Here is a 121,896-nt window from a genome sequence, read left to right on the forward strand (position 1 = left end):
ACTTGAATTGTAACTTTCTTCCACAAAATTCAAACTTTCACTTTTTGCAGAGATTTGTCGAGATGCATCGTCAAGTGGGCGTCTTCATTTTCGTTAGTTAGGTTCTGGATCGATAAAACCTTTTCTCAGTAATGCCAATAGTAGATTCGGCGAATGGTTTCACGAGGACAATCCTCGGTGGCTAAGGACTTGAGCTTATTATTACATCCTTTACTGATTCGATGATGACATGCTTCTTCGGAGCCATCTGAATTTGATTGTTGTTACTCGATGCTTGAGGAGAAGAAAATAGATGAAAGTTAATAGACTTTCACATTAGCATGCTAAAGATCTATAAAGACAAATAATGTGTAACAAAAACACATAATTATACTGTCACAAAATTATAGATTTGGAGTTTAAATGTAGATCTTGATATATAGGAATCCTTTGATTCTATGGAAAAACACAATTTAAGCATTTCAGTAGCTTATTTTGGATTGAAGACAGATAAATCTAAAGAGTAAGATTTTAGATGTTTGGTGGATTGAGATCTGGATTGAAGTCCGAGTTTAAACGAACATGTTCTTGAGCTTGAATTGAAGATATATAAGAGTAATGGGAGATGGGAAAGCAATGATCATATCAGTTGGTACAAAATTTTCTTATCTTGAGGAATATATAAACATAAATACAGTATAAACTTGAATTTAAACAATATTTTAACCACCATATATCAACTAATATCAATAAATACTAAATTATTTATAATTTAAATTTTAAGACACTGCAGCCAGCGAATATTACTATTTTCTGCTTGGATTACTTTACTGTTGAAGTTAAATCACCACTGCATGGCAACACAGCCATCGCTATTCATGATCCAGATAAGAATTTTTTCGCCTATAGATATACCGTGTCTGCTAGGGCAGACAATATAAGCTGTATTCCTAATGAGTTTAAAGTTCAGACTTTTGATACAAAATAATTTGAAGCTAAAAGCCGACCTTATAATTAATATTGACAGAAAGACAATGCAAGTGGATAGAGAAACCCAAAATCCATTTACTTACAATGCCTCCGAAGTTAACGTTTAAGTCGTAAAGTATTCATTTGTTTGTTAGTTCGTCTTTTTAGAACTTGGTTATTTAGGGTCCCATGAGAGATGTCACATTTTTAATTATCTAACGAACGATAGTTTATAATTTATTCCAAAAAGGCGAAATGTATTTTATTGGCGAAATTTTTCTCTTATCCATAAATGCTAACTATTGGTTCTAGAAACTTAAAAGTGAATAATCTCTTACCAGTAATTGTCAGATAATACTTAAAAATAAATAGCGAATCCTATCCAATAGGATCTCGAAAAATAGTTTCGCAATAAATATTGTAAAAATCGATAGGATTATATTATTTAATTTTTTTAAAGAGAAAAAATTTAGACACGAAAACCAATCTTTATCTTAGAAGAAAACCCAAAGAGTGTTGGTGTTGTCGTGTCTTAGAAGTTTCTATAAAAGAATGTTTGGATCCCGTTTGAGTCTAGTGGCTTGAGAGGTCCTTAGCTTTAATGGCTACATTCAACTCATCGGATTTAACATCCATAATTAGGATAACTTCAATATTTTGGGATATAGAGGGACGATCAATCTTAGGTCTTGTATAAAGATTAACAAAAGTAGTTATAGACAAAGTATTAAAATAAGTGGTGACGTACTCTTTTAGATTTGCTATTACCAAAGCATCCTTCGTTATTGTCCAGCTTTAACCTTAGGATGTATTTTTTGGACCTTTTCACCGTAGCCGCAAAATGGTAAAATTCAATGTTTTTGGTCCTCATCTTGAAGCCATTATACTCGGGCATTTATGAACCAATGGACTTTTTCTTAAATGAAGATTTTTTGATATTCTTACATTAAATTCTTAATACTTGTATTATATTGTGTACTATGTACAGATAGCGAGATGACATTAGGTATTACTTGGTATGATACTTGGCAGTCAGATAGCATATGGTGCTACCTATTATAGTACCTTATAGCCAGATGGCAATAGGTAATATCTACCACGGTGCCCAACAGACAACTAGAATTAGTTATTACCTGGTATGATTCTTGATAGACATTATTACCTAACGTGATGCTCGATAAATATTAGCTACTACGTAGTCAATAATTAAGTAATGTTAAGCACTCCTTACTCCGTAACCTTATAGTATTAAGTATCAACAACTACATGAGAATTTGAGTAACTTAATGTTATTTGTTATCTTAACAATATAATATCACAATATATTATTTGAGTGGAGAAATTATATGACTTCCCGATAAGAAACCTACTTAACCAAATGATTACGTAAGTAATCTAGACAACGAATTTAGTTACCTCATCTTTCTATGAAAACACAAAATGGAGGCTATAATTTGATTGAGTACAAAGACTAGGAGTCATAAAAGTAAATTCCATGAAAAAGGAAGTAAATAACATAATACAATAAAGATTGAGTAATTGAGTGCCTAGAGAAAGAAACCACCTTCTGTCTATGGGTGCTGAATAGTATTATGGGAGTCAACATGCAAAGTAAAAGACAAACCAAGACCCAATAATTTAAAAGGCAATATCTAGACACATACCGGCATATATGCATATATATGTAATATATATATATATATATATATATATATATATATATAAAGGAGTCCTTGGCATTGGCAAGCCTTAACCTTCTCTAATTGGCTTCTTCTTTCGTTGTTATAAATCTAGTTTTAAACCACTAAATGGCTGCAAATTACACTCTCCAAATAGCTATCCACCCAGTCATGAAACCCTTAACTCCATTTTCAGCTGTTGCACCCCCTCGATTTCTTGATGTATGGAAGCTTCATGTACATGTAATCACCAGCTTGGAGACAATATACGAAGATGAAACTGAAGAAGAATGCGAAGACACGACTGTATCCTCATCGCTACCATTTGTATCTTTCTGTTTTTCTCAACCTTTATCCATGTCGCGCAGTTACAGGTTCCAGTATGCTAGTGATTAGCAGGACCTATTTAGTACTGTTGCCATATATATATATATATATATATATATATAATTCATCTCCCATGAAATAATCTCATGATTATGCTGATTAACACGGTTTATGTTCAGTTGAATTTTTCTCATCATTATGTCTTGTAATTAATCAACTTTTTCTCTCCAACTAGTTGAAATATCATGCTTCTGTTGCAATATATATATATGTGTGTGTGTGTGTGTGTTATAATGAAATTTATTTCACTTAAAATAATATATAATGTGTAAATGTTCACTTTGGGAGCATACATGTGCTTACATTTTCCAATGCATCAAACCATTAAAAGAAAGAGAAAGAATATATATATGATTAGCTTAAATTATCATTATCATTTATTATATCTATATATATATATACTAAAATACATAAAAATTTATAGACATACCATATACATAAGAAAACCATCAGAAAATAAAGATGAAAAACTATTTACAAATATATACATACATGTGATGAAGGAGATAACTATTTTCGAAAAATGTACTTATATTGTTACACAAACTTTTATTTATTCCGTACTTATTTATTATACATTTCCTTACAAATAAAAGAAATGAAAAACTGTAGAGATGATTGAAAGATACAATATTGATAATATTTAAAGCAATAAATACGGACGTAAAATAATTTAATTAGTTGTTTATAGATTTTAACTTCTGTTGGTAAATTAATAATACTTTCGATTAACAGAATTTAACAGACAATTTTCTAAAATGAGTCGAGACTTTTTCAAAGATCTTATCACATTTAAGATGACTTCTCGTCTACCGCATATTCGACCATATAGCCAACCAAGTTCAAAGATTACTATTCCTTTTACCATCACCAATATTCCCCTATATAAGCAATATCATCTTTAACCAATTCAAAGCATATTCTTTAACAAGAAGTAAACAGAAAAAAATCAATTAGAATTTCTACCTTATAAACTTTTTACTCAGAGATCATCTTCTTTCTTGTGGAGGAAAATTGTAATGGTGAAGGAGGTGAGGTACATGAAAACTTTGTGCGAGGTTGCACCTGCCCTTTTGATATCTCACCAGAAATGTTCTTGCATTCCTAACTTGGAGACTATAGTTGAAGAAGGAAACAATAACCTTGAACTATTTGTTCCATCTAAAGGAGCTTTGATTCTTCTTCCAATAGTAGTTTCTCTTATATCATATGGATTATTTTCTCGTCGTACGTGAATGTATTTTTATTGTTTTAACATTATGATTCAAAGTGAATTCTTCTGTAAACGTACGTTATGTTTGATTTAGGATTTACAAGTTATACGTTTGGTACAATGATCAACATTTTAAAACACAACTCTGTCTCTTTTTCTCTCTCTCTATCTCTTTGTTCTCTCTCTATATTAGGAACATGTTACCTGGATTTTCATCTCTTGCGTGTTAACTCATATCTCTCTCTTATGGGCTAGTTATGCATCAATATAAAAATTAAAACTATTCATGCCTATTTATATCCTTCATTTGCTAACAATGTATGGAACTCCTTAAGTCAATATTCATAATAACCTTTATGTACCATGCATTCCCAAGCTAATTCAAAATTTAAAATTTAATTAATCTACCTTTATGCATCACCATTCCCAAGCTAATATTAAAATCAAAGATTAATTTCTAACACTTTTCTTAATTTGTATTGTATAGATATTTTCAGTACTCTCAAAAAAAAATTTCTTCTCTATGACTTTAAAACCTTGTAATTACTTTTTCTTGGTTAAGTGCTTTCTACCAAATGCACAAATTTCTTTTGTTGCCCAATCAAAATTTTGTTAAAATTTAGACCCTTCTTGGAGGCATTTTAGTCTTAAATAGAAATTTAAGATTAAGTAAACTTTGATTTTTTCGATTACAGTAAACCCTAAAAATATATTTTTTGTTCATTCATGAAAGTTTCCTCCTTATTATAAAAGAATACGAAAAGATATAATGTGAGAAAAAATTTAGAAAAGAATTCACGCGTCGTTTCGATTAATACTATTTTAATATCGAAATTCTTCTTTTAAATTAATTTAGTTAGTAATTAGTTTAGAATATTGACTATAGTATTTAATGTTTTTAAACTTTTTGGAGATTTTTTTTTTAAATTTTGTCATTTTTATACTTTATAAATCTATTATGTCAACTTTGAATTATATCGTATTTTAAGTGGTCATTTTATTAATTTTTTTTCTTAAAATTATTTGAAATTAATTTGACGTCAATTCTCTTAGATATAATAATATATTTGCAAAGGGTTTAAGTGTAACACCCTAATTTTTTTTATTATTATTAGTATTATTTTTTTTTAATTTTTTAATTTTTTTATATGAATATAATAATTTATTATGTAATAATATATGTTTATAAATTAGTTTAATTTAATTAAATAGAAATAAAAATAATAATAATAATAAAAAGGAATAAAATTATTTTTGAGATTTAATTGAAAATAATTTTGGAAAAAAGGGGTGAAAATTTGGGTTTTGAGAGTATTTTTGAAAAGAAAATTGAAAACCGGGGGTCAAAATGCAATTTAAAAAAATTACGCCACGTCAACAGTCCCGGCCAACTAGAACACGCCGCGTGGTAGAGACGCTGACGCGGGAGGCCACGCGGAAGGGACCCACGTGGGCGATCTGCGTGCGCGTGATCGAACGGCCGAGATCCGTTCCTTCGCGCACGGACGACCCAGATCGAAGGCGCGTGCGGACGGCCTAGATTGTCACGTACGAATAGTCCAGATTGAATCGCGCACGGATGGCTTAGATCGCATCGCGATGAACGGTCCAGATTCATTTCCTATTTAATCGCGATCGGACGACCTATATTAAATCGCGATGGACGGCTCAGATTAAAAGCGGAAGGTTATAAATAATCTCATCCACACCCAAACCCTAACCCTAGCCGCCAGAGCTCTCGCCGGAGAAGACAACCCAGTCACCGGGGAACCGATCGCCGCCACCCGCCGTCGCACCGGAGCACTTTCCAGCCGTCAAACGAGGTAAAAATTCTCCCCTTGGCTCGGATTTCGATTCTAAACCCACCTGTGGCCAAATTAGAGCCAAAACACCGGCCAATTGACCAAAAAATGCCGCTGAAGCCCAACGGCGCCGCCGCGAGTTTTCTCAATTTTTGTCTCTGATGAGACCCTTCCCGATTCCCGTTTAATGTAATTTTTACACCATTGTGACCACCGTTCCTTCCTCTACAGGTTGATCGGAGCAAAACACCAAATCGCGACTCGAGTCGGAGGAGCCGCCGCACCAGAGAGCCCCGCCGCCAGTAAGTTTCGGTTTTTGGTGTTTTTTTTGGCCCACCAAAGGTCCTAGGGGTGTTTTATCACAGGAACCAATGTAAGTTTTGCCGAATTCGGCCAAAAACGGCCAACTCGAGGCAAATCGTCATCGCTGGAGCACGGCGAAGCCGCCGTGCTGGAATTCCGAAATTGGTCGAGTAGGCCCTGGGTCTAATTTTGAGTTATTTGGGAACATGTGCAGGTACCGTAAGTGTGTTTCAGTTCCCGAAAAAAAAATTCAGGGAATCTAGGGACTGCCCGTAGGCGTAGTGAAAAACTGATTTTAGACTTCGAATCAAATAAGGATCCCTCACCCTATTTCCTATCGCGGAATTAAAGTTCAATTGAATGGAAATATCATATTTTTGCAATTAATAGATATGTATAATTAATTAAGGTTGCTAATGGAGCCCGAATATAATATATTTTTCGGTTAGTTCCTGTTTTATTTATTCTACAGTTTTAAATGCGTTACGGTATGTGACTTATTTATTCTATGGTTTCGGATGCATGAATCACTGTTTACTTCACTGCTGCTTGGTTTTATGGATTTAATGTATGCTTGCCTCGTTGAATGCACGTTACTTATTTAAGTGTTAATGTTTATGTGAGAAACAGAAAACTAAGAAAAGAATAGAAAATAGTATGTGAATTGATAAATGGATAAGTTGACAGCCTCATTAGATATTCTGGGAGATGGTGGACGGACTGGGTCCATAGGGAACCCTACCGGGAACGTTGTCTCATACCGGACGGGGTATAGAGACTTTAAATATTTTGACGCACATACCGAACGGGGTATGGGGACGACTCTAGAATTAAGTTGTTAAAGTGAATGGTTCACTTGTAGTGGGGACCCCTATGGATCCCCATGGATACTGATAGGTTGATAAAAGAGGAAAATTGTTGTTTGATGATTGAAATATAAAAGTATGACATGTGCTATGTTACAGAATGTGTATGATTACATGATATCTATGATCTTATTATTTTCTAAGGGTCGTTTTCATGAATATTATCGAGGTAAGTGGACAGTAAAAGATTTTATTATTGATAAATAAATTTGTTAAAAATTGTGCTCAATTGATTGTTTTTGTTTTCTATCAACCTTTACTTCTGTGACAGTGATATAGTGTGACGTTTTTACTGGGCTAGTGTAACTCATTCCTTACTTAACCATTTCAGATCAGGAGGACTTGGTTCCCGAGCTCATTCCGCAGGAAGACGGCAAGTAGATGCCTAAATATTTTATAGTTTTCCTTATAGTATTCATTTCTAATATTTCCTTTAGCTAACTTATTCTTTCATATGTTTAGTACGTTTTGGCTATTGTGTAAGAGATGTTAACCAAAATCTTTTATTTCGCTTCCGCACTTAGAATTTTTATATATATATTTATTTTTTAATTTCCAGGGTCGTTACATTAAGTATCAAATACAATTTGGAGAATTATTTATTGTATTATATGATCTTTTTTAATATAAGTATAGACTTGCTATATATAAATTCCAAAATACAATCTCGAAATATAAAAAACAAAATCCTCTTAGATATAGTAATATCTTTGTGAAGGATTTGAGTATCAAAGACAATTTGTATAATTATTTATTATATTATATGATTTTCTTAATATAACTATAGACTTGCTATATATAAATTTCGAAATACAATCTTCAAATATAAAAGACAAAATCGTCTTAGATATATATAATAATACTTTTATGAAGGTTTTGAATATCATATAGAGATACATTGCCAAACATTCCACTCCACCTTAGATTTATCAAAATAATCTTGTATCTATATATTCCTATTAAAGCTTGTTCATCTGCACCTATATCCACGCGAACACACACACACACACAGGGAGTAGCCATATGTTTATCAAGCATATCAATCCTTAATGTAACACTCAAATAAAAATAAAAATTTTATTTATTTATTTAATTTTTTATTTAATTTAATTTAATAAAAATAAAAATAATAATAATGATAAAATTGGGTAAAAATATTATTTGGATTTAATTGAAATTGATTTTGGGAAAAAGTGGTAGAAATTTGGATTCTGGGGTGTTTTTGAAAAGAAAATCGGAAACCGGGGATCAAAACGCAATTTAGAAAAGTTGTGCCACGTCAGCACCACGTCAGCAGCCCCGGCCAACCAGAACGCGCCGCGTGGTAAGACAACGCTGACCAGGGAACGGGCCACGTGGATGATCCGCGTGCGCGCAATCGGACGGCCCAGATCCGTTCCCGCGCACACAGACGGACCAGATTGCATCGCGACGAACGGATCAGATTTAATCCCAATTAAATCGCGATTGAACTGCCCATATTTAATCTTAATGGACGATTGAGATTAAAAGGCAAAGGGTATAAATAACCCCACCCACACCTGACCAAAGAAACCCTAGCCGCTAGTGCTCGCTGTCGCGCCCCTCCTCAGTTTTTGCCTCTGATGAGGCCCTTCTCGGCCTCCGTTTGATGCAAATTTTATACCACTGTGATCACCGTTCTTTTCTCTACAGGTTGATTGGAGCCAAACATTAAAACGCGACTCACGCCGGAGGAGCCGCCGCACCCGAGAGCACCGCCACCAGTAAGTTTTAGTTTTTCGTGATTTTTCGGCCCACCGAGGGTCCTAGGGTTGTTCTATCGCAGGGACCGATGCAAGCGTGGCCGAATTCGGCTGAAAACGGCCAACCCGAGGTGAATCACCGCCTCAAGCGGCGGCGCCGTCGCCGGAGCACGGCGGAGCCGCTGTGCCGGAATTGCGATATTGGCCGAAAGGGGGCCCTAGGTCTAATTTAGGATTTTTTGGGACACGTGCAGGTACCAGTAGTGCGTTTCAGTTTCCCGAAAAAAATTCAGAAAAAATTAGGGACAACCTGTAGGCGCACTGTAGAGCCATATTCAGACCCCGAAACAAGTAAGGACCCCTCACCCTATTTCCTATCACGGTATTAAAGCTAAATAAATAATTAAACTGTACTGTGTGACTCTATAGATGTATAATTGATTAAGGTTGCTAATGGAGCCCAAGTCTGATACTGGGTTTGTCTGTTATTGTTTGATTTAATTTCCAATATTAAACGTAGCATGATGTTTAATGTAATTATATTATGGTCCCGTATGCATGAATCATGGTTTCTTTATTATGGTCGGTATTATGCTTAACCCGATACTGTGTTGTCTTGTTTGGTGTCCATTACTGGTTTACATGTTGTGTGTGTTTGGATGATTGAAACCAAGAAAAAGGGCAAAAAGATTATGTGCATTGATAAGTGGATAATGTGGACAGCCTGACTAGATATCCTGGGAGATGATGGACGGACCGGGTCCGTAGAGAACCCTACCGGGAACGTGGTCTCTCATACCGGACGGGGTATGGAGACCTTATGTATTTTGGCGCCCATACCGGATGGGGTATGGGGATGGCCCGTTTCACCCTCATACCGGACGGGATATTGAAGTTTATGGTTTTGGCGCCCATATCGGATGGAGTATGGGGACGACCATGGAATCGGATTATAAATGTTAAGGGTTCACGGGTAGCGGGACCCCTATGAATCCCCATGGATACTAGTAGACTGGTAAATGAGGAAAATGTGTTGTTTAACGATTGAAATGTAAAGGCGTGGTAAGTATTATGTTATACAGTTCATATGATTTCATGATGATGATAATGTTATTGCTTTAATATGTTGTTTTAGGGATCTCACCGAGGTAAGTGGACAGTAAAAGATTTTATTATTGATAAAAGAATTTGTTATAAATTATGCTCCATTGGTATTTTTGTGTTTTCTACCCATCTTTACCTCCGTGGCGGTGAGATAGTGTGATGTCTTTACTAGGCTGGTGTAGCTCATTCTTTATTTAACAATTTTAGATCAGGAAGACATTGTTCTCGAGCCCGTTCCGCAGGAAGACGGCGAAGGGGACGCCTAAATACTCCGTAGTTACCTTTATAGTTCTTATTTTCGAGTATCTCTTTTAGTTAGTTAGTTTTTTTATATTTTGAGCACGTTTTTGGTTTTTGTGTAAGGGATGTTAATCAAAATTTTTATTACACTTCCACATTTGACATTTTTAATACACATATTTCATTCTAAATTTTCGGGGCCGTTACACTTAAAAACTAGCATTAACCAAGATCACCAAAGAACTATGGAGGGAGCTACTTTAGTAATCAAATATGTAAGTAGATGTTAAGACTATATGTTGTTGGATGGTGTGTATATATTTATATAAATATATATATATAACTAGTGTAATAACTTAAGTTATGTACTTTCTCATTATATAATATGTATCAAAGTAATTCATTGTGAAATTTTTAGGCATTTCAACACTCAGAGTAGAAAGAGGCAGTAGACCATGTAATTGTGAAGGTGGTAAACGTAACGGTCCCGGAAATTAAAAGGAAATATATATATTTATTCTAAATGCAGAAGCGAAATAAAATAGATTATGATTAACATCTCTTACACAATAACCAAAACGAATTAAAGTATTAAAGAATAAACTAACTTAAAGGAAATACTATGAATGAATGCTGTAAGGAAAACTAATAAATTCTTTGACTTCTACTCGTCGTCTTTCTGCAGAACGGGCTCGGGAACCAAGTCCTCCTGATCTGAAATGGTTAAGTAAGTAATGAGCTACACTAACCCAGTAAAGACATCACACTATCTCACTGTCACAAAAGTAAAGGTTGGTAGAAAACAAAAACGACCAATGAAGCATAATTTATAACAAACTCATTTATTAATAATAAAACTCTTTACTGTCTACCTACCTCGGTGAGATTCATGAAAATAATTATAAAAACAGTTACATCATAAATATTATAAGATCACGCACACTGTACAACATAACACATATTATACTTTTGTATCTCAATCATCAGGCAACAATTTTCCTCTTTATCAGCCTACTAGTATCGATGGAGATCCATAGGGGGTCCTCGCTACACGTGAACCATTCACATTAATAACTTAATTCTAGGGTCGTTCCCATACCCTGTCCGGTATGGGCGCCAAAACCATAAACCTCAATACCCCGTCCGGTATGAGGGTGAAACGAGCCGTCCCCATACCCCATCCGGTATGGGTGCCAAAACACATAAAGTCTTCATACCCCGTCCGATATGAAAGACCACGTTCCCAGTAGGGTTCTCTATGGACTCAGTCCGTCCACCATCTCCCAGGATATCTAGTCAGGCTGTCGACATTATCCATTATCAATTCACATACCTTTTTTTATTTTTGTTAATCTTAATTATCCAATCAAACACAAACACGTAAACCAGTAATGGATACCAAACAAGACAACACAACATCGGGTTCACAATAATTTAAAGCATAATAAATGAAACCGTGATTCATGCATACGAAACCATAGAATAAACACATCAGACACCATACTGCATTCAAAACTGTAAAATAAATCAAACAACACCTTACCGAAAATATATCAGATTCAGGTTCCATTAGCAACCTTAATCAATTATACATATCTATTAATTCATAAAATACCGTTTTATCATTTATTAAGCTTTAATACCGTGATAGGAAATAGGGTGATGGATCCTTACTTATTTCGGAGTCTGAAATCGGGTTCTCATTGCGCCTACGGACAGTCCCTAGATTCCCTGAATTTTTTTCCGAAAACTGAAACACACTTCCGGTACCTGTACATGTCCCCAAAAAATCTCAAATCAGAACCAGGGTCCTTTCGGCCAATTTCAGAATTTTGGCACGGCGGCTCCGTCGTGCTCCGGCGTCGGCGCCGCCGCCCGCGGCCGTGATCCGCTTCGGGTTGGCCATTTTTGGCCTTTTTCGACCGAATTCGGTCAAACTTGCATTGGTTCCTGTGATAAAACACCCCTAGGGCCCTCGGTGGGCCAAACAATTACAGAAAATCGAGGCTTACCGGCGGCGGAGCTCTCGGGTGCGACGGCTCCTCCAGCGCGAGTTGCAGTTTGGTGTTTGCTCCGGTCAACCTGTAGAGAAAAGGACGGTGGTCACGGTGGTATAAAAATTACATCGAACGAGAACCGGAAAGGGCCTCATCGGAGGTAAAAACTGAGAAAACCCGCAGCGGTGCCGTTGGGCTTCGGTGGTGTTTTTCGGCCAATTAGCCGGTGGTTTGGCTATGATTTGGCCACAAGGAGGTTCAGCATCGAAAAACGAGCCAAGGAGAGAAATTTTACCTCGTTTGGCGGCCGAAAAATCCTCCGGTGCGGCGGTGGCCGGTTCCTCTGGTGGCTGGGTCGTCTTCTCCGGCGAGGGTTCTGGCGGCTAGGGTTTGGGGTTGGGTGTGGATGCGATTATTTATAACTCTCCCCTTTTAATCTGAGCCGTCCATCATGATTTAATTTGGGTCGTCCGATCGCGATTAAATTAGAAATTAATCTGAGCCGTCCATCGCGATGCGATCTGAGCCGTCCGTGCGTGATCAAATCTGGACCGTTTGCACGCGTGAGATCTAGGCTGTCCGCGCGCGCCTTTGATCTGGGCCGTCCGTGCGCGCGGAAATAGATCTAGACCATCCGATCGCGCGCACACGGATCGCCCACGTGTCTCCGTCCCGAATGGCTTCCCGCGTCAGCGTCCCTGCCACGCGGCGTGTCCTGGTTGGCCGGGGCTGCTGACGTGACACTATTTTTCTAAATTACGTTTTGACCCCCGATTTTCGATTTTCTTTTCTAGAACACAATCAGAATCCAAATTTTCATCCATTTTTTCCAAAATCAATTTTAATTAAATCCCAAAAATAATTTTACCATATTTTATTATTATTATTATTTTTATTTCTATTAAATTAAAACCTTATAAATTAAATATTAAAATAGAATAAAATTAAACTAAATTTCAATAAAAATTAAAATAAAATAAAAATAAATATAAAATAAAATAAAATAAAATTTTGAGTGTCCCAATAAATGTTTATGTCCTCCGCCATCGTCGACTTTCCAGACTGATGGGTCTTGCAATGGAGATGATGACTGCAAGATCTAATTCTTGCAATTAGGGTATTATACTGATGTATATAAACTTATTTCAAAAGCCACACCAGATGAAACTATTGGACAAATTATACTTTTCTTTTTCTAACCACTATATATAAATATATCATATATATATATATATATATATATTTTTTATGTTTATTATGTATTCTGGTTTTATGTTATATTTATTCATATAGTTTTTTTACTACTGTAAAAGTGAAAGAATATTATATTACTTTATTATATAAACATGTTTTTTTTTTAAAATTACTTAAAATTTTAAAAGTAGAATAGCAAATACACATAAAATTTAAATATATATTTTACATATATTTGCTATATTTTTTAAAATATCGATGGCTCGAATTGTAAAAATATTCAATTAATAAACAAATTATGAACGGCTTATTAATACTTAAGTTAAAGGTAATTTAAGTAGGTCAAGTTAGTCGGTTTTGTTAATTAAATGGATATTCGAGTTTAAAGTTCGATAGTAGAAAGCGAAATCAAGAGAAAAAAGAGAGAAAATGATACAACGAGCTTGAATCAATATCTAAAAATCCTTGTACTTTGTGCTAGCAACCATTCATCCCTCAACATTTATAACCCTATGAAACCTATAGATTACAACCCGAAAATAATCGAGTTTTGTTTAGGGTATTTCGAAAGAATGTATATGTTATTTTGACTTTTATATTTATGTCTCGTAACATCAAAATGACACATATTTATACAAGAAGAAATACAAGACCATCGAGAGGAGCAAAGGAAGAAAAATGACCACCCTCTTGGGAGCAACCACGCGCATCAACTCTTCACATCCTTCCTCTCGAATTGGCTCAAGTTTTGGAAAATTCGAGGATGACTTTTGATGATGATGAGATATAAGAAGGGATGGTGCCACATCTCCCCAATTCCGAATGTATCTCACCTCCTTTACCATTTTCTCTCGTCCTTATTTAGTTTCAAACTTGTCTATGAAGGAAAAAGAAATGGATACGGGTATAAATTTTATGCTCGAGGGAGGAGAAATAAGCTTGTCTTTGATGAAAGGTTGCCAATGAAATACAAATGGATTTTAAGAGATTCCGATATGAAAATATACCTAATATATACGTCTTTAGTTTGCTATAAATGAATCAAATGCACAATTAGACGCGAGTCCTCACCAACCCATGTGCGAAATTAAAGCATACCGCGCCTTTTTTTAGTGTTTGGTTATGTACTAATGTTTCTAAAAAAATTATTCTTATTCTTTTTATATATTTATTTGAGAAAAACTAGAGATAGTTAAGATTAAATAAAACTATAAAATGCTAATTTTAGTTGTAAAAAAACAAAATAATACCATTTTGTATATTAATTGATGTTAATATTCTAAGTATAACTTTTAAAGATGATCATCAAATTACATAAAATATAACTTTATATATATATATGTACTTTCAACCGCTTATATCGCCCAATCATTAATATTTAATAGTTATTCGGTTGAACTTATTTTAAATTTTTTTTAATACGATGTTTTTTTAAGTTGCCTTAAGAACTCTTATAAAATTTTTAATCGATGATCTTAAACTCTAAAAGTAAAAAAAAAATATTTGATGCTCGAGTTATACAACTTTTACGCATCGTTAATTTTTATCACACAATATTATCACAAGTTTGAGGAAGAGATTTAAGGAGAGATTTAAATGTCCAAGAACAAGTTAGATTATCGAATTGTTAAACATGTATTTATAGGATATGATGTTATTAAACGATTAACTTCACCTCCTTCACTATTTTTCCGTTATTAATATTCAAAAAATTAATGTTATTTAAAATTTCCTAATTATATATATATATATATATACCTATAGTTTATAAATTTCAAATGGAATAAAATGAAAAGAAAGAGAGAGTCAACCTAAACAGCCTAACAGCCGGAAATGGAAGTTTCAATGCTTCCTAACACACATCCATAAACAGAGAGCTTCCTCAAATGCTCTGACCTGTAAATTTACAAGGGAGGAGATGTACATTGGATGAAGTTTCCGAGGTATTGTTCTTTGCTGTCCATAAATGGTGAAATCAAAGATATCTCAATCAAGAATCTTGGTAAAGAAATCGAGCATCGATCTGTCCTTCAATTTCGTACATACTTCGACTCATAGCAAACGAAGAGTACAACCATCGAAAATGAAGCAAAAAGGTAAAACGAAAAACGGCATTAACTTTATTAGGTTTTGTAGTAAATGTACAGTATAGACTATGATTTGAACACTATCAAGTACCAATGTAACACTTTCTTCTTCTCTTGTTTCACCTAAGAATTCACAGAAGATAATGCCTTCTTCTATCTCCTTTAATATCTCAAATCTCACAGCAATCTGAAAAGCGACATGACTACTTGATAGGGAAGAAGAAAAATAATAGTATAAATACAGTACGTGAGCGTCAAATCTTGGAGCTACTATGAACCTTTGAACAATTGACATCAACCCTTTTAACTAGAACCGCTTTTCTGAATCCAGCATGCATTCACGCCAGGGCTGCAAGCAGAAAGAATCGCAGAGTAGTAACCTTTGGGTTTCTAGAACTTGTTCACGAGAGTTGCATTCTAGTAATAGACCCAAAAAAAAAAATCGATGAATATATTTCCATGTTACTTGACAACTCAAGTCAATCATTGATGGCAAACATATGTAGTGCATATAAAAACATCTATCAAATAACTGGCAGAAAAACTCGGATAATGTTTAACATTTTCTTTTTACATTGGATTAAAATGTCTATGACAAGATCTTTATAAAACAAATTTGGATAAAAAATAAGCAAAAATACATTTCAATCATGTAAGATTTCATGATCTGTTGGAAAAGCCCAATGCATTTCCTTATGCATGATTTTGTATGCACAGAAGATGCCATGTAAATAGTGGGAGGAAGATCGCATTCGTTATAGTATGTGATTGATACAAGAATATCTGATTATGTGAGAAGAAAACCATTAAAGTCCATAAAGGAATCTTTCTTAAATTTAAATCATAATTAAACATGTATGTTCTCCTTTTTGCTGCCATCACTACCGGGAATTTGATGTTGGTTTTGGAGAAAGATATCTGGAGTGAATAAAAGAAAGTGACAATTTGACACGTGAAAAGTCAAAGACAAGATAACATGTCAAGTGATTTTTGAGGTTATGATTACAGAAAGGTTCCTGCTAGATAGAGCCACTGATATTCTAAATTATAGAACCGCACAGTTAATCAAGTTTGAGTCTCTGAACAGGAAAACAAATGTAAAGTCATGAAATGGATGCATTTTGGTCCAAACTTTGGATGCAAATGTTCCTAAATAATTACTGAGAATTCAAAGCAATCTAGGACTTTTACCTCGGATTTTTTATGTGAAGAAACGTGAAGACAATGGAGATGATTATAGAAGTAGAACCAACAAAGACATAAGCAAAACCAAGAAAGTCATTCTTTCCTCCCAACCAACTTGATGTTGAAAGAACAAGCTTTTTCTTCCCACCAAAACTGTATGTGTTGTAGTTGTTCATAATTTGGATCCTTAAAATGTCATCTTCATCCAAATCCTCTTCAATTCTTCCATACAACTTTCGGAAGCTCGGTAAAGCAGCAGTGCGCATCCACACAATCAAATCCTCTTGGTCACTTAACTAAGTGTATAGACGCAACCAACACCAGAAGAAAAAAGCAATAGCATGGTGAGAGACAAGTTTTAAAGAAGGACGAAACCTAAAAGGAAAATTACATCAGTTGTAGAGAAGATACTTTCTCTATCGGTAGAAAACAGCAGACGTCAAAAAACATTGGATATAATCACAACAACCTTTTAGAAGTTTTCTATGGTATTACAAACTTGTGTAGAATAATGATGGAAAAATTGTCACTGAAAAAACAGGCTTCTATTTTCTTTTTAATGATTAAAGAAGATCTGCATAGCTTTCAGTTCTTGGCTAGTAAGATTAAACATTATACATATAACAAATGATGTTATCTCAAAAAATTATATATAACAAACGAAGATAATGTGACATATACAAGTCAGGTTGTGTGAAAATAGCATCATAAAATATAAACCATATTCAAAATGAAAGAATGCAGAAGTGACTGAACTGAGAGAATACTCACAGGAATCCTTGGATCTAGCTTCCCACCACCAACAAAAGTTCCATTCTGGAAATTGAAAGGATATACATTCTTTCCAAATTTATAATCGCGATCACTCTTCCATGAAATGTTCTTCCGGCTGACCTTCAATTCTTTGCTTTCATGGATAAATGTAAAAGTATCATTAAACAAACTCCATGCTATCAATCCGCAGGGGACAATGGGCAGACCATTATTGAACTCTGCAGGTTGACAGGAACTTGTGGCAACATAATCAAGTCCCTTTAAGAGTTGTTGATCGCTTCTACTTTTAACATACCTGAAAATATTTGAAAATCAGAGATACAAAGTTAAGAGAATAATTATGGGATGGTAACCAAGGATAATTGACTTTTTGGGTCCCCATGAATACAAAATATAGAGTTTTTAGGAAGCGCATGTTCAAAGACGGTGAAAGATTATTATCAGTGAAATGAGACTAGTTTTGTTACTAATCAGAATCTTCAAACAAATTAGTGGGACCACCAGTCTCATTTAAGGTTGATAAGACAGAAAATAGCTATTTAACATATTGGACAAAGAAAGCTCCTTACCGCCGGTGGTTTTGATAGTAATTATCAAGATGATAGTAGACATAAATTGGAGCTTTCATATGCTTGTGCACCTATAAAGCAAGGTTGTATAGAAAAAGAACAATGTGAACAGAGAGAAACAATATAAAGACTTTTTTTTTTTGAGAAAAAGGAAAACACTTCAAAAAGCACCAATAGTGGATGCATATTTGGCACAAGATCAGTAATAACAATATCTATCAAGAGGAAGAGATGGCATTTAGTTTATAGAAGAACAAAGAGTGTCTGAGATTACAGAAGGAAATTGCTTAAAATGATGAGATGCCTTTAAGTTACTTAAAAGCAGGTTCTTTTTTTTATTTAAAAATTAAAAAATTATGAGTTTGGATAAAATGTTTGTTGCAAAAAATCAAGTGTTGTTTTAGTAAATTTATTACAACTATTTTATGATTTTATTTGTTATATATATTCTTAATTTTAAAAAGATAAAAAAAAAAAAGTAATCAAATAAATTAGTTAGATAAAAAGTAAAAACCTAAAAATTTGAGAATAGAATATTTAGAGGGTGTTTGGGATTCCTAAAAAATTTGATCTAAGGAGGTTACCCGCCTACTTTTTGCAAACGAAAATATACTATTTGTAAGCCTGAACGACACTTCTTACTATGTATTAGATATGTGTTCCTTTGTTTTCAAGTGTTTTCTAAATTCAAGATAAACATGAAAGTCAGAACTGTTTCGGACTAGAAAGATTCTGATAACTTGGCTAGAGCATTCTAGCGACGTAGAATGGTGATCTTCCTATGAAGTACTTGGGTCTAACCTTGCGTTTTGAATTCAACGACATTCCATTTAGGATCCCATTTGTCAATAGTTTGATGCCAAATTAGTGAGTCGTGTCAAAAGGGGAAGATTGACTCTTATCAAGAGTGCATTTGTCAACTTATCAATTTACTTTTTATTGATACTGACTATTCAAGTGAGTATGACAAAGAAGTGGGAAGCCATTCAATCTAGATTCTTATGGAGTGACTTAATTGAGAAGAGGAGTTTCTATCTATTCGCTTGGAAATCGGTCAAAGATTCATAATATATGGGAGGCCTTAGTATCAAATTAAATGATTGAGTTGACAAAGTCTTAGAAGGAAAGTGACTCTGGAAATTAATGAAAGAAAAAGATAACTTTTGATGGAGGGTTATCAAAGCTAGGTTTGACATTGACAGAATGGGGTGGTACCCCAAGAACTCAAGAAACCCATATGGTGTTGGCCTATGGAAGAAAATTGGTATAAGAAAATAGGAGTTTCAGGCAATTATAGCATGGAAGGTTGGATTTGATCGAAAAATGAGATTCTGGTCAAACGGATGGATGGAAGGTGGAAAACTTTGTTTCCCCTTCCTTGGCCGCAACAAGGAGGCAACAGTTGCATAATCCTTCTCAAATTCAGAGGGTAATGGAATTTGGGTAGTGAATTTGGTAAGGAATCTTAATTATTGGGAGGTGAAAGAATATGCAAACTTATTTCAGTGTTTGTCTCAATGGGAATGCCTTCAAACACCTTGGATGAACCAATTTTGTGACTTAGATAGAAATGGTTATTCTCTATAAAATCTTTTTTTATATAAGGAGTATCAAGATGAGAAAGATATAATTCCAAGTATGGAGAATAAGAGATGCCCCCAAAATGTTAGAAAAGAAAAGGAAAATAAAAGAATGAATAGAGCATGAAACCACACACAAATCAAGCACACATGCAAATACACTATTGTTCAAAACTTATAGCAGCCCGAGTTTTTCTTTAATACAGGGATTGCAAATTCATAAAAATGCCATGAGCCTTGACTCATAAGGACGCTCATATGCTTCCACATTCTATACTTAGTCCAAAATTTACTTTCAAAACTCTATGGTTTCTGTCTGGCCAAATTAACCACAATCCCCTGCAAATATAGCTCCTTGCTAAAGAGGTTGCACTATCTTCCTCACTCCAAACCACCGGATAGTATAACCCAGGAAGCATTCCACGAAAGGTAAAGTAACCCAAGTCAATCCAAATGTAACAAACAACCTTGTAGACAATCAGCACACCCATATTACACTGCTTTGGCACATAATACAAACACTGGGCCAAACAGCAAAATTTGGTGTCCGCATTTACAGGAAGCCATTAGTTTGATCCTGTTAAGAGACGCATCCAAATTTCAAATGGATGTGGCATATAGCGTATAGCCATAAGGTTAGAGAATGCATAACAAGGAGGATAAAACTGCGGTCTTCCTATCAGAAAGGCTTCTAAAAGTAAAAAGAAGTCCCATTTGGCCGTAAGTGGAGGACCGATGAAGATTTTCCATGAAAATTTATCTAAAGGGTCAATGCATCTCCTAAAATAGCTTTTTCTTCCTGGGAAGAGAGAAAGGGTGTATGCTTACCAAAAATAATCTGAGCAAGAAAGGGAAAGTCATTGTGAATGGATGTTATTTATACAAGTGGGCAGCAGAATTGTTAGCCATCTCCTCCTAAGATCTACTTTCTCTTATCGGTTTTTGTGTTTGGCTTATTAGTCTTATAGGGGTGAATTGCGAGGCAGGATCAATAAATGAGAAGATTTGGGCTTGGAAAAGCATCCAAGAGGATAAAAGCTATAACGAGAATCTAAATTTTATCCTCTTGGCTACTGTATCGGTTATACAGAAAGATGGAAATAGAAAAGCTTTTGAGTGCATAAAATGGTCTTTGATAGGATGAAAATGCTTGGTTTCAGATCCTTTTTTTTAATTGAAGGCCATCCTCTTTAAATTAGTCAAGATTTAGGGGAATCGATTAACGTGTTGATAGACTTGTAAAGTTATTGTATACAGGTTGCACTTCTTGATGGTTTTTCAATACTATATTTTTTGTTTCAAAAAAAAAAAAGAAGTGCCCCTTATATCTTTTTATTTCCCAAAACATCCAGTGTCATACATGTAGATTAAAAGCTTAAAACCAAATGGTACAAGAATTGAGTGACAGTCTTACAATGGAAGTCCGAACAAGGCATCATATTTAGGTTTACTTTTTATTAATGGTTAATTCTTATTTTCATTTGATAACCAATCGTGACACTTTTTTTCCTCTGAGTATGGCTGTTCATTGGATTAAAACAAAGGTTTTTCTTTTAGATAATTGATAATCAATTATTTCGTAAGGAAAGATCTCTAATTCTGTCACTACACTATTAAAGACGAAAAGAAAATAATTGGCTTTTGCAATGTCAGAAATGTTGAGTGTTTAACTAAGAAAAAGCATCAAATAAAAGAATAATCACCTTCAAGAATCGAGTACAGTTTTTTGGAATGGAGGAATCGCTGATATATGACACCTTATTGCCACTGAATTCATCAGGTACGCATTCAGCATCATATCGGTCCACAATTTCAATAACCTACCGATTAAGCATCAAAACAACATTATTCACAGACATTTCTAAATAGTCACCAGACTGCTAGATCGGTTAAATCGACTAAAAGGGGGATTTACATTATGAGATGCACGAAGACTGACTAGTCCAATGGGAATGAAAATCATACCCAGAAGTAGAAAGGAAGTGATTACCTGAGATGTAACAGTCATCATCAAAAATGTGAAAAATAGTTTAAGAAAAAAGGAATTTTCACAAATGATAAGAATGCTTTGTTCTCACCCATCTTGGTGTCAGGACAGGCTTACAAGCAGGTAGGTTCTGCTGTGTAAATTGATAGAAAGCTGCAAGAACCATGCCATATTGATGAGAGAAAGTTTTAAATATCAACATGGTGTCTATGAAGGATGCAAGAACATAAAATAAGTGATGCAGAACAAGACAGCAAACACAATCTCTTGCATGTCCCGATTCAGAATAATTATATAATTTTCATATATTTAGGCATTTTTAGTTTAGTAAATGTAGGAATCAAAATAGTTTTATTTAGGCTTGGAACTTTAGAATGCTTGTGTGCTATTTGTGTTTTTTGCTTGCTATACTTTTCTGCTTTCTCAGTGGTCCAATGATGACGTTTTTGATATGTTGCTATTGTTGGATAGCCATTTTGAACCAGCCAAATCTCTAAAGTTCCTTTTACAGTTACTCCCATATTCTCGTTCTCTACTTCCTCCTTTGTTTCTCTCTCTTCTCCCTTCTCCTCAGCTCAAGTCAATTCCCCTCCCTCCATGTAATCCTCTCTCTTAATCTACTTTCCTGGCCTGGTTGTGGAACAATCATATTATTTTCCAGTTGTGTGTTGGATTGTCTTCAACTCATATAAGGGGGAACAGCAGGGTAGTAAAAACATTACGTCAGAATGTCGAAAGAAGCAAAATATTCCTCCAGTACAAACTAACTCTTTGTCAAACCAACTACGTACTTCATATCATTTTTTCACATTCCTAATTTCAGTTGCTAACTTTATAGAAAACTTGTTGACTTTTTAAGCCTTTGAATTATTAAAGAGAGAGCCTGCTAAGAAATTTGCCATCAGATCGATCACATAGGTACATGAAGAAAATAGACATGTAACAATAGAATTGCAACAGGTTGGGTTCGAGGTTGGTTTTGGAAAACCTGAACCCAACCTGGACATATATTGTAGAAACCTGAACCTGCTTCGGATCCAGGATAGATTTGTAAAATTTGCATTTATTTGCAATACTGTAGGTTTTGGGTTAAACTCGCCCATTGTGCTCCAGAATGCTAGAAGAACTGCACCAATTTGTAATTTCTTTCCTCTCTTGAATTCAAGGCTACTCTCTCTCTCTCTCTCTCTCTCTCTCTCTCTCTCTTTCTCTCTCTCTCTCTCTCTCTCTCTCTTCCCCCCTCTCCCCTTCCTTTTCTTCTTTTTGTAATTTTCTATATCTCAAAATTGCCTTCCACAGTTCCACACCATGCATGCAACAACATAAAGAAAAGCAGAAGACAGAGGAGATAGACATGAATGGAAAAAGGAATAAAAGAAGAAAGAAAAGAACCTCTGTGAATAAGATGGGAACCTTGGATGATAACAGTGTGACTTAAAGAAGATGGGAGGATAATGGTGGAGAGGTGGCTTGAAGAAGAGGAAGCTTGTGGATCTGAGATGTAGTCAGTTAGGGTAGGGAATGGGTAGTGACTAAAGGGTTAGAAATTAGGGGATTTTAAGTATATATGTCCTTTGTTGTTAATTGAAAATTTAAAATATAGTACTTTATTTATATATACAGTACCGAATTGCTTTTTGAGTGAGTTCTTCATCACCAAAACCCAACATGAGCTTCCCTGTATAACATACAAAAAAGGAAAAGAACCGACCCGATCCCTTCCAATTCAGTTTCAGTAAAAACCAGAATGAGTTTGAATTGGTTAGTTCGAATTTAGAGAGTCATGGATTGTCATACCACCCCTGTACAATATCGCATAAGTTTATGCATCTACCCTTTCTTTTATGGAAGCAATTATGCATTTTTCTTATCTATCACATATCCTTTTCATAAGTTTTACAGGTTTCTAATCTCTGCAAATTCTAGGAAGACAATAATTTTGTTCTAGCTATATTGTTCCATATTCGTTGCATGAATGCTTATTCATAACACTCTTTCACTCATCCTAGAGGAATATGGAATGAGAATAGGGCCGTCCAACTCATGATAAAGTTGTTTACTGTTATGAAAACTTATATTCACTGTGTGTGCATATGGGTCCATGATCGTATGTGTAGATTCAACTTGAAAGTGGTCATTGAGCATCAACTTTCCTTCACAACTTTCTAAAGTGAATTTGTTTTACAAATATTAGAGTACCAAACTCCTGACTAGAAGCTGCAAAGACACCAAAATAGAAATCACCTTCTTCCCACCAAGAAGAATGCATGCGACCTGATTGACCTCTAGGTGCAATTGATGAGCTGTTCCCTCCATCAACGTCCATCACTCTCATATTCACAGTATGCCACCGATAAATTCTCCAATTCTCCAAAGAAATGGTAATAACATAACAATGTAAAACACTTATTTATACCACCTGCACTGGGAAAAGAAAATCTTCTGTTATATGTTCCACAGAAATGCTAAATTCAGACTGCACAGATTAAGATATGGTAAGTTTTCAACTATTGCATCCATATCTATATTTGTTAGAAGAAAAAGAATCCACAAAATTTCAAATTTCATACATAATCATATTTCAATTCTCAAACTAAAATAAACTAGAAAAATAAAAATCTAGCACATTTTCTTGCTAAAATCAGTTCAACTTTTTTTTTTTGAAATATAAGAAAAGTATTATTATGCACAAAAGTACCAAGGAGGTACCCCCCATATATAAAGTATAGTTACAAGTCAATCAAGTGGTTCATGACAATCCAAAATCATCCCAATCTTTGATGTCATAACCTAACAAAATATAAATAAAAGTGTGAATCTATCTATCTCTAATATTTATAAAATTAGTCTCAATACTCTAAAAAATTTTCGCATATCTTTCTTTCTACCCAAAAATAGTTAGTGGAATAAAGAACAAATGTCTTTTCTTTTTGCAAAAACCCGTCCACGCCCACAGCTCTCTACTTACTTTATCAACCATCACCCAATTTAACCCCAGCAAGCCCAAAACAGTAGTCCAGATGCTGTAAGTCGTCGGACACGTCAGAAGTAAGTGGTTGCACGTTTCCTCATCAGATTTGCAAAGGTAGCATCTGTTAGCATGGTGTTACCTCTCCTTTTTAAGCATATCGATTGCTAAATTCAGTTCAACATTTCTTTGGAATTGGATTTATTATGTAAACAACATATTATGTTCTCCTTTCCCCATCCTACCTTGATAGCGTCGAATGGTTCCAACAAAATTAGCATGGAAACAATCCTCAATACATCTTGATCGTGCATATTCTGTTAGGTTTTTAAAGAATAAACATATTAATTAGAGAATGGAAACATGTTACCTCTCCTTGGCCAAATATCTTTAGCTCTCTTAGATGAGATGTCATTTTATCAGTATAGAGAAGAGGGATAAAATTTTTTTTGCACTATGACAACTAGGTTTGAGCAAAACCGAAAAGGATCAAGCCCCATAAGCATAACTGTGATTGCTACATGAACAATTACCACAAATACAATGCATTCTGTGGACACTCGAGACAAGCCAAGCCACCAAAGTGATTACCAGACTACTGTAATATAAAAATGATAGGTATTTAATATAAAAATAAAATTAAGAGATCAGTCACTGCAATAAAATAACTTTGACAACCATTTTCCACTCCATCCATTCTTCTCCAAATTGGAGAAAGAATAAATTGAGAGGAAATACACCCTCAGTTCCGTTCCCTTTGCATTAAAAACGTGGAAATTTCACCCTCATTCCTCTCCCTTTGCATTAAGAACCTCTCTCCCAAACAGGATAAAAATTTTTAGTACACTAATTTTCCATCCCTTTCCATTCTCTCCTCGTCTCCCAAACATTCTTAGAATGTAAGTTCCATATCAGTGATAAGTTCTTGAAATCTAAGATTCAGTTACATGTTCTTCCCTTCCTAGCAGTTCTCATGAACCGAGTAGAGCACAAAATTTTGAGAATCTCACTCTAATAAACCTTATTGACCCATAAAGATATTCACCGGCGAGACATAACTACCAAATAATTAAATCATGAAAAAGAAAAGTGTACTAAAATGCAGAACCACTCAAAAAACTCATGGATTTTACGCGAGCGTTAGCGTTTTCTAAAGAATCAAACATATAGAGTAGATACATACATACCGAAGCAGCCAAGCTGAAAATATCTTTGATGATCCAACTAGCTTTCACCAGCTGCATCAATCAATCAAAGCCAAAATTTGAAGAATAAAGAAGATCGCAGCGTAGATAGCAAACAATTACAAGGAATGTAAACGATTAAATATAAGAATCTTCCTTGTGGATTGAAGAGAAAGTGAGAGATTGCTTCTGCTACGATAATTCGAATCTGTCTTATATATATATATATATATATATGAATTCTCTGCAACTTTAGGAAGAGAATTATCGCTCCCATAGAAGTTTATTTTTCACTTCCTTTTGCCCTTTTCTTTTTTAATTTATTTTAAAATTAAAATATGCTTATAAGTTTTTCTATTTTTTTTTATTTTTAAATATAATTATTATACTAGATTAATCCTCACTCTATCTTTAAATATTGGAATTAGTACATAGATTAATTATTTATTGTTGTAATCAATGTATTTCTAAAAAAAAAATGTATATTAGTTATTATAAATTAAATGTTAGAAATACCGAAGTTGGTGAATTTACTTCGTGATTGATTATGAGTCAAATACTTATATATTTTTAGTTGAATAAATTTTCGTGTCGATAACTAAAAAATATTTTAATTTATCTAATGCAGAAACAAAAATATCCTCAGCTTCTTTATTCCTGCAACTACAACCGTCGCCGTAGATCATCTATATCAACATGTTTACGGGGAAGGGAACTATTGCGGATTTCTTGGCCAATATTGCTTTCTCGGATCCTCCAAGTTTCTCCTTCTATCTTCAACCATTTGCGGACCTTATTATCCTCACGAGAGATGACCTTGTAAGAGTTTCTTGACCTAAAATGTGTAACATATAAGGCATTTAGGTATTATTTTCTCCTCTCGTATAAAAAAAAAAAAAAGGCAAACAACTATTGAAGATCGTCAAAATGGCAGCGTAGCCAATGTTGGAGACAAGGTGTAGGGATTTAATTCATTGAAGGTTGTTTTAAAGACTTTTCAACTAGTGGTGCCACAATATAAAGGTTAAAGAAGAAAGTTTTTTTGTGTTAAGAGATATTATAGATGATATTTTGCAATTAAACTCGTTTAATTTAACTCATTCGAACATGATATAGCTGTTTTTTTGTCTCAAAATGCGGGTCGAGCAAGATTTGAATTTCGTCTTCTAAAACCTGTCCAAACCTAACTCATCATATATATATATATATATTAAATTTTTTATTATGAATATTTTATTTTAATAAATATATTTATATTTATATTAGTAAACATAATATATTATATTAAGAAATATAGTTATATTTACATTGATAAATATAACTATTACATATTATTATATATTAATAATATTACAAATACAACTATGTTTGTATTAATATAATAAAATGATCTAATCTTATTTGAGTAAGATAACCCATAAACTATATGCGGTCTAAAAAATAAAATAATTTCATACATGCATTAAACCTATCATGTCTTCATCCCTAAGAGACACTCTGAAAGTATGACAACTTTTTCATTTTTTTCTTTTGAGTTGTAGTATGACAACTTTTTCATTTTCTTCTTTTGAGTTGTTTATCATTCACTTGGAAGATTCATCATTGTTTTGATTTTTTAGAATCAACCAAGTGTATCCATGGATAGAAACGCAGAGAGAGAAGATAAGCGAAATGATGGACTATCAAAAGCTAACCAGGATATTGTTGGAACTCTTTTAACAAGGGAGATGGTACCAAGAGATTTGAGGAGGTCATTATTAATGCAAACACAGATGGAGGAGGATGAGGTAGAAGCAAAAGATGAGGAAGGATCCCTCATGAGGTACAACCCGGACTCCTCTCATGTCTTAGCCCACGAGCCTCTTCCACTCCAGAAGGATCTATCATACGAGTAAGTGTCTGTCGTCATTGTGGATTGAAAGAACAGATTACTCCGCAACCGAAATTTTTTTTTGATAAAGGTCATACGACAGAACCACACACCTAGGGAGGCTACATGTGAGATAGACTCAGACTTTAGAACTTAATATCCCCAACTGTTCGATTGAGAGTAAGAGACAAATTTTAGGGACCAAATTTCTTTTAAGGGAGGAGAGTTGTAACACCCAACATTTATTCTTTATTTTTATTTTTTAAAAAAATATAATTATTGTTTATTTAATTTATTTTAATTTAATGAAAAAAATTAATAAAAGATTTAATTGAAAATAATTTTGGGAAAAAAGGGTTAAAATTTGGGTTCTGGAGTATTTTTGAAAGAAAAATTGAAAATCAGGGGTCAAAACATAATTTAAAAAAATTGCGCCGCATCAGATGCTCGATCAGCAGTCCCGAACAACTAGGACGCGCAAGGTGGCAAAGGCGCTGATGCGGGAGGCCACGCGGGGAGAGCTACGTGGGTGATCCGCATGCGCGCAATCGAACAACTAAGATTCGTTCTCGCGCGCGCGGACGGTCCAGATTTAAATCACGCACGGATGGTTCAAATTGAATCGTGCATGGACGGCTCAGATTGGATCGCGATGAACGACCCAGATTCATTCTATATTTAATCGCGATGAGAAGGTTCATATCAAAAGCGATGGACGGCCTAGATCAAAAGCGGATGGATATAAATAACCTCATCCACACCCAAACCCTAACCCTAGCCGCTAGAACCCCTCGCCGGAGAGCCAACCGCCACCACCCGCCGCCGCACTGGAGCAATTTTCGACTGCCAAATGAGGTAAAAATTTTACTCTTTGCTCATAATTTAATTTTAAACACATCCATGATGAAATCGGAGCAAAAGGACCTGCCACTTGGCCGAAAAATACTGGCAAAACCCGACGGCGCCGCCGCGGGATATTTCGAAAAACACCTCCGATGAGCCCCTTCTTGATTCCCATTTGATGTGATTTTTTCACTGTTGTGATCATCGTTTCCTTCTCTGCAGGTTGACCGGAGCAAAACACTCAACCGCAACGTGAGCCGAAGGAGCCGTCGCATTGGAGAGCCCCACCGCCGATGAATTTTGATTTTCTACATTTTTTCGGCCAACCGAGGCCCTAAGTGTGTTTTCTCACAAGAACTGATGCAAATTATGCTGAATTCGGCCGAAAATAGCCAACTCGAGGCAGATCGCTGTTGTCGTCGTCGGAGCACGGCGGAGCCACCCTGCTAGATTTTTGAAATTGGCCGAGTAGACTCTGGGACTAATTTTTGGATTTATTTGGGACATTTGTAGGTACCATAAGCGCGTTTCAGTTCCCGAAGAAAAATTCAAGGAACCTAGGGACCACCCGTAGGCGCAGTGAACCATTTAGCTTTTCGGCGTCAAATCAAGTAAAGACCCCTCACCCTATTTCCTATGGAATTGAAGTTTGAATAAATAATAATAACTATATTTTATACAAACTAAATATATGTGCATAATTAATTACGGATCGCTAATAGAGCTCGAACCAGATTTTATTCTTTGTTGATGTCTGTTGATTTATTTTATAGTCTAAAAATATGATGATATCTTATTTATCTATTTTAAGATTTGAATGTATGTATTACTATCTTACTTGACCACTGTTTAATTTTGAGATTTGAGACATGATTACATTACCTTATGCATGCTTATTTGTTTATGTGACTATATTTGATTTGGTAACGGAAACTAAGGAAAAACAGGAAATGGGTGTGATCAAATAAACAGATAAAACTACAGCCTCACTAGATATCCTAGGAGATGGTGGACGGACCAGATTCATAGGGAACCCTACCGTGAACGTTATCTCATACCGGACGGAGTATTGAAGTTTAATGTCTTGACACTCATATCGGACGAGTTATGGGGTTGGCTATGTAATTAAGATTGTTAAGGGAAATGGTTAATATGTAGCTGAGTTACCTCTATGGATCCCCATGGATACTAGTAGGCTGGTAAAACGAGAAACGGTTATAATTTAGTTTATTGTTAATAAATGTGAATTTGTGATATATTCTATATTGCTGATCGTGCGTGAAGTTATGATCTGTATGATATTACTGTTTCTATAATTTGTTTTTATAAATTCTCCAATTGTAAGTAAAAGGTAAATGGTTTTATTTTTAATAAATGTATTGGTTTAAATTTAGTGCTCCATTGATTTTTTTTTTATTTTTTACCAACTTTTACTTCTGTGCCAGTGATATAGTGTGATGTCCTTACTGGGCTAGTATAACTCACCCCTTATTTAACCATTTCAGATCAAGATGACCTAGTTCCCGATCCCAATTCGCAAGAAGATTGCGAATAGATGCTAGATACTTTATATTTTCCTATACTTTTCTTATTTCTCGTGTTTCTTTCAGATGATTCATTACGTGATGTTTGTTTAGTTACTTTTAATTTATTGTGTAAGAGATGTAAATCTTAATATTTTATTTCGCTTCTACACTTAATATTTCTTCTTGGATTTCCGGGGGGTGTTACAATGAGGTAGAAGCAAAGGATGAGGAAGGAGGTGCAATAGAGGGGAGAATCAAGTTGTAACACCAAAAATTTATATTTTTTATTATTTAATGTATTTTAATTTTTATTAAAAATTTTGTTTAATTTTATTCTATTTTAATATTTAATTTATAAAATTTTAATTTAACTTAATTTAATAGAAATAATAATAATAATAATAATAATAAAATAGGGTAAAATTATTTTTGGGATTTAATTGAAATTGATTTTGGAAAAAAATGGTGAAAATTTGGATTCTTGGAGTATTTTTGATAAGAAAATCGAAAACCGGGAGTCAAAACGCAATTTAAAAAGTTGTATCACGTCAGCAGCCCAGTCAGCAGCCCCGACCAACCAGAACACGCCGCGCGGCAAGGAAGCTGATGCGGGAGGCCACGCGGGATGGAGCCACGTGGGCGATCCGCGTGCATGCGATCGAACGGTCCAGATCTCATGCGTACGGACGGCCTAGATCTCATGCGCACGGATGGCCCAGATCTCACGCGTGCAGACAGGTCAGATTGAATCACGTACGGATGGCTCAAATCGCATCCTGATGGACGACCTAAATTTATTTCTATTTTAATCGTGAACGGACGACCCAGATTAAATCGTGATGGACGGCTGAGATTAAAAGGGGAATGTTATAAATAACCTCACCCACACCCAACCCCAAACCATAGCCACCAGTACCCTCGCCGGAGAAGAAAAACCAGTCACCAGAGGAGCCAGTTGCCGCCACCAGCCACCACCACCTGCCGCCACACCGGAGGATTTTTCGACAGCCAAACGAGGTAAATTTTCTCTCCTTGGCTCGTTTTTCGATGCTGAATACGCCTATGGCCAAATTGGAGCCAAACCATCGGCCAATCGGCCGAAAAACACCGTCAAAGTCCAGCGGTGTCGCTACGGCTTTCCTCAGTTTTTGCCTCCGATGAGGCCCTTCCCGGTTCCCATTCGATGCAATTTTTACACCACTGTGATCACCGTCCTTTTCTCTACAGGTTGACCGGAGCAAAACATCAAATTGCGACTCACACCGGAGAAGCCACCGCACCCGAGAGCTCTGCCGCCGGTAAGTCTCGATTTTTCATGATTTTTTGGCCCACCAAGGGCCCTAGGGTTGTTTTATCGCAGGAACCAATGCAAGTTTGGTCGAATTCGGCCGAAAACGACCAACCTGAGGTGGATCGCCGTCACGGGCGGCGGTGCCGTCGCTGGAGCACGGCGGAGCCGCCTTGCCGGAATTTCGATATTGGCCGAAAGGGCCCTGGGTCTGATTTGGGGTTTTTTGGGGACACGCACAGGTACCGGAAGCGTGTTTCAGTTCCCAAAAAAAAATTCAGGGAATCTAAGGACTGCCCATAGGTGTAGTATAGAGCCGATTTCAAACTCCGAAACAAGTAAGGATTTCTCACCCTATTTCCTATCACGGTATTAAAGCTTAATAAATAATAAAATGACATTTCATGAATTAATACATGTGTATAATTAATTAAGGTTACTAATGGAGTCCGAATCTAATGTATTTTTCGGTCTGTTGTTGTTTCATATATTTTACAGTTTTAAATGCAGTATGGTATTTGATGTGTTTATTTTATGGTTTCGTATACATGAATCACGGTTTCATTTATTATGCGTTGAATTATTGTGAACCCGATGTTGTGTTGTCTTACTTGGTGTCCATTACTGGTTTACGTGTTTGTATTTGATTGGATAATTGATATTAAGAAAAATGGTAAAAAAGTATGTGAATTAATAATGGATAAGGTCGACAACCTCACTAGATATCTTGAAAGATGGTGGACGGACCGGGTCCGTAGGGAACCCTACCAGAAACGTGGTCTCTCATACCGGACGGGGTATAGAGACTTTGTGATTTGGCGCCCATACTGGACGGGGTATGAGGACGACCCGTTTCACCCTCATACTGGATGGGATATTAAGGTTCATGGTTTTTAGGCACCCATACCGGACGGGGTATGGGGACGACCCTGAAATTAAGTTATTAATGTTAATGGTTCACGTGTAACGGGGACCCCTTATGGATCCCCATGGATACTAGTAGGCTGGTAAAAGAGGAAATTTGTTATCTGATTATTGAAGTATAAAAGTATAACATATGTTACGTTACAAAGTGTATATGATTTTATGATGGTTATAATGTTATTGTTTTCATATATTATTTTTACGAATCTCACCGAGGTAAGTGGACAATAAAAGTTTTTATTATTAATAAATGAGTTTGTTATAAATTATGCTCAATTGGTCGTTTTTGTTTTCTACCAACCTTTACTTCTGTAGCAGTGAAATAGTGTAATGTCTTTACTGAGCTAGTGTAGCTCATTCCTTACTTAACCATTTCAGATTAGGAAGACGGCGAGTTAGACGCCTAAAGATTTTATAGTTCTATTTATAGTTTTCATTTCGAGTATTTCCTTAAATTAGATTATTCTTTCATACGTTGAATACGTTTATGGTTATTGTGTAAGGGATGTAAATCAAAATTTTTATTTCACTTCCGCACACATTTTCCTTTAAAATTCTGGGGCCGTTGCACAAATAGAGGGCAATAGTGAGGGAGAGTCAAATAACTCAAGAGGTAGAATGGGCCTAGTAATAGAGGACCTAGTTTAAAGAAGTCGAGTGGGTTAAAGGAAAAAAGAGTTGAAACTGAATATTTAAAGTAAATAAAAAATGTCATTGGCCAAATTGTGATGAAAAATATTATGGACCAAATTATAACAAGTATCATACTTCAGAGACTAATTTGATAATTTATCAGCTAATTAACATGCAAAATCACGTATATAGATGGGTTAGTATGGCAAAAAAAATTTAACCTTTGATTCTGCTTCTAATAAGATCGATAGAGACTCTTGTTTTAAAATTTTTTATATGTAAAATTTTATCTTATATTACCGTTATAACAGTCAAATAATGAAAAACGTTACAATCTTAATTATTATTCAAATAAAGAAAAAAATCTCTAGTTATGATAAGATTTAATAATTTTCTTCTTATTAGTTTATATATGTCATATATAGTAATTATTTAATATATTACTCATTATATCGTAACGCACCTAAATAAAATTTCCTAAATCAAGAATTCTATATAGAACTCTTGAAAATTGTAAGTATAAATTAGCTTTGAATTCCAAAGAGCATCATCTCCTCTTTAAGCATACCAAGAAATTTTAAGAATCATGCCTCACCGAAATATTCCTACGAAAAAGATCAAGGATAATTCCTCGAGGCACGCTACATTCTCAAAGCACCGAATTGACCTTTTCAAGCAGGCAAAAGAGTTGGTTAGTTTATGTGCAGTGCAAATGGCCATCGTAATATATTCATCAACATGAATTTTTCATTCATATGGCAGTCCAAGTGTTGGTGAAGTTTCTCGACGATTTTTAGGCAAAAAAGAAAATAATATCGATGTCCATGTTGATTCCCAACATGCCGAAAAAATCAAAAACTTTAATCAACAGTTCAATTACTTACTAGATCAGATAGATCAAGAAAAGAAGCGAGGGTTAGTACTTCAACAACAACTTAATAACTTTCAAAAGCATTCTCGACCCATTAATGAGTTAAGTCCATGTGAGCTCTTAGAGATGTGTGCAGCATTAGAGGATATTCGTAATAAGGTTAAAGAGAAGATCAAGGAGAAGGAAGCCTCTCTTACAGCTCCTATCAACAATTAATGAAGTCAAAACTAAGAATAAATGAATAGTAAGAATAAATAAGCATTGTACTCAAACAACCTCATTAGAATGACCATTAATAAATGATAGTTCGAGGAAATAATTGATTATTGCTTTGAGTTAAGTTTTTTTTTTTTTTTTTTTTTTTACTTTCATTAATTTTTTCTCTTATATATTTAATTTTTTTTATATTTCTCTTAATTTTGTATAAAATGAATTCGCTAAGGCTTGTTTAGAAGATTTTAGATATTATATTTCTCAATAATAATGTGGATGAAATATGTTCGGTAATAAGTAAATAAAGGTATATCACTATTGGACCGAAAAAAAATGCCAATAATTTTTCTATTAATCATATGATTGGAAGAATTTATTCGAATTTAATTGAAAAATTATGTTTAGTTTAAGGATAAAAACATAAATTTTTTTAACTTCTTAATTTTGTCCGAGTTAATCTTTATTCATATTGTTGGTATTATTATTATTATTATTATTGTTATTCTCGTCTTCGTTGTCATCATTATCATTATGTAATTAATATTGCTACTTAGTTAATAAAAAAAATATAAAAATAAAAAATAAAGAAAAACACGAGATTAAAATAGAAAAAAAAACACAAAGATAAAAGTGAGAGAAGAGAAGACAAAGGAGAGAGAGAGAGAGAAAAAAAAAATAGAACTAGAATAAAAATTAAAAGATACAAAAATAGAAAAGGAAAAAGAAAAAGAAGAAAAAAAATAAAAAGATAAAGAAAAATGGAAAAGAAGGGAAAAACCCAATTTTAAACCAACCCACACAAACCCAAATACCATTCAAAGAAAACCAAAAATTCCAAGTCATTTCGAAACCAATTCAAAGTTAATATGGTAGTGAGTAGATAATGAAGGTTTGATGGACACTTTTCGAGAGCTTATACTGATAAATTCTAGTAGAGTATTGATAAACTCGATTTAATAGATTTACCTCTCATGTAAGTTAAATGAACTTTGTCTAACCAGAGACTTAACCCAATATGTTCACAAATTAATATGTCCTTAGTATTAATTTTTTGTCAATTACAAACAACGAGTATTTATAGAAGGTTCTATAACATATTATTATATGATAATTTTCCTATCTCTTTTAAGACTGATCGGATCAAGTGGGGACCCTATCCATTCATGTTGAAGGAAAAATAGTTGGAAGATAATGCTTTTTATGATAAGGTTGATGAATGGTGGAGCGGGTCAACAATGACTAGTAAAGCCAGATTTAAAATTTCTCAAAAGCTAAAGAAAACGAAAACTAAAATCAAATTGAGGTGCAAGGAGGATAAGAGGAGAATAGGTACTTATACTCAATATTTATTACAGAATATCAATATAATCGATAGACAATAACAAGTTTGACTTTTGTGGCTAACACGACAATCAAATTTTATTTTTTGAAAAACCAAAAAATAAACATGTTTAAAAATAGTTGATAAGTGATACTAGTACTTTTTTTTTCAATTTTAGAATCCTTAAAATTGACATTTAAAAAATTATAACTATAAAGAGTTTCTTTTTAAATACCAAAGCCCAAAGGATTGATTGTTTTTTTAACTACTTGAATATCCTTGAGCAGTATGTAAGTGTGACTCTTTAGGATCAGCGTGAAAGAAAGTACAAATACACACGTTAAAATGATGTGTGGTCTACTTGTCGTAAAATAGAGGAGAGATCCTATCATGCCTCTATAAAGTCTCTGATCAATTATCTTTCCATTTTCATTTGTATCAAGTTTTTTGGATTTGCTTACAGGAGTTGAACTTTGTTTAATATATTCAGTCGTACTTTTTCAAGAGGTCTTTGATATATTTTCTTTTATTTACGAAAATCTCTTCCTTTGATTTTTTTAATTTATAATCCTACAAAATAGTTGAGTCCTCTCATCATGCTCATTTCTTTACACATACATTTATTTGTTGCACAAAGATTATATAACCCACAAAAATTTAAACAACTACGAAGTTTTTTCCATTAATATTTGTGAATAGGGTATTGTTAATCTTTCCTCTTTCGAAAATTCTTTACTAAGACAAGTTATGAAAACCATGCCTTTAGCTCAAAAAATGATCTTAATTATTTTATTAAATTAATTAAAAAAATATACATTATTTTTTTATTGTGAATTTATTAATGTAATTTATTATCAAAGTAATTCTTTTTTAAAGCATCTAACCATAATCTAATAATTTTAAACTTTTTTTATTAAGAAATAAAGGAAGTTGAATCTTTAAAATAAATAAAAAATATTATAGACCAAATTATGAAAAATAATATTATGGACCAAATTATAACAAATGTCATACTTTAAAGACTAATTTGATAATTTCAACTAACTGTCATATAAAATCACAAGTGTATAAATTGGCTAGTGTAACAAAATTCTTTAATGTCTCATTCTGCTTTCAATAAGATTGATGGAGACTCTTGTTTTAAAATTTTTCTATATGCATAATTGTATCTTATATTACTATTACAACAGTCAAATAATGAAAGACGTTATAATATTAATTACTATTTAAATAAAGAAAAAAATCTTCGGTTATGGTAAGATTTAATATTTTTCTTTTTATTAATTTATAAATATCATATATAGTAATTATTTAATATATTCCTTATTATATCGTAACGCATTTAAATAAAATTTCCTAAATTAAGAATTTTAATTATGAAATTCTTGAAAATTGTAAGCATAAATTAGCTTTCAATTGCAGAAGAGCACCATCTCCTCTCTAAGCATACTAAGAAACTTTAAGAATCATGGCCCGCCGAAAGATTCCTATGAAAAAAATCAAGCATAATTCCTCTCGGCACGCTACATTCTCAAAGCGTCGAATTGATCTTTTCAAGAAAGCAAAAGAGTTGGTTAGCTTATGTGCAGTGCAAATGGTCATCGTAATATATTCACCAACAGGAGTTCTTCATTCATTTGGCAGTCCAGGTGCTACTGAAGTTTTTAAACGATTTTTAAGTAAAAAAGAGAGCAATACCAATGTCCATGTTGATCCCCAGCATGACAACAAAATCAAGAACCTTAATTGACAACTCGATTATTTACTAGACCAGTTAGATCAAGAAAAGAAGCGGGAGTTAGTACTTCAACAGCAACTCGATAACTTTGAAAAATATTTTCGACCCATTAATGAGTTAAGCCCAAGTGAGCTCTTAGAGAGGCATGCAGCATTGCAGGATCTTTATAATAAGGTGGAAGAACATATCAAGGAGAAGGAAGCCTCTCTTACAGCTCCTATCAACAATTAATGAAGTTAACGACAAGAATAGATGAATTGCCAAAAGAGTGAAAATAAATAAGCATTGTACTCTAACATTTTCATTATAAGGTCAATGAATAAATTATAGTTCAAAGAAATACTCATGCTTGCTTTCAGTTAAGTTTTTTTTTTTTTTACTTTCATTTATTTTTTCTCTTACGTATTTAATTCTTTTTATATTTATTTTAGTTTTGTATAAAATAGATTCGCTATGGTTTGATCAGAAATTTCTAGATGTTACATTTGTTAATAAGAAATGTGGATGAAAATATGCTCGGTAATAAGTAAATAAAAGTACTATCACTCTAGGAATGAAGAAAAAAATGTCAATACTTTTTCCATTAATCATATGATTGGAAAAATTTATTAGAATTTAATTGAAAAATTATGTTCACTTTTAAGGATGAAAACATATATCTTTGGAAAAGAAAGGAAAAAAGGCCCAAGTGTTAGAACCCAACCCTTGTTGTTTTTTATTTAAACCAACCCACTAAAGAATTTTCTTTTACCCTTTTGTTGATTGGAAAAACCCAAACTTTAAACCAACCAACCTAAATCCGAAACCCATTCAAAGAAAACGATAAATTCCAATCCATTTTTAAACTAGTAGTCCAAAGTTAAAAGCACGATTCCATTTAACCCAAAAGTGAAGCCTTTCTTTTCAAAAAACACCATTTGTGTTTTTGTCCCTAGGGTTTTCACCTGAAACGCAAAGGTTGGCTTTGTTTTGGTGACGATAGTTCGAAGAGAATAAACGAGAAATACGTTAGGGAGGACCGTGAAACTTATTGATCCTTAGAGTTCAATGGATATTTGTACACTAGAAAAATCTTTGATGTCCTAGAATTTAAAAAATTATGATCGCGTTACAAAAACCAGTACGGGAGAGCAAATCATAGATGAACAAATATACGTATGAGAACAAAATGATTGTATCATTAAAATAAAGGAATAAATAGAGTTATTTATGCATCTAAAAGTTAAATGAAAATGATTGGATGATAGATTTCATTAAGACTACTTCATAGCTAATTTTAGAGAAGCTTATTGCTCCTGCAGTCCAACAATCACCACTAACAACACCAATAACAATTTGTTTAGTCATTGAATATGCACAACAAACAAGGAACAAGGAGGCAAACAAGAGCAAAAATTTAATCCTCTCTATTTCATGATCTAAAAGTTTCTTGCCATTCAAAATTTTAAAAAGGTGGTTTTCCAAACCTTGGGATTTAGACTTGGTCATCTTGAAACCACTACCATGGTGGTAATAATATGTCAAGGCGTCTCCTTTTCAAATTCCCACACTTGCCCACTTCTCAAACAAGGCTTTTCACCACAGTCCCTTCCCTCTTAACTCTCTGCAAGAACCCCAAACATCTTCAACAAATCCATGCCAGGTTCATCCTCCATGGACTGCACCAAAATCAAACACTTTGCTCTGAACTCATCCAATCCTATACGAACTTGGGTCTCCTCCATCACTCACTTCTCGTCTTTAATTCTATCCCCATTGCAAATTCGATTCTTTACCACTCCCTACTACGAAGTTTGGAGAAGTTTGGTGAATACAAGATGACCCTTTTGGTGTACCAAGAAATGTTGCGTAAATTAATATACCCGGATGAAACTACTTACCCTTTTGTTTTCAGAGCATGTTCTTGCTTGTTGGATGTTCAAAATGGGAAAACCATTCATGCCCATGTTGTAAAACTTGGTCTTGATTCATTTTATTTTGTCAGTGTTGCTTTTCAGGAGATGTACAGAGGATGTGGTGGTCAAATGTGGAATGAACACGAGGTGATTGATAAAAGGTCTGTTAAGGATTTTAATTACTGGAATTCTTCAATTTCTGAGGCTTCTAATTATGAAAATGTTGAGGAAAGTTTTCGACTTTTTACGAAGATGAGAATGAAGAATTTTGAACTTGATTCCTGTACTGTTGTTCACTTGTTGAGGATGTTTGTTGATTTGAACTTGTTGAAGACAGGAAAAATCATTCATGGGTTGGTTGTTTTGAATAAATTAACAGAGGATATGTCTGTTAACACTGCATTGTTATCAATGTATTCCAAGTTGGGTAGTCTAGGAGATGCAAGATTATTGTTTGATAAGATGCCTGAAAAAGATGGCGTAGTGTGGAATGTGATGATTTCGGGATATTCACAACATGGGTACCCAGAGAAATCCATGGAGTTGATGAGTTTTATGGTGAAATCTGGAGTGGGGGCTGATTTATTTACTGCAATTCCTGCTGTTTCTTCAATCAAGCAGTTGAAATCCATTGAGTGGGGAAGACAAATGCACGCGTTTGTTCTGAGATGTTGTTTGGATTATCAAGTATCACTTCACAATGCATTGATTGACATGTATTGTGAATGCAATCATTTAAATTATGCAAGAAAAGTTTTTGACTTGGTAAAAAACAAGACTGTGGTTTCATGGAGCACAATGATAAAAGGATGTGTAAGCCACAATCAGTCTCTAGATGCTTTCTCTCTCTTCACCTATATGAAACTAGATGGAACTAAACCTGATTTTGTGACAGTCATCAATATATTGCCTGCCTGTGTAAATATAGGAGCTTTAAAGCAGGTAAAATACCTTCATGGGTACTCGTCGAAATCAGGTCTAACTTCATTTTCTTCTGTTAACACAGCAATTCTGATCAGCTATGCCAAATGTGGAGCTATAGAGATGGCAAGGAAACTTTTTGATGGAGAGAAAGTTGACAGTAAGGATATTATCACATGGAACTCTATGATCAGTGCATATTCCAAGCATGGAGATTGGTCTAAATGTTTTATGCTGTACAACCAAATGAAGCAATCAAACATGAAGCCGGATCAAGTAACCTTTCTTGGATTATTGACAGCTTGTGTTAATTCAGGCCTTGTTGAAGAGGGACGAGGATTATTTAATGCAATGGAGTCCTATGGTTTCCGACCTTGCCAGGAACACTATACTTGCATGGTGGACTTGCTGGGGCGTGCTGGTCATATTAATGAAGCCAGACAACTTATCAAAACCATGCCTATGAAACCTGATGCTCAGGTTTGGGCTGCCTTGTTGAGTGCCTGTAAATTACATTGTGAAACTGAAATTGCAGAGTTTGCTGCAAAGGAGCTTTTAGACATGGAACCAAAAAATGCTGGAAATTACATATTGCTCTCAAACATATATGCTGCAGCAGGGCAATGGGCTGGTGTAGCTAAGATGAGAAGTTTCCTTAGAGATACAGGATTGAAGAAAACACCTGGCTGTAGTTGGCTTGAGATACAGGGACATTTACATGAGTTTCGCGTTGCTGATCGATCTCATCCAAAATCGGGTGAAATATATGCTATATTACAGAACTTAGAGGTGGAAATTATGGAGATTAGAGATAAGGATTTAGGGATACGTGCTTAAATGTCAAGTTCTTTTATTCCTATATACTATGCATGCTTCATATGTTCACTTTTTATACAAGTTTTTCAACTTCTTTCTTGTTTACTCTTTAGATAAGCTTTTGAACTTCTTTTTTCTATTAGTTTTTTTATGTTTGTTTTTTATGAGAAGAATGAAAATTTTGTTTTATAATTAAAAGTTTAGATAGTTTAATAATTTAGTTCCACATGCACATTAATAAAAATATAATTAATAATACCAAAAATTTGTAGTGAGCATACACACAAGATGTAAAGACCCAAGATTTAAGGATATGGAAATATCGAATTATACTAACTATAAACGGAAGTAATTTAAAATTTAGGATTTATATTTTTTACATAATAAATCAAAATACCCAATAGAATTACGGGAATGTTCTTTTATAGAAGTTCAAAGTAATGAAATAAATAATTAAAATAAAACGAAATAAAGGTCTTCTAAGGTTAACTTCTGTTCGGTAACTCTGATGAGGTTCATGAGGTAACATTTATTCGCAACCTTCTTATTGTTCAGGATCTGAATTTTAATTTTTCTAATCTAAAATGGTTAAATAAGTGAATGAATTCAGTAAAAATATCACACTTAACACCAATACGGAAAACTAAAGGTTGATAAAAAATCATAAAACAACCAATGTAGCCATTTGTCTTTCTTAAATAAATTTATTTGATATAAAAATGTAGTTTCATACTTACCTTTAAGTTTCCAAAATCGACATACAAAAACAATAACCCGAATTGTATTTTGATTTCATTTTTAAATTAGTCATAATAATAAACTTACTTGTTTACTAGTGCCCCTTGGGGTCCATAGGGATATCTCCTTACACGTGAATTCAATTTCCAATTTATTAATCAACTGGTCGTCCCTATACCACGTCCGATAATAGACGTTAAATATGTCACCACTTCAATACCCCGTCTGGTATGTAAGTGAACTATACCTCCCAACTCATTTCAGTATGAGACTTCTCAGTCTCGTTCGACTGAGAAAATATCCACGGTAGGGTTTTCTCTATGTACTGGTTCGTCCACTCTTTCCTATGGTACCCAATACACTTTTCCTACATATGTTCACGTCATCAATCAATCACCAATCGCATACCAATATCTCGTTTCATATTTACATATCAATAAAACGACATTTGAGTAAACAATACAAATTTATACTTTAATAATTAAGAAACGAAATTAAAGCATTTATTTCAAATCAATCAATAGATAAAAATAACGGTTAGGTAATCAATAAACTAAAAATCAATTAAAATTAATAATTTAAAGCGCACGATGTAATAGTAAGTAATTTAGGCAACATAGAAAAATAAATAGGCAAGACGAATAAGTTAAGACAATTATACACTGATTAGTTCCACCTCCACTAGCGATCTGTAATTAATTTTAGATTTTTTTTTAATTTTTACAAAACACAATTTTATTGATTATTAATCTTTAATTTACCATAATAGAAAAAAATGTGAGAGATTCTTACTTCGGATCATTGTCTGAAAAACTGCATTTTTCACTATGCTTCCAGAGGTCCCCAGATTTTCTGAATTTTTTTTTTGCAAAAATTAAAAATACCCATAACATATCCAAAAATACCCTAAAGGACCAAAATATATATTTTTAAAATTTTTCGACCAATTTAAGGTTTCGGCACGGCGCCGCCACCATGCTCCGGTGTCGGCTTCGTCGCCCACGGTAGCTTTTCCTTTCGGCCTGGTCATTTTTGGCTAATTTAAGCCAATTTTGGCCGATTTTACATAGAAACCTGCGAAAAACCAAGTTAAGGGACCTCTGTTGGCCAGAAAAAACAAAATCGAAACCCTACTGGCAGAAGGGACTCATGGTGCAGCGACTCTGTTGTTCCTTCGTAGTAGTCAGGGTTTTCCTTCGACAAACCTGCACAGAGAAGGACGAGAAATAAAATAGCCAGAAAACTACGGGGAACGAAAAACAGGAAGGAAGTTATCAGAGGGGTTTCCAAGTTGCGGCCGTGGTGGCTAGGTCGAGCTCCACTCGTATTTTTCGGCTCATCCACTGCCATTTTCTCTCCGATATAGGTGTGGGGAGGCTCGAAATTCAATTCTGAGTGGAAGGAAATTTTTTTTATCTCTTTCGACACCGACAGTGGCTCTGATGCAACGACGACGGTGTCCCTCTGATAGCTAGTCTTTCCTCCAGCTGTTCTCCTTCTTCTTCTCCGATTGGGGTTGTCGGTTAGGGTTTTGGAGCCGACTGAAGAGAGGTTTAAATACCTCTCTTCCCTCAGATCCTGGTCGTTCATCCACATCGACGTAGAGCGAGGAGAGCCATTTGGTTATTGCCTATTTAGGCCGATCACATGTGCGAATTTGGGCCGTCCATCGTAATAAATCTCATACGTCCGATCGTATCTGAAGAAAAAATGAATATGGACCGTCTGTGTGCGCAGGATGCGATCTGGGTCGTCAAATCGCTCAAGCATGTAGATCGCTTGCGTGGCTCCCACGTGGAGCCAGAGTCAGCGTATCTGCCACGCGGCGCATTCTGACTCACCGTGCTACTGATGTGGTCGTCCCACGTGACCTTATTTCCCATTTTTTGCGATTTTACCCCATGTTTTAAGTTTCTCTTTCAAAAATATCTCCCCTTATTCACAGTTTCACCCATTTTCTCAAAATTATTTTTAATATCATTCCTAAATCTATTTTTTCTCAAAACATTTCATAAAAATAAAATAAAATAAAAATTAAATTATTTTAGTATATTATTTTATTAATGTAAAATTATCTCAAACCGAATTTTTAGGCTCGGGTGTTACAACTCTCCATCTCCTAAGAAGAAATTTTGTTCTTGAAATTTATCGCCCTCTCACTAGTCAAACTGTTGGGGGTACTAGGCTTTAAAGTCTGATTATAACTCTCATGTAGCCTCGCTCTCTGCGTGATTCTGCAATAAGACCTTGACGAAGGTATTTCTCTGTTGCGAATCACTCTACTCTTTTGGTCTAAAATACCTACTGGTACATTCTCATAGAATAGATCCTCCCGAAGTAAAAGTGGCTCGTGACACAGGATATGCGATGGATCTGGGTTGTACTTGTGCAGTATAGATATATAGAATACGTTATAAACTCTGGATAGCTCCGGGGGTAATGCTAGTCTGTAAGCGGACATACCAACCATGTCCAAGATCTCAAACACTTCAATGAACCAATGATTTAATTTTTTCTTTTTTTCAAACCTGCTGATACCCTTAAATGGAGTGATATTAAGAAACACTATATCATCTTTCTCAAATTCAAAATCTCTCATCTAGGTGTCCGCATAACTCTTCTACCTACTCTAAGTTGTCTAGATGTTCTTTATGATCTTAACTATCTTAGTCGTGGTCTCCTTTATAAGATCTGGACCAAACAATTTTTTATCACCCACCTTTTCCCAACAAATTGACGATCTACATGGTCAGTCATACAATGCCTCATATGGGGGGGTCATGTCGATACTTGTTTAGTAAATGTTATTGTAAGCAAACTCTATCAGAGACAAGTGATCATCCCAATGTCCTTTGAAAGCCCATAACACAAGCTCTGAGCATATCTTCTAGTGGATGAATTATTCATTCTGATTATCCATCTGTTTGAGGGTAGAATGTTGTGCTGAGGGACAGTCTCGTTCCAGCTACTTGCTGAAAACTAGACCAAAACTGAGAAGTGAATCAAGGGTCTCTGTCGGATACTACTATCACTGGAACTCAATGTAACATGATTATCTCTCGGATATAAATTCTTGCTACCTTGTTTAAGGGGTCGGCCATTTTGAGGACCAAGAAATGAGAGGACTTGGTGAGCCGGTCAATAATTACTCAAATGACATCATATCTCGAGCGTGCCTTAGATAACCATGTTACAAAATTCATGGGGATATGTTCTCATTTCCACTCCAGGATGGTAATGGCTGAAGTAGTCCACCTGGACGTTGATGTTCTGCTTTAACCCGTTGACATACAAGACAGTTCAAAACAAAATCAATAATTTCTTTTTTCATTCCACTCTACCAAAACCGAGGTCGCATACTTTGATATATCTTAATACTTTTGGGATGCATAGTGAACTTTAAGGTATGAGACTCTATCATAATATCACTTTTTAGTTCACTGTCATCTAGGACACATACCATATTCTAGAACCTAAGCAACCTATTGGCAGAGACTCGAAATTCTGAATTGACTCCATATTCTGTATCCTTCCTAAGAGCTATTAGGGAGAAATCAGTCAATTGAACTTTCTCTATCTTTAAATCAGTTCATATTGGACAGTTAGATGGGTCAGACATGTAAATCTCTTCAAATCCTGAAGTTGATCTGTTGCGCAACCCCTATTTTTCTATATTCAGAAACAATTAAGTAGACCAACATATCTGCATTTTTTCTGCTGAGTGCGTCCGCTACCACACTGCCCTTGCCCGAGTAATACAAAATCTTACAATCGTAGTCCTTGAGAAACTTTATCAAATACCTCTGATGCATGTTGAGATTCTTTTGGGTGAATGTATACTTCAAACTCTTATGATCTGTATAAATATCAAAAGTCTCTCGATAAAAATAGTGGCGCAAGGTCTTTAAGGTGTGGATAATGATGGAAAATTTTAAGTCGTTAGTAGGGTAATTCTTTTCATGACCTTTCAACTGTCGGGATCTATAGACTATGATATTTTCATCCTGCATAAGAACACAGTCCAACCTAGATAGGAAACATAATTGAACATTATGTATCTACCTGTTCCACTCAGCAGAGTCAAAATTGGTGCGGTAGTCAACCGCTTCATGATTTCTGTAAAGCTCTTTTCGCAGTTCTCATTCCACTCAAACTTGACATTCTTCTTTGTAAGTTGGGTCAAGGGAGCAGTTAGGATAGAAATTCCTTCCACAAACCTACAATAATAACCTGTCATTCCCAAAAATTTACGAATGTCCTTAACCGAAATCAAATTCTTTCAACTGAGTACTGCCTTAACCTTCTTAGAATTTACTGATACCCCATCCTTAGATTTTATGTGCCTTAAGAAGGTAGTTTGCTCGAGTTATAGCCCACACTTGTTCATATTTGCATATATTTTTTTTTCCTAAGAATATTTAAAACCTGAGTCAGGTACTGAGCATATTCCTTTTTGCCTTTCGAATATACCAGGATATCATCGATAAACACTATGACGAACTGATCCATGAACTGCCCGAAAACCCTATTCATCAAGTCCATAAAAATTATTGGCGCATTGGTTAGCTTAAATGGCATGACCAAGAACTCATAATGTCTATACCTGGTTCTGAAGGCTGTCTTAGAAATGTCCTCTACCCTAATCTTCACCTGATGGTAACCCGAACGCAAGTTTATCTTGGAAAAAATCTGAGCACCCTTTAACTGATCGAAAAGATCATCGATCATGGGGAGGGGATATTTGTTCTTGATTGTGACTATATTCAATTCCCTGTAGTTAATACACAACCTCAGGGACCGATTATCTTTCTTTATAAATGTGATTCCAGCACCCTAAGGAGATATATTGTGTTAGTGATCTCACTATGCTGTAATTCTCGCGTAATGTTAGACACTTTCACATATGCGGTAGGTATTGTTGAGGCGATAGCAGAGTCGATCCTAATGATACTTGCCACAGTCTCGACAAGCCCTGCCGCGTCTTGTTGCTGGAGCTTGAGTAGGAGCTCTAGTCACAGAGCTAGGTCTCTTGTTCTACTGAGTCGATGCAGTAGGTGCTGACCTGTGATGTGAAACCGGTGATATGAAATTTTTCACTATTAGAGAAAAAATGCAAAGGTTCATCTCTATTAGTTGTGCCTTGACCAAAACTGCTGAGTAGGTGTTGAGGTCGAATACATACAACTGTTGTCTGATCTCATGACGGAGGCCACACTCAAACTTCATTGCCTTTCTGCCTTCATCCATCATACTTTCAAGAGAATACCGGCCCAACTCTAAGAATTTCTAGGCATACTCAGACATTGTCATCTCACCCTGGACCAAGTGTGCAAACTCTATTTCCTTCAAATACCGAAGATGCTCTGGTAGATACTATGCATTGAAGGATATCAGAAACTATTTTCAGGTGACTGAAATGAGTAGGGTGGTCTATTTCAGGATCCACCAGTGATCTGCCTCACCCATGAATATGTAGGTGGTAAGTACAATCTTATGTTCGAGAATCACCCCAAGAGTTGCGAAGACCTTCTTTGTCTCGGCTAACTAATACTCAGCCTCTTCAAATGAGGATACCCTTGTAAAGATAGATGGGTTTAATCTCTTATACCTCTCAATGTAGCCTGCATCTACCATGGGTGGAACTAGATCTCCTTGAAGAGGTAGATTATACTAAGGAGGGTTTGGGTGGCCCTATGACGGCACCTGGTTATATAATGTGGGCACTAAATTGTATTGTAGTGGTGCTAGATGATATGGTGGAGGAGCAGGGCTGTATCGGGGTGGCACTAGATTTACTTGTTACAGGGGTGGCTCATAATGTGACAGTGGTGAAGGGTCAGATAGCTCCCTCATCTCTTCCCAGGCCTGCTGAGAGAAGATAAGTCTCTTCAGCATCTCAAAGAATCAATCGACATCCTCTCGAAGTGACCCATCCCGGGCTGCTCGATTTAGTGGGGGTCTTCCTCTCCTCATATTCTTGTACCTGCATTTCATAAGAAATGGTTGAGTGTCGAGTTATATTTAGTGATTTAAATTTTTGTGCAAGGAATGGATCTGAGGAACGCGACTCTGATACCAACTGTAAAGGCCCATGACATAAGGAAATGAAAATATCGAATTATACCAACTATAAACGGAAATAATTTAGAATTTATATTTTATATTTCTTACACAGTAAATTAGGATACCCAATAGGGGTACGGGAATGTCCCTTTATAGAAGTTTAAAGTAACGGAATAAATAATTAAAACAAAACGAAATAAAGTTCCTGTAGGATTAACCTCCCCTGGGCAACTCTGATGGGATTCAGGAGGTAATCTTTATTCGCAATCTTCCTGTTGTTCAAGATCTAAATTTTAGTCTTCCTGATCTCAAATGATTAAATAAGAGAATGAGCTACACTAATTCAGTAAGAATATCACATTAACACCGATATAGAAAACCAAAGGTTGGTAAAAAATCATAAAACAACAAATGGAACCATTTGTTTTTCTTAAATAAATTTGTTTAATATAAAAATGTTGTTCCATACTTGCATTTATGAGTTTTCAAAATCGACCTACGAAAGCAATAACCCGAATCGTATTTTGATTTCATTTTAAAATGAGTCATAATAATAAATTTACTTGTTTACCAGTGCCCCTGAGGGTCCATATGGATATCCCCTTACACGTGAACCTAATATCAAATTTATTTATTAATCAGTCATTCTCATACCCTGTCTGGTAATGGGCGTCAAATATGTCGCCACCTCAATACCCATCTGGTATGAGGATGAACTATATCTCTCAATCCCTTCCGGTATGGGACTTCTTAGTCCCGTTTGACTGAGGTAATATTTACGATAGGATTTTTCCTATGTATCAGGTCCGTTTACCTTTTCCTAGGGTACCCAGTAAGCCTTTCATACATAGATTCATGTTACAACCAATCACCAATCGCATACCAACATCTTCATATTTACAGATCAATAAAACGAAAGCAAATAATGCAAATTTATAGTTTAACAATTAAAAAATATGATTAGTGCATTTATTTCAAATCAGTCAATAGATAAAAATAACAGTTAGGTAATCAATAAATAAGAAAACAATTAAAATTAATAATTTAAAGTGCACGGTGTAATAATAAACAATTTAGGTAGTATAAGAAAATAAATAGGCAATACGAATAAGTTAAGGCAATTATACACTGAATAGTTTCGGCTTCATTGGTGACATGTAATTAGTTTTATTTTTTAATTTTCACAAAAGATAATTTTATTGATTATTAAGGTTCAATTTACCATAGAGGAGAAAATTGTGAGAGATTCTTACCTCATATCAGTGTCCGAAATACTGTACTATTTACTGCACCTCCTAGCGGTCCCAAAATTTTTATGTAGAAATTAAAAATACTCTTTATGTATCTAAAAATACTCTAAAAGGACAAAATAGGTATTTTTAAACTTTTTCGGCCAATTTAAGGTTCTGGCATGGCGGCGGTGCCGTGCTTTAGCACTAGCTCCGTCGCCCACAGGTGGTGGTTTCTCTTGGCATGGTCGTTTTTTGTCGGTTTTGGCCAATTTTGGCCAGTTTTGTATGAAAACTTGCCAAAACCCAAGTTAAGGGGTCTCTATTGGCTGAAAAAGGAAAAAATTGAAACCCTATCGGTAGAAGGGTCTCCAAGTGCGATGACTCTGCCGATCCTCCTTGCCGGTCCGGGTTTTTCTTCTGCTAACCTGCACAAAAAGGGAGGAGAAAAAAAATAATCAGAAAATTGTAGGGAACGGAAAACGGGAAGGGGGTTATCAGAGGGGTTTTCGGGTTGCAATCGCAGTGGCTTGACCTAGATTCGCTCGTATTTTTCAGCTCACTCACTACCTTTTTTGCTTTAATATGGGTGTGGGGAGGCTCAGAATTCAATTCTGAGTGGAAGGGAAATTTTTTTACCTTTTTCGGTGCCGGTGGTGGCGACAGTGTCCCTCTGGCCGCCCTCCTTCTTCTTCTCCAGTCGGGGTTGTTGGCTAGGGTTTTGGGGTCGACTAAAGAGAGGTTTAAATATCTCTCTTCCCTCTGATCCTGGTGGTTCGTCCGCATCGATGTGGAGCAAGGAGAGTCATCCAATCGTTGCCTGTTTAGGCTGATCATATGTGCGAATTTGGGTCGTCCATTGTGATCAATTCCATCCATTCGATCGCGTCTAGAGAGAATACGCATATGGGTTATCCATGTGCGCAAAATTCGATATGGACTGTTGGATCGCCCAGGCACGCTGATCGCCCGCGTGGCTCCCGCGTGGAGTCAGAGTCTATGTGTTCGCCACGCTACGCGTTCTGACTCACCATGCTGTTGATGTGGCCGTCTCATATGACCGTATTTTTTTTTTGTGATTTTACCCCCTGTTTTAATTTTTTCTTTCAAAAGCACTTTCTTTTATTCACAGTTTCACCCATTTTTTCAAAGTTATTTTTAATTTCATATCTAAATCTATTTTTTTCAAAAAAATTCATAAAAAATAAAATAAAATAAAATTTAAATTATTTTAATATATTATTTTATTAATGTAAAATTATCCCGGATCAAATTTATTGGGTTAAGTGTTACATAAGACATATAATCTGATTCGAAACTACATATTAATCGGCATGAATCAAAGTACCAATCATTCAATCAAAGGATAGTTGAGATAGTTGAAGGGTAGTTAATTAACTAGTGAACCAAATTCTTAAGCCTTTGATCCCATTTTCAATCTAAACGAAGTGATTCTTATTTTTAAATTTTTCTTCATATGGAGTTTTTGCCATGTGTTACTGTTGTAATTGTCATATAGTGGAATTGTCGTAAAAATATTAAGTGTTGTTCAAATAAAGAAAAAAAAATCTCTAATTTTAATAAGATTTTATATTTTTATTCTGATTAGTTTATATATGTTAAAAAATACTAATTATTTAATGTGTTATCTGCTATATTAGATACGTATCCAAACAAAATCTCTTTAGTTAAGAACTCAAATTATAATACTTATGTAATCACAAATTCATAAATATGAAATAATTAAATTAAAAGAGATGCTAATAGATGAAATCTTGAGAATTGTTATCGTTGAAATTTCAACTATATATTAGCTTTATATTCCAGAAGAGTACCATCTCCTATCCAAGCATACTAAAAGTTCTAGAAATCATGGGTCGCAAAAAAATTCCTATGAAACTAATTGAGAATAATTCCTCTAGGCGCATTACCTTCTCAAAACGTCGAGTTGGTCTTTTCAAGAAGGCAAGTGCGTTGGTTAGCTTATGTGCGGTGCAAATGGCCATCGCAATATATTCGCCGACAGGGACTCTATACTCATTCGGTAGTCCAAGTGTTGATCAAATTTTTCAACATTTCTCAAGTAAAAAAGAAAACAGTAATGGTGTCCCTATTGATGCCCAACATGCTACTAGGGTTCAAAATCTCAATCAACAACTCGATCATTTGCAGGACCAGTTAGAGAATCAAAGGAAGCGTAAGTTAGTACTTCGTCAACAAATCAAAAACTCAGAATTTGAGAAAAATATCCAACAAATTGATGAGTTAAGCCCAACTGAGGTCTCAGAGATGTATGCGTCATTGCAAGATATGTACAATAAGGTAAAAGAACAGATTAAGAAGAAAGAAACCTCTCCTGTACCTCCTATCAAATGATACATAAAAATGCTTAAAAAGTAGAAGTAAATGAGCATTGTAATGTAACAATCTCGTTATAAAGTTCGTGAATAAATTTTATTTTAACAAAATAATTTATTATTGCTTAAAGTTGAGTATTTTTTTTTTACTTTCACTAATTTTTTCTATTTTTTTAGTTTTATATATAATAAATTTACTATAACTTCATTCAGATTTCTACATATTGTATTTGGTCCATAAGAGTATGGATGGTATATGCTCGATAACAAACAAATAAAGGTATAACTACTGCAGATATAAAAAAAAAAAAATACCATTAACTTTTTTCACCGATCATAACTTTAAAAAAATTTACGAAATTTAATTGAATGTTTATGTTTAGTTCAAGAATAAAAAACATAAATGTCTTGTAATGTTTAATCTTATTCGAGTTAATTCTTATTTAAATTATTATTGTTACTATTATTATTATTATTATCATCATTATCTTCAGTACTATTTTTAATTTCATATATATAATCTCTAAGTATAAAAATAATTTTATGATATGTACAATATATATTTAATTTTTTAAATATAAAAATAGAATTTTAATTAATTATAATTTATAATTATAAAATTAATTTTTAAAATTATAAAAATCTAATAATATAATAATATAAAACAGCGGCAGCGCCTTTCTGTCACCTCTCTCAATTCAAACGGAAGCAACACCTTCAACACCGCCGCCACCTTCGGCCCGACCCGATCCTTAGCTCGAAATCGCCATAGCCACCTGCTCAGCTGCTCATGTGAAGGCTGAAACTCTACAGACTCAGCCGCAATTGCTTGCAAGTTGCAACTTCTAGTCTCCTACCGCTCTCCTTTTCATATAAAGTTTGAATTCTACTCATTTGATTTCTACTTCCCTTGCAATTTTGTGATCAGTTTATAGATTTTCAATATATGTCTATTCAATGATATTTGCAGGTGTAATCAGTCGCGACCGCCATATTTAGTTTCATTACTCATTTGCTTCCTTTCAGATTCTTACACCTCTCTCTCAGTTCATTGCGGAATTTCCTCCCCTCTCCCTTCCAGAACCGAATTTTGCTGTTTCATTTAGAGCTGTCTCCGTTTCACTGCTTGTTCTCTGTCATAGGCAGTTTCAGGAGCACTTAAATATTAAAGCTGGTATCAATTGATGGGTCTTATGCAAGAGGAAGTGTCTTCCAAACAAACTTCAACGTATGTTCTTGTCACTTATACGTTTTTTTTGGCATATATTTAAGTTTTGATTGTCTAAAATTTCGTTTATTGTTCCAAAAACCAGATAGGTTTTTCATTGGTTTTTTAATGGTGTGAAAATCAGGTTGGATGATAATGACCAATTTATTAACAAGCAAAAGCTTGCTGCTCCTGTCAAATCTGCTGTTGATAAGTTTCAACTCCTTCCCGAGTTTTTAAAGGTATGTATAAAAGAGCTTACCTGCTTGGCTTCTTTTTATGCAGATATCCACGGTTACATTGATGTGCTTTGTCTAATGTTAGAATGATATTATTTATGGTTTCAGTTAAGTGGTCTAGAGTGTTGTGGCTTCTGACCCATGGGAGCAATGGGTGGACTGGATGTTGGGGAACCATTTTTTACTTTAGTTGTAGAAGAAAAGAAGCAGGAGATTCTTGTTAGATGTAGAAAACTGCTCCGGGTTCTCATTTTCTAAAATTATTTATGTTTGATAGATAAAAATGTAACTGTTGAAAATAAAACATAAAGTTTGGTAAATGATAGTGAAAATGTTGACATGGTCTGAAACTAGTCATTTATTCTTTTCAAATTCATGGCGCATATTCATTGCTATCTTCGGAACTTTTCTTTTTAAAATAAATTTTCAACAGTTAAATATGTTGTATATAAGTATATGATTTTAGAAACTAAAAATCAAGATAGTTCTATCTGACTCATTGTTCATGATGCGGATCATTGTATTCACAGAATTAGGGATTTTTGGATCTAAAACTTTTGTTTTTTGTGCAAGGGTCATCCCTTGCGTAGCAGGGATTTTGACTCCCTTTACTTGTAAATTCTGCTTACATGGGGTGGCATGAAATACCAAAAAAAAAAAAAAAGAACAATGCTGTGGCGGTTAACATTTCTCTAAGCTTGGAGTATTTAAATTGTAAATCTATTGCAACAAAAAGTGTTAATATTGTGGTAATAATGATGTAATGCAGGTACGAGGGTTAGTAAAGCAACACTTGGATTCATTTAATTACTTTGTAAATACTGGCATAAAGAAAATTGTGCGCGCCAACAATCGCATAGTTTCCAGTGTTGATCCAAGTATTTATCTCAGGTAAATTTTTTTTTTGAAGGATAGAATTAATTGCTTTTGTGAATGTGGTTCTTAAACAAAATAATGGTACCGCATACATACCATGTTATCTCATGGGAGCAGAGGACATGTTGGTGTAGTTTTGACTGTTTTGGAACCGGGTTTATAAATTCACACTTGGTACAGGTTTAAGGATGTCAGAATTGGTGAGCCCTCTATGGCAGTTGATGGTGTTCAAGAACAAGTTACTCCTCACATGTGCCGATTATCAGACATGACGTATGCAAATTTTTTTTTATGTATATATATTTAAAAATTGATCATATTTTAATTCAGAAACTTCGATATTGAATTTATAGGCATGTTTTTTTGCAAGAAGCTTGGAAGAAAATTTATTTTATTTTTTTTGGGGAGAGGAGAATACACTAATCAACTACCTAGATTCCTAAAAAATACCATCCAGAATATACCAAGTACAAATTTCCACATAAGTATTGGACTACATCTGGAAGGTTTCTAAATAATCTCCATCCAAGAGGTGGTGACCTTTTACCAAATGGTACACATTTTGCAACTAGAGAATATATGGAATTCCAAGTACTAAGTTGATCCCTCTAGAGATGACAGTCCTGATTGATCCTTGCCAAAGATGGGAAGGTGTTTAGTGAAGTCCACATATAAATATCTTCATAGCCAAGAGAACAAAGTGGTATTCACATTTCCATGGCTGGTACTTGTTTCCAATGCCAAATGGCATTTCTGTTATTGGCCACTTATTTCTTAATGCCAAGTAAAATTTATATTCTTTTCATTTAGAGATGGAAATTTTTTTTTTCTTCATATTTTTTATCTCATTTGCATAGTGCATGCTTGGATCCCATCAGAAATTCATGCATAAAGCTGATGAAAATTTAAGTTTTGACTTTACTGCTCTTATCTTGTCTGACCTTCACTGTCAATTTAGATATGCTGCACCGATATATGTCAATGTGGAGTATGTTCAGGGAAGTCATGATCAGAAGACCATAGTGGAGAAGGTATTGAAAATTACTATGATACATTTTTGGTCTAAAGAATGGGTGACTGGATATTTTGTGTTTTGATGCAGAACGATGTTATTATTGGAAGAATGCCTATTATGTTACGAAGTTGCTGTTGTGTTCTACATGGGAAAGATGAATCTGAACTCGCAAGATATGGTTTGTGTGCATGACAATTATCTGCATTTTTTTGTTTGGTCCGCGGCGGGGGGGTGAAGGGGGGAGGGGAGTTTATTTCCTGTTTGTTCATTTTTATCCCTTTTTGGACAGAGTGCGTCTTTTATTTTTCAATTTTAGGTTTATTATTGTTTTCTTGTTGAATTTCAGGTGAGTGTCCTCTTGATCCGGGAGGATATTTTGTTATTAAAGGGACAGAGAAGGTGATTCTTTGACTTGTTCCATTCCTTATTAAAATGTTGCGCTTATATATGTAAAAGTTCATATATATATATTTGTCTATAATTTTTTTTTTAAATATTCATGCATGTTAAAAGTGCTTTCGATGGTATCACTAGTTCCTCTCTCTCTCTCTCTCTCTCTCACTTTCTCTCTTTTCTGGTTCTGCTGTGCTTTTCTTCAATCGTTGAAGGTTCCTTGGGTTGAGGCTTATAGTAAGTGAGATACTGATGCGTTAAAAGGTTCAAGAGGGGCCTAAGGTCCATGTTGTTTGTGTATCAGAGATAAATAACAATTGATATGGTTGTTTTGTCGATCAAGTGGTATTATATTCATTGTTTTGATATGTTCTAGGAGTATGGAAGTGTTCATGGGTTTAGAGCTACAAAGGTGTTGACATGGTTAGCGTGATTCTGATTTCCTTGTTAGTGAAGGTGATGAAGAAAGTAGCTTCATGTCTAGATTTTCTTCCTAGAGGAAATTGAGCCAGAGGATGGTGGTGTCTGTTGCTTCTAGTTGGTTAGACAGGTGGTTTTGATGTCCAAAAGAGTCATAAGGAGGTGTTTGTCATTCATGGTCTTTACTGAAACCTCCCTACATTGGAAGCACTATGTTTAGTCGCAACAAAGCATCACCTTTGGCCATGATCTTGAAGAAAGTCATTGCCCCTACTGTAGGGTGAAGCTTGTAATTTCTCATGTCATAGAGGTTGCTAGAGGCTAGGTTGTAGTTACATTTTTGGTGGACGGTTCAGGGAAATTTCCTTTTCTTTTTTTCTGGATAAGAAAAGTATTATTAATGACTAAAGAATGATGAGGTACAAAGTTGAGGGTAAGGCATCCTCTAAACAAGCTCCTTCAATATCAGAGGAGAGAAGGACAAGAAACACACATTACTAAATTTCCTCTCAATTCCTTTGCAATATAGGTAAAAGAATATCCCTAAAAATGCCACATGCCTTGACCCTAAAAGAGGCTAGAAGAAGTATTCTATCAAAAAAAGTTGAGGCACATAGCGATCTGAAAATTCTCATTGTGCGCCAACCATTTTTTTTAATTAAAAAAGTATTATTAAGATAAAAAGGAAAATGAATACTTTTTTTTTTTGAAATAAAGAGGAAAAGGAATACTTACACGGAATAAATCATCCCCCATAAAGAATTATGGACAAGAAGGCATCATTTACAGTAAAACATGAACCCAAAAACCATATAGGGAAGCAAAATATATCCTGCCTATTACGATGATGGTCAGTAATAGGTAGATCAGAAAAGTTCCCATGAGCTTCGGCCCATAAAGAGGCCAAGAATTCTAGCCTCTCCCACAATTCCAAAAGTAATGAGTTATGGTCCTCAAATATCCTTCTGTTCCTCTCTAGCCATATGCACAGTGAACTCGTGAACACGGCCTTTTTCCACAAGGGTCTCGCAATCTTCGTGATGTCTTTCCCAAGAATGCTTATAGTCATCAGACTCTCAACTGTTGGAGGAAGAACCCAGCACAGATAGAAAAGGTCAAGTATCTTGTTGTGTTTCACAATGAATAAATAAATAGACGTGTCTCCGCTCCTTTGTAACATGTTATACAGATATCTGGAAACACAGCTTGGCTAGGCCTTCATAATTTGTAATATCTCATTTGTATTAAGACTTTGATGAATGACCGTCCAAATCACCCCTATATTTGATGGAGCTGGAACTTCCGAAATTGGTTTGACACTATGGGAAGGTTAGTGGTTGCGTGTATGGGAACGTTAGCGGTTGTGTGTTTAGAAAGATGATCAAGGAAAGACTTATAAATGTCATTATGCTCCAACTATAACACCCATACTCTGGCAAAATGGCACCTCTCTAAAGAATCCTCGTTTCCTTGCTCAACCCATCTCATTCTAATGATGATCTCAAGACAATCATTTTTTTTTCTTTTGGGGTGGGGGGATACTCACATTAGGTAAAAACTACCAGAAAGCTTTGTTCATAGGTTTCAAGCCATTTTGGGTGAAGGAAGTGTCTGTGGATTCATTTGACTTAAAAACATCACATTGTTAGTAACAGCTGTCTAGACAAAAATCTTTACCTTAGAAGAGAATTTTCACCTCCCAAATGTGGAGCAAATGTGTTGTATTCAACTTGGTATATTTGCTTGGATATAGTATATTTTGGTTGACAAAATATTTAGAGATATAGAAATTAGAGGCATTCGTTGCTAACCATTTCTTTTTATTCTTGCAGTTATATTTGCATTTTTTTAATACTTCTATTCATGAGAATATATATTTTAATAAAAAATTATTGTCATGTTTCTTCTGTCAGAAAAAATTATGATACTGCAATCTCTTTCAGGTCATGCTCATCCAAGAACAACTTTCAAAGAATAGAATAATTATTGATACTGACAAGAAGGGGAAGTAAGTAACTCTTGCATTATTGTTTTTTTTTTAAATTCATGTACTATTGGATTGTCCTTTATCTTTCTCCTTTCCCTTAGGACCATTTGTCACCGTCTTTGTTTGGGATCCGATGATTTTTTAGCTTGTCTTTAGGTTAAGGCACACGGCCTCTATAAGAATATTTCTTTGTTTATTTGCAGGAAAATTGACCTGTTGTTTTTTATTGAGTTCATTTTTCTGCCTCAGTTTCTCTATTTTTCATTTTTGAAGTACAATTAGTCCTCTTTGTACTTTTTTAAGAAGTTTGCTCGTGGACCCTTTTGTATGATCTATTTTCTCAATGCTTGAAGTAACATCCTAAGATGTTCCTAGTCGTATGTTTGTAATGAAAGAATAGTATGCTTTAAAGCTACTGGAGCATTGGGGATGAGTAGAGTGTTGACTTGGTTAATTATAATTCTGCAAGGAACTTGGAAAGAACATTTAGTTTAAATGACATGATGCTCTTATTGGTGATTTGATTTTTAGTTCTATTCTCTATCCCATCTGAAAAAAAAGAACTTCAGAACTCTTTTGATCTTTTAGTGCATGCTAATTGTGGAGCTCCTCAGAAGAAAGAAGTAAAGCCCTCAAGAGAAAAGAGAGAACCATTTAAAGTACCCACTGTGCTTTAAATTACAAAATACCTATGCAGCTTATTTCCTTTTGTTTTTTTTGAAATATTATAGATCTTATTTCCTTATTTATGTTCTTGGCCACCTTATAGGTCAAAGCTCATAGGAAGTATTCCAGTTTACCGATCTCTAAGCTTCATTGGAATTGGAAAGCTGTTACTTTTTTACCATAGGCTGCTATAGCTGTTGTGTCCTATATACATTTGATGGTTCTATTTATATTTTTTGAAAGGATGTCTTATTCTCCCCATATTTACTTGTTTCTCTTGATTCTTAATAATATTCCTTTTTCTATAAAAAAAAACTTACTTTTTCTTATAATACAATTTCCCAATCTACTTTTAATAAAAAAATTTTTTAATAGAAAAGAAGTTACATGTTTGTTTGGATTGGATAATTAGTTTGGCTGTTTGCTTGAATTGGATCACAATGCTTTGAAAATGTGAAAAAACAAGTTATTTTGTGTCTGTTTAGGGTGAGTGAGTGGTCTCGTGGCTGTCTGTCTTTTGATGTCTGGTGGTTTTCAACTCCTGACTTTATTCTTTTGTTTTTTGTTTGAGCTTTTAGTTTTCTGTGGTCACTTGTAAATATGGTGCCTATATCTATGTAATGAGCTTTTCATGGCTATTCTAAGATGAGATCTAAAGGAATGGAAGTGTAGAAAGAACTTTAGTGATATTTAGAGGTTGTATAAGTTTATATACAAGTTGAGTTTATATACAAGTTGAAGAGTAACAAACCTTTAGTTATGGGTATTAGTGGTGGAAAGAAACATGTGGCTCTCATTCCCTCTTGATATTTTTTGGGTTGTGTAGAAAGAAAGAAACAAGAGATTTTTTGAGGGAATGGAGGAGGCTAAGACAGGATTAGAAACGTGTGTTTTCAGACCCTGGGTTTTTTAGTTATGGATTATCCTCTATATTCTTTAGAGAATTTCGGGGATCTCATTGACATTTTAATTGACATATAAATAATTTGATATGTGGGTTGACAACCTCTTGATGCTTGTATTTAGTGACACATACTTTTTTATTTGAAAAAAAAGAAGAGTAACAAACTTTTGGTAGTAGTGATCTGGTTAAAGGCTTTTGAGTCACTATCTAACTTGTACGTCTTGGCTTAAATGTGTTAGCTGCTAACCTGTCGATCCATTTTCACCTATAGCATTACACTTTCTGATGTCTTGATCTTTTTTCTGTCTGTTTGCTTGTTTTTAGTATAAATGCATCTGTTACAAGCAGCACGGAGGCAACAAAAAGCAAAACAGTTATTCAGATGGAGAAGGAGAAGCTGTATTTATCTCTCAATCAATTTGTGAAAAAGGTTTTTTGTTTTTTTGTTTTTTTGTCTTTTGGTTCGAATCCTCCTCTTCCCTTGCTAGGTTTGATCTTGTATCGTGGACTTCATTTTCCTCTATTTTTTGCTTGGCTATAGATTCCTATCATAGTGGTTATAAAAGCTATGGGAATGGAGAGTGATCAAGAGGTTGTGATGATGGTTGGTAGGGATCCTCGATTTAGTGCTTTACTTTTGCCTTCTATCGAGGTAATATATTTGATTGAATTCTACATATCTTGTTGCTCAAGCTTATTTTCTTTAGTGGTTTGTTTTTAGGTTGCTCAATTTCTTTGGGGATAAATGGTCTTTTTGGCCTCATTATGGTGCAAGGTGCATGGTGTTTGTAAAGGGTTTTTTTTTTTTTTTTGTCTCTCGTGATTGAGTTTGGTCAACTCTTTCATGTTGATATTTTTCTAGTTTCTTTGTTTCCTTATCATAAATATAGTTGTTAACAAAGATCCAAATCATGAATTGAAATCTGAATTTTTTGAAGCAAGAAATTTAGGATCAAAATATAGTTTTTAGCAAGTTAGACAGGACATATGTATGTTATAATTGGTTTAGGTATGAATAGGATAGAATGTACAAGTACTCCCTCTTTTGTCTAGCAAATCTTGAAACAAATTTGAGGTTTTTTTTCATCTCTAAGATAAACTGGCTTTGGAGTTATGTTCAGAACAGTGTATTTATTGGTTATATCATATATATCAAATCTAGAAGGCGAATGCTCCTTCAGGAGTTGCTTTATATGCTTGGGAGGTAGGGTGTGGATGTATTTTCACTATTGACAAGTTAATGAGAAGGAGAAAAATTATAGTGAACTACTGTTTTCTATGTAGGAGGGCGGATGAATGTTGTATTCGTATCTTGCTTTGGTGCCCACTTGCATACAAGTTATGAACCATGACATATGGGCTCTTGGGGACTAGTTGAGTAATGACCGGGACAGTAAGGGATGAGATTTGGGACTGGAAGGGTGTTAGCGGCAGGAAGAAACATGTGGGTCTCATTTCTCTCACTAACCTGGGTACTATTTGGGTAATGACAGGTGCAGTAAGAGATAAGATTTGAGTCTGGAAGGGTGTTAGTGACGGGAAGAAACATGTGGGTTTCATTCCCCTTGGTATATTTTGGGTGGTGTAGAAAGAAAAAAACAGGAGAGCTTTTGAGGGGGTGGAAGATTATTTTGATAGGGTTTAGAGATAGATGATTTCAAACATTGGATTTTTGGTTGTCATCCATTGTATTCTATGAGGGATTTTGGGAACCTTTATTTACGTCTATGTATATGAGTGTTTAAAATTAATACTTTTATATATGGGTGGCACCACCTTGGTGTTTAAAATTAATGATACATATCATACTTTTTATTTCAAACAAAAAAAGCATATCTATGTATTCTATATCATATATTGATATAACGAATATTTTGAATTTTATAGTTTGTTATTTTCCCTATTAAAGTATGTCTTCATATCTGCTCAAAACATTGTTGTGGTTGCAGGAATGTATGAGTAATAATATATATACAAGACAACAAGCCTTGGATTACCTGGAAACAAAGGTGCATTTGTTTATGTGCTATGATTTGAGATAATCATAACCAATGCTTTTATGTTTTTTGTTCTTGCATTTAATTGAGCCATGCAGCAAGCTGTACCTGTGCAAGAAGATATCTATATCCAATATGCCTAATGCATATTAAATAAAACATTTAATTATTATGATGATATTTCAAGGATATGGCATGAAATCTGAATGATTCGGTTAATTGATTGAATGTTGAAACCATACAGCAGATCGATTGATAATAAACAAGAAAAGAAATCAAAGGAGCTGTGGTTTTCTAACTAGCTTTGATTGATTGGTGTTGACTACTGAGATTGTTAACTGCCAAGTGGATCCTTATTATTTCATGAATATTTCCTATTCAATGTAAAGCCCTAAGTTCAATGATATTTATCAATGTTTCCTTTTAAGAAACAACTTAATCATGTTTAATTATGTGAAGGGGTAAAACAGTAATACACGCTGAAAAAATCATGTTCTTCTCTCTGATTTGTTTCTCAACCTCTTGGATTTTGTTAGGGTCCTTACATATGGATCTTGTTATGGGTCTATGGACATAGAAATCAGTAGGAGATGGATAATTTTTGTGAGGTTTCTTCCTTTGCCTATCTTGAATTTAGTTTAAGGGTTTGTTAGGAGAGAACTCTACAATCTCTTGAATAAGAAAGCGGTCAACACTTCTCATAAATTCCTTCGTAGATAATTTGTCAAAAGATACAGTCTATAATATCTAGATTGCTTATTTAAAAAACAAAAATATCTAGAGTCCCACAATTCCTAAACAGGTAATCTCAGATTGCCGACTCCCAAAAGTGAACTCAGATTGGTATGGATGCAATTTAAGAAATGAGGCCCATGTGACCAAACAAGGAGAAATACTGTGATAGATAAGATTTCCATGTAATTTGTCTCGATAATGCCTCAAACTTGCTGAAATTGATTGAAAAGGAAGAGCATATGATTTTCTTGCTTGTTTAAATGTAGAGTATGACACAATCCAAGTCCAGGTTCTTTTGTTAAAGACGATGAGAGTTATAGGAGTATAGTTGCCAGGACCACTCATCCTTTATTCCCTCTTCCCCCCCTCCCAAGCTGAACTTTATCCTAGTATTTTTGAAACTTGTTAATCAGAGTGGTTGAAACTTGTAAGGCCAACTAGACTATCTGGTGATGAAAGCTCTCTTATTCATTCAATTTTAGAATTCAAATGATATAACCAAATTATTATAGTGCAGTAGTTAATAAAGGTGACAAATCATTTATAACCAGACAATGACATGGTTTGAGTAGGTTCCCATACATCAGATAAAATAGTTATACAAGGAATAGACTTTATTATTCATCAAAGGAGAATAACAATAAGAATTAGGGGAAAAGAGATGATACAGGGGAGGGGTTTAGAAAATAGAAGAGAAGAGAATGAGAGGGAGTTGATGATAATTCTTGTTCAATACCCTGTAAGGTGTGCAGCCATTCACATATAAAGCTGATCCCTTTAGCAGGCTTCTCCTAAAGTCTATAACTGATATGGAGATAGTTATCATCCATATGCATTTGGCCTATCCTATTAATTGAAGGCAAAAAATTTTAATTACCATTATTCTTTTCTTCATTTCCTGCTAGTTATTGACATATATCTTTCCTGCCAGAATGAATCAGTGTTGACTCCAAGGTGACTAAGAGAGAAACCTACTAATCAACCTCCTAGTCATTCAAGGTTCGAGAATGAGAATAGACCACTAGGTTCCACCACCATACCCACAAAAAAGTCTTGAACTTTGGCTTCCTTAAACCCGATAGAGGAGCAAACAGAGAAAAAAAGGTGTAGACCCCAAAACCTATAACCAAATCTATTAACATGCCTTTGCCACTTCTGAAAATCAAAATTTCTACAAATAAACTATTTGGATCGGAACTGATATTTTTCTCAAATGTTAAGCCACTGTACCATGCATGCCAAGACTATCCTTATCCACCTTAGAGCATCAAGCATTTGGGCCCATATCAAATTTTGCTCTAATGAAATTCCACCATAACAAGCCCCTGCAAGTGAATAAGCTTGATTGGCACTGAGCCAATAAGGCTTTGTTGCAATAAATAGGGGACCTAATTCCTAACCATTCTAAATGGTTGTCCACCATTATTCCATGTGATAAATGAAATTTCCATTGACCATCACCCTACAGAGTCCAAAATTGGACTGTGGATAGAGTGTATCTATTTCAAATTTTATCAGTGAACTTCTTTTCGATGAAATTCATAAATAAAATTTGTAATATTAGAAGATAGAAGCTTGCTACTATTTGCTTATCAATATTTTGATATCAGAAACTTTTTCTATGAATTTCAGATATTACGATCTTGCATATTATGGATTCTACTTCATATGTTGTCTAGGGAGTGTAATTTATTTCACTACTTCATATGTTTTCTAGGTAGTGTAAATTTCATTTCCCAGCACTTATATGTTTCTTCTTGTGATAGGTGAAAAGGACTTCATATGGTACTCCCCCATCTGAAAAGGTTTTCCTCCCACCGAATATTTATTCTTTTTCACCTGTGACATGATAAATAGTTCCTTTTCTATTTCAACTCCCTTGAAAAAGAGGGGGTGACTGATGGCTTGTCTTGGTGACAATTAAGCTTATTCTTCTCATCCTCTTAGGAAGGGAGAGCTTTCGCTATTCTGCGAGATGTGTTTCTTGCTCATGTACCAGTAAGTTAATTTTCTCTTCATAAAAAGGTTCCACATCTTGTTAATTTTTTTATTTGTTTTTTCTTATAACATTACAAATCATGCAATTTTTGTTCTTCCCTTTTTATGTTTGAAACTCCTCTAGCTACAATTTTTGTCTTCTATTTTAGGTGCGTGGGAGTAATTTTCGCCAGAAATGTTTGTATGTTGGGGTAATGTTAAGACGAATGCTTGAAGCCATGTTGAATAAGGATGCAATGGATGACAAGGTAAGTGATGATTTCTGTCTATGGAGTATTTTTTTACTTTTTGATCATTGGTTGAGATGACCGATATTCAATCTGTATCTATTTATGGCAGTCACATATTTAAGAGAGTATTGAACTTGCAACTTTTGGTTGATATTTTAGTTGGTTACATAGCTCGGTTTGAGAAGGCCATGCTCAGATGTAACCTTGAGTGAGACTCTTTTACCCTTATGAGCCTTTAGAAGAAACTTCTAAAATATCATAGTACTCAATGAGTATTAGGAAATTAATAAATATACTCATTTAAAGTACTATTCACTTACTATAGAACAAGTCATATTTTAGAAGTATTTTTTTTAGTTTTTTTATTTTCATCTTTATTGAAGCCCAAAGTAGATTATACTAAGTTCTTTTTGTTTTCATTAAAAGCATTTGACTAGACATTGATTTATCATAGCAAAAATAGAAGCAAAGGCCTAATTAAACAGGCACCTGGAGACTTCAAAAATTTTGGTTCTTCATGATCTATGTATGACATAAACTTTGATAAGAAATGCTCAAGAATCAAGCAATACCACCAAATGGTGTAAAGTTGTTATGACTGCTTAACTCTCTTTTTCATGAGTTGAATAACAAGTTTTTTATTCTTTCCAATTTCTCACTAAGAATGCAAAACCTTTTCTTTTTTTTTTTTGAAATAAAAACTATGGTATGATATTTCACAAGCAGCAAATGAGTCCCAACCCATATAAAATAAATATTTACATGTTAATCAGAATATTAATGAGGTCTCCAAAATCCTCCACGGTATATAGAGGATGACTCGTAATAAAAAAAATCTAGGGTCTGGAGCTATCTATCTTTAACTCTATTAGATTCCTTTTCCACCATTTCAAAAGTTTTCATGTTCTTCTCTTTTGGCACCCCATATAATAGCAAGGGGAATTGGACCCAAATCTCTTCCCCTTACAGACCTAGCCATCGCCCAATTGATTCCTCGTAACTTGTAAGCCATGGTACGTAACTCATATGCAAGCGAACACCAAAGAATGATATGATTACAAGACTCCGTCTCCCTCCTATAAAGAATAAAACTGTTCACCAAAATCTTTCTCCTCTTCATCAGCTTGTCAATAGTAAGAATACACTCATGACACTAAGAATACAAACCTTCATGTTAGTCATCACGCAATAGCTTTTCAAGTTAACCATCTGAAGTTATAATTCCTTTTTATGACTGCTGGATGTTGTAGACAATCATTCAGGTTAAGTAAATAATAGAATGTCTAGTTGATTTTCAAGGTCTTGTGGGTGGCTTTTTTATTGGTTGAGGGGAAAAACAAGAACAATTGTTGGGTTTTACAACATTCTTTTCTTTATGTTTTAGTTTTTTAAAGGGAAAATTGGCTGAATGGTTATATTTAAAGTGCATGGATGAGAGAAATTTTTCTGCATCTAAAATTACAGTTAATAACACTAATTCTGATGCTTGTAAATTTTATAGGATTATGTTGGCAACAAGCGTCTGGAGTTATCGGGTCAATTAATTTCTTTGCTATTTGAGGTATTGTTCTAATTAGTTATTTATTATCATTTTCTCTGTGGTGGGGGTGTGGTAGGGGATAATATCTCTTTTGGCTAATGGGTATTCATTTTTCACTTTTTCTTGGCTGTCCCCACTCCTTGGTATTGTAGGATTTATTCAAGACAATGGTCAGTGAGGTGAAAAAGACTGTTGATACTACCTTACAAAGGCCTAGTAGGTCCAGTCGTTTTGACATTTTACAGGTAAGAGTGGAAATTGCCACTTGCAGAAGCATCTAAACTTTTCAAATTTAAATATGATCAAGATAATTATTCTCTGTGATTGACTTCTAATTTATTCTCTTTATAAGTGGTCAGCTATGAAGGTAGATGGTGATGGTGGTGGTTGGTTATTAGGGTTGGTCTCGTTGTATAGGGTTTTTGTGTTTTGTTTTTTTATTTTGTAAATGAAGGCTATTTAGGGTTTCTAAAAGAGATAGAATATTTTTTCTAATACTCGGATACCATGTCAAGAATGATATGTTGTATATTTTATTGAATAATATGACTCTATATATACTATGAACATGTGAGTTTTCATGCTTATAAGGATGAGTTTCAGGGAGAAATACAATTGTTAGATAAAGACATGCATCACAACCACGTTCTTTGTGGTTATTGTTAATGGAGGACCATCATCTTTTTTTCAAGCTTCCAGAAGGTTATACCAGGGTGACCCATATCTCTTTGTTTTTCATTGTGGTTATGGAGACCTTGAATAGAATCTAGTAAGAGTCAGAGAATATAATTTATTCAAAGGCCTGAAAGTGGGTATGAGCAACCAAGTCAAGGAAGTTATACACTTATTTTTTGCAGATGATGCTATACTTTTCTACAAACTAGACAAGAGAGCTATGCTTAATCTTCAATGTGTCTTAATGGGTTTCAAAGCGGTTTTTGAGCTTACAACCTTGCCAAATCAGAGTTGGTTAGATTGGGGATAGAGAGGGAGTTAGAAGGCTTTGCGAGGCTTTGGGTTGTAGACTTCTCAAGTTGCCGATTAGATATTTGGGGTTACCTTTAGGTGCTGACTTGAAAATACAAGGACATGAGATTTGGTGGTGGACAGATTCGAATAGAGACTTGTTGGGTGGAAGCGAGCTTTCCTCTTCAATGGAGGAAGACTGACACTCATTAAAAGGACACTTATTAACCTACCCATCTACTATTGTCGCTTTTGACTATTCCGATGAAGGTGACCGGAAAACTGAAATATATTTAGAGTAGGTTCCTTTGGGGTGACACAGAAGGCAGAAGAAGATATCATTTGGTGGCTTGGAACTAGATAAAAAGCGACTACTCAAAGGTTGGTTGGGTATGAGATCTTTGGTAGAAATGAACAAGACTATGCAAGACAAGTGATTGTGGAGGTTTATGAGAGAGGATGAAGCACTGTGGAGAAGGTTAATAGCAATTAAGTTTGGGAGAGATGAGAGAAGGTGGTTCACCAGAGGGCGGAGGAGACCTCATGGAAAGAGTATGTGGAAAAAGATTAGTGCAGACTGAGATATGTTTCAGGAGTGTATCAAATGGAAAGTAGGTAAGGAAAATAGAGTAAGACTTTGGGAGGATCAGTGGTTGGAAAGTGGTACCCTCGGGGGTCAGTACTCTCAAATCTTTGCTATTGCCCAGAAAAAAGATGCAAAGATCTATGATTTCATTATGGATGTGGAGGGAGATGAGAGGGTTTGGCAGGTTTTTGTTTCGAGAAATTTAAATAGCTGGGAGATTTGGAGAGATAAGAGACTGTTAAGCACTCTCTCCCTTGTAAATCCGAATGAAAGCAATGACAATCCCTAGTAGTGCCTTGCTAAGGGTGGGTCTTTAACAAGTATCTGTTCATATATGAAGAAAATGATACAAGATTCCCGGTCCGACAAATTTGGAAGGCTCCTGTCCCACCCTGTGTTGCATTTTTTGCATGGGAGGCTGATAGGAGATGCATTTTGACTATTGATATTATGAGGAAAAGGTATAAGATCTTGGTTAATGCTTGTTATCTATATGAGAGAGCAGAGGAGGCATGCAACCATGTTTTTCTCCATACAAGCTTCGGACTATAGTTTATGGGTACGCATAAATTGGGTGATGGTAGTTTCAATGCAAGATGAAATTTGGGCATGGAAGGGTGTTAGAAGAAGAAAAAAGAAGTGGACTTGATTCTACTTACAACATTTTGGGTTGTGTGGAAGGTGAAGAATAAAAAGGCTTTGATGCGGTTGATGATGTGGATGGTTTTGATATACTTAAAAATAGATGATCTAGACCTTTGGTTTTTCATTAATGGGTCATTCTCCTCATTCGATGGAGGAGTTAGAGAACCTTATTGATACGTTGGTAGATAATTAAATTCTTGATATGAGTTTGACACCCCCTTGGTGCCATTATTACTATTATGCTTTATACTTTCTATTTCAAAAAAATTATGGCCCTATGTATATAAATTCTTGAGAGTAAGAAAAGAAATTGACATCACATCAAATTAATAGTGGGTAATGCAAAACATTTGTCTATAATGATAAGTTCTCTTTTCTCTCTAATCCTTCTTCCCATATCGTACCCTCATCAGCCATCTTGGCCAACCATAACCCAAACCTTTCCATGAGCTCGTACGGACGAAGATTTCTTTCTATCAAGGACAAATCCTACGATTTCTATTGTAAAGGAAAGAAAGTTGACGGGCCTACGAATTACCAAAAATGGATGTGGGTTCCAAAAATCGATTTACTTAGACAAAGAGAAATATAAATGGTTCCTTGATGCAAGAGATGAATTTTAGTGGAGGAGACAAGGTAGGTGGGCTAAACACTTGGTAAAAAAGAACTACGAGTTATTGTTGCCTTTTGGTTCTAATAGAAGAGGGGAGTACTTGGTGTTAATGGTATAAGGAGATCGTCGAGCAAAGAGAATCTTCTTTCCAGGGGGAATGCAGGGGAGAGGATGGTGGAAATTGATGGTGGCAGCCTTTGAACTAGCGGATAAACCAGTTAAATGTCCTAATAGTGTACCTGAACGCGAAAGGAACAATGGGGAGCTACCCAAGAAGAATTTGATTAAGAAGAATCGCCTGTGAAAAGCTTCTTTTCACTGCCCACATTGCAATACCCCAATCAATGTTTCGACGGAATTCGATGGTGCTAGGACTTATGTGGCAGCGCTGCAAAATGTGGAAGAAAGTGTGTTGCGGGTATGGCAGAAAAAATCCGCTGGAGTTTTGAAGCAGGTCAACCCAAAAAAATAATATAAGCGGGGCAAGAGGCTTGTTAGAAACAACATGAAACCTCGGCGTTTTGGAAATATGGTTGAAAGTAATTTGAATTGTTTGGGCTGAAATCAAGACCACAAAATGAACGGGCCAAAAGAGAAGAAACGCTACACTTGGAGAGAAGAAATGGAAAATAATCGCAGACACCTCTGAATTTAATGAATTTAACCCAAATCTAGGCCTAGTCCCACACTCAACCTGAGGTGAGTCTTTGGGAGCAAAAGACGAAGAGCTATTTTTGCCCGACCCTAGGGTAGAAAATAGGGAAAAAGAATAAGGAAAAGAAGAGTTAGGGTTCGTCGCCGATGAAAAAGAAAATGAAGTGGATGGGAGAGGAACGGATGTTGTAACTGGGATTATGGAACCTGGAGATCAAGAAGAAGAAAATATGTGTTCTGTTTTCTCCACAATGGAGGACTTTGAAGGAGAAGGGAAGAATATGGTCGAATACCCAAGGGATGAAATTCCGATATGAAATCATGAACTAGTGGTGGTTGAGGAAGAAGCTCTGGCTTTAAATGCTGTTCACGGACCGGAGATAGAAGAATTAATTCAGCTGAGCTTGGGGGATGTCAATGTCTCGGCTCAGGTAGAGGATTACTGCTCACAGTGGGTGATCAACGATGTTAATAAATTTGGCAAGACAATGGATGTTTCACTTGAAGGTATGAAAAATTTATCCTATTTCTTTTTCTCTGAAATTGAAAAAAGAAAGCCACTAAAAAAGAATACCGGACATGCACTTAAAGGGAAGAAGAAAACAAGTCATGGCATCTATAGGGGGTTAAAAAGTCTGGAATCTTCCATAAATTATGAAGGTAGAAAAGAAGCTAGAAAGGCAGCAAGTGGGGCTAGGATAGTTTGTAAATGATAGGAAAGATAGTCTCCCGGAATGTCCGTGGAATTAACTGTAGGGGAAAAAGACTGATTATAAGAGGTTGTTTGAAGAAATAAAAGCCTTCAATTGTATGCTTGCAAGAAACGAAAGTGGCTGACTTCTCAACAGAAATGATCAACAGTCTATGGTGGGATAACAGTAGGGACTGACATGCAATTCCTTCTAATGGGTCAGCTAGAGGGATGGTTATTCTTTGGAGGAAGGATTGAGTGAGCTGCATAGATGTGATTAAAGGTGAATGCACCTTATTGTGTGTTTTCAAAAACGGTGGAGGTAATGTTGAGTGGATGTTTACCGGGGTTTATTGTAGGAGTAATCATGTAGATAAAATGAAATTATGGGAAGAATTAACAGCATGTAGATCCAAATGGGGTGGCAAGTGGGTTATTGGAGGTGATTTTAACATGATCTTGAGAAGGGAGGAAAGAAGTGACAATAATTTCTCAAGGACTGAAGCTGATGAATTTAGAGTTACCATGGAGAATCTGGGAGTTGATGATTTACCGATCTCAAATGGCCAATGGACTTGGTCCAACCAAAATAGCTTATCCAGAATTGACAGATTCTTTATCTCTTCTGACTTTCTGCCAGATTTGACGAATGTTTGCCACAAAATTTTACCCCGTCCCACCTCTGATCATTACTCTATATGTTTGGAGGCTGAGGGAATCCAATGGGGTCCTATTCCTTTTCGACTGGAGAATATTTGACTGAGGAAAGAGGAATTCCGATCACTGGTTGAAGGTTGTTGGAGGAATTGTGGGATCCAGGGGTGCGCCAGCTACAGATTTGCTTGCAAACTCAAAGTCTTGATGAATGCGATTAAGAGCTGGACTAAAGAGGAGAGATTGAAAGAGAAATGCAGATTTGAGACTGTTATGTCCGAGATCAATGCTTTGAATTCTAAAGAGGAGGACTTTGGTCTTGATGAGGATGAAAGAAACAAGTGGGGTATCCTGAAATTACAGCTGGCGTCTATTTTGAAGGATGAGGAATTGTTGTGGAAACAAAAATTTAGGGAGAAGTGGTTGGGGGGGGGGGGGACAAAAACACTAAGTATTTCCATGCTTTAGCTTCCCATCGGTGCAAGATTAATTATATTGAGGAAATTCTGGTGGACAAGAGGAAAATTTTGGGAAATTCTGAATTGAGAGAGGCTGCCAGGAGACACTTTGAGAACGTGTACAGGGAAGAACATATCTTTAGACCCAAATTGGATGTTATTCTATTTGGCAGAATATCTTATACGTGCAGACAGTCTCTGGAAGAAGATTTTACTGCTGAAGAGGTCCTTAATGGTTTGAAATCTTGTGATGGCAATAAAGCGTTGGGTCCTGATGGTTTTGGTATGAATTTTTTATTGAGTTTCTGGCCGCTACTGAAGGAAGACATCATGGCTGTTTTCAAGGAGTTGCATTCCAATGGAAAATTCGTTAAATCCTAAAACACCACTTTTATCACTCTTATCTCCAAAACGAGTGGTATAAAGGAATTTAAGGATTTTAGACCTATTAGCTTAGTCGGTTGTATGTATAAGTTTATTGCTAAGGTGCTGGTTAGGAGACTTGCAAAGGTGTTAGGGGTGGTTATTGGCGATTGTCAACATACTTTTGTGGGTGGTAGACAGATTCTTGATGCTATAATGGCTATTAATGAAACGTTGATGACCTTATGACTAGCAAAAAGGATGGGTTGGTTTGTGAACTTTACATGGAAAAAGCCTACAACCACGTTAATTGGGATTTTGTTGATTATATGCTTTTTAGGATGAGTTTTGGTTTAAAGGGGAGAATATGGATGAAGAATTGCATCTCAACCACTTCTTTTGCCATTCTTGTGAATGGAGGCCCCTCAACATTTTTCAAATCGACTAAAGCCTTAAGACAAGGTGACCCTCTATCTCCCTTACTCTTCATTATTGTATTGGAGGCTCTAAATGGTCTTTTGAATAGGGCAAGAGATCTTCATTTGATCAGAGGTGTTTCGGTTGTAAAAAATAAAAACACTATCGAAGTATCTCACTTATTCTTGGCAGATGACACCCTGGTTTTCTGTCAACCAGATATAAAGAATCTACTACATCTAAAATGCACACTTATGTGTTTCTATGCTGTTTCTGGACTCAAAATAAACCTATTTAAATCTGAAATGGCTAGAATTGGTGGCAGCGGGAATGCTGGGCTCTTTGCTACTGTTTTGGGATGTAAGGTGGTAAATCTTCCTTTTAAATATCTTGGAATTCTACTTGGTGCTAAATACAAAGATCTCATGTCTTGGGAGCTGGTGATTATATTGTTTGAAAGAAAACTTTCTGGGTGGAAGAGAAAGTTTCTCTTTAAAGGTGGGAGATGCACATTAACCAAGAGCACTTTATCTAATCTCCCAATATATTATTTATCAACAATTACCATCCCTTCCAATGTGACGAAAACATTAGAAACAATACAATGTAGATTCCTTTGAGGTGATGTTGATGATGTTAGGAAATACCATTTAGTAAAATGGGACAATATCAAAGAGCCTCCCAAAAAAGAGGGGGGTGGGGGGTTAGGAATTGTTCATTCAAGATGGGGTAATTTCATGATGAGCAGGATTGACTTAGAATTAATATCCCTCATGGGAGAGAACTGTGGAGGAAAATTATGATGCAATGGACTAATTTTCAACAATGTTTTTCATGGAAACTGAGCAGAGGCAACAAGATTTACTTCTGGGATTATGATTGGTGCGGGATGAGTTGTCTTAGAAATTTATTTCCCAGTATTTTCAGCATTGCTCAACCAAGAACTTGCGAGTGGAGAATGCTGTCCAGTTTGTGAATGATAGAGCTGTGTGGGACATCGAAGTTTCCCGGAATTTGAATGATTGGGAGGTGAGTGAGTTTGTAGAATTGATGCAGATTCTTGATAAGCAGAAGGTATCTACGTGTGAGAACCAAATCTGGTGGAAATTTGAGAATAACGGAGTTTTCTTGGTCCAATCATACTACAAATTCCTACGTAGAAAGAATGGTGAGGTAGGGTTATCTTCCCGGCAAAACAAATCTGGAAAACGAAAGCTCCTACCCCTATTGCTTTCTTTGCTTGGGAAGCTTGTTGGGAATGAATCTTGACAATTGATAAACTGAAAATAAGAGGAAGGATCCTGGTTAATGGCTGCATCTGTTGTCTTCAAGTTGAAGAAAATTGCAATCATCTTCTGTTGTGGTGTCTGGTTGTGCGCAGTTTGTTGTGTATGATTTATAGTTTGTTGGGTATTGAGTGGGTAATTGCTGGGTCTGTTAGAGAGGAAATTTGGGCGTGAGATGGGCTATCTGTAAAAAATAAATCTGTAAACTTGATTCCATTGACAGTTTTTTGGAATGTATGGAAGGAGAGGAATGGTAGGATTTTCGACAATGTTGAAAGTAGTATCAACAGATTGAACGATAGGTGGTTACATTATTTTGGGTCAATATCGTTAGGTCATGACATTATCAATGATGTGGATTTTGGGGATGTCATTGATATAATAACACGGTTGTAAATCCTCTTTGTAAATGGGTGGTACTCCCTCTATTGGTACCTTGTTCATACTTACTTTCTATTTAAAAAAAAAAAGAAAAGAAACTGACAATTAATTACATAAAACATATTGCACCACTATACCCTGTAACCAAATTCAATTCTAATTACACAATATATTCTTATATAATGTCTGGTGTAGTTAAAGCGAAAGGACTAAGAGAAGGTCATGATTGAAAGAAAAGAATTAAATGATGTATTTCAGAGCTGAGGGAGTCAGTTCTTTATAATCATCATGGAAGGACCCAGAGGCAGAGGTTAGTATAGCTGGGTTTGCTTCTGCTTTCTTATCGAATGTGCATGAACCGGTGGTTGAAATGGAATAATAGTTGGAGAGGGCAGGGAGGCAGAAAGCTGTTAGAAGGATGAACAAAAAGAAGATAGCCAACTCATGAGCAGACTGTTAAGAACAAAGGTGGCCAGGAGAAACGATTCAATGTCTGGGAAAGGAAAACACTAAAGGCAAGGATACAATTCAACCACAATCTTAGGGACTGTTAAGAGTTGTAATTTGAATTTCAGCAGGACTGTTTATAATTATCGGGAAAATAGACATAGGGTATGCAGCAATTAAGCAAGAGAGAAAGCAAAAGGAGCATCAAAAACAAAACCAGGGTAGAAGACTGTTTTAGTACGTGATTCCTTGGCTAAATTGTCAGGCCAAAATGAAATACTTTCCAAGATTGGGGCCTCTACCTACTCAACAACCATAAAACATTCTGCAAAGAGAGTGAATTTAAAAAAGGTCAATCACAATATTCAGCAATCCTAGATACTCTGGCTGCAGAAATCATCGCATCCTATTTGTAAGTCAAAACATATCTGTGGCCAAAGCTCCATTTGGTTGTGTCGATAGAAACATTTGTTAGAAAAGGCTTGCTTTTAGTTGTAGTTAGAAGCACTTAGTTGCCTTCTATGAAGTGGTATGAAAGGATGTTTCTGTCCAAATTTAGTAACAACACTTTTAAAGATTTTGTGCAGTTATCTAACAAATTTGCATTTCGAGGAAAACTTTGATTCACCATTTACTAGCTTTCAATTAGTTATTAGAAAGGATGCTTGTTTGTGCGTACCTATGCCACTATTAAGGATTTGTCCAGGCCTTGGGAAAAGGTGTTTGTTTGTGAAGACCTAAGGAAAGCATGTTTGTTTGTGCTTGGTGATTGAATTCAAGTTGAGCTCTTTTTGGTTGTCTTGAAGGCAACCTATTTGTTAGAAAAGGGCTTGCTTTTGGTTGTAGTTAGAAGCTTGCTATTCTTTAGACCATTGGGTTATTTTTCTATGAAGTGTTGAGATGTTGTGTCGGAATTTGGCAGCAATAATTTTAATGTTTGTAAGCATGTAATATAATTTAATTGGGGTTAGAATGCATTTTAGCTAGTTATTGGAAAAGATGTCTTTTATCCCCTCCTATGCCTGCTCTCTTAACTATTTAAAGAAAATAAAACTGGATTTGTGTTCACCTTACAGTTTCTTGATGAATGAATTCTAGCTGATCAGAATTTTAATATCAAAAGTCTTCTATTCATTCAATGAAAAGCAACATAACTCATTAAAAAAGTGACAAGGTTATTGCTAGCCAAAGGAAAGAATGGTTTATTGTTTATTGTGGAGAATAGTCAAGAAAATTGGTGAAAAGAAAATACTTAACATATATGTTTTCGAAGGTTAAAATATACCTATATACATATATAATTCCCAGAGAACATTTCTTCTCCATAGTACCAATGGTCAGGATCCTTCTAAAAATTATTTAACTTTGGCATTACATTTGCAGTATATAAATAGAGAGAGCATTAGTTTCGGGTTAGAAAGGACGCTTTCTACAGGAAACTTTGATATCAAGCGGTTCAAAATGCACAGGAAAGGCATGACCCAGGTCTATTTGCAATCCTTTTATTTTCTTTAGTTTTGCTTGTATATTCACTCTTAATTATCTAGTTGTTATAGGATAAGCTAATGAGAAGTTCCCTTGTACAGGTCTTAGCTAGGCTATCTTTTATAGGGACTCTGGGTCATGTTACAAGAGTTTCGCCACAATTTGAAAAGTCAAGAAAAGTAAGTGGGCCTAGAGCTTTGCAACCCAGTCAGGTATAAAGCTTGTATCTGAATTAAAAAGTTTTTTCTGTAGCAGTGATTTTTAATCTTTGATGGGGCTTTAGTTGTCTTCTGATTTATTTATTTTACATTTTTAACACTAACCTAAAAATTTTGTGTTTCATTCTTTTTGTGTTAGTGGGGTATGCTATGCCCTTGTGATACTCCAGAAGGTGAGGCTTGTGGACTGGTAAAAAACTTGGCCCTCATGACTCACGTTACGACTGATGAAGAGGAAGGCCCATTGGTTTCTCTGGTACATCTTAGTTTCTTATTTCTCACCTTTGTATTAAATAATATTGGAAACCTTACATTAGATAAGACATAGTGATATTACATCTCTAATAATTTGTGGTGCAAATGGTAATTCAATTCGAATATGACATGCAGTGAAGGCCTCTTTTTTGTACCTGTATGAAGGACAAGACAAGAAATCAAACTTTTTTAGCTTTCCATTATTATCAACATTTTCTATATTATCTACTAGAAATAGCAAACTATTTCTACTTGTCTTTTCTTATACAGTTAATGTGTTATATGGGTAGGTTCTCTTATACTCAATGTTTTATTTAGTTAGATTCCACTCTTTGTTTTCTTTTTCTTATTTAATCGCTATAAATGCCATGTACTGTTTCTTTAACATAATAACAAAAATAATATTTCGGTTTATTATTTTGCATGATATCATAGTAATAGGTTGTAGAAATTGGTAAATCAGGGAGTTCTGTTAACCACAATACTTATTGAGATTATATTGTGTGTCTTTGGAAAAAGTTGTCCAGGAGGAGTTCGATCTAAATAGTAAGGTTGGGATTACTATGAACTCTACTCTTTATCGAGTTGGTTTCCAAGTAGTGGTTCATAAAAGTTACCAATGATCTCCATTTTAGCTTGGTGTTAAAATTTAGAATATGAGTACTAAAGGGCTTTCTTTTAGGCCGGGAGAAGGGGCTCTCTTTGGTTAGAGGATTTATTTGGAATTAATTTGCAATTAGAGGACATATGATGGGATTAGTTTGGGATATTTGGACATGATAGTAGGTGGAGGAGATAGATTTTCGGGCAAATACTATTTGTATGTTTTCACACAGGTCATAGAGAAATTTCTTAAGAGGCTTGAGTGTGGGGAGAAGGAGATTTCCCATCTACAATTTGGTGACAACACATTCTTTCTTATCTCATGATGCTGGCATATTCATTAATTCACTAACTATTATGAAGATGTACGAGATTATCTTGTTATGGAATGACTTCATATTGCTAGACAATGCGTTTGGAGTCAGCTGGGGTGATCCTTTGGCTTGATAGTCAGATGTTTGCGTTGGATGTTTTGAGTTCATACACTTTAAAGGACCTCTTCACCCATCTTACCATAATCCTAGTTGCCACAATAAAACTTTAAACAAGTGCAATTTAAAAGCGGCAACTCCTTGTAAGCTTAGGAGTTTTGCCTGGATTGTTGAACAAGCTAAGCAGAGATGGTTTGTTGCAAATGTGAAAACCAATCATTCTCTTTCCTTTGATGTATGTGTTATGTGTTTCAGGGAGATTGATTTCCGTTGCCATCTCTTTTTCCATCATGAAACAGTATGAGTCTCTAGTCTGAGCTTTTTACATCATGTGTCTTCTACCCTCTTCCCATGAGTGATTCCTCTATAAGCTCCTAAGGGGAGTTTGGACGAATAAGGAAGCTAAGGTGCTTTGCAAGATGCTGTTTTTAATGGTTTATGGATGTTGTGGTGGGAGCTGGCTACTAGTTTTTTCAAGGATCCTTTAGCTTTGTCTTTCTTTTGGGACATTTTTTTTTGCCTTTGTGGCTTATTTTTAAAACTCAATTGCAGTTAGGATGATTTATTTTCAATTGATCTGCAGCCACATTATTAATAAACTACAGATTTGGTTCCCATGCCAATTTTATCCTTTTTGTTTTCATCTGTTGTAACAGTGCTACTGTTTGGGTGTTGAAGACTTGGAACTATTATCAGCAGAAGAACTTCACACGACAAATTCTTTTCTTGTTATATTTAATGGGTTGATACTTGGAAAGCATAGAAGGCCCCGGGTAATACAACACATAAATTTTTATGATGAGAGAGTTGACATATTTTATGATTTTTATTCCATTGTTTCAAGAGCTTGTACTGTTTTTTATCCTTCAGAAATTTGCCGACTTAATAAGAAAGCTGCGTAGAGCAGGGAAAGTTGGCGAGTTTGTAAGTGTCTTCATGAATGAAAAGCAGGTAAATTCTTCCTCCATCTCTTTGTAGTTGACATGAGTCTTGTTCTGTGAGCCCGATCCTCATATGCTAATTCTGTTTATTAATGTCTTCCGCGTACAAGTGTCTTTTGTTTGCATTTGTATATTTCACAATAACCAAAGGCATAAATATAAAACTGACTATGAGGATATCATATATCAGTGTTGTGTTTACATAGCTTCTGATGGAGGTCGAGTTTGTCGTCCACTTGTTATAGCTGACAAGGGCATATCGAGGATCAAAGAGCATCATATGAAGGAATTGTTGGTAAGCATATTTATATCCTTCTTTCCGAAATAAACAATGCTGTACCAAAACTAATTTAATTTTAATGTTTTGTAAGGATGGAGTGCGGACTTTTGATGACTTCTTACGTGATGGATTAATTGAGTATCTTGATGTCAATGAGGAAAATAATGCCCTGGTTTGTTTCGACATTCTCTACTTTAATGTGCTATGCCTGTTTTATTTTGTATCATTGATGATTATCTTTTCTGAAGATTGCTTTATATGAAGGAGAGGCTACACCTGAAACAACCCATATAGAGATTGAACCTTTCACCATCTTAGGTGTTGTTGCTGGGTTGATTCCCTACCCTCATCACAATCAGTCACCAAGAAATACTTATCAGGTTTTCTACATAATTGTTCTACTTCTGTGTCATGTCAGTGAACTAAAATATTCCTTTTATTGTCTAATTCCTTTTCGGATGTGTAATATCTACAGTGTGCTATGGGAAAACAAGCAATGGGAAATATTGCATACAACCAGGCAAGTGGTTCCATTCTGTGATTCAGTATCTATTCTTTGGTTGGTTGAGCTAGATTGGAGCTAGAATCTATTGTATCTAGATTGTAACACATTGATCATTTTGATATATAGCTAAATGACAAGGTTACATAATGGAAAAAGCTCTCGATATATAGTATTTTGCTACCAAGTAGCTGAGAATGAATTGTTCCTCGTATAATCTGTGTAATTTTGTCCATGTCTTTAGTATTACCAAGGTTCTTGCAGAATTGGAGGAAAGAGAAAAACCTAAAGATTAAGTTGTCAATTTTATATCTGGAATTGCTGAATTTTCTATTTCATTGTTTTTGGGGTTCATCTGCCTTGCCATCCCTATCAATTATGAAGCACCATACATGATCTGTTAGCTGTCCTGTTGGCTATCACTTCAATATCATTTTCATATTTGTCATGCAGATTTCCAATAATGGTAATCTGTGTTGATGTTAGACCAAAATGGTCGCTTTCTTTCTTCACGAGGACCATTTCTTATGTGTAAATAACTATTCTTCTCTCTATGATTTTGCTTGCTAATCTCTTCATTCTGTAGTTGGGTCGAATGGACACACTGCTTTACCTATTGGTCTATCCTCAGAGGCCTTTGTTGACTACAAGGACAATTGAACTGGTTAGTGTGCACTTTACAAATTATACTTTGCCAGAATAGACAGTGGATTAATGCCATTTATGCAGGTTGGATATGACAAGCTTGGAGCTGGTCAGAATGCAACTGTTGCTGTGATGAGCTATAGTGGTTATGACATAGAGGATGCTATAGTTATGAACAAATCTTCCCTAGATCGTGGGTTTGGTCGTTGTATTGTTATGAAAAAGTATGAATTCCTTTTTCTTCTTTTCCTTGCAGATTTCGGTGAGTGGAATGTTGTAATACTGTTGTTAAGGAATTATCCATTGCGTTTTTGCTAAAACAGGTATTCTGCCATCAACCAAAAGTATGAGAATAATGCATCTGACAGAATACTCAGGCCACAAAGAACAGGACCTGGTTCAGAAAGGATGCAGGTAACAAATATCAATGCTTGAATATACTTCTCTCTTCCTTCCATGTATATACTTTGATATAACTATATAATTTTCATCTTCTGTGTGTTCATAAATTTTCATGCTGGAGATTTGGCTGTGAACTAATTAACTTAACCACTTATCTCAAAAGTTTAAATTGATGAGAAATGACCCACTGTTATTTAATTTTAACATGTTCTCTTAAGTATAAGTTTAGACTGATAGGAAATGATCCATCTTATTATTTAAGTTTAACATGCCCTCTTAGGCATATGTCCATTAAGCTAAACGCATAGATCAAACATTGACCCTTGTACGTTTTGCTGAAATCTAATTAACAGAAATAAAATGACAGTAAAAAATCAAACTCTACACACGTAACTCCAATACCATGTGAATTGTGAATAATTATTCCGAAGGCTTAAGTTAATGGAAAAAGCTTCAGTATTAAAGAGTTCAATCTATTCTTATACATTAACAGTTTGATGCAACACAACAGATTGAGATCTAGAAAGATGGACATGTTATGGTAAAGAAAAGATGAATCCAACCACATCCATAGTTATTGGTGACAACCACTATCACAAGGTTGTTAGGCACTCAATTTCATAAGAGAAATCAGCACGAATCCAACCACATCCATAGTTATTGGTGACAACCACTATCACAAGGTTGTTAGGCACTCAATTTCATAAGAGAAATCAGCACACTTTACCATGAAATAACCACATACACCAAAAGCTTATACTAATAGAAAATGACTCGCTATTAGTTAGTACTAACACGTCATTCTAGGCACAAGTCCATTAGACTAAAAGCATAGATCAAGCACGCACCTTTTTTACCTTTTTTCCGATTTTAATGAACAAAAAATGAAAAGTTACTCAAAATTCAAAGTTTACATCTGTCACTCTGATATCACGTGAGTTGCGATTAATTATTCCAAAATTTTAAGCTAATAGGAAAAGCTCAAAGTAAGAGTAAAAAGCTCAATTTTTTATTTATACATAGACAGTTTGATATAGCAGAATTGGACAGGGTCTAGAAAGATACACATGTTAAAGTAAAGAAAAAATAGATCCAATGCACATTCATAGGAATTGACAACAACTACAATCACAAGGTTGTTAGGCACAATTTCATAGGACAAAATCGATAACTTATTTGAAGAGCAGTCGAACATATTGTTTTCTCTACAAAGCTGATATTGTCTCTTTGGTGTAGTTGCTATTTCTGATATCATACCTTATACTAACATATTGCTATCCTCTGCAAAGTTCTTATCGTGAGAATAATTCTAGTACAAGTACTTTGGTGAGACCTAATAGTATTGAATAGAAACATATTATGTAAAGTTGTGTTGGTATAAGCTGAGAATCTTATCATGTTTTGTCAATCATCACCTTTAACTGATACCAAAAATTGGTACAGCGATAAAAATTACTATTACGAATACTCTGGAAACTTTTAAGTAGTTTTCTTTTTCATGTTTATGTTATCTAATATAGATATTAATTCTGAGTTTTTACTTTTTTGACTTATTTTTTAATTTTAATATATTTGACTAATTTATGATAACGAGTAAATTACTGATGTTAAATTAGTATTACACCTGTGAAAGAAGATTAAAATATATGAATATTTGAAAAAAAGGAAAACGTAAATATTTGTTAAAAATAAAATTTCACCTGCTTAAGCAGAAACTATATCTTTTTTGATGACTGAAAACAGAAATTCTCTCTTGGAAACCTCTAATTCTAAGTTACCTTTACATTTTGATAAACACGTTCTCAAAACTAATATTTAGTGTCTTTTTCTGATAAAAGCAATTTTGTTTAGGTGTTTGGCCAAGTTTTGCTTTTTTCAAGGCAGAAACACGGCAAAAGTTTTTGTGAAATTCGCTCTTAGATTCTGTGCACAAGTTTTGACGCTCGGAGCATGCAACCATTAAAAGTGTGAACCTAATAGTAGACCTATGGTTGACTGGTAGCTTCTCCCTACTTTTGATTGGCTCTAGAAGGGGCTTGCTAAATTCTTCGTCCTTACAGAAGTAATATCCAAATGGCCGCTTGGTCTAGAGCGCAGTTATAAGCATTACATTCATGTATAACTTCCATACCAAGGTTAATACAGTTAGTAATATCAGCCCAAGTGTTGCTTATATGATCTTGACTATTAGCTGAATATTAATTTAAACTTAAAACCTTTTAGAGGAAAGCCATGATGTTAATACCTAAAGCAGTGAACTGAAAGGGGCTTTCCAAATTGTTGTCTTTACAAAAATAATGTGCAAACAGCCGCTGGGTCTAGAGGGAAGTTATAAGCATTACGTTCACGCATAACTTTTACACCAGAGTTAGTACGGTTAATAATATCAAACCAAGTGTTAATGACACGACGATGACTATTACCTAGATATTGGTTGAAACTGAAACCATTTAGATGGAAAGCTGTAGTGCTAATACCTAAAGCACTGAATTAGATACTTCCTACAGGCCAAACCGCTTAAAAGCACATAAAGAACAAGAGTTGTTAAGAGAGCTTTTGCGGGAGATTAAAGAAAGATGGGGTACTGGAAGGTGATATTTATTTGTTCCATAGAGAGGGAATTTGTGGTGAGAGTGGACATACATTTACCTCTATTCTTATACCTGCCATTTGTTGCCCTAAGACAGCCTTGGTATTCCTCCCACTTTTATGTTCTTTCAAAGACAATTGATTTTCTGCTAACTGCTGAGAAAATTATTTTAATGTTATTTTGGCAAAGGCTATTGAGTGAGTAAGAGCAGCCGGGATAAGCTACGGCCAGGTACATGTTAGGAAAAATATAGCTAGCTGCTTGGTTTCAGTCTTTGCATTGGTGAAATCTTAACCCTATTAGTTTCAAAAGATTGTTTTTCCTTATTTTCCCTCCAGTTTCATTTACTATGGCTTTCTTCGCTTTCAATCTGGTTGGGTCCTTACCTTGGACCAACTTTAGATGAAAAAGTATCATTCTAGCTCATTTCTATCAAGTTACTTAAAGTCTCAGCCTTTGGTATGATCCTTTGGGCAACAAATACACCCTTTCTGAGAATAGTTCCTCTCTGCACCTCTTTCTGTATCATACGTTGATTGTCTATGTAGTTTTTAATTGCAGAATCTTTTGTTTCTCTGCCCACTCAGTAGTTTTTTTATTCATAGATACTGGATGATGATGGAATTGCTGCTCCTGGGGAAATTATCAGACCAAATGACATATATATCAATAAAGAGTCTCCCGTACAGACAAGAGGACAAATTGTATCTCCAATGGGACTACCCGATAGGTGATTTTTTTGCTTTTCTTAAAAGAATTTTATATTACCATTTTGTCAACTAAAACAACTTATCTGGTGTAATGTCCAGTCACTTTCGGCCAACCAGACAGACATACAAGGGTCCTGAAGGAGAGGCATGTGTTGTTGATAGGGTTGCTCTTTCTTCTGATAAGAACAACAATTTGGTCATTAAATATTTAATTCGCCATACTCGTAGGCCAGAGGTAACAACTGTGTTTTGTCTTTTTGGTTCAATTCCTGTTCTATTTTCTCACTTAATATCTAATTTATTTATTTAGAATTGCGTTATAATGTTTGAATCAATTCCATCTAGTTTGAATTTGTTGAATATAGATTTCTGATTTCTACCTGGTTGGAAGAATTAAAAATTCATTTTCAAGGCATTCAAACTAGTAGTGGAGTTGATTCAAAGTTTAAAATTATGTTGAAGATGGTTGAGTAATAAAGTCAAAGAATATTATAGGAATTGAACGAGAATTTATCCAAACATTCCTTAAATATTTTTGGATCTTGTTTCTGCATTATGCTTTTAATTAATTATTCTTATAAATGATTCACTTAGGTCGGTGACAAATTTAGTAGTAGACATGGTCAAAAAGGTGTCTGTGGCACAATTATTCAGCAGGAAGATTTTCCATTTTCTGAGCGTGGTATTTGCCCTGATTTAATTATGAATCCTCATGGATTTCCAAGGTAAGTCTTGCAGACTTATAACTACTTTTGTCTATTTGTGATGTATATGTTGCACAAGAGATCACACAACTTAATTTTTAAAATAAAAGATCTTAACTATGTAAAGTAAGCGACTGGAAAAACTGAAGTATAAGTTCCTCACAGATATTTTGGAAGAAAAGGACAACCATCACCAAGAAAACACAACAAAGAGACAATGATAAGAAAGTGCAATCCATGATGGCACAACAATACAATTGCCATTAACTCATTAATGCCTTAATTGCCTCATTTGTGTACGTTAACTTCTATATAGAGTCATATCATGCCGATTATTAATCCAACTTGATACCCCATCCGTGTTGTATACATATTATGGATCATTTATATATTTTACTATGAATAATCATTTGTGTTAAGAAGAAATGATTATATATACATGTAATATTTTTTTATATATTTTCTTGTACGTTTTTAACAAAAATTGAAATGAATACAAAAATATACGTTATAAGTATGGTTTATATAATTTTAACGATAAATAATTATTTATATTATAGCTTTCATTTCCATTTAAAATTTTTTAATAATAAATAACTTTTTTCGTATTATCTTTAGATTAATAATTAGAAATAATTATATATATTTATAAATTCTTTTAAAAAGATGGCATTAACTACTATTAACAATATTACAACTTCATATTTTGGATGAGATAGCTAGGGTAAGATTTCTTTTGATATGTTATCATTTAAATTAACCCTATGACTTTTAATTTATATCTGTTATATATTATTATAATAGCTTTATGTTATATTTCTATAGTATAATGTAGTTTTTAATACATTGAATTTTAAATTTTATAAATTTAAAATAATTTAATAGATCATTTTTCAAAAAATTTCAACTGATTATTAGTAAATTTTATAAAAATTATTTCTATATTTGAAGTAGGTTCCGTGCATCTCAGATATATTACCTAGGTACTTTGAATAATAGACAAAGGAACTTCATCCTAAAGAAACAATGAGGTGACTCACATAGAGCCAATGGCACTATTTTCTTCCAAAAACTTGTCTTCTTTGGTAAATTGTTTTCATAAATATTCCTGATGAAGACCCGAAAGAACTTGTTGAGGCCAAAAATGCTGATAAAAAATCATGGCATTGTTTTCACTAATATACCTTAAACCAGCAGAAAAGTGCAGCTACTAGTAAGTCCTTATGCCTCTGAGTCTTCCCAGTACCTTGACAATGGGTGGATGTAAAGGTCTCATGGTTAAAAGGCAGTTTAAAGTTGCAGGGTAACCCAAAGCTCTCCAAAATAGCAAAGGGCTATTGTAAATGTTGGAAACCACGCCAGTCCAAAATAAGTGACTGCCCCGCTCTGAACTCTGAAACACATTCCCAGGGCTTACACCTGAAAGAACTTTCCATACACAAAAAAATAATCACTAATTATGGTCTCAAGTCTGTTTGCAACTACTCTTTATCATAAAAGGTCATTATTTTCTTAAGTCTATTTGCAATGCTCAGGATCTGGAAGGAAGAAAGAACAGAGGCATACAGCACAACATTCTCGAAACCATCCACCTAAAGTGAAGAATAGTGTTTCAAATAACATTCTATAAAGTGGCACATCAATTACCCAATGTGGAACCCCAAATAAATGAGAGGCCACTGTAAAATAGTGCCCCCAGCATCAATCAAGAAAAGAAAATTTTCTCCTGCAATCCTTGTCTTCAAATAAAGTGCTCGTCGAAATTGATGCCAGCTGAACCACTTAAATATATTTAAGGGTAACCCATAGGAGGCATTATTTTTACTCAATTGAGAAACATAAAAGGAAACTACATCGAGAGATAAATTGTTGTGGTGCAGGCCTACCACGCTTCGCACCTCCTCAAGAAAAGAAAAGAATGGTGCTATCCATTAATTGCTAATGAGAGGCTTCACTTTTGTGCATATTGAAGAATTTAGAATATCGAATTTGGTTAGCTTTTCCGACATTGCTTGTGTATGGCCACTTTTAATACAGTCCTGTCGTTCTGCTTCAAAAGAAAATGCCAGCACCTGAACTTGAGGACTTTGGTTTTTCATTTTTTTTTTTTTTTGAGGTTTTTTCATTGGAAATATGCTGAACTCTAAATTACCAAAAAAATGGATAAAACCAAACAGATTCTTATATACTCGTGATTGACCTTTCACCAAAGTTTTCTGGAACCTTTTCTTCTTCTTCTCCTCCTATACAAAGAAAGGCTTATAATGAAGTGTTTTTGAAATCATTTGTCCCTCTCCCTGCTACTTGCCATTTCCTTTTCCGGGCTGATTACAATTCCACATGCGGTCTCTTATTGTGCGACATTTTTGTGCTTTTTAAAACTGTAATATCTTCCTTTTTAGCATGCTGGTAAATGAATGACTTAGGTCTCTATTATGTTACAAATTCTGAATTCTTTCCATGATATCCTAGTGGTACTACAATCCGTGGACATATTGATTAATGTTCTGATATTATTGTGCTACTGTGTTGCCATCAGTCGAATGACTGTAGGTAAGATGATAGAACTTCTTGGTGGTAAAGCTGGAGTTTCGTGCGGTAGGTTCCATTATGGTAGTGCCTTTGGGGAACCAAGTGGCCATGCAGATAGGGTGGAAGCGATAAGGTGTCTTCTTACCTGTCATTTTTTACTGCTGGGTTTCAGTTTTTCCTGTTTATTTTTTAACATAATTTCTTGCTTTGATATAGTGAAACTCTCGTGAAACATGGGTTTAGCTACAGCGGCAAGGACTTCATATATTCAGGTATCTTTATGCTTTTTAGTAAAAAATTTCACATAGAACTATGAGGTATTTGTTTAAATTTCTTTCTCTTGACGTTCTAATTACTTGTTACTTTTAAAGCACAAGAAAACTGATGTAATTTAGCAGTAGTAAGGAGATCATATTCCAAATCCTGGAAAGTACACTATGATTTCTTACCTATTTCAAAACCCTGTTTGCCACCCATAGAATATATAGAGTAGCAAAAAAAAAAAGTCAAGCATCTATATGGATGAAAGGTTTCTCAATCTTGGAGAAGAAGGAATTTATGTTTATGGGGCATTTCAGATCCGCTTGATAATTCTTCCCTGGGCAGAAGTCTAGTTTGAGCCCTGTGTTTTTGCCTTATCGTAATTAAGTGGTTTTTGTTTTCCTTGTGATAATTTAGTTCTTGCAGTATTGTCTTTTTTTCACCTGATATGAGATTATTAGTTATTAGAGGACATTTGAACGTTTATGGGCTTCTGACTACGATCACGTGGAAGTTCGGCTAAGCAATTCAAAATTAGAGAAAAGAACCTAAAAACTATAACATAATGACTAATAATTAATAATTTCATGTAGCTAATTTCATGTAGCTGTTAAAAAGCCAAACAGTCTGAATTATCACAAAAAAAACTGCAGGGTTTGAATCGCAATAAGATCAAACAGCAGGAAGTAAGACTACAATTTCCTTTTTCTTAGTATAATGGTTGAGGTGAATAAACACTATTTGACATTGAAATACGAGTTTGGTACATTTTTTATTATTCCCAAGGCTAAGCTCCTACATTATGGAATTTGATGGGTCTATGCTGCTGCATCTTGCAATAATCCCAAGATCCATTGAAAGGTACTACCTAAGTTCATCTAGAAGTAACTGTTAGTAAACTTGGGATATTGGTACCTTTTAAAACACTAATTGAACAGAATGTTCAGCCCAAATGTTTGAAAAGAAAAACAGAATAATGGTTATCTGTACTGAGACATTATTTTTTCACCTTAAAAAAATTTAAGAAAAAAGGTTTACACCTTGTTGTGGCAGAGTGTTTTGAATTTTATGGCCAAGAACATATGTACGAGTTAAAAGTTGAAAGTAAAAATAAGGTTCAGAAGTAAAAAGTTACATGAGTATAAAAGGAATAAAAAGTTGTTAAAACTCATGGCATATCTTAGCTTCATATGGTTCTATTTATTGTATGTTTATGAATTAAAAAAAAAAAACTGTTTTCTACAATTAAAGGCACCTTACTGTTACCTTAAACTCAATTTCAGGTATCACTGGATGTCCGCTGCAAGCTTATATTTTCATGGGGCCAATTTACTACCAAAAATTAAAACACATGGTTAGATTTCAGTCCTTTGGTATTGCATAGTTCATTCTACATTCTTGTTGATAATCGTGTTTGATTATTTAACTATTTGTCATATTCCTTTAAGAAATTGATGAAGCCATGAATTTCAAGCATGGAAGTTATGGTCATGGTTGGATGTAATGATTCCTATTGTCGAGCATAAAGTCTGCAAGACAAGATTTCATGGAAACTAGTGTGTAAAGGGCATATTGTATGCTAACACTGGATGTTGTGCAACAACATTACAGTTACAACACTTTGGTGCATAGATAAGAAAAATAAGACAGAACATGATGGACAGTTCTAAATAGAACTGCAAAAGAAAAGGAAGCTTTGTTTTGTGTTTAATGCTGGGCAGCAAAATCTATGTGTTGAAGAATGAATTATTGTACCTTTCATTGAACATTTGAGTCTTATATATACATCTGAAGAGTATCAAGAACAGGAAACTGTGTTAATTACAAAGATGACAATGATTTGGGATATATTACCAATATATCTTTTCCCTAATGAAAACTTACTGTACACTTCTTAACACTCTTCCTCAAGCTAGTGAATAGATATTATCTATTTCCAGCTTGACAATGATCGTTTGAAATATGGGATATTTAATCCTTTAGTTAAAAACTTCGTAAGTTGTGAGGTGGTTGGCCTATTCTTAATCCTCCTCTCTGGATTTCGATTGGCCTATCCACCAACTCAAAAACTGCCCGTTTCACCTGCCACCATCCCTCTGCTTGCCTTCCTCCAAAATGAATATTTTTTAACTGCCTTCCCTCTATCAGCCGAAAGCAGCAAAATTCTTCCATTCTGATTCCTTGCAAGTGCCACCGCAAGCTTGGGGTTTCTCCCTACTTTATTTTTTCCCCAAGCTTTGCAAGCCTTCTTCCAGTAGAAATCTTCTAGGACATCCACAAGCTGTGCAACATCCTCCTCATCCAATGACATAGATACTTTAAAGCCCCTTTTATTTTCACTGATTCTTAGCCCCTGCATGTTCTTTCCTTCATACACTACATCAAATATTTTACTTGCTATCAGCAAAAACTTCTTTCTTTGATGTGTCATCACTTCCTCCTCTTTTTGGTCCGCTTGAGTGGCCGACTCCCCCTTAGCCCTTTTCCTTCCACCTTGCCTTCTCTTCTCCCTGTTTCCCTTTCTTCTATCTTCTTCTTCCTAGCCTCTCTCACTCAATATCTCTTAGTCTCTCAGTCTCTCGTCCACATGAGGCACAAATTAACACAGTTTCCCCTCAGTATTGTTTAGGAATATGGTTTTGGAACAGAAAAAGGTCCAAGCAGTGGTAAGCAATTGAGTGTTCTTTCATTATGATATTCTATTTTATGGAGTATAGGCATGGGAAAACTTTGAATAATTCTTTTCTTTTGAAAGGAGGATAATTTTTGGTTAAAGTAATCTCGAACATTATTAGTTTTGAAGCATTTAATTTTTATCCTAGATTGAGTACAAATCATTATATAAAACTGGGGAAGAATATCACTGACCTTATTTTTAGACTTAAATAAAAAAAGTCAGAATAGCTGAGTACATCATCAATAAAGGAGACAGACCATTGAGCTCCAAAAATATTAAGAATATTTGGTGGATCCTGTATATGATTATAAATAAAAGTAAAAGGAAGATTACTTCTTTTTGGCTAGGGAGAAAGATTACACGCCAGTATTTTATTAGTTCACGTATATCACAATGTATGTTTCATTATTAGAATCAAAAAGTAAAATAGGAAACATAATCTTGACAATATAGAAAGAAGGTTTTCCTAGTCTTCTGTGATATAGGCATAGTTTGTCTAGTGTACTGGGTGTAGAGGACAGTACATGATACTCTAGGCATGTCTAAGAAGTATAACCCGTCTTGAGTCTTGGCACATCCAATCATCCTCCTTCAAGCCTAGTCTTGAAATTCAAAGTAAGAAGGATAAAAATCACTTTACAATTAAGATTCTCGAATAACTTGATTACTGATATAAGATTTGTGCGTAATCGAGGAAAATAAAGTACATTAGTAAGAGTAAAGTGAGAAATAGAATTTATGATTCCATCTCTTGCTACTTTGTCGATGAATCAACAGTAACAATTTTTCTATTGTTAGGACATGGAGCATAGGCATTAAAAACTTTGGAGGTGTTTGTCATACTCGAGTCGTGTCCTTCGACGTTCAATTTTCTTTGAAATCACTAAGGTTTGGCGTTTTTCATTCTCATTGTGGGTGGACAGTATGTACGTGTCCTTGAGTTTTCCGGAAATTATTCTTGTATCTCCACTCTTTCTTTGGTGTACTTAGGTTTCTCTCAAAAAGTACTCCAAAGATTCTCCATGTTTTCCCCTCTAGATGATGAGTTGTCAATACAACTTTTTACCTACTGACATGGTTTAGGGCTTTTGTAAATCAGGGCTGAACTGTCATCGGAGCAGGATTCTAGCATGACAAACTCTTGCTTTTTTCTGCAGTAATAGTAGATATATATCATTCAGCGATGATACTTCTTCCTTTCCCAAGATTTGGACTCTGACTATATCAAATTCTGGGTTGATTCCCACCATTAACTGGTTGGCACAATCCTTTTCCATGAACTGCATTAGGTGGGCTGCATCCTGCATTCTATAGGGAGACAGTATTAGTCCAATTCTTGCCACCAATTCTCTAATATGTCAGAATATTCAGCGATTAACCTGTTTCTCTGGTTGGTGAATTATATCTTGATGGTCAAGTCATAAATTTGAGCCACATCCTTGACTCTAGAGTAAGTCTATCTGATTGCATTATACACCTCTTTTGCTGTAGGCAGGAATATTACCATTTAACTTATCTCTAGTGATATGGAATTCCATAGCTAGGTCATGATCACGGAGTTTTCTGCATCCTAAACATTAGAGGGTGAATCTTTTGGTTTTAGTCCAGTTACAAGAAGGTATCTGAGCTTTCAGTTTTCCTTGAGAGTGGTTTGGATCAATTGTGACCAAAATTATATAATTTTTCTCAGTGAAGTGATAAGCCGCTTGGATTGATGGATATCTATCAGTAATTTGTTAGATTTCTTTTATGGGAATTTGTTCCAGTAATTGGTGATATAACCGTACATTGTGTTTTTCATTGATTATTAAAGTCCTATATTTACAATTAAATAGTAACAATAAAAGGAAACAGTATTACTTACAAAGATTCGGGGTATATTAATAATATATTCTTTATCCTAATGAGACCGTAATCTACACGTCTTAACAAAATGCAGTTACCTTTGACCTATTCAAGCTTTCACTTCCTGCATTTTTGCGTGTTAGTATAGTATTGTGTATATGTATAATTTATTGAAACATTATCATTTTCATTAATTAATTAATTTAGTTAATAAAGTTGTCTTAATAAAATATACCCTTTTATTTAAATCTTATTATAAATTTATTTAAATTTTATTCTGTTCAATAGTTAATTACTTAAGTTTATTTTAGTAAATATTTATAAATTAAGTTATTAAAAAGATTAGAGAACTACTTACTAGCACTTAAATAGATCAAGCCAAATCATTACCTTCAACTACTTCCAAAGTTCTTGAGGATTCCAACACTTAATGATTAGTAAGAGAAAATGCGTAAGAGGATATGCAATCCAGCAATAAGAAAGAATTAGTACTGTTTTTCTTGCAACAGTTATATTCCATGATATTTCATGTGGCAAACTTGTTCCATAGATCAACAATACTTTATTATTTACAGTGCTTAAGGTTTTGCCTAAACATAATAAGATGAGGAAAAAATAAGAGAGAAAACAAAAGTCGGTTGTTGCATTAGCATTAAATTGACAACTCCTCCTTTCTTTTGCCAACTAGATCATAAATTTTGCTTGTCTTATATTTGCACTTTCGTGAAAATGTGCAACAGAGTTTACATTGTCATTTTACATGAGATTGTTCGCTATACTACGCTTATGAGAAGCCTTTATTTGAGTTGCAACTTAGGTTGAAGATATCAGTATTCTGAAATAGAATTTCGACTCACTCTTATCATAATACATGAAGCATGCCTATGTCATTATACTTGGAAAAATTTGTCTTTCAAGTCCTGAAAATCGCAAATACTAAATGATTAGGTCCTGGATAAAATGCATGCAAGAGGTAGTGGACCCCGTGCCATGCTAACTAGGCAACCGACAGAAGGGAGAGCTAGAAATGGAGGTTTGTATTTCATATGCTTAAATACGCTCTCAATGTAACCTTTGCCTGAAGAATGTTTTTTACCTAAATATTAGAAATGTTCCAGGTTTGAGAGTTGGAGAAATGGAACGTGATTGTTTAATTGCTTATGGGGCTAGCATGTTGATATTTGAGCGCCTTATGGTTTCTAGTGATCCTTTTGAAGTCCAGGTATGTTAGCTTTGTGCTTGTACTATTGACTAATGAGAGAGATATCAATAATTATGTATTTTTTTCATTATTATCGCTTTCATTTTTTACCTTTCTTGACAATTAACCCAATGCTTATAAATGGAAGCACATTTGCTTATGATAAGTGCAAAATTGGTCTTTGAAATTTACTTATGCTATAAGACTGAATATATAGAGTGGATAGTCAGGCAAGCAACGAATGATCACCTCTAATAGTGGAAACATTAGTCATCATAGTTGGATATATTCTTCTGGCATATGCTCTTTCCATTTCTTCATACTTTGGTATTTCTTCATATTGAGACATTGCTTGACTTTTTTCTCTTATGCCAGCCAAAAAAATTGGTTTACCTATAAATGTGATTTATTGTTCTTAGGAGAGTAACACTAATATTATGTGCTTGTGAACCAAATCGTGTATTCTCTCTGGATAGTGTGTTGTGCTTTAAGGATTTTGAGTACCCTAGCCATTTATTTCTTCATTGCGAGTTGGCTTTGTGGTTGTTGTCTATTGGTCTTTCCGGTAATAAGTTTTTTTTCCAACTATCAAAAAGTATATCATGCATACTATACAGAAAAGCCCTAATTTGTGAACAAAGCACGAAGATGATGTCTAATGAATTATTTTCTTTTTTATGCAGGTTTGCAGGGCTTGTGGCTTGTTAGGATACTTCAACCATAACGTCAAAGCTGGAATTTGTTCTTCCTGTAAGAATGGAGAGAGCATCTCTACAATGAAACTACCTTATGCTTGCAAGCTGTTAATACAGGTAAAAATGACATTTAATTGATTGTCTTAATGTTCAAGATCAATAATTAGTATGAAGTACATAGATGGAATACTGCATTTACTAATTGACAGTTTAACTTGTGATACTTCCTAAATTTAGGAATTAGAAAAAAAAATATACTACTTTTTCTTGAAACTTCTATTTTTTTCTGTCCGTCTTTGTTACTATCTCTGCTAATTAAAATCTTATAAGGTAAGGAAAACTAAATATGTTTTAAAAATAAAATCATAAAAGTATTAAAATTATAATAATAATCTTCTAAAGAAAATAATAGTTTTATATTTTAAAAAATTGTATTTTCTAATCTACTTAGAATTTAAACCTAATTCCTTCTCCATATGAGAATGAGAGAGAGAGAGAGAGAGAGAGAGCGCTACACACCCCATGGCTTTTTTCTTCTTTTGAGTGGAGAGATGGTGATTGACTTTATAATTCCAATTAGGAAGATAGTGACTTATGGTTGAGCTAACAAATGATAAGAAATTCCTTAAACCATCAAAAAAACCAAAACAATAAACTTCAAATAATTTACTGGTGGATTATGGATCATCAATTCATTCCAGCGAACTACATCGTTGCTTTTTCCACAAAACTGAAAGATCTGACTCAAAATTTGTAATGTAATTATAGAAGGTTTTTCTTTTTTGAGTAGACTAATATGAGACGGTTAATTATAAAATTGTCAAGTTTATTTATCAGTAATAATCCATTTAAAACCCCCTAGCGGAGTTGTTCTTGTGCTGGTGACAAATGCTAAGTATGGTCCATTTTAAAATCTCACGGATCTTCAGAATTTGTGGTATGGTATGAATTCTTATATGTTATGCCCTCATGTTGAAATCACGGGATGACCAAATTCTTTTTGAAAAATGGGTTTATTTCGTAACTTTTCTATCTTCTTTTATACCTTTCCAGGAACTCCAGTCAATGAACATTGTCCCTCGGTTAAAACTTGCCGAAGCATGATCCGACAGCAATCTCAGGCTTATCAACTAAACAAGGGATCTTCTCTGGCTCTCCCAGGATATTAATTTCTAAACGTACGCATTTATTTGCAGTATTACACCGAAAATGACTGACAACCATCTCAGCCTTTTAAGAGAGGAAAAAGATTGCGGAACCTCAGTTAGAAGAGACGAAGGTGACTGCTATTCTTAAGTCTTCTTTTGACTCTTCAGTTTTCTCAGATTTTATATGTTCGAAAAATAGGAAGAACGAGGTTAGTCTGATTCAGTAATAATCCATTTATAATCACTGATTCAGGTTTGAATTTGTATAACATATAATTCCCAAATGTGTGTGCTGTGAGGGACTCCATCAACACACCCTCTCCTATAACCTATCGTATGCCTTTAGGTTACATATCCTTTGCATACTTAGCTGTGTATTTCTATATATGCATGTAAATTATGTTGGTTCAAAGGTTAAAGTGATGGAAGTTTTGGGTAAACCAAGATGCCTTCCAAGCTCAAGTTATCACGTATTTGGAAAAATAAAATGAATAATCGAATTAACAAGACCGTACTAAGATATACGAACACACACACACACACACATATATATAAGTCAATCTGTCGCATTAAGATGAGTATAAGATTAAAATCAGAGAATCCGAAGTTGAGAATCAATTTGTTATTTTTATATTTTTTTAAAAAAATATATAAAAATAAATATATGCATGTATATATATATATATATATATATATAATTTTTGATTAGTCTGTTAGATCATCGGTTGATCACTCTAATAAAAAATCCAATCGAGAATAATCGTTTATAATATTAACAGTTCATCTTCGACATTAATCATGTTCTAATCAGAGTCATTTTTAAAGTTCTCTCATTAGGTTATTCGGTCTCCCCTCTCTCCTTCATTCCCCCTCTGAGAGGTTAAGGAATAATAATCACATTACCGCAATATAATCTATGATTTCCTCCGGGAGGGCTTATCGGATTATAAGAGCTTCAGTTCTATATAATTTTTTTTCTCTCTCAGACCTTAGGATTATAGCAATCGAAAAGGTCATCCCTCTATTTCATTCCTGTACAAACTTAGAAATGGCCGAAATGATAAAAATTAACTTTGCTAAAATACACTTACGAAGATTTTAAAAATGTCTCTGAAGTTTTTGTACAAGTACAGTACCCTTTTCTTTTGGTATCTTGTGAGTATATATTTCACTTTTTATTTCAATATATATATATATATATATGTACATAGAGTATTTTTTTCCCATATATTCTCCATAATGCTTGGTTTTGAAAATAAAAAAATAAGAACAATAATTTTTCATCCTAAGATTTTACAGTTCCTTAGAATTCAATATTTAACCAACCCTTGAATCTTAAAACGAATCGAATCAAATATTTGATTAAAATTAACAGCAAGTTGTACAACTGATATAAATTCATGAAGATTCCATTTTTTTTTTCCAGTTCTTGGCAGAAACTGTCAAAATTGATTGGGAGATAAACCCACCCCAGTAACTTCATTAATCTGAGGCATCCTGCTCCCTCTTTGAATCCTTCTTTCCAATCTCTGGTCTTCTCAAAGCTGAGCAACCACACAAACAAAACCAACCTTCATTTAAAACGAATTCTTTGAACTAAAGGAAATACAATCAAGTTTCTCAAAACCATAACATACACACACACACACACACATATATATATATATATATATATCATGCAGTCAATAGCTCATGAAACAGATTGATCGAGCTTCTTGCTAGTTTAAAGCTCCTTTGCTTTCACATGCTGAATAGGGGGATAAGATAACAGATTTTGATCTTCTAATATCTACAACGAATTCTTTGAACTAAAGGAGACACGATCAAGTTTCTCAAAACCATAACATATACACATATACATATATCGTGCAATCAATATCTCACGAAACAGATTGAGCTTTTCTTTTTGAAATAAAAATATGACGTATATATTAACATCGTTCCAAAAAAAGAGGTAACACCCATGTACATAGACTTTATAGAAATGTTAGCGTATCTATAACATTCCCAAAATTCTCATCACTAATAATGTCATGCCCCAACAAAATAGACATGAAACAAATTGAACTTCTTGCTAGTTTGAAGCTCCTTTGCTTTCACATGCTGAATAGGGATAACAGATTTTGATCTTCTAATATTTTGTGAACTATATTTCTCAATGATTTATATATACTTTGTTGGAACACTAATTTTTTAAGAGAAGAATCTATAAAGGTAATAGTAAATAGTAAATGAGTAGTAAAAATATTCAAATTGTTAAAAAAGACGAGAGTATTTCAAACTTTAAATCAAAATATGTCTACCGTTGCTTATTTGATCTTTATAATCTTAAGCATCGTTTCAATCAATCCGTTGAAAATTGATGAGACAGGCCCAGGACATGCAAGAACAGTCAGTTATCTAATTAATTTTACCTTTTCCCCCTCTCATACTATATTATACGAACTAACTCAAATCACCTAGAGCTTTGATAATTAAAACACTTTGCTTGAACCAATGCCACACTCACTATCCCTCAACACAAGCTCACTTTAGAGAGCTTCACAAGTAACTACTGCCTACAAACATTTGTAGACCATTATTATAAAAGCTTAAAAGCTACCTGAATTTTAACTTTTTTTATTAATTGTCAAATACTTTAGCAAAGAAATTTTAAGCTCTTGAAAGTTTATAAACTCTCTTTGACAAAATTTTAACCAAGTCAAACACCATCTACATGAGAATTCAGTTTTAAAAACTGGAAAGCCAGATCCATTTATTATATTAAAGATGGTATGAAACACCAAGGGGCTGCCAAACATGGATATGAAATTATTGAACAGTCAAAATCTAAGGGTTAACCGCATCTTACAAAAAAACTCCCACTACACCTAGAACTGGAGGCATGCAAGCATACTCTATACCAAGAAAAAGTCTCCAATTTCCAAACTATGCAAAACATTACCATTGTTTTCAACCCAACCACTCTGCTTACGAGGTAAAAATCCTTTCCCATGCCCACAATTCATCTTCAATAAAGCCACCAACACTAACTCAATCAATCCCAAACTTGAGCTTGAATTGAACCATCTTACCAAACCCCAGCAGAATCATGCTCAAAGAATCACAAACATAAGCATATAAGAAACAAATTGACTTCGTGTTTTACATTTTTCTTGTTAGCTGAATTTAAAGCACCCTGAAGTTTAGATCAGCTATTTCCCAATCGATACTGTCGATATCAACCATGGAAGGAACAAGGAAAGTAGGATTCTTGATTTCCATCTCTATCCCACCATTCCCACAAGGTTCTCTTTCCCAAGATTCTATAAATTGAAAGTTTAGTTGCAATATACCAACTTCTTGAAAAAATAATTTCAACAAAATACCCATCAGCCAAAAAAACAGATGGATGGAAATAAGGACCAGCAAAGGCTGCTTAGTATCAAGAAAATATACACACGATATGGCTACCATTATGTGAATAATATGATCAAACAAATCTGCCAAACAAGCAGAGTATCACCACAGTCTAGACCAAATGTAACTTGGTCATCACACTTTGTGGAATTCGGGTAAAGAACTAGGATGCATTATCCAATAAATGAGATGTATGCATATTTCTAGCTATAAAAATCGAAAACATTAATAATTTAAAGGAAGAAACAAAAACAACAGCAAGAAAGTAGGCATGATACTCACATTTAAGAGATGAGCCAGCAAGACAAGTCAGCCTTGATTTTGTATTAGCCTCGGCCAAAGGACTTGCCTTCTCTTTCGCAGCCATACGAACATCCCAGACACGTATAACTCCATCTGATGATGCAGAAGACACCAAATATGGGTCCTCAGCAGCACCGTCATTGTCCTTCCTAGTCAAAACAACAATACCTTTAATGCGAGCAGAGTGTGCATCCTCGATGGAATATACAACCTTCCCACTGTTTGTGTCCCATGCTGTAATGCTACGATCCTCACCACCAACGAACAAAACTCCATTCTGTCAAAATATGATGAAAGTTCAGAAATAAAAAAGTGCAAATTGAAAAAAGGCATGATATCTTTCAAATACTTTGGCCCCAGGCCCTAACCACAAAGGATTCACCATTAGATGAGTTGGGAGATGCATATTGATGTCTCAAATCAATCTGGATTTTTCACAAAGACTGAAGAAAACAGGCATGCTCCAAAATTAAATGAGCAATTTGCAAAACTTGCTCGTAAAAGAACTACAACATGAACCACTGATAAATATAAATTGAGGACCAGTAGTACTTCTCAAAAAAAAAAGGGGACTAGTAGTAGAACTGGAAAGAGGATTCACCAAAAATGGAGGCAGAAAAAACGATTCTGACAACTGTTCCCCGTTATACATAGGTGAATCTTACCCTCTAGAAAAATGTTAAATAACTCCCTTTCCACCACTAAAACTTCCCCGATGGAGAAGCAAGCATAATTACCTTGGCCAACAAGTCTTATGATTCAAGTGCTAAAACAGTTTATTGGCAGTTTGACGTGTACTTGAGTTGCTTTCTTGCTTGAACAACTAAAGGGTTTTTCAGAATTAATAATGACACATTCTTGCCCTAAGAAAAAAAAGACCTTGCAATTGAAAAACATAACACGAGCAATTGGAATGAAGGAAACTCAAACATAAACAAATAGAAGACAACATATGAAACTAAACTAACCTCACCCGGCGCAGCACAAAGAATACGCTTCTGATTCTGATTCTCCATCTCACAAACCAACTTTGCATCCTCCGCCTGATGAACTCCAACTTTCGCATCAGTAACCATGAAAAACCTCTCCCCACTCAAATCAAACTTCACCAAGCTGGCCTCTTTCCCCAACCTACAACAATAACTCCTTTTCCCCCTCACCAAATTCAACAAAGCGAAGCACTCATCACGCGAGACAGTCAACGCCAACTTCCCGGAAGGATGTACCGCCAAGTCACTGATTCCCTTTTTATGCGGCTTAAACGACTTCAGAAGAACAAATGGGTCAGCATCAAAGATGGAAACGGAGCCATCGGCAGAAGCGGAGAGGAGATTACGAGGGAAGGAGAGTGACGGCGGAGTGAAGAACGAGAGTGAAGTGATGGAAGCTGTGTGGTTGTGGTCGAGGAGCGTGCCGAGGGAAGAGGCGGAGGAAAGGTCGTAGAGATGGATGGCGTCATCGGCGCCGCCGGAAGCGGCAGCGGGGCCGGAGCAGGCGACGGTTGTGATGGGGGAGAGGTGAGATGGGTAGGAGAAGAGTGGGGAGAGAGTTAGGGTTTGGTTTTCTGGGTTGTGTTTGAGAGATTTGAGCTTGAAACCCCAGATGAATCTCTCGTAGCTGCCTGCAATTAGACTCATGAAGAAGAAGATGATGATGATGATGATTCTTTGGCTTCCTGATTGATTGATTAAATGTTAAAAAACTGAAACTTTATTTTTCTTTTGAATTCTCAGACGGCGGAAACCTAATTGTTAAAAACTCAGACTTGGTGCGTTTGAGCTTTCAAAATATTATTAAAATATATATTAATTAAAAATAATTTAATAAAAAAACTATTTAATATTTAATAAAATAATTATAAAAAACATTACACCTTTTATTTCATAAAATAATTTTGGATGCTGAAATTATTAAAAATTATATTAATAAAAATAAGATAAAAAAAGAAAAATTAATTAAAATAAATTTAAAAAGTAAATTACTTTAAAATTAATAAAAATAATTAAAATTTATTTAATATTTTAAAAAATAATTATAAAAAATATTATTATTTAAAAAAAAAAAATTGAAGTCGTATATTTGTTGAAAATTATTAAAAATTTTATAAAAAAGAATAAGATAAAAATAAAAAATTGTAATATTTGGTTAAAATAATTTAAAAAATAATGAAAATATTGAATTTAAATTATTAAGTGTACATTATTATTATTATTATTGTATTTTATATTATATATAATATATAATTATATACAAATTTCTAAAATATAAGAAAATATAAAAATTATTTTAATAATTATAATCATTTTTAAAATATATATATATATATATATATATATATATAAAAGTGGTTTGTCACAGCTTCTATATTTCCACCATTGCTATGCAGAAGTTCGCCGTGTATAGGATCTTCGGGGAGGAGGAAAACCTTTTGCCAACTTCCAGAGAAGACAGAAGCACTGTAATGGGCGAAGATCAAGGGCGGCTTCCTTTCACTTCTTCTGTTCCTCCTCCTCAGCAATCCTCCGAGCAAGTCGATCCTCCTCCTCATCCTCCCGCTTTTGATCCAAGTCGAAGTAACTTTCTCTTTCTCTTTCTCTTTCTCTTTCTCTTTGTACGCTCACCGTTTTCCTTTAGTTGCTGCTTAGGGTTTTGGTTCTTCTGGTTTTGATTTCGTCCTCTACTTGCTTTCAAATTTTCAGACGTTAAATTTCCTGAGAATGGATTTGATACTCAAAATATGAGCCTAATCTTTTATTTGCAAACAGAGGAATGCTGCAATGTGATTTCTAGTGAGAAACCAACGCTGTAAAACTGTTGATTATCGTCCAACGGAATGGCATGGTGATTCAACTTTTTAGTGCAGTTTGTTTCTTTCCATATGACCCAAAAATTAGAAATAGGGATAAGATTTTAGAGTTTTTTGTTCCTCAATTTACAAACCTTTTAGCCCTTGTGCTCCCAAAGATCTTCTGCAATTGAACTGGAACTGCTAAAGACTAGTTGCAGGTTGAGAACAATAATCCCACGGCCTTCTACAGTTATTTACCCAGATGATTACCTAGCTCACCTCAGGCACGATGCTTAAGAATCCTAGGTTTGACTCCTGGTTATTTTTCTGTTCTCCGTCTTAGCTTTTAAGTGGCGTAGCTAACTATCCGTAACTTTTTCCGAAATTTTTACGTAGCGAGATCATTCTAATTTGTAGACCATCATAACTTTATTGTGTCATGGGAGGATTTTGAATGTTTTCTTGACAATGTAAGTAAGCTTGCAGTGATTGTCTTCAATGTTTCTTAACGTTTGTATGTTGGTCTTGAAGTGATTGGCATTATCAAAAGGAAGGCGTTGATAAAAGAGTTAGCCGCTGCATACCACACAGAATGCCTCGCGTACTGTCAAGAACTTTTGGAACTCCAAAAGAAAAGAGAAGAGGTTAGGATGATGCTCTTTATCTATGTATTCTATTTGTCTTAAAAAAGAATTTTGAACGATAATCTGTGACTTGATATGCATCAGTTAAAAAATTGTCTTCCAAATTTCTATTTGTCATGGGAAAACTATGTTTATCGATCTTTGGATCATTCATCAAGGTTCCACAAGTTAGAAGTGTAACTCGCTGCTTTTCAGTTGTGGAAGATTTGGAGTGCTTTTTTCTAACGGAAAACACGGGAAAAACGTAATTTGCTTTCTAGTTTAACATGTGGTGGAAGAGTAGTTTTCTACAACCGAACTTTCTACCTTGTAATGAACCTTTATTACAATTATTTTGCTCGGAAAATCTTCTAGAACAGACACCCAACTTTCCACAATTAAGTTTAGCAAATTGCCACAACACTCATAACTTGAAGAACCTTAATGAAACAGTTCAAACTTTCGTAATTTGACTAATCACATGATATTCCATATTTATTCTTTCTTTGGAGCAGTTGGTAGCAGATCTTAGGGTAATAAGAAAGATTTTAGCTTAAATACTACTGTAGTTTCCTTCCTGTTCAGTTTATCATGATTCAAGCTCTCGTCTTCTTTTATCAAAATCTCGTTGTAATATTAAATTGTTTATCGAAGGATAGACATAGTTTTTGGATACAGATAGATAAGTGCGTATATTGATGTTGCAGTTATAAGAAGACATCAAATGTAATATATACATTTCTAGTAAGCCAATTACAAAACAAGAATTAATTTAGATTACTTCCACCAAGAAACCTGAACTGGTCATTTCTTTTTCTTTTCTGTTTCCTAAGAGGAGAAAAATGCAGAATGAATTAGATATAAGGGATTTGGAGACTTTAAAGCACTCCAGTGGCAGAGAACAGGATTTGCTTTCAATTAATAAGAAAACCGATTTTTCCAATGTATAAACTAAAATTTCCAAGTGCTTTTGCTACTCTAACCTTCAGAAAACAAAATCAGGAATGCCATATTTTCATCTGAGGTCATCTGAGCTATCCTATATGGTATAACTAGATTAAAAGTTGTCACTAATTGGATTTTGATGTCTGATTAAAAAGCTACACATCAATATAAGCCAATAGTGTAGCTTCTTTCAATTTTTCTTTGAGAAAATTAGCCTGTGCTGTTGTGTTTTACTGGTAAGAATTCTTAGAATCCTGTAAATATTTGGCTTTTGCATTTGCGACACAAGAGGAAGGACTTGGTTCCTCTTGCACTGAGAAACTATCAGTGGGATAATTGCACGTTCAGATTGTACATTCTTGTCGTATTTGTTACATATACACTCAGACCTGCAGAAACTCAGTCTCAATAATGGGTTTTATAAGCTTATGTACTTATTTTTTTTATTTTTGGTAAACAAAAAGGTGAATTTCCAACTTAGAAGTGTTTTCGAAACATTTGCAGCCTTTCTTGGATGCGAAGACTTCAGAAGATGTGAGGAAGGAGACAATGAAGCCTCCCAAACGCCTAAAGAAGACGCGGTGAGCATGTTATAGGAGTTCGTATGTCAAGAACGAACCATATTCACTGTGGTTTGCTGTTTTATCCCTGTGCAAAAGTTCTGACTAGGCTCTTGGAAAGATGAAAAGAAGACTGAACTGACTTGGACACACGTGCTGTTGTATCTATTACTGTGAAGCATGAAAATTGTTCAAGTGCAGTCTTGTATAATATAGTCTCTTTAACTTGTTAGATAAATTCATAGTTTCTGCTTCCAGCAAGAAAAAGGGCAGATGCAAAACATTGTTGGGATTTAGAATATTCTACAAAAATATGTAACTACAAAAATACGATTGTTGTTATATACACTTTAAATTTACCTGAGAAAGTAAATTGGTGAAATTCATTGCCGTCGTGTTCTTTGAAAAAGAACTTAAACCCGATCCTCTTCGCCTTTTCTTGGCTTGGTGCATCAGATTCATTCCTAGGCTGCTCCATCAGGTCTAGTTTCCCTTTCAAGTATTCAGTTTCCACTTCTGATTTCTGTTAAGCGTCTAGCTGCTCTTCTAACTCAACTATCTTACTGAGAGCCTCTTCTTTCTCCATCTGAGAAGAGAGAAAAATAAGGATGTATTGTGATTCTGGCAATAGCCAATACAGTAAAATATGTGTATATAAATATATATAAACTATAGGAACTAATCAAGTTCCATCAGGGGGCATTACTGTTTGTCAACTAGCAACTTCAACTCATATATATATATATATATATATCTGAGAAGAGAGAAAAATAAGGATGTATTGTGATTCTGGCAATAGCCAATACAGTAAAATATGTGTATATAAATATATATAAACTATAGGAACTAATCAAGTTCCATCAGGGGGCATTACTGTTTGTCAACTAGCAACTTCAACTCATATATATATATATATATATATATCTCAGAAGATTTGAAAGACCTCTACATATCTAAACTGCATGTAGAAGATGCAGCTCATACACATGAACTTAAAAAAAAAAAAACTAACTAAAAAAAATCATGAAATAAAAAATGATATAACTGCCTCTATCATACATAACCCTAATGTTTATAATATATTGTGTGTATATATATATATATATGTATATGCAGCTGATAAATGCTTCCTCTAAGTCTACCAAATAGATGCATCATATGATGAATTTCAGCATAATTGAGAAGAAAAAGTCATCACTATGTTCTTTCTTTCTTAGGAAATTAAGAGAGCTACTATCATTATATATAAAATATGTATATTAACATATACACTAAGTTTAGAATACATGAACTTCGTTTGCTAATGGATACACTTTAACTGAGTTAAGAGATGAATCGTTACAAGATAATAACAATGAACTACACAAAGTTATATAGCATGGAAACAAAATATTTTAAATTTCATCAGATTTAATAAAATCTTAAAATATAATCTCAATTCAGTTGAAATTGTCTCAGATTTAATTTTTCAATTTTTTTCATTATTATCATTTTATATCCGTAATAGTACGAAAAACTCTAAATTGTTCAAGAATAATAACTTAGATTTTTTCGACTATTTGTTTTAAAATTAGTCAGTTCTATTTCTTGATGAGAAAATAGTTATAACTCAATAGTAAAGTGTCACCTTAATATGATAAAAATCATTAGTAAGAATTGAAATTCATTCTATATTTTATTGTTTAAACGCAATATATATTTTATTCTATTGATGAAAAATCGATATTTCTATCAAAATATAAATTTATATATTTAAATATATAATTTATTTTTATTTAATAATTTTTTTAAGTAACTAATTAAAATATGAATAAATATAACAAAAAAAAAACATAAACCGAAAAAATCCATCAGACTTTTTAAAAATTATAACTTGTAATCTACGTTTCCATCTTACTTGGACTACAAGTAGATGTTATTTGAAATCGATTCAAGTGATAAAAAATAAATAATTCTTCCCTCTGAATCATTAAAAATTAGAAACAAGAATCACATTCTTCCAAATATTTGACTTTTAAACGGAACATAAACTTGTTCAAAAAGACAATATTTATTCTATAATGAAAATATTTATTTTATAATGACTAGACTCTAGAACGGAAGGATTCGAAACTCCAAATAGCGGGAATGTAAATTTCTCGAAGAATCCTAAAAATTTACATAACAAAAAAAAAATGAAAAGAGGTCGTTATGCTCCCAAGTAAATAAAATTTCCTCCTTGCATGTTTATAAGAGATAAAATAGGTGATAACATTTGGAGAACCCTTCTATTGTACATTTCAGATGACCAAAAGTTTTTTCAAAGACACATAACTGTTTCCTATTTCATGTAGAAATCTCTTCAGAGTTCTCACTAGCTATTCACCATTCCCTGTAACTACTACATGTCAGCCATATATAAAACAACTATGCTCAGATATTCATGAACGAATTGCTAAAACTATAAATACTTCATGCCAGAAGGCAAGAAGTGAGCTCCCGTTCTGCTTTACCTGATGCCAATATCCTTCGCCATAAGCTGCTCCAGCCAGTAGTATTGCCTTCCATAATTCTTTCAGTAGTGGGTCCCATTTCGTAAACAAAGCTCACAGATTCCGATAATCGATTGAGTAAATTCATCAAAGCTATCACTTCATTTCGTTGCAACTCTAGCTGTACATCAAAACAAAGCCTTCATTGTGAAAACATCATCACTGAAGTGAAAATCACAGAAAAATAAAGTTGGCTAATTCAATAACAGTGACATGCAAATAACTGATATCATGAGCTTACTCAGAATACGAACTTCCACAAATGCTTATTACATTTCCCCACATATCAAATCTTCAAGTTCAAAATATAGACTAAGAAGAGATACTTACACTGTGACCCAAATCTTCCCCACCATTTTCGGAGAAAAGGATTTTTAATGCCGTACCAAGACCAAGAACCTGAAGCTTTCCCCAAAGTCGACATTTCTCACAACCCACACAGTCCATGATTGTGCTGCAATGCATGATATTAGGGAATTTGATGTTATTTTGGGCTTACATGCCAGCAGAGAATCAAAGAGAATATGTGTGTGTGTGTGTGAGAGAGAGAGAGAGAGAGAGAGGCATAACAATTGTCAATCTCTCCTAGAAAGACCAAAATTGAATAAAATAACAACACTTAGTGATGGGCATCTTTTGGGCATAACCTAATGTTTCTGAATTGTTTTTGTATTTTCTGTTTCAATTCTGGTCCACTTTCGCCTTTCCACAACTTAGCTTCATCAAATGGTACTGGACATGCAGCTTGCAGTTCTGAGTTATGAAGAAGCTGTTTCATTAAGGATTGTGTATTGAGGTCCTCAATGGGGTTACCAGTTTCATACTCGGCCTGTTCCAAGTAATTAGTTGCCTAGAATAAACAAGGAGATCGTATCATGATTAGAAATTTTAACTAAACTTTCTTAGGCTTGTCTTGCCAAAGAAAAGAAAAGTTCCATGAACATAACAAATGAAAGAACTAACCTTTGTCACAGCCCGGAGAACAAAGAGAAAAGTGAAGTACAAATTTCTGACACGATCTGGATATCTTAAGACACGATCATACATTAGTGTCAGATTTCGACCCCACTGAAATAATTGGAAAACAGAGACTGTCAGATTTTTCATTATTTTAATTATGAAAATGATAAATATCATAGGAATCGTAAAAAGAACAATGCTTTGCCCACAGAATGCCAAAATTTCCCATCTCTCACTGATATGCCACTGCCAGATATTTGAAAATTGTTTCACAAAGAGATTCAGCCAGACCAATGACTCTAAAGTAGTGATGAAAAGTCATTTTCATAAGTTAGGATATGAATTATAAAATCTAATGGTCTAACCATTGAAATACAAGCTGGAAGACTTAGAAGGGCAAGGTTTTTTATTTGCCTAGCAATAAAGGTTGTGAATGCCACTATGCCATTGCTATGTATGAAGTGAATGGAATTTGAGATACCGTGTGAAATTTCAACATATATTATCAAAAACAAAGCATTCAGCAGATGAACAAACATCTGTACCAAGTTTTTAGCTTCATCAAGTAGATAGTCAGAAGCTATGTGTATAGAAATAGAAGAATGGAGACCCGATATCAATTTGTACAAGATTCTTTCCTCTTGGCATAATTCATCAGATGGATCTGCACAACAGGATGAAAATCTACATGGATTAGAAATTACATTAGATATCTTATCTCTGAAAGAAACTTACATTTTTAACAACTGCATCATGAATAAATCTTTAAAAGCATTTAGACCAAACAAGCTTACAGAAGAGATGGTATAATAAATTTCAAAAACTGACAGGCAGTTTGCATTAAGTAAAAACAAGCAAGACTAAGTGGCATTCTGATCGCAAGAGCCAAGTAATATCTTTAAAGAAAAAGAATTACATTTCGGACAGTTCTCTGAATAAACAGCATCCCATATCCTTCTGGCTGATGGACCACTATACCCAGTATACCGCTCTGGGTTAAGCTGAAGATTTACATATGTCATTTGATCTGCAAAAGAAAATTCACAAAAAAATTTCGAATTTATTTTGGCTTTCCAAAAAATACAGTTCATAAAATATATATTGTCTCATTTTAAGAGATGAAATTCAAAACGATGAATGTTCTTGGCAAAGTTGATTCATTACAAGAGTTAATACATCCACTATTCATATAACAGCAACTACTGTGAAAACAAATATGATATTAGAAAGAAAAGCAATAACAATAGCACAATAGTTATAACAAGATACTAAGTCAGAAAAAAATTATTGAACAAATAGGAAAGAATATGCATTAGATTCACCAGAAACAGAATCAAATGTACCATTATCTGTCTCATCATCATATGTCCAGGGATTGTCCGTTTCTGTCCAGCCCCTAAAAGCTTTGCTTTCTAGGGTACGGTCAACAGCTGCTTGCGGTTTTCCTTCTTGACACACAGGATCATCTGATGGAAAAGGTTTCTTAAAGGATTCAGGAAATTCGCTTTCTTGGCATTCACAAACACTGCAATCCCTCAATCGGCACATACCATCATCTGGCCAGAAAGGGCAGTCACACCACAACTTAACCTATTGCCAAAAAGAACAAACAAGGATTCAGTGAGAAAACAAATATCATCAAAACCTTATGAAAAGAAATAATTACCCATAAGATTAGGCATCATAAATTCTATCAAGTAATGTTACACATTCTTCCTATTTCAAAAAAAAGAAAATGTTTATACATTCTTTCACAAGTGAGAGCAAGAAGTTTCACAACATCATAGCAATAATTCAAGATGGTTTTACGTATGCCTTCCGTTAAATAGCATTTCTAGATCTAATAAACAAGCTCATAATTGGAGTTAAATCGACATAGAAAGAGAATGGAAAAAAAAATTCTATAATAAGAGTGAGATGAGAAAACACAGACACCCATGTTCTCTAATATTCTACTTCCAGGCAATGAATCACAAGCAAACCTTGAAGTAGCGAAAAAATGGGGTTTTAACAATATCTTGAAGCATTGGATGCAACACTTCCTTATTAAGTCGGTTGACAGTCTCGTAATCACAACGACAATCCTCCACTATCCCGATGTACTTTTGTTTTCCCTGCACAAATATGATCTATTCAGCGAGAATTGAAACTAAACTATACAATCTTCAGCATTTCCCCATAGTTCGATTGCAAAAAAGAATAAGCAAGGGAAAGTAAGAAAACGAAAAGACTACACGGAAATAGTTTCAGTTGATTCATGCAAAACGATGAAATTTTGTTACCAAATAGAAAAATCTATAAATTGCATTTAGAACTCAATAATTTAGCAAGTTTACAAGTTCGGGAGTCTCATCTGTCACTTCCAGACCTTTCATCGAGGCGAAATTATCGAACTGAGCACTCAGACAATTACTATCGGTTTTCCTTGTTTTCCTCCACTTTCTCAACAACTAAACAAAGAATGCCGAGCAAGAAAACCATACCTGATCCAAGTGACAGGACTTGTCAGATCGTCCAAAGAGAGGTATCCTCTGCGTATTACAAGCAGTCATAGCGATTGCGATAAGGAGCGAGAGAAACGCGCCAAACACCCAACCCCATCGCTTTTTCTCACTTCTCTTCTCCTTATTATCCCTAACCTCCGTTTCCGCCATTCACAAAACAATGCCTAGAAGCCCCTACAACACTTCGTTTGGTTCTTCCTTAGAAAATTCTCAACACAGAGAAAAAACTATGCTCGAATTACTTAAATTCGTTACAAGAAAAAGAGAAATTAATAGAGTAGGATCTCTAAAAGGAAAATTTACCTAGAAATTGAAGATTATAGAAAGAGAAGCCGAAATTAATAAGAAAATTCCTTATATTGATCATCCTGTTGATGGTTTCTGGTTTCCTGCGTTCCATTTCAAACTTTGAAACAGTGGGCATGTCAACAAGAACACAAATCCATTGGCGGAGGCCGGAGAAATCAGACGGTGACTGGAAACCTCCTTTTCGGTGGGCTGACTTTCGGGGCTCGGCCACTTAAGAGTATTGTATTTAATTAATTATATTAGAAAATAATAATAAATATTAAAAATAAAAAAATAAACTAATATAATTATTTAGGTGATACTATTTTTTATAAATTAATCTAAAATTTTATATTATTTTAAAATATTTATTTTTAATTAATTATATTCAATAAATTTAGACACAAAAATTATAATTTGTAATTTTTAAAAAAAAAATTATACTTCAATCTCAAATTTCATTTAAAACACATATTTTGAAATTTTTTTAAAACGATAATTTTTTTTTTACTGTTATTTCTACTAAAAATCAGGTAACTTTTTAATAGAGTACTTCTAATAAATATCAAGGTTTGTAAAGTAAACATGTATTTAATAATAAACTGTATGTTCTCTTAGATGATTACTACTTTCATCAATCTCTTAAGAAATGTGAATTTGGGTTTCGGACCGTGCACGTCTTATTATAAGATAATAAATGAAGAAAGATATGTAATTATAAAATTATATTTAGTAAAATTTACATCTTCAATTCTAACTAGCCCTACAAAATGTATGCATATGGTTATGAAGAAAAAAATATAGTATGAAAACGGTGTAAGAAAAACGAACACCTTATTTATTTCAGTACTAGTGACTGTAGCGTTTTAAGATTTGTTAGGTTATAGAACGTCATTAGATGTCAGATATATTTCTTAAGATCATATTTGTATCACTTGTAGTTACTAATTTGATCATCTATTGATTGACAAAAGTAAAGAAGAATCAAACAATGAATAGAATACATGTTAAATACAAAAATTGTAAATTACACGTGAGGTATGAAAATTCAAATATATATATGTATATATAGGTTCACAGTTTCTATTTTTTAAAAATAAAAAATTATTTTTTATATAAAAAATAAACGATAAGCAAGATAATTGTTTTAATAGTTAATTATATTTTTTAAAAAATTTGTGCCTCGGAGCTAAATCATGTTTTGGTCCAGTAATTGATATTGGGGTTAAAGATTTATAACAAAGTTTTCATCGTATCATTTTGAAAAAAAAAAATTCGATTTCACTAAACTTGTAATGCACTTCTAAAGTGGTAAACTCTAAGTTTTAAACTCGTGAGTTTCAGATAGAAGAAAATTTTTTAATTATTATAACATCTTATTGTTGTTATAACATATAAATAGTAGTCCAATATTGTAAGAAATTCATGTTATTTTTAATAATCAGTAGAATATAACATAGTGAATCAACATTCACTTTTCCTCTAGAATTCTTAGTCTACTTCTTTATGGAATTCACTTTTTTGACTGGATTTCTTACGTGATTGTAATACTAGATTTGAGATAAGTCTTAGTCTAAGAAAGTATATTATGTCTAAACCCAGTTAAAAATGTCTCGTTATAGGCTTAACGAAAGTTTAAGAATATAGAATTTAGTTCTAAATTAGAAGTTAATAGATAAGAAATTAATTTTAGTTATCTCGTTCAAAGGTATGTTATATTGCTTTGACCTTAACTAGTATCGTATAGTATCTTAGTCACTAAAAACATAACATATTGTTTTATTTTAGCTATTGAAAATAAAAGTAACGGTTGTAGATTATTAAGGCCCGGACCAAAATGTTTGTATTATTTACTTAAAAAAATTGTTACGTATAGTTTTATCTATTTTTTTTAGAATTTTTAATGTATATATATATATATATGATATTTTTAGATAAATCATTCACATTAACTTAGATATTCACTATCTGTACCAATAGTTATGATGTTATTACATATTTACATTATCTGTAACAACCTCGAAAATTTAAAAAGAAATGTATGTATTTATTCTAAGTGTGGAAACGAAATAAAATAGATTATAATTAACATCCCTTACATAATAATTAAAACGTATTAAAGATATGAAAGAATAAACTAACTGAAGGAAATACTATGAATGAATACTATAAGAAAAACTAATAAATCTTTAGGCTTATACTCGCCGTATTCCTGCGGAACGAGTTCGTGAACCAAGTCCTCCTAATCTGAAATAGTTAAGTAAAGAATGAGCTACACTAACCTAGTAAAGATGTCACACTATCTCACTGTCACAGTAGTAAAGGTTGGTAGAAAACAAAAACAACCAATTGAGCATAATTCATAACAAATTCATTTATCAATAATAAAATCTTTTACTGTCCACTTACCTCGGTGAGATTCATGAAAACAACTTATGAAACAATAACATTATAAACATCATAAGATTATGCATACTCTGTAACATAACACATATCATACTTTTGTATTTTAATCATCATGCAACAAATTTCCTCTTTTATCAGCCTACTAGTATCCATGGGGATCCATAAGGGTCCCCGCTACACGTGAACCATTCACCTTGATTTCAGGGCCGTCCCCATACCTTGTCCGGTATGAGCGTCAAAACCATAAATCTCAATACCCCGTCTGGTATGAGGGTGAAGCGGGCCGGCCCCATACCCTATCCGGTATGAGTGCCAAAACATTTAAAGTCTCTATACCCCGTCTGATATGAGAGACTACGTTCCCAGTAGGGTCCCCTATGGACCCGATCCGTCCACAATCTCTCAGGATATCTAACGAGACTGTTGACTTATCTGTTCATAAATTCACATACTATCCTTATTTTTCTTAGTTTCAATTACCCAATCAACATGAATACATAAACTAGTAACGCACACCAAATAAGGCAACACAACATCGTGTTCACAATAATTCAAACCATAATAGATTAAACAGTGATTCATGCATACGTAACCACAAAATAAACAATCAAATACTATACTGCATTTAGACTGTAAAATACATCAAACAGGAACAGACCGACAAATACATCAGGTTCAGGCCTTATTAGCAATCTTAATTAATTATACATATCTATTAATTCATAAAATACCGTTTAATCATTTATTAAACTTTAATGACGTGATAGGAAATAGGGTGAGGGATCCTTACTTATTTCGGAGTCTGAAATCGGGTTCACACTGCTCCTACGGACAGTCTCTAGATTCCCTGAATTTTTTCTCCGAAAAGTAAAACACACTTCTGGTACCTGCACATGTCCCCACCCCAAATCAGACCCAGGGCCTATTAGGCCAATTTTGGAATTCCAGCAACGGCGCAGCCGCCCATGGCGGCAATCCGCCTCGGGTTGGCTGTTTCTAGCTGTTTTCAGCCGAATTCGGCCAAACTTGCATTGGTTCCTGTGATAAAACACCCCTAGGGCCCTTGGTGGACCAAAAAATTCTAAAAAACCGAGACTTACCGGCGGCAAAGCTCTCGAGTGCGGCGGCTCCTCCGGTGCGAGTCGCAATTTGGTGTTTTGCTCCGGTCAACCTGTAGAGGAAGGGACGGTGGTCACTGTGGTGTAAAAATTACATCGAACGGGAATCGGGAAGGGCCTCATCGGAGGTAAAAACCGAGAAAACCTGCGGCGGCGGCGGCGCTGGGCTTCAGCGGTGTTTTTCGTCCAATTGGCCGGTGGTTTTGCTTCGATTTGGCCACATGGAGGTTCAACATCGAAAACTGAGCCAATGGGAGAAATTTTACCTCGTTTGGTAGCCGAAAAATCCTCCGATGCAGCGACGGGTGGCGGCGGCCGGTTCCTCCGGTGGCTGGGTCGTCTTCTCAAGCGAGGGCTCTGGTGGTTAGGGTTTGGGTTTGAGTGTGGGTGAGGTTATTTATAATCTTTTTCTTTTAATCTGAGCCGTCCATCATGATTTAATCTGGACCGTCCGATCGCAATTAAATTAGAAATAAATCTGGGCCGTCCGTGCGTGATTCAATCTGGGTCGTCCGCACGTGTGAGATTTAGGCCGTCCATGCGCGCTTTTGATCTAGGCCTTCCATGCTCGCGGGAACGGATCTGGGTCGTCCGATCGCACACACGCAGATCATCCACGTGTCTTTGTCCCGCGTGGCTTCTCACGTCAGCGTCCCTGCCACGCGGCGTGTCCTGGTTGGCCGGGGCTGCTGACGTGGCGTAATTTTTCTAAATTACGTTTTGACCCCCGGTTTTCGATTTTATTTTCGAAAACACATTCAGAATCCAAATTTTCACCCATTTTTCTCAAACTCAATTTCAATTAAATACAAAAAATAATTTTACCCCATTTTATCATTATTATTATTTTTATTTCTATTAAATTAAATTAAATTAAAACTTTATAAATTAATTATTAAAATAAAATAAAATCAAATAAAATTCTAATAATAATAAAATAAAAAGTTTTGGGTGTTACATTATCAATAAGTTATTTGAAATCTACCTAAACTAAGTACCATACTCGAGTTTAGGAATGCCCTCATAATCCAACAACGTGATCAAAACCTATGAACATGTCATGTAAGTCGTAAACTTAAGCCTAATAACATACTTCATATTGTTTATTTCAGTCCATCACCATGAATAAGAAAATATATGCTACTGGAAATGATATGCATCCGATCTCTTATGGATTTTCAACAAAAGGGTAAAAAGATAAAGATACTATTTAATTATATTGCCCTATCGAGATCAAGAACATGTTATACATAGATTGTCCGAACATGCCCAAAGGTCAATAACATGCTCCGAATTTAAACATGCAACATACTTCACAATCGCTCGATCAGAGTCGTATATTTCAATTCGGTTTCAAATTGCTCATAATCAAAAACTAATTATTTCAAAAATAGGAGAAAATAAAATAAAACAAAAACAAAAATAAGAAGAAAAAAAATATTTAAGAAAGATAAAATTTGATTAGCAGCAAAAAAAAAAAAAAAAAAATTGGATTTTGATGGAGAGAAGTTGAATTTCCAGGAGATATGTATATAAATATATATATATATATATGTACGTAGCTTCTTCATGAGTCATGCAAAGCAGAAAGTTGCAGGCTTTTACAGAGCACGATCTTTGACCCATAAATTTCATTTCAAAAATCAACAGACACTGACGGCGTATGTCTGTCTCCAAGGAAGCCGCGACAAAAAAGAAACAGATTCTGTGATTAGCTGTGCAGCAAACGACGGCGTTTCTGTCCTTCTTTGTCGGTTTGTCGACATAACAGCCGTTTACTAATGAGTGAAACGTCGTCAAATACAAACATGCCTTTTCTGTTTTGCCCCTTCATGTTCAAACAACCTGCCTGCACAAAACAACATGCGTCTAAACCCACCAATTCATATATATATATATATATATATACACACACACACACATATATATATACATATATATACACACATATACTTTTTAAAATATACTACTACCACTTTTTAAGTTTTAAATCAAATCATGTTTATTAATTTGTACACATATTTTCTCCTATCTTTATTCTAGTTTTACCTCTTGAAGAAAAACCCACCAATTCATATATATATATATATACACATATATATACATATATACACACACATATACTTTTTAAAATAAACTACTACCACTTTTTAAGTTTTAAATCAAATCATGTTCATTAATTTGTACACATATTTTCTCCTATCTAGTTTTATCTCTTGAAGAAAAACCCACCAATTCATATATATATATATATACACACATATATATACATATATATACACACACATATACTTTTTAAAATAAACTACTACCACTTTTTAAGTTTTAAATCAAATCATGTTTATTAATTTGTACACATATTTTCTTCCATCTTTATTCTAGTTTTACCTCTTGAGTTTTCTTCATAATATATTGTCTCAATTTCATTCATAATTCTCTAACAACTTAAATTTTTCTCATTTTGTGAAAAAAAAATATTTTCTCTCTCGTAGCGTATATATGTATATATACATTTTGAATAAATTTTACAGGTAAAATTAATTTATTCTAAACAGAATCTCGTATTGTATTTTATTTATTATTTAAGAAAATGTATATATTCGAAATAGAAATCAGTGTTAATGAAATAAAGTTAGACAGATTGTAAGTTTGAGAGAGAACTTACATCTTAGTAAATATTTACATATTACTTTATACATGTATCATTAGTATAATAATGTAGGCATAACGGTAGTTTCAGCACGTGAAAGCTATGTATTTGAGGAGGTTAGGTGTATGAAATACTCACTCAACTTTTTGGGTGATTGTAGAACGATATTTTAAAAGATATGGATGTTTTAGAAGGATTTGCATATTGAAATAAAAGTTTCAGAGTGATTCAACCTAACTAGTTCGCATGAAAGTGAAACTAGATATTAGGTTAGTTTCACGGTGAGGTTTGTCTCTTTGGGTGCTACTAGAACATTACGTGACATTAGGTGGGTGAAGGTAAGGGAATTGTGTAAACCATCGAAGGATCTTGATTAATAGTAAGGGATTTTAATGACTTCTTAGTGGGAATCGAAGGATAGGGTCAATCATTCATACAATGTAGTGATGTCTAATAGTTCATTCGTGATTTATGGATTAGAAAAAATAAACGATATTTGGAGAACATTTACTTGATCAAACATAAAATAGGATGATCATCGTAGGATGGAGAGGATTTTTAAGGAATGTTCACCAAATTGGTTTAAAAGTATTTTTAAGACCTCAGATACTAAATTATTGAAAGAGTGAACTCAAATCGTAATACGATATTAGTTTAATTTTTAAAAAGAGATATAATAACCCACAAACTATTTTATCTAGTGTTAGAGGATACGGTTAGGTCTTGAAGACTTCGAGAATATTTGTTCAAGGCATAAGAAAAGGTTGGTAGTTATATATTTAGAAGTGCTCGTGAGCATTACCGGGACAAATGAAAAAAAAATTAAGAGTGGAACACATTTAAAATATTAGGAGAAGTGGTACAACAAAAAGATTTGTCGATGCGGATAAAATCATAGATAAATATACGAGAATATCATGTAGAAAAAAGTTGTTTCAGTATCAGAATTTAAAGTGACGTAACTTAATTAATTGAACAAAAACACTAATTATTAAAAACTAAGAGTAAAACTAAATTAAATACAAATAGCAAATCAAAAAAAGAATTCGACTTGATTATATAGAAAATTTAAGAGACCTATAAAGATCAACACGAGATAAAAACAAATGAGCCGAGTTCGATTTTTTGTCGTTTAACCATAGAAAAAAAACTTTTAAATTTTTTATAAATAAAATAGTTTGACTGGAGTTGACCAATTTTTGTAAGTAAAGAATTTACCAACATCTACTTCTATTACTTATATGGTATATATAAGATATTATATATAACTCAGTGGTGGCCATACTATAAAAACCACTGTTGTGTCACATTTGCAAAAAAAAAAAACAGTTGCAGTCCTGGTTGGTTTCCCCTCTCTCCACTGCACCAATGATTTTCCTTTGACCTAAAAGATCCTCTCCTCCAACTTCTCATATCTTCATCTCTCTCTGAAGATATACATATACATATATATATATATATATCTTCATCACTCTCTCTCTCTCTCTCTCTCTCTCTCTCTGTGTAGTTATATAATGCAGGTGTCCAAGAAATCAGCAGGAATGAAAATGGAGAGCAGGGTGGCGATCAAAAACGACGTCGTCGCAACGCCGTCGACGATGAAGCGGATGGAAACTACGTACGAGCTAGTCCGGCAGCTCGCGGCGGAGAACGCGGTGGTGGTTTTCAGCACGAGCGGATGCTGCATGTGCACGGTGGCTAAGCGTCTGCTCTTCGGCCTCGGCGTCGGACCAACCATCATCGAGCTCGATCACCACGTCGCCGGCTCCGACATCCACAGTCTCCTCTTTCACCTCGCTGCCGACGGCCAGCAGACGGTGCCGGCGATCTTTGTGGGTGGTAAATTCCTCGGCGGAGTCCAGACGCTCATGGCTTGCCATATTAATGGGTCCTTAGTACCTCTCCTAAAAGACGCCGGTGCACTTTGGCTCTGATACACTACATAGATATATATAGATATATATATCAGTCTTCAGTCAGGCAGTGTCTGGGTTTGAGAATAAGCATGTAGGTGGTGTACAGAGTAGATCCTGTATCGGCTAACTGAGATTATTACATGGATTAACAATCGAACACTTTTTTTCTCGTATTACCGATTATACTTCGAACTGTTTCATCGGAACAGGATCTGTTTGTCTGTCGTTGACTTCTTAATTGATGACACGGATATATTTTTTAATTTCAATAATTAACTTTTAATTTTAATAATTCGATATTTTATTTTTTTTATCCGGTTGAAGTCAATTAAAAAAATTATTAATCTAATATTTTATTTTATTTTTATCTACTACTTATTATTAAAGTCAATTAAAAAAATATTTAAAATAATAAAAAAAATACATTATTAAGGATGTATAGATAACTTTTAATTAAGGATATATTTAGATATAACAAATTCTAATTTACCCATAAATACTAAAATAATATTTAATAATAATAATAATAATAATATTCAAATAAGTTATTGTGGAAATGATGAAGAAAAAGAAAATTTTAATTATTAAAGTAGTTTTTTTTTAATAATTATTACTATTTTGTACTTTAAAGTTATTTAAGTTAATTATTAAGATTTGTTTAAACATTATAATTATTAGAAATTAAGAATTTTTTTTGTTGGTTTTATTGTATATTATCTCTTTTTATATTTGTTCTTTTGATTCTAATTCTAGTGAATATATTTGGTTCATTCTACTTCTCTTTACATTTTCCACCTTCATCTCCAATTTGTTGATAATTTTTAGTTTCTCACCCAAATTTTCTAATTTTTAAATCATAAATTAGTTAAAAAATAATGATTTATTATTGAAAATACAAATATATATATATTATTTCATAATTATCTTTGTGCTACAAATCTCTATACTCTTCCATTTCTCACCAAAATTTTCTTCATTTCTAAAGTTACTATAAAGAAAGTTAGTCGAATTGTTGAACGTTTTGCAAATCAACGTTCTCTAAGAATATGATCCAATATCAAATAACTTTAGTTTATAATTTATTTCTTTATATGATTCAATCTCTAAGAACAAAGAAAGTCACAAAGCTTTTTGTCATCACCAACCTTCAATTTCCTCTCTCTCCCTCTCAACCAATGCGCTTTTCATTTTCTCCAAATCCCTCTCCATGGCTCACAACTGTCTCTAGTTTTATACCAAAAATCTAGAAAACCCAAGCTTTCTTGCATTGTTTTCACTCTCGTTGCCACACGTCTCTTCTTTCTCCTGTTGCTCCCGTTATTCTCGTGTTCAACCTTGATATCGTTGCAACAAAATCCTAAAGCTTCTTTTAGTCTTCGCCATTGTGGTGCAGTCCATCTATTCGTGTGTATTGTTATTGCCAAATTTTCCTTTTGCATTCTTGACTCCAGTTCCTTCTTTTTCTTCTTAAAGCTTCTATGTTGTCTTCTTCATGTTCTGTGTTGAAGAACAACGAATTGATTTGCTCTAAGATAGTGACAACTTGGAGAAACAGAAAGATGGATATAAGTAATAATGAGTTCTTTAACTGGGTTTAAGTTAATGAATAGCCTTAAATAAACACCAAAAAGATAATTTTGAAAAGGTGTAAACGCCTAAAAACATGTCTTAACCCTCTTGCATACCCTGTAATGTCAAAAAAATTATTAATGTAATTATATATTAGACTAAATTAAATTAATTATTTTTAATTTTTATAAAAAGATCTAACTAATAAAAACGTAATATTTACTTTTTTATCTCAAGTATGTGTTAGACATTTTTTTGAAAAACATGTTTTAATGACTTCTTTTATTTAATAGACGAAACAACCTTAAACTTTTATCTAGTTCGACCCACGATGCAAATATAGTTAAAAAAAAATTGTCGAAATTAGTGGAAGGAGCATTCAACTCAGTTATACCAAAATGAACATTAAAAGCCATATTTGCTAACATAACTACTTATCTATCTTCACAATTCTTAAAAAAATTATCAAAAGTACGAAATATTTAAAACTTAGTTTTAAAATACATTTTAGACCCTCTAGCATAGTCAATAATTTTATTATAAAAGTATAATAAACTAGAATAAATTATTATATTATTTTAATTTTTATATAAGGGTCCATAGCTCAGTGGTAGAGCATTTGACTGCAGATCAAGAGGTCACCAGTTCGAACCTGGTTGGGCCCTTTAACTTTTATTCTTTCATAAGTAAACTAATAAAGAAATTATTATATTTGTTTTTTTTTCCAAATATGTCATGAATTTTTTCGTATAGAAAATATTAATATTTGAAAAAATTTAACTTTTATTATTCTAACTCAATTCATACTGCAAATATTATTTTTAAAAAATGACTTATCGATATCAACAAGAGGAACAATTCGAACCTGGTTGGGCCCTTTAACTTTTATTCTTTCATAAGTAAACTAATAAAAAAATTATTATATTTGCTTTTTTTTTTCCAACTATGTCATGGGTTTTTTCTAATAGAAAATATTAATATTTGAAAAAACTTAACTTTTATTATTCTAACTCAATTCATACTGCAAATATTATTTTTAAAAAATGACTTATCAATATCAACAAGAGGAACAGTTCGAACCTGGTTGGGCCCTTTAACTTTTATTCTTTCATAAGTAAACTAATAAAAAAATTATTATATTTGCTTTTTTTTCCAAATATGTTTTGGGTTTGTTCGTAAAGAACATATTTTAATAATATCTTCTATTTAATATTTGAAAAAACTTAACTTTTATTGTTCTAACTCTATTCATACTGCAAATATTTTTTTAAAAAAATAACTTGTCGATATCAACAAGAGGAACATTCAACTCAATCATGCTAAGATAAACATCAAAACTCACATTTACTAGTACGACTGCTTATCTATCTTCATAAATTTTCAAGTGATGAAGCATCAAGATAGGAAAAGCTTGAACATGCTCTTCAAAATCTTTAAAAATTTGATATTCTTTATAATCTCTTTTAAAAAAAAATTGAAAGTTAACCAAATTTATAGGTGTCTCATAATCGCAAAGGTAAAAGATTTATCGATATCAACAAGAGGAACATTCAACTCAATCATGCTAAGATAAACATCAAAACTCATATTTACTAGTACGACTGCTTATCTATCTTCATAAATTTCCAAGTAACGAAGCATCAAGATAGGAAAAGCTTGAACATGCTTTTCAAAATCTTTAAAAATTTGATATTCTTTATAATCTCTTTAAAAAAATTGAAAGCTAACCAAATTTATAGGTGTCTCATAATCGCAAAAGTAAAAGATAAAAAAAAATCATCTCAAAAATATTTTTTTTTATGCAATCACCATAAATATGAACCACTTTAATAATAATAAAAGATATAACAAATTTGTTGAAAAGAAGTTATTCAACATCATTTTTATGAACTGAAAGAATTTAATAAGAGACAATATCTTTTGAGTTGTAATTGGTAATTCAAAATTAAAAAGATTTTAAGTTTTTTATCTTTTAGCATAGAGAAAGCATTAGTTCTACTTTTAAATTTACTTTTGGTTCTAACACACTGTACAGTAAATTCGAATATTAAACCACCTCTGATATATTCTTTAAAATATTATATTTAAATAGTACAGTATGATCTATAAAAAAAATCACATAAAATGATCAAATAACAAAATATTCACAATGATTTCTAAGACAAATTTTTGTTGCTAAACGTAAATTTTCTTGCAATGTAGAAGATTCCATGGTATTAATCTTAGGTCAGGCACCTCCTACCCACGAAAGCTAGAAATCGGTAAACGGGTTGAAAACAAGCTCGTAAAGGGTAAAGAATCAAGTAATAACAAGTTGCAACTTTAAGCTTAACCTTCCACCAAAATCTCTCGAAGCTATTTCTATTTGAGTTTGCGAGAACCACTGCAGATTGAAGATATGCTGATGCTGCTCGCTTAACCAACTCGTTCCTAATAGAGATGTCAGAAGAAATGAACTCATAATGCAAATATCTCTCTTGGATCATTGTATATTGACATGTACGAGACAAATTAATAATGTCTTTCAAACTTGTGTAGCTAAGATCATCGTCAATGTTATCGACGTCCCTGAGACTCGAAGTGTTGCTAATACTACTTAGTTTCAGCGACGAGAGATTAGAGAGCTGGTGGAATTCTATTTCCATTACTAATCAATATATGTTTGCTAGGTTACGAAATATGAACACGGACATGGTTGGAAGCAAAGAGAATTCTCGGTATTTTTGATGTCATCGATGGGAGGATTGGAAGAAAAAGAGGGGAAGCAAACTTTTTCATCAAAATTATGAAAATTAATTTTTTTTAAACGAAAAAAAAAGATTTTTTTTTCTTCTAATTTAAGGTTGGTAAAAATCGTTCTTTAACTCTAACGGGTATCCTTCGATGTAGGATTTAGACTCGGACAATTATACACTAAAAATAAAACGTTTGCAACAATATTTATTTTTTGGGAAATTCAGGTTTTATATTTTGTATTTTAAATAAGAATATTTTCAAAAAATATATTTTAATTAAGAATAAAAACTATCTTGTAGTTTAAAAGTTTTATTTAAATATATTCTTTTATTTATTAATCTTATCAATTATGTTTAAATGTTTGTAAGTTCCAATCAGTTTTCTTACTTAAATATAAAAAAAAATATTTATTCAAAAATATTAGGAACAATATTTTTTAAAGAATATATATATATATATATATAAAGGATAAGAGAGGAATTTCTCTTTTCTCACTCAATAGCAAATCTCATCTTCTCCAAGCTCTTGCATCAAACATTCTACCTCATAGACCTATAAATATATACATAATGTCATCTACATCTACATCTACATATATATATATATGTATACATATATACTCACATATATGTTCAACTGGCATGAATCATGAGTAGATAATTCTCTTTAGATGTTACAAATCATGACCAACTACTCCAACTACTTACAAATGCTCGCACTCACCAAGCAATTCAGCTCTCATGTCAACCAATGCCGCCATGATGCAACACTCGTTATCTTTTGCAAAATCCACTTTCTTTCTCGCCTTCTTCTCGACCCCTTCATCTCCATCTCACGAACATGCATAATGCTCGATACATATAGTTGCAAAGGAAAGAGAGAGAGAGAGAGAGAGAGAGAGAGAGAGAGAGAGAGAGAGAGAGAGAGAGAGAGAGAGAGAGAGAGAGAGGGAGAGAGAGTTTAAGTTTGATGAAAAACTGTAAGAACATGTGTAAAAGAATTGAAGAAAGAGTTTGATGGAAATAAACCAAGATCCAAATAGATCTTGGAGAAAGAAAGAAAGAAGAAGA

General features: G+C 34.1%; 7 protein-coding genes and 1 non-coding gene across 19 annotated transcripts; 5 read left to right on the forward strand and 3 right to left on the reverse strand.

The window, feature by feature from the left end:
- Positions 1 to 15,554: 15,554 nt before the first annotated feature.
- LOC110819738 (LEM3 (ligand-effect modulator 3) family protein / CDC50 family protein) lies at positions 15,555 to 26,091 on the reverse strand. Of its 6 annotated transcripts, none has more exons than XM_088211116.1 (9): positions 25,795 to 26,091; positions 23,884 to 24,058; positions 21,731 to 21,792; positions 21,568 to 21,642; positions 21,356 to 21,472; positions 18,073 to 18,143; positions 17,501 to 17,798; positions 16,736 to 17,025; positions 15,555 to 15,893 (listed from the first exon to the last, which is right to left on the reverse strand). In XM_088211116.1, the coding sequence occupies exons 2-9, from the start codon at positions 23,972 to 23,974 to the stop codon at positions 15,848 to 15,850; spliced, it is 1,050 nt and encodes a 349-aa protein (XP_088067242.1). In that variant the 5' UTR covers positions 23,975 to 24,058; positions 25,795 to 26,091; the 3' UTR covers positions 15,555 to 15,847. The 6 variants fall into 6 exon arrangements, with proteins under 6 accessions (XP_088067242.1, XP_088067245.1, XP_088067244.1 ...); XM_088211119.1 differs by having other exon boundaries at positions 23,884 to 24,063; XM_088211118.1 differs by having other exon boundaries at positions 25,791 to 26,091.
- A 12,744-nt stretch (positions 26,092 to 38,835) lies between these two features.
- LOC110819761 (pentatricopeptide repeat-containing protein At1g11290, chloroplastic-like) lies at positions 38,836 to 40,671 on the forward strand. The gene has a single exon (XM_022049073.2). It carries the CDS (start codon positions 38,836 to 38,838, stop codon positions 40,669 to 40,671), a length of 1,836 nt encoding a protein of 611 aa, XP_021904765.1.
- Positions 40,672 to 50,552: 9,881 nt separating this feature from the next.
- Positions 50,553 to 52,222, forward strand: LOC148240293 (agamous-like MADS-box protein AGL29). The gene is made up of 2 exons (XM_088212124.1): positions 50,553 to 51,002; positions 52,064 to 52,222. Exons 1-2 carry the CDS (start codon positions 50,553 to 50,555, stop codon positions 52,220 to 52,222), a joined length of 609 nt encoding a protein of 202 aa, XP_088068250.1.
- NRPC2 (nuclear RNA polymerase C2) lies at positions 51,717 to 93,970 on the forward strand. 3 transcript variants are annotated; one of them, XM_088210662.1, is made up of 39 exons: positions 51,717 to 51,914; positions 52,008 to 52,265; positions 52,390 to 52,486; positions 53,253 to 53,374; positions 53,540 to 53,632; positions 54,318 to 54,390; positions 54,462 to 54,552; positions 54,721 to 54,773; positions 57,131 to 57,195; positions 59,069 to 59,174; positions 59,286 to 59,396; positions 60,694 to 60,753; positions 63,243 to 63,281; positions 63,424 to 63,474; positions 63,624 to 63,722; positions 65,206 to 65,265; positions 65,397 to 65,489; positions 74,789 to 74,890; positions 74,992 to 75,102; positions 75,248 to 75,364; positions 77,054 to 77,170; positions 77,268 to 77,348; positions 77,529 to 77,633; positions 77,710 to 77,790; positions 77,867 to 77,998; positions 78,094 to 78,138; positions 78,707 to 78,784; positions 78,850 to 78,989; positions 79,089 to 79,179; positions 82,363 to 82,487; positions 82,567 to 82,702; positions 83,062 to 83,192; positions 85,711 to 85,836; positions 85,920 to 85,975; positions 87,248 to 87,318; positions 91,435 to 91,519; positions 91,605 to 91,708; positions 92,371 to 92,499; positions 93,436 to 93,970. In XM_088210662.1, exons 2-39 carry the CDS (start codon positions 52,222 to 52,224, stop codon positions 93,484 to 93,486), a joined length of 3,471 nt encoding a protein of 1,156 aa, XP_088066788.1. In that variant the 5' UTR covers positions 51,717 to 51,914; positions 52,008 to 52,221; the 3' UTR covers positions 93,487 to 93,970. The 3 variants fall into 3 exon arrangements, with proteins under 3 accessions (XP_088066788.1, XP_088066789.1, XP_088066790.1); XM_088210663.1 differs by having other exon boundaries at positions 52,064 to 52,265; XM_088210664.1 differs by lacking the exons at positions 85,711 to 85,836; positions 85,920 to 85,975; positions 87,248 to 87,318; ... (2 more) ...; positions 92,371 to 92,499; positions 93,436 to 93,970 and adding an exon at positions 83,337 to 83,531.
- Positions 93,971 to 94,791: 821 nt separating this feature from the next.
- On the reverse strand, positions 94,792 to 99,016 carry LOC110819758 (Transducin/WD40 repeat-like superfamily protein). Its single transcript, XM_088210816.1, has 3 exons — positions 98,201 to 99,016; positions 97,212 to 97,509; positions 94,792 to 95,074 (listed from the first exon to the last, which is right to left on the reverse strand). The coding sequence occupies exons 1-3, from the start codon at positions 98,867 to 98,869 to the stop codon at positions 95,013 to 95,015; spliced, it is 1,029 nt and encodes a 342-aa protein (XP_088066942.1). The 5' UTR covers positions 98,870 to 99,016; the 3' UTR covers positions 94,792 to 95,012.
- Positions 99,017 to 99,583: 567 nt separating this feature from the next.
- LOC110819676 (uncharacterized) lies at positions 99,584 to 102,538 on the forward strand. Its single transcript, XM_022048951.2, has 3 exons — positions 99,584 to 99,805; positions 100,552 to 100,664; positions 102,093 to 102,538. The coding sequence occupies exons 1-3, from the start codon at positions 99,613 to 99,615 to the stop codon at positions 102,171 to 102,173; spliced, it is 387 nt and encodes a 128-aa protein (XP_021904643.1). The 5' UTR covers positions 99,584 to 99,612; the 3' UTR covers positions 102,174 to 102,538.
- A 103-nt stretch (positions 102,539 to 102,641) lies between these two features.
- On the reverse strand, positions 102,642 to 108,666 carry ERO2 (endoplasmic reticulum oxidoreductins 2). Of its 5 annotated transcripts, none has more exons than XM_088210814.1 (10): positions 108,123 to 108,665; positions 107,622 to 107,753; positions 106,983 to 107,229; positions 106,556 to 106,666; positions 106,185 to 106,303; positions 105,643 to 105,747; positions 105,327 to 105,529; positions 105,010 to 105,133; positions 104,641 to 104,800; positions 102,642 to 102,734 (listed from the first exon to the last, which is right to left on the reverse strand). In XM_088210814.1, the coding sequence occupies exons 1-10, from the start codon at positions 108,291 to 108,293 to the stop codon at positions 102,709 to 102,711; spliced, it is 1,398 nt and encodes a 465-aa protein (XP_088066940.1). In that variant the 5' UTR covers positions 108,294 to 108,665; the 3' UTR covers positions 102,642 to 102,708. The 5 variants fall into 5 exon arrangements, with proteins under 5 accessions (XP_088066940.1, XP_088066939.1, XP_088066938.1 ...); XM_088210813.1 differs by lacking the exon at positions 102,642 to 102,734 and having other exon boundaries at positions 104,337 to 104,800; positions 108,123 to 108,317; positions 108,447 to 108,666; XM_088210812.1 differs by lacking the exon at positions 102,642 to 102,734 and having other exon boundaries at positions 104,337 to 104,800; positions 108,123 to 108,325; positions 108,447 to 108,666.
- A 10,017-nt stretch (positions 108,667 to 118,683) lies between these two features.
- TRNAC-GCA (transfer RNA cysteine (anticodon GCA)) lies at positions 118,684 to 118,755 on the forward strand. The gene has a single exon. It is a non-coding gene; the product is annotated as a tRNA-Cys (tRNA).
- The last annotated feature ends 3,141 nt before the right edge of the window (positions 118,756 to 121,896 follow it).

Source organism: Carica papaya, chromosome 9 (assembly GCF_054855325.1).
Source record: "Carica papaya isolate Zhongbai chromosome 9, ASM5485532v1, whole genome shotgun sequence".
NCBI classification, from domain to species: domain Eukaryota; kingdom Viridiplantae; phylum Streptophyta; class Magnoliopsida; order Brassicales; family Caricaceae; genus Carica; species Carica papaya.

Coding starts and splice junctions, on each gene's coding strand:
- LOC110819738 (XM_088211116.1), bottom strand. CDS start 23,974: ATGAGAGTGATGGACGTTGATGGAGGGAACAGCTCATCAATTGCACCT. Junction 17,799..18,072: donor TACTATCAAAACCACCGGCG/GTAAGGAGCTTT, acceptor AAATATTTTCAG/GTATGTTAAAAGTAGAAGCG. Junction 15,894..16,735: donor CTTCACATAAAAAATCCGAG/GTAAAAGTCCTA, acceptor TTCTGCTTGCAG/CCCTGGCGTGAATGCATGCT.
- LOC110819761 (XM_022049073.2), top strand. CDS start 38,836: ATGACCCTTTTGGTGTACCAAGAAATGTTGCGTAAATTAATATACCCG.
- LOC148240293 (XM_088212124.1), top strand. CDS start 50,553: ATGGGTCGCAAAAAAATTCCTATGAAACTAATTGAGAATAATTCCTCT. Junction 51,003..52,063: donor TGCAAGATATGTACAATAAG/GTAAAAGAACAG, acceptor GCTTCCTTTCAG/ATTCTTACACCTCTCTCTCA.
- NRPC2 (XM_088210662.1), top strand. CDS start 52,222: ATGGGTCTTATGCAAGAGGAAGTGTCTTCCAAACAAACTTCAAC. Junction 53,375..53,539: donor GATCCAAGTATTTATCTCAG/GTAAATTTTTTT, acceptor CACTTGGTACAG/GTTTAAGGATGTCAGAATTG. Junction 78,785..78,849: donor CTACAAGGACAATTGAACTG/GTTAGTGTGCAC, acceptor CCATTTATGCAG/GTTGGATATGACAAGCTTGG.
- LOC110819758 (XM_088210816.1), bottom strand. CDS start 98,869: ATGAGTCTAATTGCAGGCAGCTACGAGAGATTCATCTGGGGTTTCAAG. Junction 97,510..98,200: donor TTTGTGCTGCGCCGGGTGAG/GTTAGTTTAGTT, acceptor ATATTTTGACAG/AATGGAGTTTTGTTCGTTGG. Junction 95,075..97,211: donor TGCTGGCTCATCTCTTAAAT/GTGAGTATCATG, acceptor GTGGTTGCTCAG/CTTTGAGAAGACCAGAGATT.
- LOC110819676 (XM_022048951.2), top strand. CDS start 99,613: ATGCAGAAGTTCGCCGTGTATAGGATCTTCGGGGAGGAGGAAAACCTT. Junction 99,806..100,551: donor CGCTTTTGATCCAAGTCGAA/GTAACTTTCTCT, acceptor TTGGTCTTGAAG/TGATTGGCATTATCAAAAGG. Junction 100,665..102,092: donor TCCAAAAGAAAAGAGAAGAG/GTTAGGATGATG, acceptor AAACATTTGCAG/CCTTTCTTGGATGCGAAGAC.
- ERO2 (XM_088210813.1), bottom strand. CDS start 108,293: ATGGCGGAAACGGAGGTTAGGGATAATAAGGAGAAGAGAAGTGAGAAA. Junction 107,230..107,621: donor CATTTTTTCGCTACTTCAAG/GTTTGCTTGTGA, acceptor TTTTGGCAATAG/GTTAAGTTGTGGTGTGACTG. Junction 105,134..105,326: donor AAACAATTCAGAAACATTAG/GTTATGCCCAAA, acceptor CATGCATTGCAG/CACAATCATGGACTGTGTGG.